The following is a 144,179-nucleotide window of genomic DNA, read 5'->3' on the forward strand; positions in this document are numbered from 1 at the left end:
CAGATCCAGAAACTGAGGCATGGAAATTTTAATAATTTTCCCAGACCTGAGGATATTTGAGAATAAACAAATATATGGCAATTAAAACCATAGGTATGAATAAGAATGCCAGGGAATGTTTGACCATAGAGGGAAAATGGCTGCAAATAATTCCCAAGACAAACTAGGAGGCAAATATTCAAAATTTGGGGGGCATAAAGAAGGGAACATCAGCCACAAATAACATGAACCCCCATATCTTGGCTGAATCTCAAAACAGCCTCTCACAAACATACTATTAAATTTCCACGTTAGGATACATATGTAGTGAGAGAGGGAGAGAAAAGTGTTAATTTGGAATATGTTAAACATTTAATATGTACCACAAATTTTACAAGGCTTTGCATTCCTTGATTTTCAAAATAAACCTAAAACCTCAAAAACTGGAAAAGGTCTGACTTCCCTCAATTTCAGAGAGGCCCTGAATGGGAAGTCGGGGTTTTAAATGTGTCCTCAATATCCCTCCCAAATGGCTGATTCCTTCACTGCTCCAGTCCTGAGAGGTGTTCTCTTCCAAGAATAGTCTCTTTGAGGCTGGATGACCTCCCTCTAGCACTCCCCTGAGTGCTTTTGGATCTCTGGATTCTCTTGGGTCCCTCTCCCCACCCCTCCCCCCTTTTTAAGCCAGAATAAGTATCAGGAATTACCAATTCTTGGGTAAAAATGTACCAAGGTCAAAGAACATGTGAATTCTAATTCAAGGGCTTTTTCATTTGCTCGTTCAAGATGTCTGAGCATTCATTATAATTCAGGTAAGATACTCAGACTGCCAAATGAAATTTGGCAACAATAAATAGAGCTGTGGTTTTCTTTTGTTAATCAGATTTTTCCGTGATTCTCTATAATATAGAGTTCAAGGGGATTTTTGTTTTGTTTTTAAATGTTTATGCATATATTTTGAGAGAGAGAGAGAGAGAAAATGAATGAGTGGGGGAGGGCAGATAGAGAGGGGGGAGAGAGAGAATCCCAAGCAGGCTCCATGCTCAACACAGAGCCCTACACAGGGCTTGATCTCACGAGTGTGAGATCATGACCTGAGCCAAAATCAAGAGTTGGACGTTTAACCAACTGAGCCCCCCCCGCAGGTGCCCCTTGCTTTTGCTTTTAAAACTGAGATGTGATATATAACATCGTGTAAGTTTAAGATGTGTAACTGAACCAAAGGAGAGTTTGTCTACCTGATATGCAGCGTGCCAGTAAAAACTGACACTGATCTTTTGCAGGGAAGAAAGACAACATGTTTATGGGTATGGCATCACCCAGGAGAAGAGGGGGCTAATGATCAAAAGTCCTGAACTCCCTGATGGCTTGCAAACTGAGGGTTTTAAAGGGCTAAGTTTGGACAGGGATCTTTTTTTTTTTTTTTTAATTTTTTTTTAACATTTATTTATTTTTGAGACAGAGAGAGACAGAGCATGAACGGGGGAGGGTCAGAGAGAGAGGGAGACACAGAATCTGAAACAGGCTCCAGGCTCTGAGCAGTCAGCACAGAGCCCGACGCGGGGCTCGAACTCACATACCGTGAGATCGTGACCTGAGCCGAAGTCGGACGCTTAACCGACTGAGCCACCCAGGCGCCCCTGGACAGGGATCTTTTGAGAAGGTGGATGCTGTTGATTGGATACTCATGATGTCATGCTAGCAGGTGCTCTGGTACGGCTTCGTCTGGTCCCTTGAGGTCTCTTCCATCTCAAGAGACTTGAAATCTGAAAAAATGTCTCTATTCTTTATGTTAGAGAACTCATTAGGTACACTTGGTGATGATACCACTAGGGTAATGTGCTGGTTAATAACTTTTAAGCTTGTGGGGTTGCAATTCCTACAGGTTCCTTGTGCCTGGGGCAGATAAGACCCCTGGTGTTAATTCCTCCATCTGAAAGGACAAGATGGATCCTGGCTTCAGGTGCATAGGATATGTTGGTTTGGTGCATTTATATATTGCAATATGATGAGCAAACACCTCTATCATGTCACATAATTATTAGTTCTTTTTTTGTAGCGAGAACAATTAAGATCTAGCCTCGTAGCAACTTTGAAGTTTATAATACGGTATTATTAAATACATTCACTATTTTGTGCATTAAATCTCCAGAGCTAATTTATCTACTAGCTGCAGATTGTACCCTTATCAACTAGCTGCAGATTGTACCCTTAAACAACATCTCCCTAACTTCCCCACCCCCACCCCCTGGTAACCACCGTTCTACTTTCCGTATATATGAGTTTGGCATTTTGAGATTCCAATGTAAGTGATACTATCCGGTATTTCTCTCTCTGTGTCTGACTTACCCCACTTTTAGGGCTAAACTTGTAAGAATCCATAACAATCAATTAAACTAAGAGCCCAAAGCCCTGAGTTTTGTTCCCACCTTTGCCAGTAACACTGTGTAGCCAATCCAATGGTATCCTTGCTTTTTTTTTTTTTTTTAATTGAAGTACTTCAACTCAGCAATTGTGTGTTGAAAGCTTACTATAAGGCTCTGGGTTAGCCTTGGGAAACCACTGGGAAACTCATGGGAAAGTCCTTGAGCTGAGGAAGTTTAACATCAGGTAGGGGTATGATGGCACAGATACAGTGATCATTATACAATGCCAAGAGGATGACAGTCGATCTATGTCCCATGGGGCCTCACCGAGCAGGTAAGAAATGTCCTTAACTTGTTGTATTAAGAGCTGCATCTTGGGGCACCTGGGTGGCTCAGTCGGTTAAGCGTCCGTCTTCGGCTCAGGTCATGATCTCGCGGTTTGTGAGTTCAAGCCCCATGTCGGGCTCTGTGCTGACAGCTCAGAGCCTGGAGCCTGTTTTGGATTCTGTGTCTCCCTCTCTCTCTCTGACCCTCCGCCGTTCATGCTCTCTATCTCAAAAATAAATAAACGTTAAAAAAAATTTTTTTTTTAAAAAAGAGTTGTATCTGAACAGCCTTGAAAGATCAAAAGGTCTTTGGAAGATGAACATAATGAGGGGAGGTAAGGAAGGGAAGGTGGGCAGCAAGCACAGCATCTTGGTGGTTGGAACAGCATAAGCAAAGGCACAGAAGCAGAGAATTCTGGGAATTATTTAGGGCAGTGCTTACAATTATCGTTGATCCATAGTGGAGGAGGTACTGCAACTGAGAGTAAGCATTTAAAAAGCTTATATAGAAGCATCTGGGTGGCTCAGTCAGTTAAGTGTCTGACCCTTGATTTTGGCTCAGGTCATGATCTCATGGTTCATAGGTTTGAGCCCTGCGTCAGGCTCCACACTGGTGCAGAGCCTGCTTGGGATTCTCTCTCTCTGCCCCTCCCCCCGCCCCCACCACTCACACTCACTCTCTGTCTCTCTCCAAAATAAACAAATTTGGGGGCACCTGTGTGGCTCAGTCAGTTGAACATCCAACTTCAGCTCAGGTCATGATCTCATGGTTTGTAAGTTCAAGCCCCATGTCCAGCTTGCTGCTGTCAGCCTGTCAGCACAGAGCCTGGTTGGGATCCTCTGTCCCCCTCTCTTTGCTTCTCCCCTGCTTGTGCTTTCCCCAAAATAAATAAATATATTTAAAAAATAAATAAAAGGAAATAAACTCAAAAAATAAATAAGCTTATACAGTAATTTTATTTCTGATCAAACTAAGAATCATCAATTGAGCTTGTATTTTTATGTTTTTAATGTCAGTTTTCTGTGTTACATTTTTATTTTACAAAAGTATTGATCTGGGATAGATTGGAAATTTAAAAGTTGGTCTTTCCCCATAGTTTGAGAAACACTGGGGTTTAGGAAGTGTTGAGTCTTTAGTGCCATACGGTGTAACATGTGAAGCAGAACTGGAAAAGTAAGCTTGAAGTGGTACATTGAGGCATATTGTGGCGAATTTTTTTTTTTTAATGTTTGTCTATTTTTAAGAGAGAGGCAGAGTGCGAGCAGAGGAGGGGCAGAGAGAGAGGGAGACAGAGAATCTGAAGCAGGCTCCAGGCTTCAGCACAGAGCCTGAGGCGGGGCTTGAACTCAGTAACCACGAGATCATGACCTGAGCTGAAGTCAGATGCTCAGTCAAATGAGCCATCAGGTGCCCCAGGAATGTTTTTGGTTTTGTTTTTAAAGTGTTATAAGCCTATTTGTAGGCTCAGAGAAAGCAGAGAGACAGAAACGGATGGGAGAAGGATCTGAAATATGCCAAGTTTTCTGATTAATATGATGGCTCTAGTTTTTAATCTTTTTCATCAATTAGTACATATCAAACAAAACCCATCTGAGGGCTGCATGTGGACCACCAACTGTAATCTTCAATGTAGGAAGATAGGGCTGCGTTGCTCTGTTTCATAGGCTGTGGCAGGGGATTAGTGCTGCAGTCCCAGGGGTCCCAGAGGCCATGGAAATGGAGTTTCTGTCACTTGGACGATGCAGAAGCCATGGCATATTCCCAAATAACTGAGGGCAGCACCGAGAACCTGGAGACCCACCCGGCAGTGGGCATGAGGCAGGCACAGCAGTGACCTGTGCACCAACAAAGACTGGACAGAAATGAGAACATCCCAGGGGATGCCAGGGGAGGTCAATAAGGACACTGTACCCATCTGCCACCTGCCACTCATTCCTTGACATTTCAGAATTTCCCCCCAAAGTTAGGTGCAATTCCTAGAGAAAGAGATCGTCCCTGACTGTGACTTAGCTTCTCCCATGTGTAGGAAGGAGGTGCAAAGCAGAAATCAGGTTCACATTTGTGGACTATTTTTATTTCACTTTCTCTAGCGGTGTTTGGAGTGGACAAGCTGGGACCTGCTTTATTTCCCAGGGGCACCCTTGAAGAGACCCACATCAAAAGCAAATCTATGGTTTTTATGAAAATGAAATTCCAAAGATTTCCTGACTGTGTTGTGAGGGTGTGAAAATGACAGCTGCTGCCAGAAAGCTGGGCTCACTGGGGAAATAACTCAGACCGTCATTAACAACCTAAATTATTCCTACACAGTCATTAGCGGGACCAATGAGGTCAGGTCTCAGGTTCCAGCAAGGCTGTCCAGGAGACTGCCTGATTTCAGCTAGAGAGGAAAGGATGGCAGAGATTGCTTTTTCTTGCTGACACCCGTGCCCAGCATGGAATATTAGGTACTGAACACTAAATCCCCATGAGGCTGCTGTTCTCATTTGCCAAAACTAAAGAAGGAATGACCCAGCAAACGTGAAAAATAAAGAGAGTTCAAGTGTTAGAGGAAACATTTTGCTCTTTATCTTCACTATTAAACCCCAGTGTAGTAGCACATTTCCAACATTTTCCAGGCAGCTTTGTAAAAGAAAAAGCATTGAGGGAAATTCCCGTGCTTTTCCTGAGCACAGGAGAGGAACTGGGACCGGCCTCTCATTGGCAAATAGGAAAATCTCTTTGAATTAAGACTCACAGTGGGAGAGCTGGGAAATATGTCTCCTGACTGATCACGGGCTGTATTTCTCCCTTTCTTTCTAATGTTCTCTTTCTCTCAGCCTTAGAATTTATTTTTCTATACTTGAAAAACTACCCAAATGGCTATCGAGCTCTTCCAGCAATGCCAAGTAATAAGAAGATATGAAAGCAGATAGTTGATGGGGATGACTCTCAGTCACCCACAATGATGACTGAAAGAGACCAGAGGGTAATTTGCAACAGCGAATCCCCTCTCGATACATGCTGATGTACTAGATACTGTGCACGGCTTCGACATTCATCCCACCCCCACGGCGGCCTCCTAAGCGGCCTTCTAAGCGGCCTCCAGCTTCCTTACTCTTTTCCAACTATATTCTGTTCACGCAGTAGCCAGAGGGATCTTAAAACCCCAGTCACAGCTTGCCACCCCCCAGTTTAAAGCCTTCAATGACTTTTTGTTGCACTTAGAATAAAACCCAGACTTCTCACCATGGCCTCCAAGGCCCTGCTGGCCTGAGTCAAAGACAAACAATGCTGGACACTAGTTAAAGTGGTAAGGACACATTTTGACCAGCCATAACTACTGCAGTAGGAAACAAGAGTCCATCCTGAACTGAACTTAACTTGGATCCGTAGAGGTGAATGGGCCAATGAAGGAGTAGGGAGAGGGGGCAAATGGGGTCTTACTACAGTCAGGGAAGTGAAAGATGGCAAAGAGCTTTTTGGTATAAATGTGATTAGGCCAGCTGTGTCTGCTAGCTGGCATGATCCAAATTAGGATTGTATCCTCCCATGGAACTGAGAGGTGGGGGCCCGATCCTCAGGTGATGGCTCAGGGATAAACAGGAAAGTTTTTTGACAGCTTTGCGTTTTCTCAGGCAGGTACTTTAAGGGAGAGCTGTTGTCATCTGTGGCCGTGAGCTGTTAGAAGCTAGGTTAGTGTTTATTTGTCTTTACAGACCAAGGGTGAAGGCTAGTCGAGAAGACGACTCTGAGCACCCTGGCTAGAGTGCAGCCACAGAGAGAGTATTTGTCACCTGCCCTTCCCCTGTCCTCACTTCCTCCTCCCTGAACACCAACCCCCCACCTGCCCTGTTCACTGCCTTCCTACCACACTCTGGGGTGCCTTCAGTTGCACAGTATCGTGACCCTCCTACCGAATGGCCTTTGTGCTCACACTGGTTTCTGGTTTTCCCCCTCACTGTTACATCTAATAATGGCTCCTATTCTCTGACTTAGCCTAAATGACACCTCCTCCAAGAACCACCCCCCCCCCCCGACTACCTATTGGGCTGTAAACACCATGGAAGCAAGCATCAGGTCTGTCTTCATCATTATATCTCAAGCGTCTAGCATGGTACATAACAGGTGCTCAATAAATATCTACTGAATGAATGAATGTTCTTGAACCTACACCCAGGACTGACTTCATCCTAAATTGCCTTAATTTGACAAAATCCAACCCAACCTGGCTCAGGCACCAAAAGGAATTTACTGGATTATGCACCTGAATGTCATTTGAGCACAGAGTAATTCTGTGACACTTTGAAGCAAAAGGGAGACAATCCTGTGTTCCTGCATCAAAATAGAATTTTCCCTAAAATGTCCTCATATCTGAGAGCCAGTGTGAGATCAGGGCAGATCTGGAGGAGTTCACTGTCCCCCGCCTTCTTTATAGCTTGCAGGCTGAGTTCCAGTGCTGGTGGTGTGTGGGGAGGTACCTGGGAAGGCTGGTCCCGAAGTGAAGCCTGTATTTGGAGCCTACCCAATAGGACAATGCCTTCTACAAGATGATCACAGATCCTTTGAGAAACTACCAGGATCCCAGGGCCAACTCCCAACATCCTGGACAAAGACCAGTTCTCAGAAATTTGAAAAAAGGGAAATCGCCCAGCCTTTGTGGGTGTCTCAGAGGGTTAGCAAATCTGCCTGACAGCTCGCTGGGGTGAGGAGAGGGAAGAGGAGTATCACCAAAGTCTGTAAAACAGATCATTTAAGTTCAACTGTATGTGAGTTAATACATATGTTCATAATCTCTCCCTTTGTTACCTGCTTTCAAGCCCTCAAAGGGGACTTTTTAATAATTTTTAGGAGAAGCCTCCACAGAATTCCATCACCCAAATGTTGATCTCCATTGCCCTGCCCCCCTGCCCTGCCTCTCCAAACCCTCTCCTCTCTGCCTTTTGGGACACAAGATACTCCCTGTTGCATTGATCCTTCCAACCACTTTTTCGTGAAAATGTTCCCATGACTCTTCTCCTACCCACTCAAATGGCAATACCAGGGTTTCCTGAGACACAGTCATCACCCCTCTTTTCTTTCCATGGCTTCTCAGGGAGCTCATCCTAGTGGTTTCAGCTACACCTTGACCCAGAGGACCTTGATGCAGGTGGCTCCCTGTTGACATCTCTAGTCTGGGCCACTCAAACTCAGTCCTGAGTCTCAGGGTGTTTACAGGTACATGAGAGAAGACCCACTTTTCCCTGTACCTTCTGAGTTCTTGGCTGAGACCCCAGTAACAAAAAAGATTAACAGGAGAAAAACAGTTTACAGGGATACCTTGTTTTACTGCGCTGTTCAGATACTGCATTTTGACCAAAATTGAAGGTTTGTGAAAACCCTGCATCAAACAAGTCTACCAGCACGATTTTTACCACCTGCATTTGTTCACTTCATGTCTCTGGGTGGTACAGTTTGGTAATTCTCACAATATTTCAAGAATTTTTAAATTACTATTATATTTGTTATGGTGATCTCTGGTCAGTGATCACCGCTGTTACTAATTGTTTGGGGGCACCACAAACTATGCCCATATAAGAGGGCAAACTCAATTGACAAACACTGTTTGTGTTCTGACTGTTCCACCGACCCGCTGTTTGCCCGTCTCTTCCCCTCTCCTCAGGTCTCCCTAGTCCCTGAGAAACAACGATATTAAAATTAGGCCAGTAATAACCCCACAATGGCCTCGCCGTGTTCCAGTGAAAGGAAAGAGTTGCACATCTCCCACTTTCAATCAAAAGCTGGAAATGGTTAAGCTTAGTGAGAAGGAAGGCATGTTGAAAGCAGAGATGGGCTGAAAGCTAGGCCTCCCTCCCCAGTTAGCCAAGTTGTGAATGCAAAGGAAAAGGTCTTGAAGGAAATTGAAAGTGCCACTGCAGTGAACACATGGATAGTAAGAAAGCAAAAACGGTTTTGTTGCTGATGTGGAGAGAGTTTTAGTGGTCTGAATGGAAGATCCAAACAGCCACAACATTCCCCTAAGCCAAAGCCTAATGCAGAGCAAGGCCCTCACTCTCTTCAGCTCTATGAAGGCTGAGAGAGGTGAGGAAGTGCCTAAGAAACGTTTGAAGCTAGCAGAGGCTGGTTGTAATCTATTCCTGGTGAAGACGCTTTGAAGATTGGGGAAATAACAGAGGATTTAGAATATGACATAAACTTAGTTGATAAAACAGGAGCAGGGTTTGAGAAGACTGACTGCAGTTTTGAGAGAAGTTCTAATGTAGATAAAATGCTGTGAAACAGCAAGCAGGCTACAGGAGAAATCATTTGTGAAAGAAGAGTCAGTCAATGCAGCAAAGTTCACTGCCATCTTATTTTAAGAAATTGCCACCAATTACCACCCTGATTAGTCAGCAGCCATCAATGCTGAGGCAAGACCCTACACTAGCAAAAAAAAAAAAAAAAAAAAAAAAAAAAAAAAAAAAGTGTGATTTAATGAAAGCTCAGTTGGTGGTTAGCATTTTTTAGCAATAAAATATTTTTTAAATAAGATTATACATTTTTTTAGACATAATGCTACCACATAATAGACTATAGTATAAACATAACTTATACGTGCACTGGGAAATAAAAAAAATTCATTTGACTCATTTTATTGGTATATTCACTTTGTTGTGATATTTGCTTTACTGCTGTAGTCTGGAACCGAACGTGCAATATCTTCAAGATATGCCTGTATTCATGCCTGTGGTGCACATCACACAGCAGAAAACCAAACCAGAAGTAACTCAAAATGGAGGTTTAGAATTGAGCTGAGGTAGCATCTTTAACAAAGAACAATACATTTGTAAAGAAATGATAGGACCAAAGAGTTTTAGTCTCCAAGGGCAGAGAACTGGGAAGGTAAATATATGAGAAGAACAAATAGAGTAAGGTTCGTTTGCAGATTCCTCCAATGCATCTCTGGGCTGGTAAGAGTCTATCTCTAGGAAAAGGAGGACTCATACCCTGTCTTTAGGCCCAAAAGGGAGAGATTTTGCTAGGTTTGATGCTTCTAATTGCTTTCAGCTGAAAATAAGTTTTATGTCAAAGTGGTATTTAGGGGGTTTCCTACATGAGCTACACCTACCATCACCTAAAACTCAAATTGAACTTGATTCCTGGACTTGATTCCTGAGCCTCCCATCTGCTTCACTGCTACCAGTGCTCCTGTTTCTATGTCTGCAGCCACTGTTCTTCAAATCTCTAATGTGAGACATTCCCAAGGTCACCTTTAAGCCATCCATCTCCTTCTTATTCCACCTTGAGTCCCACCAACTCTGTGGACCATTTCTTTTAACTCTTTCTGGAATCTGTCCTCGTGTCAGGACTATTTCAGTTTTATTTTATTTTTTTTTTAAGATTTTCTTTTTAAGTAATGTCTCTACCCAACGTGGGGCTCAAGCTCACAACCCTGAGATCAAGAGTCACACACTCTACTGACTGAACCAAATCAGGCACCCTGGGACTATTTCAGTTGTAAGTGACAAAACCCAACACAACCTGGCTCAAGTATCAAAAGGAATTTATTGGCTTACATATCTGAAGAGCTGGGTCTGGGCCCTCATAAGACATTTTCAGAAATTGCCTTTCTCAACCTCTTGGCTCTGCTTTCTCTTTGTTGTTTTCATTATCAAGAGAGCAAGCTTTTCCCCTACTATACCAAATATGGAAGCTTTTATTCATGATCCTTGTATGACTAAGGAAATTCCTATTTATTCCTATTCTGTTTCTACTATTAAAATCGAGCTCTACTGGCTTGCTTTTTGCTTTTTGTGCTACATCATGAAATTCCAGTGCCTGACCTAAATTAAGAAGAAAAAAAAAAAAGCAAGTCTTCATAATTAACAAAAAGGGTCTCATAAAGAGATGGAGGAGATGTTTTTCTTCAGTAGGCTCTGAAGAAGAAAGACCCCTCTACGTTTACAACTTGTTAAAAAAAAAAGCTGATTTAATGGGGTGTTAAATTGATAACATTCATTAGAACATCAATCTTGTTTTCTATGCAATATAGAGACTTCTGCAGACATGCCTAAGTGTTACCAACTTGTTCTCCCACTGTCTTTGGAAGAATAATTTGAACAAAGGGGTCTAGTAAAACAGCTAAGATGTGAAGAAATGTTGCAAAAATAATCTTCAAAGAACAACCTGTATCTCTGATTTGTTGTCTTACTTGATAACGTGTTGGCCTGGTAATAGTGGTGACACTGTCACCTCTGCATTGATGAAACCATATAAACTCTTGCAAATATTTTAGGGTCCGTGGACCATATGCTCTCTGTTGCAACTACCTAACTCTACCCTTGTAGCACCTAAGCAGCCAGTAAGCAAATGGGTGTGGCTGGGTTCCATTACCACTGTATTTATGGACACTGAAATTTGAATTTCATGTAACTTCCCTGTGTCATGAAATACTGTTCTTCTTTTGATTTTTCAACTACTTAAAAATATATAAGCACTTCTTATGTCTCATTTGTACCAAATGCTTGATCTAGAAGTGTCTTCATCCATTTACTCATGTGGCTAACTCCCTTACCTCCTTCAAGTCTCTGCATTTCACTTTCTCAATGAGGCCTAACCTGACCATCCTGTTTAAAACTGCCACCTGCATCATTCCCCAGTCCCCCTATGGTCCCCAGTCCCCACCTTTACTCCATACTCCGCTTATCTCATTATGATTTCCCATAGGACTTACACCTTCTATAATACTAAATAATGTCATTATTTATAATAATATTGTTTGTCTTCCCTTGCTGGATGGCAAGCTGTCTGAGGGCAGAAGTTTCTGCGTTTAACTTCACAGATGCATCCAAAGTGCCTGAAGACAGCCAGGCACACAGGTGACACTTAACAGCTTTGTTGAATAATTAAACAGATGGATTCATGACCCATCAAAGCCATGATCACACATTAGATTGGAGTTTGGGTCATTTGATGGGAAGAGTTGGTCTCTCCTTAAAGCATAGAGGACTTAGTCTTTAGAGATGAAATTGTCTATAATTCACTTCCTGTTGGACATTTCATTCAAGAATGGCCAAAGGAGCCCTACCAATTCAGGAAAAAAAGACAAAAGATTTTTTTTGTGAAAAAGAGATTGAATGCTTATAATCTATAATACTTCTTTCCCAAGATTAGCTTTAGCCCATACTTCAAGTCTGGTGGGTCCCTTCAGCATTCTGTGAGTCTGAATCCTCTTCCAACCTAACCATGCCTGGGGGTGGCTGAGGCTGATGACCAGTGACAGTTCGAAATGGCTGGAAACGTAGGGTCCTAAATAGACAAGTTCAAGTGGCTTAGTTTGTTTGTTTGTTTTGCATTAAAGGATCAATTCCAGAAAACAAATTTTAAGAGCTGCTTTTCTCCACTTTTTAAAGAAATGCAGGGGCGACTGGTGGCTCAGTTGGTTAGGCGTCCAACTTTGTTTCAGGTCGTGATCTCACAGTTCATGGGTTCGAGCCCCACATCGGGCTCTGTGCTGACAGCTCAGAGCCTGGAGCCTGCTTCAGATTTTGTGTCTCCCTCTCTCTTGGTTCCTCCCTGCTTGTGCACATGCACTCTGTCTCTCTCAAAAATAAATAAACATTTAAAAAAATAAAGGAATGCATTATTTGCAACTGCATGTAAGCATTCCTTTACTATTTTCCCTTCCTTGTCTGGTTAATTTTTTCTTATTTTTTTCGCTGGTATTTCATTAATTATACAACTAGCATGCACCACAGTATATACTTATAGCTGCAGCTTTGATCAAATTTTATGTGAGGCAACACACTCTTGAAACTGGGTTTCTTGATTCACTCTTGAAGCATCTTAATTGGAAAATATAGATTGTCTCACAGTGCCTCCTTAAAGCTGTACAGGTATCTGCTGCTTTTTAAAAGATTGCATTATGCCACTTGACTTTTCAAAAAACAAACAAACCAACAAACAAACCAGAAAACCATTGGTACCTCTTTTTGCTAACTGAAAGAAGCCTGAAGAGGATTTTTGCTTTTACAATGAAAGGGGAAAGCAAAAATAGTGTGCAACATTTGTTTTGCAGCAAGCCGTTATACAGGCAGCAGCCCCCGAAGCAGCAGGCAAAGCATCGCCAAGCCCCCTTCCCCAGGAACCACACTCAGCATCTCAGCATCAAGCCTCAGAGCTTTGAACCGTATCTGTGAGCATCTGTGCTTTATTTTGATTTATTTTGAGCATTCATTAGCGAGATGTGCTTTAAGGTATTAGAAAAGCCTAAGAGAGGTTATATTTGGGGCCTGGGACACTTGCAATTTTTCCATATAAGTTAATGGTAATTGCTTCTTTGCTTATACCACTTCTAGTTTATGAAAGTTTTCATAGGAACGCTCTACTTTCAGGGAACAAGGGAAAGCTGTTATTTAATCTGACAGCACACGTTGTATTTCCCATTAGGTATCACTTTCTAACTCTAGATTAGAAGTATTTATTTACATGTCTATCATGGCTATTAAACTTCCTGAAAATATCTTATTTGTATCCCCCACAAATGCTAATACAGTGTTTAATAATAATATGTTGAAATGAAATGAAACATGTATAGTTGGCTTACCCCCCAAGAACTTCAACAGGTCCTCTTTGCATGGCATGAAAGGCCTTTCGTGATCAGGCCCCCACCTCTTTCCACTGTCATATCAGCTGTCATTCTCTCCTACCCTCCAGACCCTAGAAGTTCTAGACCCTCCGGATCATGCTACTGCTCACTCCTTGCTTTTGTTCATTTGCCTCCTGGGAAATGACTGCCTGGTAAACTCCTTGCCATCTTCAAGCCACAGTTCCTACTTGTTTATCTGTTTATTGTTTGTCTTCCCTCATTAGCCTTTTAAACTTTATGAAAGTGGGGAGCCTGGTCTGTCTTGCTCACTGCTGTCTCCCCAGTGTCTGAAAGCAGATAGAGACTGGACCAGTCTTAAAGACCAGAAGTTTTGATTATTTCCAAAGGCAACAGAGAATCACTAAAAGATACATTAAAAAATTATCAACAGGTTTTTGTTTTTGAAAATCACTGTGGTTGCTGTAGGGAGTGGGGTGTGGATGGATTGGAGAGGGCAAGACTGACCCTAAGAAATCTTACCATTAGAGTAAGCAAAAATGATGAAAGCCTGATTTGAGGTAGCATTAGTGGGGTTGGGAGGAGGTGAGGGATTGGAGACAGTGAGAGAACAGCAGGAATGGATGGCCTGTTGGATGCTGTGACTGAGGGTGAAAGGTAGTAAAGGATGACTCCCAGTTTCTGGCTTCAGAGATTCCGTAGCTGTTGGTGACGATGTCTGGAACCGTCACACAGTGTTACCGTTGTACGTTTACTTGTGGGTCTGAAAGGGACCTTGCTAAATCTTTGAATTAGCAGTGTAAGAGAGCACCTATTACATGGGAGGCATATAATAATGAATGAATGAATACACTGAAAGTAATGCTATGGCTCAATGAGAGGAGAGGCCACAGTAGAAATTCTACACTTACTATTATCTGCCTGCTGTACCAAGAAAGAGAGAAAAACAAGAGGAAACTGGCTTTGAAAACAAGTGAGAACTAACTGGCTACTCAGAAGCTTTCTGCCTATTGTACAACCAGGAAGCTGACAATAAAGTTTATTTGAGCGCCGACGTGCCCCGACGTGGCCCCGCCTACCCAGTCGGAGCCGCGATTGGTGGGCATTCCCCGGCTCCGCCGTTCCTAAGCTCTGATTGGTGAGGGCAGCCGTCATTTCGGAGCGTCCCGGCGCCTGCCCGCCCTCTCGCCGCGTCGCCGGTGCCTGTGCCGCCTGGTCCTCCTCGCCTCTCCTCTCCCGGCCGAAGCCCGGGGGACCAGAGCGAGACGCGGGGACCATGTTCCGACGCAAGCTGACGGCCCTCGACTACCACAACCCGGCTGGCTTCAACTGCAAAGGTGAGGCGGCGTCCCGAGGCCGACCGCGCGTCTGTGACCCCGCCGGCTGCCGCTCCCTTAGTTCCCGCACCCGGACCCTCCGCGGCCTTGTTTCCCCCCGGGGTCCTCTGGCCCCTCTTTTCCCGGCCGCCAAGCACCTCTGTTTTCCGCCGCCTGTGCTTGGCTTGGGAGCCCCCTCACCCATTCCTGCCTGGGCATTGCCACTTTGTGCACTTGCTAAACTCCAACCACCACCTCCCACCCACACCCTCAGCACGCTAGAGAGTATTCGCTTTCTAACTTAGCCCTTCAACTCCATGGTTCTCCGGGTGACTGGGCGATACCGTAGGCAGAGTGCTGAAATCTGTGTTAGGTGGTAAGTTGAAGACTAGTTCATTGCCCGTTGGGTACTCAAGGGTGAGGGTGGGGAACGGTCGGAGCCCACCCAGCAGTTTGAGATCGAGAGAGTGCACAGTGAAGTGCAGGACTGACAGAGTTAGGGTAAACACGTAACAAGCTTGTGGACTTGTGCAAAAAAGTTAATAGCAGATGATCAGGGGGGTTGGATTGTAAAACGGAAAGGTATCTGGGATTTCACAGCATTAAAATTTTAGAGAGGATTAACACTGCTACCTACTGTTACTCAACTACTACCCACCACTCCTTAAGTCTTCCAGAGTTTTTGACCTGTGGTCGACTAAAAAGTTTGAAAGCATAGAGTATAACCCCCGCCCAGGGGTACTAAGACCATTGTATAATTCTCAAGACTTAATAATGGAAGCCTGAGTTTGAGATTGAAAATTATTTCTGAGCAGTATACGTGTATTTTGTTAATCTCCTGTAGAATCATATAATAGAATCTTGTTTTTTTTTTTTACTTTCCCTTTATTTAATAATGATAATAATAATAAAAAGATCAGTGGCAACAGAGCTTAGATCTAGATTTGAAACTTCGGACAATTTTCTCATCTATAAATTGGGGATATTACCTTCGCAAAAAAGTGAGAGGATTAAATGAAATGTATTGAACTTTCTCTTGTATGCACTTATGACAGTAAATGATAACAGTGGTCAGTATCTTCTGTTTTTCTGTTTTGTCATTTAGTTTCTTGTACTTTATTATTACTTTGCTATAAATTTAACTTTGCCCAGTCCTCCCTCACTTCCCTCCCTGAAAGGAACTGGAATAATAACTAACAAATAGCAAAAATATGTGCCAGACACTGTTTTTATCCATATTTATTTAATCTTCGTAACAACCCCAAGATGTAAGTGCTGTTATTACACTCATTTTGATACTCAGTCTGAGGCACAGAAAATTTAAGGTGATCAGCCCAAGTTCACACAACCAAGTGTCTGCAGCTAGAATATGAATGCAGGCCAGGGCTTGAACAGTTTTTTAATCAGTTCATCCAAATCCTGCACTTCCAACTTGTACTTTAAGCAGCTCAGTTAACTTCTTATTTTGGGGTCAAAAAATTATTTGTAGAGAAAGAAGTGCTTTTTTCTAATGCTTCTAGTGATTTATGAAGTACCTTTGTTGCAGATGAAACAGAATTTAGAAACTTTATTGTTTGGCTTGAAGACCAGAAAATCAGACACTACAAGATTGAAGACAGAGGTAATTTAAGGAACATCCACAGCAGTGACTGGCCCAAGTTCTTTGAAAAGGTAATGAATTAGAAAGTGAATAAAAGTACAGAGAGCTTTTCTAAAACTTATATGAAGACAGTTGAACTTAAATTACTTTGTGCTTTTAAAATAAATAAAAATAATAATGATCAGTATTAGGAAAGCTGGGTTTCAAGGATTTAACTTTTCTCTTTCCGTGTTTGTTTTTAAACCAAATTATATTATCTCTCCCTACCAAACTTTCAGTATTAGAAAGCAATAGTTTTGTCTGGAAACACTGTGAGGTTTCTTAATGTGACATGTATTCTGTAAATGGTAAAAGGGGCCAAAATTAGAATTTTTACATTAGACTAAAAAGGTAGGAATAACACACTTATTATGTTAAATTAAGACATTGACTTACTTGCAAACTAAGATTATGTCTTGTTTGGGCTTATATTTAATGTACATAGTAGATGTTCATTGTTGTGTACATTATAAATATTCCTGACGAGGTCTGTGTATATCTTATTTTTGCAGCTAGAATAGTTTTCCTATTGACTTAGTTTAATTGTAGTAACATTTTTGTAGAAAAAGGAATTGTTTTCAAATTAGAATAAAAATCACATTTCCTGGTATCGTTACTTACATTAAACATTTTCATCAGCTTCATTACTTTGAAGAATAAGATATTTTCCTTTAAAAATACGAAAAGTAAATTTTTCATTCGCCGCAGCAAAGTGATTAGGTACTTTTCTCTTTAGAATCAGAGATTTTGTGTATTAAGGGATTGTGTAAGTTACACACTAGCTCTGTGACCACAGGCAAATTTTGTTAAGGTTTCTGTGTCTCAATATTGTCATCAATAAATGGGGATAACTGTAGTGCCAATGCCATAGCAGTGGCACGTATTAGTGAGTGATATATACCTGTGACTGGCCCATAGCAAGTGCTGTATGCTCATTACTTCCCCTGCCTGTCCTAGCATTATTGATATACTGCTATTTTCTTTTTTCTTAAAAACTTTTTTTTTGAAATTTTTGGTAGGTTTAAGACTTGGAAGTATGTTGTTAGGATTTTATATTTGTATATATCACCTCTCATGACACATTCATGTGTATAAGACAACACAAAGTTTCACAGGAGGGTATTTGAAGAACATGAAAATTTTTCTAATGGAAAACACCTAGAAGTGACAGTAAAGTAAGATAACTTACGTGTGTTGGAACTTGCAATCCAGATATTATCTTTCAAGTTGGTCTCTTTGGAATAATGAAGTCATTGTTTCAAACATATTCAGAACTTTTGGAATTACTTTTTTTTTTTTTTTAAGTTTATTTATTTTTGAGAAAGACAGAATGTGAATGAGTGAGGGGCAGAGAGAGAGGGAGACACAGAATCCAAAGCAGGCTCCAGGCTCCTAGCTGTCAGCGCGGAGCCTGACGCGGGGCTCGAACTCACGAACTGCGAGATCATGACCTGAGCCGAAGTCGGATGCTCGACTGAGCCACCCAGGCGCCCCTGGAATTACTTTTAAATCATGAGACGTGTTTTGAATATCTTTAATACTGGTAATTTTTTATACTTTAAGGTGGATTTTTTTTTTGCATCATGACCAAATCATGTGAATGAAATGTTTTCTTTAAAGCAGGGAGATAAAATTTTGGGTTAGAAAATGAGTTCTAGCGAAAAAATAATGATTTATCAATTACCCTGAAAAGATTTCCAAAAGGGAGTTGCAGAAGTTTTGGCTAAATAGCATTGTTCCTGGAATTAGATGTTGCGCTCTTAAGAGACCCATTTGAAGGACAGTGTTCACTTTTTAAAGTGTTTTTGGGGTTTTGTTGTTGTTGTTTTTAAACTGTGTTTTCAGAACTGGAGTCAGAAAGTTTAGGTTCAAGTCCCAGATCTAAGTTGTGTAACTGCTAGCAGGTGTTAATATCTAGGCCATATTTCCTCATCTGTAAAATAAGGAAGTTGTTTTTAGACCAGTGGTGCTTTACCTAGAATCTCCAAAAGTAAAAATTGCGAAAAGCAAGATGGAAATACTTTTTTTTTTTTTTTTTTTTTAAGTAGTACGTGTACATGTTTCCATCCTTTGGGGTAAGTAATTGTATCAACAATTTAGTAATATAAATGTTTATATTTGTAGAGATCCAAACTAAGATCTCTTTCAACTACCATTTTTTGATTCTGCTATGTTACAGTAATAATGAAACCAGGTATTTTTTTCTTCACAGTATCTCAGAGATGTTAACTGTCCTTTCAAGATTCAAGATCGACAAGAAGCAATTGACTGGCTTCTTGGCTTAGCTGTTAGACTTGAATATGGAGATAATGGTATGTTTTGTGGGGAATGTGTGTTTCACAGAGAGGGAGAGGAAAGGTGGGAGCAAAAGGAATGTCAAAATGTAGGGAACTTACCAGTTGAGTTTCTTTGTCTTATATTGTTTTACCTTTGGTGCATTGTAGGTTTTACGCATCCTCATTTCCCTTTTTATCATCTTTTCAAAAATTTACTTTTTGAAACCATTCTTCTGTGTCTAGCTCTTACCCCTGCAACTCCTAAATTATCTAGGAAAGAGTTTTCTTTTAAAAAATTACAGTCTCTTCATTATCATAAAGCATTGAAAGCAACTGTCTTTCATTGGTACTTTTTAAAAGATTTCTTTATTTAGAGAGAGCAGGAGAGGGGCACAGAGAGGAGAGAGAGAATCCCCGGCAGGCTCCCTGCTGCCAGTGCAGAGTCTGATGCAGGGCTTGAACTCATGAACCGTGAGATCATGACCTGAGCCAAAATCAAGAATCAGAGCTTAACCAACTGAATCACCCAGATGCCCCTTTTATTGGCATTTAGATTTTTTCTTTTAGAATTTAGAATGGTGTCTCCTTGTAATTGTCTTCTCCCAAAGTAACATTACTTTGGTAAATTTGCTGTCTTTCACAGTCTGCACCTTAGCCTTTTGTGTTAAATTGTTGTTAGAGTCCTAGAATTGATGGGATTTCAGACTGTTGGTTGCAGCTGGTAATTTCACAAGAGACTGAAACATGTATCTAATGCCAATAGGTGCTGTAGCCCTATTATGTAGTAATATGTTTATTACTTTTGTTAATATTGTTTTATTATATATACTTATATTATTGGAAACTTTTGAATATTAGTACCTGTAGTAAAAAAAAAAAAAAAAATTCCAGTAAATTTGTTTCCTCTCATTAGACCATTTCATTTTGAAAGGGCTACCAACATCTAAATGCAGCATCCAGTTATCTTACCTCCATCCTCTGCATTTTATGTTGTTCTCTTTTATGCAACTCTTACAGTCCCTTCCATTTGCCTTTTTGATCTTTGTCGTCTCCCTTTTCCTTCCAGCCTGTCGCCATCCACCTTTTCTGATGTCCAGTGGATCTTTTCTTTTCCATTCCCACTGCTATAACCCTGACTCAGGCTCTTGTCACTTTCTGCTGAGATTATTGTAGTGTCTTTCAGACTCCTCTCCCATTAGCTTCATCCTCATGACCCACCAGGCTTCCTTTTGGAAACATAAGTGTTTTAGAATGCTTTGCTCTGTTTCTAAAGAACAGTTACTATTATATATTCAGGAACACCATTGCTTTCCCATTTTCTACAAAAGGAACTCCAGGTTCCCTTGGTCTGGTATTCAAGGCCTTTGATAAGTGGTATCCAATCAGTATTCACATACTTGACATCCCAGTCAAACTAGAAGAGTGCTGTTTCCTGTTTACATCTGTTTTTTTCTCCCTTAGATTTCTTTGCTTACACTTTTCCTTGACCAGAATGCCATATCAGTCTGTCTCTATGCATCCAGATCCTACTCATCCTTGTAAGATCCAGCGCAACTGCCACCTTAGCAAGAATATTTCCTTCTCTCAACTTTCATAGCTTTTTTTTTTAATTTGTTTACATTTATTTATTTTTGAGAGAGAGAGCGTGAGCAGGGGAGGGGCAGAGAGAGAAGGAGACACAGAATCCAAAGCAGGCTCCAGGCTCTGAGCTGTCAGCACAGAGCCTGACATTGGGCTCGAACCCATGAACCATGAGATTGTGACCTGAGCCGAAGTCAGATGCTCAACTGACTGAGCCAACCAGGCACCCTTCAACCTTCATAGCATTTACCTTCATGCTTTGTGTACCTTTTAGGTCATTCGCCCCTTTCCATTTTGTTTATATGTCTTATTTGCCCCACTAAATTATAAGCTGATACTCAGCTTTGTTTCCTACATTGTACCTCTATTAGCGTCCTATTGCTGCTGTACCAGATTACCACAAATTCAGTGACTTAAGACACAATTTATTATCTTACAGTTTTGGAGGCTAGAAGTCCAGCATCTGTCTTACTAAAGTCAGTTTGTCCACAGGGCTGGTTCCTTTTGGAGGCTTTATGGGAAGATTCATTTCTTTGCCGTTTTCACTTTCCAGAGGCCGCCTGCATTCCTTGATTCTGTCTCCTTTATCTTCAAATTTAGCAGCATAGCATCTTCAAATCTCTCTGTGACTCTTCCATTGCCACATCTTCTCTGACTCTGATCTTCCTGCCTCCCTCTTACAAGGATGCTATGATTATATTGAGCCCACCTGGATAATCCAGTATAATTCTCCCATTTCAAGGTCCTTAATTGAAACACATCTGTAAAGTTCCTTTTGCCATGTAACCCAACATACTCCTAGGTTTAGGAATTGGGATATTGACATCTTGGGGCCAGGGCAGGGGAGGAGGTGGGAAGGCAGGGGAACAGTCATGATTTTATCTGCCACAGTATCTGACATAGTTTCTTGGAGGCAGTAGATGTGCTTATTAACTTTAATGTTTGGCAAATACGAGTATTTACGTATACTGCTACAGAGGATCAACCAGCTGCTTTTTGCTGGTTCCTCAGACTTACATTTCAAAAGCCTTATGGCAGAAGTCTTAAGGAAATCTCTAAGACTCTTTACTTTCAATTTTAGTTTAGAAAGAAAATACTTGTGGGGCACCTGGCTGGCTCAGTAGGAAGAGTGTGTGACTCTTGATCTCAGGGTCATGAGTTTGAGCCCACGTTGGGTGTAGAGATTACTAAAAAAAATAAATAAACTTAAAAAAAAAAGGGGGGGAGAAAATACTTGTGATTCTCTCCCTTTATGTAATCATAAGCCTTGGTAGCATTAGTTGATTTTTAGGGTCTTTAGCAAAGTCTTTAACTGTTCTGCTGTGGGTTGACAGTAACTCTTAATTTGTGACAAAATTTTCTCCAGCTTTTCCAAGGTGTTTCTCAGCTGTTGCCAAGTAAAACTGTAGTCACATCTGTTTATTTCTGTTTTACCCTTACTTATTTCATTTGTCCCATTTTTAGAATACTGCAACTTAGGTTACGTAGGTCCCAAGAACAGTAGATGCCATGTGAGTGTCCTACAGTTGACTGTAACTTTTAAGTACATTTATCAAGTGTATTAAAAGCCTAAACTAGAAAACAAGTGTTTGTTTAATTTTAAAATTCAGAATTGCAGACCATTTTTGGAAAAGGGTAAAGTAGTAATACTGTCCATTATCAGTAGGGGGTGCTGTTGTTCTTTTGTTTTACATTAATATGTTGCATTCTTCTTGACTTCTTTGACATAATTTCAGATTTACAGAAGTTGCAAAATAGTACAAAGGATTTTCCCATATCCATATGTAAAAAAATGCTAGCGTTTTACTTCATTTGCCTTATCCTTTTCTACCTACCCAAATACACATATGTAATTTTTTTCTAAGCCATTTGATAAATTGTAAATGATTCTTTTCCCCTTACGTTACTTTAACGCACATTTGCTAAAAAAGACTGGCTTCAATAATTACAGTATAGTTATCAAAATCAGGAAATTAACTTTGATTCAGTACTGTTACATACAGTTGTTATATTTTTCCAGTTGTCTCAGTAGTGTTCTTTATAGCGCAAAAAAAAAAAATCCTGGACCATATGTTGCATTCAGCTATTCTGTTTAGCCTCCTATACTCTGGAATTTTTTTAAGTTTGTTTATTTATTTTGATTGCACGTACATGTTGCCAGCGGGGGAGGGGCAGAGAGAGAGAAAGAGAAAATCCCAAGCAGACTCTGCATGGTGACAGTGTAGAGCCCGTAGAGCCCGAGGCGGGCTCCAACCCACAAACTATGAGATGATGACCTGAGTTGAAATCAAGAGTCAGAGGCTTAACTGACTGAACCACCCAGGTGCCCCTAATCTGCAACATTTACTCAGTCGCTTTTGTGCGTCATGACGCTGACAATTTTTTTGTAGAATGTCACTCAGTTTGGGTTTGTTCGATATTTCTTCGTAAGTTGATTCAAGATTTGTACTTTTGTTAAGAATAGCACAGAAGTAGGGCCGCCTGGGTGGCTCATTGGTTAAGCATCTAACTTCGGCTCAGGTCATGATCTCACTGCTTTTGAGTTCGAGCCTCGAGTCAGGCTCTGTGCTGCCAGCTCAGAGCCTAGAGCCTGATTCAGGTTCTGTCTCTCTCCTTCCCTCCCTCCCTCTCTCCCTCCCTCTCCCTCTCCCTCTCCCCCTCTCCCCCTCCCCCACTCACGCTCTGTCTCTGTCCCTCAAAAATAAATAAATATTAAAAAAAAAAAGAATAGCACAGAAGTGATATATTCTTTTAAATTAGCGATATGCCTCAGTACTAGTCATGTACTGGTCACGTTCTGTTCACTTGGATGAGGTTTGTCCACTGTAAAGTTAATATTTTCCCCTGTGTAATATGTGTCTTGTGGGGAGACGATGTCAGTATGCTTTTACTCCTCAAACTACACTTCTACCTTTATTTTCTATTTTTTAATTTTTAAAAAAAGTTTTTACTGTTTACTTTTGAGAGTGCGTGCGCAAATGGGCGAGGGGCGGGTGGAGGAGAGACACAGAATCCAAAGCAGGCTCCAGGTTCTGAGCTGTCAGCACAGAGCCTATTGCTGGGCTCAAACTCACAAACCGTGAGGTCATGACCTGAGCGCGCAGACGCTTAACCCACTGAGCCACCCAGGCGCCCCTACACCTCTACCTTTGGTCTCCATTTGATTTTTCTTGTCTGAGTCATTTATTATGTTGATGATGAGTGCTAGAAGTGTTTTTCTGATTCCATCATTTGTTCTGCATTTATTTGTTGGCTTTTTACAGTAAAGAAAAAGGAGCTTTCCTTTTTCTCCAATTTATGTTTGTTTATATAAATTAGTGTAGATAATGTGGATTCTTATTTTACTCAGTGGGTCATAATCTTTTTTTGTCATTGTGTGATGTTTACACGTTCCAGATTTGGCCAGTGGGAGCTTTTTTGAGCTAACTCCTGTGTGACTTAGATTTGAATGCTTTTATTTTCCCTCTTGCTTCATTAACAGATCATAGAAGCACTGTAACCAAAGATGGCACTTTGGACTTATTTAGTGAATTACTATTAAATACTTACATTTATAAATTCTTTTTAAGTATTGTTAATGATTTATCAAGTAAGAGTAATGAAACCTGCCTTTGGAATTCTGAATTTCACATCTCCATTAAATTAGTTTAGGTTTGTACATGATGGTGTACTTGATGTGCTGGTTTTTTGAGAAAGCAAGGTTTTGGAATTCCACATATGACATTCAAAAGACTTAGGGAAGAGATTTTTAGTGAGGTGGTATCTAATGTCATGTAACCTATACTTACTCCTCCCATTCTCCTACCCCTGTTAAGTTTCTCAGCAAGCTGTAAAAGCACTTTCTCTCCTTAGATTTAGATGGTGTGTGAATTGTGTTAGTTTTAGAAATGGTAATGAAAAGATATTTGTATAGATATTCCAGTAATCATTTTAGCTTAATCAGAAAGCTACCATCACATTGTCTTCTGATGGATATTTTATAGCAAAAATAATTTGGATTGGATGAGTTATGTTTATAAATCAGTTTGGCTTAAATTCAGTAAGCAGTGTTTGTTTTACCTTAAGTAAAACAGTTCTACAAATTCTATTTTTGCCTATGTTTACAGCTGAAAAATACAAGGACCTGGTACCTGATAATACAAAAAATGCTGACAATGCAGCTAAAAATGCAGAGCCATTGATCAATTTGGATGGTAAGTGTGTAAGTGCATAAAAGTGATCATCAGTATTTTTGGTCCCATAAATGTTTTTTTACTTCCTAGAATGAAGAAGTGTGGGTTTACTTGGTTTTAGTAAAGTAAGAATGCTTTATTTTCTGTGATGTTTTTTATTGTCATTTACAATGTGTTTTCTCCCTCCTCTTACAGTTGAATAGCTGGCTGTTCTTTGATGTGTTCATAGTAATTTGAAGGTTTTGATTTGTATTTAATCATGGTGGTGATTGTTTGCCTTCCTGGATGCATAAAATATTTTTTCTAATCTAATGACATGAGACAAGTACTAAAATTTTTCATTATTTGAAATTCCAAGTGCCTTTAAGAAATTTTCTTTTTAAAAGTATGAAGATTCCAGTTACATTATAATAATTTAAGTATTCATTCATAACAGGTTCATTGTGACCTATGATTCACAAGCTACTCTTATGAATTAATAAGCTGGTTAGACAGACTCTCTAGAGCTGCTGCTTGGAGAAGAGGTTTTGGGAAAATTATCAATTGAAGGAGTTGAGTTTAAAATTGATAGCTTTGGGAAGAAATGTTTCTTAAAATTGCTACAGTAAGTGTGCCTTTTGGGAAATGTTACAGGACAAACCTAACGAGTTAATTTAGTCATTTATTGGATTGTTCAGTGTGGCTGATTAATAGAGAACCCATTGAGCTCATCAATTAGCCTAATTGTTGATGTCCCTACACTGCTCTTATCAACAGCAATTTTAAAAACTAAGAGGCTGTTATTGGAAAATTAAAAATGTTTTTTATAGGTTTATATACTTACACATAGATCTATAATAACATGCTTATAGAGCTGTAAGTTTACATTTTTTATCTTTTACAGTAAATAATCCAGATTTTAAGGCTGGTGTAATGGCTTTGGCCAACCTTCTTCAGATTCAGCGTCATGATGATTACCTGGTTATGCTTAAGGTCAGTTTCATATTCTTGATTCTTTAAAAAAATTTTCTTAATGTTTATTTATTTTTGAGAAGAGAGAGAGCATGAGCAGGGGAGGGGCAGAGAGAGAGGGAGACACAGAATCTGAAGCAGGCTCCAGGGTCTGAGCTATCAGCACAAAGCCAGATGCAGGGCTCAAACCCATGAGCCATGAGATCATGACCTGAGCTGAAGTTGGACGCCCAACCCACTGAGCTACCCAGGTGCCCCACATATTCTTGATACTTGACAGAAACCTTGTATGTAGAAAAAAAAATTTCATTTTCTAAAAATTAACTGTGTTATTTAAATATATGGTTAAATGACAGGAATTTGGGACTTAAAGCAGATTTCATCTGTTTTAGGTTATCTAATAGCAGCTAACATCAAAGAGTGTTTACTTTGTGCCTGCCACTGTGCTAAATCCTTGGCAAAGAGATCTCATTCAGTCCTCCCAACCGTCCTGGAGATAGATGCCGATATCCTTTAATTTTAATATGTATATGAAGAAATTGAGACCAAAAGAATAGATAATGTCCAGATGACACAGAAATTGATAGAGCCAGGAATTTAATCTGGGCACTTGTGGTCTGACCTTGCGGTCCATTCTTTTTCCTGTATCTTCCAATTCTACTTAATCATTCCTTTTAAAGATTTGTGATCTGTACTCAACTAAGATAATGGAAAATGCCAAATTGGTAATGGTGGATTTGGCCAAAAATATATACCCCAGAATCTCTTTGAGGAATGAATGTTTTTATTTTTCCCAGTGCCCCATCCTAGGTAGGCTACTTAGTTCATACCTGCATGTTAGGGAACCCAGTGATCTGAAAAGAGGTCTCTTTATTTCTAAGAGGAAAGATATACTTCAGCAGAGTTAGGTCCCATAATTGTGATAGTACAGTGGGGTGGGGTCGTAGGAAGGGAGTGGTATTTAAGATACTTAAGATTCCAGACTTAGAAATTATTTTAGAAATTATTACTGATTTTATGAGAAATTAAAGAGCTTTTGACTATACCTTATTCTACTTTGCAGTAAATTGAATAATTAAATTCTGTTGTATCCATAAGAGATTAAGCCATAATTTATTCTTTTTAAAACTGTATGTATTAAATGACACTTCCAACAAGAGAAAAACTATTTCTACATTATTATAATTCTCTTTACTGAATCTAAACGTTAACTCAGATTTTCTCAACTCAGATTGGTTGCCAAGAGATAAAACGTTGGGGCACCTGGCTGGCGCAGTTGGTCATGACGAGCATGTGACTCTTTTTTCTTTAATGTGTATTTATTTATTTTGAGAGGAGAGAGCATGTGCCGGCGGGGGGGGATTGAGAGAGAAAATCCCAAGCAGGCACTGCATTGTCAGTGCAGAACCTGATGTGGGGCTTGATCTCACGAACCACTGAGATCATGACTTGAGTTGAGGTCAAGAGTTAGATGCTTAGCCAACTGAGCCACCCAGGCGCCCAGAGCATGCAACTCCTGATCTTGGGGTCATGAGTTCGAGCCCCATGTTGGGTGTAGAGATTACTTAAATGAATACATAAATAAAAACTCTAAAAGGCAAAAAGTTGTTTTTATTGAAATTTAGCTCTTTATTCCTTACTTGGGCGATTATGTAAATTGCTTTGGAACAGTTCTGCAGTGGTCATGTCACCTTTAGTCATAAACTGAATGAGAGGACAAATAGACTAGCATATTTGGGGTGCTTTTATTAGACTTTAAAAACCCAAAGGGAAAAAGTATGAATCAACTATAATCAAAAGCTTTTTAAATTCTAAGCTGCCTGTTTGTCTTGGAAGTTTGGAAGCATTCAAATAATCCATGACACTATTGCAGACATCTTCATAGGTTTGCCAAGTGTGAGAATCACTATATTGACTGGCAACTGGACTGATTATTGAAGATTGATTTAATGATTCTTTCTAAATGTAGTGTTTGGCTTGTTATATTATTAATAATTTTTCAGTTTTTGCATTTAATTTAAGTCACAATTGGCATCTACTAGAATTCCACTTAAAATTTATTTTTTAAGCATGTGTAGGGCATGCATGCACTTATGTCTGCCATAATAAAATGCCTTGGTGATGGAAAAAACCAGTCCTTGAATGAGAGATCTGAAAATGTTTTAGTATAATTTAAAAAATCAAGGACAGTAGGTATGATATGCCACTCTTTTTGTCAAGAGTTTGTGTGTGTGTGTGTGCGCATTTATGCTTGAGCATGCTTATAATAGTCTTTTTAAGGATATACAGCAGTCTGGTTCGTTCCGTTGATTGTCTTCTGGAGGGATGGCTAAGGCTTGGGTAGGAAGGAGAACCCCCCCCCCCTTTTTTAACATGTATCCTTTTTAAAAATTTATTTTTCACACACATGAATTACCTACTCAAAAAAATTTAATTTTTGTGAGCATCTTTCCACATCATAAACTATTAAAAGTGAAAATGTTCATTCTAATAGCAGTTTGTTTTTGTTTATTAGGGAATTATAATTCTAACTTGATTAGTCTCTAGGTGTCCTTATTCTCTAGAGTCACAAGAAGAGATGAACAGCCAATAAAAAGTAAAAAATATTTTTTGGTTTCTTAGGCAATTCGCATTTTGGTTCAGGAGCGCCTGACTCAGGATGCAGTTGCTAAAGCAAATCAAACAAGAGAGGTATGTACTATTTTTTTTAATAAATTCTAAATTGATCACTAATGAAAGGTTCTTCTAGTGTTGTCAGGAGTTTACACTTTGTATCTGCTTAAGATAAACTATGGTTGAACTGTCCAGAGAAAGGATAGGTTATTTCAGTGGGATTGAATTTGCTTAAGCAAATTATAGCTATTTTTGAGTGAAAAATAAATTTACCTCGCTTCATACCTTAAAGCAGCTACCAATAGCATATCCACAGTCCACCAGTACAAACCACTGCACATGCGCAGTTATTTAAAAGAATTTACCTTGTAAAATTTACTAGGTTATTTTGACGAATTGCTGGAAAACAGGACACACCTTGTCTTTGTTACTAATTTTCTTCTTTGACGTAAATCCTGTCCTTGCTCTTTTGTTTCTTCAGAGAAATCTTTTCTCATTTTATTCATATTTCCTGGCATCACTTAGGAGAAAGTAACTTACCTAAGACCACCTAGTTGGTAAGTGGTTGAGCTCAAATAGTCTGATTCAAGAGCCAGTGCTCTTAACGGTTGATGGGGACAAAGGTCTGTGTGTGAAGGCCTGCATGAGCTCATTGGTCAGCCCAGGAGAATTCTGGCATAGGGGTGTGGAGGCTGTATTAGAGTGTAAGTTTCAAGGTTCAGGTGACTGCAGCTGTCCTCTTTCAGTCCTGCTTTGTAGGCTGAAAACTATACACCATGACAATTTTCCCCTTAATTCTGAGATATTTTAGATAAACTGTACTAGAAATCCAAAATCCCTAGTCTCATTGACTATGGGACAGTGCAGAGAATATCCTCAGGGTTAGCAGTAGCAGGTGTCTGATAATGCCTCTTGCTATGAACAGATATTGCAGTGAATGCCTTGGGCACAATAAACATTCTAGATTCTTGTCCTTTTTTTGTCTCCCCTAATCCCCCAGTGTCTTTTGTCCTCTGATCCCATCTTTAGTAAGGCCCAGCAGTGTTAAAAGGTTATTAATGCCAGGGCAGTGTAGTTCTCTCTGAAAGACACTGTTTGTTTTAAAGGCTCTTTATTGCTTATTAATTATGTATGAATTGGGCCACTGGAAATTGGATTAAAGATCAGCTTATTTCACCCACACTGTAGAACAGACAGTAAATTGTTCCGCCATAATAAAATCATTCATTCATTCGTTCAGCAAAACTATGTCTTCTGTTTGGAGGCGGTGCAAATGAGGGCATAGTCAACTCTTTTTACTCTTTTTTGCAGAGTACAATTTTATTTTCATTGCTCCAAATCTTTAGTGTTCTCTCAGAAGGTATCATGCTATAGGTATACATACAGTGGAGAGGTTCTTCTAGTGAGTAGTCTTGTTTATAAACCATAACTAGTATTTGGGGCATATGGTCATCTTGAGGGGTTTAGCTGTTCCTTGGTGGTCTGTTGGCAGAGAAAACGAAAATAAGACTGGCCTAGAAAACCACTCAATGTAATTCTTTCTTGCTTTGCTTGCTAAATTTACATATCCATTTATTTCTTCACCTGTATAATGTATTTAGCTATTTTAAAGTATTTGGAGCCTAGATAGATTTGCTTTAATAGATTAGGTAAGAATTGAGTAGTGACATCCTAGCATTTGTAACATTGAAAGTATAGATTTTATATAGTATAATCAGAAAGTCTGGACTGTCTGTCCTTGTTGCTACTCTGAACTCCATGGAGGTTGGCATTATAGTCCCCATGTTTGGCATATGTGTATGTAGGTACTGACCAGTTAACTAAATGGTTTAAAGTTCATTTATTTTCCTGGACTTCAGAATAACTTCCAAACGAACTATTATTGAAAGTTAAATTCTATAAAGGTAATGTGGTAAACATCACACTAGGTGGAAAAAAGTCAATACAGATTTTAGGTTTTGTATAAAAACAAATTAATGTGTTCAGAAATATTAAAAGTAAACCTATTTGCCCTGTACTGTGCTGCCTATTGTAGCTAAAATAGGACAACAGCAGCCCTGCTCAGCTGTCCTTCCACAGCATCAGTGACAGAACAGCTGTGAAAGGAGCTAGTGTTTTATATCCCTAGTCTTAGAGGAGAGAATGGTTGGTAGAACTAGCTTCCCACTACATGTAGAGGCCATTATTTCATCCAAAGGCCAATCTACAGAGAAAACACTCAGCCCCCCATCACTGCAGCTAAAAGGGTTAATAGAATAGCTAGCAGATTTTCAGTTACAGATGAGAAAAGAACATGATTTTTAACTATAAAGTTTTATTTTGTCTTTAAGGGCTTACCTGTTGCTTTAGACAAACACATTCTTGGTTTTGACACAGGAGGTAAGTGATTTTGTTTTAATCCAAACTCTTATTTTTAGAGACCAGGTGATTATTTGGGGAAGAAATGGGCAAGTAAATGGTCTTGAATACGGATTAATGCAGTGTTTCTTATAAAATAGATGCAGTTCTTAATGAAGCTGCTCAAATTCTGCGATTGCTGCATATAGAAGAGCTCAGAGAGCTACAGACAAAAATTAATGAAGCCATAGTAGCTGTTCAGGCAATTATTGCTGATCCAAAGACAGACCACAGACTGGGGAAAGTTGGAAGATGAACGTTTTAGGATTTCAGCTTCTCACGTACTTAGTACAATTGGGAACCATGTACACTCTGGCATGTGTTTGGAAATCAAATGTCACATTTTCAAGAGAAGAATCCTAGAAAATTGACTCTGTTCTTGAGATTTACCATCATTGCTTTTTCTTTAATAAAGTTCAGGAAAGTGGATTTTTTTTTGACTGTTATGTTTGTGTATCTATATAATTAATCGTCTTCTTTTGTGGGTGAGGTACATGCCAGCCCCCAGCACTGTTACAGAGACAATACAGATGCTCAAATCATGGGAAAACTTAAAATATTTTATTGGAGTAATCTAGAAAATTTGAGAATTGTTACATCTTTGGTATTTATAAATGTAGTAACTTCTGTGGGTAACTATAGAGGGACTTATAGGATCAGAAGATACAAATTGAAACATTCTAGCACCTTTTAATATAAATAGAAATGCAGTGATGCAGAGGTAAAAAAAAATAATAATAATAAATCTTAGAACTTTTACTGGGAAACTTCCCTACCAGTTCCACATAGCCTTCTCTAGGTCAAGCCTTGTGGTCTTTAGGGTTGTGTCTTTGTACTGACAACCCATGCTTTAATTTCTTGGTCAGAAAGAATCCTTAGCAAAAATTAGATTTAGGGTCTTAATGTATTTTAGTGAGTTTGACCCTTTAAATATGACAGAAATGCTTATTAAAAATTGCTTTAATAAGCAATTAAAATTCTATTACTTTTTTAAAACTTGTAACTTTTGTTATTCAAAATACAGTAGTAAAGATTGAGGTATAAAACTTTTCACAAGATATACTTAGTCTTTTTGTACTGAAAATGTTCATCTTGTAGGTCCAATTCCTTTTTCACTTTCTTTGCCTGTGTTTGTAGTAAATGCTCTTTAGGGTCCAGATCCTGATTGTAAACTCCAAATCCTTTGTGATGCCGTATTTACTTTCTTCCTGTGAGGGGAGGTGGAAGAGACAGTGGGTGAATATTTTATAACCCAGTTGCAACAACATTTTAAAGGGGAAATATCCTTATAGGCTGACCTTTTTTGTGTATAGTTAAGCTAGGGTAGTCAAGATTGGTCACCCCTGTGTATGGGCCATTAACTTTTCTATTCAAAGTGGCTCTCCCTGGTGGTGATGTTAGTGGCAGCAGCTGCCCTCTGGGCCAAGGATCATCAGTTACCAGGTATATCCTTCTCTACCCTGCTGATCCAAAGGAGCACCCTGCACATTTTGTTTACCTGTTGGGCAGTAGGGGTAGACGGCAGTTATCCCGTAGAGATGAGATCGCTGCTCCGGGAGATACTCATCAGTAAACTGGCCACTATCTCTATTTACTGATATAACACCATCCCTGGTAACAGAAAGGAAGAGTAAACTCATGGGATTTAAGGTTGGATAGAAACTCAGTTTCAATAGCGAATCTCTGCTAGCCTTCTAGAATATGTATTTTTTTTTACTTTAACCGAGTTTTGACTCATTTAGATTTGAAGATTTTCTAGATGAGTGGTTCTCAAAGTGGTCCCCAGACCAGCATCATCTGGAAACTTGTTAGAAATACAAATGGCCTCAACTCCAACCTACTGAGTCATCAGGAATTATGGGCTGGGACCCAGCAATAGGTTTTAACAATCCCTTGGAATGTTTCTGATGCCATACAAAACTTTTCAGAACCACTGGTCCAAGTCAGTGGTTCTCAACCCTTGTTCAACGAATCACTTGAAAATCTATTAAAATACTGATGCCTAGGCCTCACGCCAGACCAATTAAATCCAGATTGCAAGGAATGGGGTAGAAGGGCTTAGACATCCATATGTATTTTTAATGTTCCCCAGTTCCTCCTTGGGGCACTAGTGTAAATTACACTACTCTTCCTTCTCCCAGGTGGACAATATATCCATAATACCATTTAAAAAAAAAAAAAATCAGTTTAAATCACGTGGCACCACTTAAGGGGGTAGTGTTTTGGATTCATGTACTTCCTTTTTGGATAGTTCAGTGTAAGCTGTGCCACTTTTAAGCTACGTGTGAGCAGTGCCATTAAGTAGGACTTAAAAAGCATTAGCACTTGAATGATGTTATCTACTAACAGAGATAATGGAAACTTGCAGCAGACGGCATAGTTTACTAAAGACACTTAGTGACATTAGGTAAAATGGGTGGCGCATCTTCTGGAACCCCAGCCTCGTGAGGCACGGCCAGTGTGCGTTGGCTCACCTCCTCCAGTCTGTGTGGTAGAAGTGATCTGCAAAGCTGACAATACTGAAGGGGTAGTTGAGGTGGTTCTGAATGACCCGCCGTCCAGTCCCATCAGGTAGTGTACACTCCAGTTTCTTGGTTCCTTTTAAAACACCAGAGAAAATGAAATCATTCCATACCAGGAGAAAAGTCATTTGCCAAAAATAATTGTGGCAGGTGGAGGCCTTCTGAAAGGAAACAAAGGTAGACGAGGAAATAGGGTATTTTCTTCCCAGTGCAGTGATGCAAATTAGAAACTAAAATTTTCCTGTTCTGTTACCAGTCTTCAGTTTAATAGCATTCTCGTTTCTTAGAATTTAGACTCTTGATCCCTTCTTGGAAGAGAGGACTGCATTTTTTTCTCCCTAAGTAGGACATTAGAGATAAACTTTGTTCTAATTAAAGTGTCACCTCATAAATTGTCGTAAACATCAGATAAACACTTGCCCTTTGTAAGCAATGCATAAGGCCCTTAAGAAATATTGAAGGATTTTAAAGACTTATCTTGTAGATAGGAATTAAAAGTAACTAAAATGGCGACATGGCTTATATTTTTCAGTGTAAAGGAAGCACTCTCGAAAATTTTATAGTACCTAAACAAGTCAAGAGTTTCCAAATTTCATGCGTCTTATGAAACATGGATTTGAATTTCAGATAGTTTTTAAAAATATAACTTAAAAAAAATAACTTGTTTTGGGCCAACCAGGTTATAATATTGATCCATCTGCATTTATAGTTCCTTTTATTAAATTAGAAATTCTTTAAGAATGGACATTTTCATATTCTTTTTAGTATAGAAGAAGACCTATAGCATCTTTTCTAATAAGGAGATCACACAACAGAAAGAACTTGGGTATTGGCAACCTTAACTTACTACCAAGGGCCATCCTGCCACATCACTTTTCAAAAAATGTCTTCCACGTAATAGCATACTGTAAATTGTTCTGATACTGGCAAACAAACAAACAAAGCCTCTTGTTCATTTATCTAAGCTTGCCAGTTCCAACAGAGGATAAAATTTCTCTTTACTTTAAAAAGTATACCAGGACAGGGCACCTGGGTGGCTCAGTCGGTTAAGCATGCGACTTCGGCTCAGAACATGATCTCACAGTTCGTGAGTTTGAGTCCTGTGTTGGGTTCTGTGCTGATAGCTCAGAGCCTGGAGCCTCTTTAGAGTCTGTCTCTCTCTCTGCCCCTCCCCTGCTTGCACTGTCGCTGTCTCTCAAAAATAAACAAACATTAAAAAAAAAAAAGTATACCAAGTGCTTGTGTGGGGAAGGGCTAGTAGCACAAAAATGAATTGGGACATAGTTCCAGCCCTCAGATCATTGCCTAAGTCACAGACAACCCCTCCCACCCAAAACCCCAAGAAGGATTAGAAGTATCGACTAAAAGTGTCCTTTAACAGTTTAGACACCAACCAAAGGAGCAGATTCTGTGCTGGCTGTACTGTTGAAAATTGAAGCCAAAAGCTCTACATACTGGGATTTGGTTTTGTTGTAAAAGCTGCGGTTAAGTGCTGGCACCCATGGTGCTGAAGTGTGCTGTGTGTACATGCCATCAGTAATACCTGCGTCTGCCCAGCAGAGCAGTTTGGAGAAGGGGTCAAAGGTTAAACCATTAGGTAGTCCAATGTCTTTATTCACCAGAATTCTTCTGTTTTCTCCTTCTAAAGAAGACGTTTCAATTTTGGGAGCCTCACGATTCCAATCTGTCCAGTACAAGTTGCTGTGGGATAAATTAAATAAAGATTTTTTGCAATAGTGAAAATGAGGTCAGAGAAATAAAACACCAGTGTCTGAGTTTTGGCTACTCTCACCATTTAAGGAACTTAACCCTGTTGCTTCAGCACTAGAGTTTCCTAATGTGTTGCTGAAGGAGACCCACCCATCCAGTTCAAGTGTTAGACAGCCTTGCCTGGTCAGTGATCTCGGGTGGCCCCCCAGTGCCTCTCACATACTCTGAATTCTCTCTGTATCGCACTGTCGTCTTAATGATTTTCTAGTTTATTCATTAGTTTACTACCTTACTTCCTCCCAGAATGTGAGCTCCACGAAAGAGCAGACCTTGTCCCCTTTGCCTAGAACAGCATCTGACGCCTAGTAGATCCTATATAAATACTGTTTTTAAGTCCATGCTTTGGAGCTTTTGCACTCTTGTTCTGACCCTCTCCACACTGCATTTAAAATCCAAGGGCTCCAAATTAGGATCCACAGGAAGCAGGAGAATAGGGAAGCCCAGCTGACCCTCGGATTGGATCCACAGCAATGGCTCGAGGATTCACCAGGTCCGTGTGGAAGAGGGCCTTCCGCTCAGAACCGTCCAGCCTGGCCCTCTCTATCTTGTCCAGGCCGCTGTCCGTCCAATACATTGTTCTACGGAAGTGGTCAATGGCAAGTCCTTCAGGGCTTATCAGACCTGGAAGTAGAACAGCAGGACTGGAGTATTTGCAGGCATGAAAAGGGAACCCGAAGCAGAGAGATCTACTATGTTTGAACAGTTTAAAAAACAAAAAGTCCCGAGAGGCTCTTGGCCGCAAGAACCAGGTTAACTGAGGAACGGATCCTTTGTTACTTGTCCTGCCACCTCTAGTTTTCCTTCTACACTAACATACCACCAGCCTGATGGTACCGGGCATGCACAGTGCTGGGGCCAGGCAGCATCAACTGTGGCCACACCCTGAGTTCTCACTGTGAGCCGTTTCTGTTGGGAGTTCCAATTTCATAACAGGCTCACAGTAAGAATTACCTCCTTGCTTACGTATAAGTGTGTGTTTACAGAGGGGCTGGTATTGCAGCGCTTGATGAAGTGGCTTGAATGGCGCTTAACCTCCCCTGGTGAACGTAGGAGACTCAAATGAAATACAAAGCATCTTCCAGATGAAGCTGCTGACCTGAGCTGATGATCGTCTCAGGCTCTGCTCCTGGCTCCAGACTGGCACGGCTGATTGCCCGGCCAGCAACATCTGTCCAGTACACCATCCTCTCGCGGCAGTCATAGTCAATTCCCACGACTATGGAGCCCTTTGTGGACCAAAACATGAAATTGGAAGAGTTAGGACTCCATGCATTTCCCCAGAGCTTGCGCGCAGCTTCTGCACACATGGCTGTAGTGAACGACCCACAGTAGTCCTAAGGGCAGCTATGCAGCAGGATTACACAGGTGGCTTAGAGGCTGACTTCTGGGGTCCCAGCCAGGTTTGGCCACTGACTAGCTATGACTTTGGTATTTAACCTCTCTATGCCTGGGTTTCTTCATTTGCAAAATGAAGATACTAGTACCTACTTTATAGTGCTGCTATAAAAATTCTACCAAAAGTTCTTGTAAAGTATCCTCATCGGTCATTAGTATACAGCAAGTGCTCAATAAGCACAATTACTGTCAGCAGTAATAAAATGATTTCATGAAATCAGCCCCTTGAGTGATTAGAGAACAAACATTAGTCTCAGCAAAGTAAGTCCTTAATACTGTACTGGGTGAAAACGTACTCCTTCCGAATGGTATCAGCACTTCTGAAACAGCCTTTCTAAAATTCACCAACATAGGAGTGCCTGGGTGGCTCAGTCAGTTGAGCGTCTGACTTCGGCTTAGGTCATGATCTCACGGTTTGTGGGTTCGAGCCCCACGTCGGCTGTGTGCTGACAGCTCCGAGCCTGGGTCCTGCTTCAGATTCTGTGTCTCGCTCTCTCTCTGCCCCTCCCCTGCTTGTGCACGCATGCACACCTGTGCTCTCTCTCACAAAAATAAACATTAAAAAAAATTTTTTAATTCACCAACATACAACAACAAAATTTACTCTCCCTTTTCCTATAACTATCATGAGATCTTTCCCCTGAGGTTTGATCCCTTATCCCTATCTCTGCTTCTTATACAAAGCAAATGATTTGGTTGTAATCAGTATGTAGAAGAAAGTCTCCAGAAGGATGGGTTAAGGAACTGGAGACTGGTGGTCACCAAACCGCTGGTTAGGGAGGTCTTCCCTTCCCTATTGCTAAATAAAGAAGTCTTTTTTAAATGCTGAGTCTGTGGTATTTCTTTACAAAACTCTGCATAGTACTTGCTTCATTCAGTTTCCAACCCAGACTCCTGGTCTGAAGAAGCCCAACAGATGTGCAAAGCCAACATCTAGGGGCCATCTGGCTGTCCCTGAGGTCATACCAGCTCCCTGCTTGCCTAACAAAGCCTCCTGGGGCCGGCTTGACATGCCTCCGGGAGAGAAGTCAATATAAAAAATACTGTACAAAGCAGAATTTGACTCCTGTGGAAAAAATGGGCAGTTGATTTAGAGGGATCTGAAGGTCAAGAACAGTTTTACTTGAAAAGTGAGTCATCTGTCTCAGGCAGGAGTGACATCCATGTGCTTCCAGTGACCTAGGGAATCATGGGATCCATTAACCCATGTACTGACTTTAGGGTTTCTTCGAAGAAGGAGGCTCAGTTTAAGTAAATTTCCTCAAGACATGCTCATAACCCATGTGCCATTCTCTTAGTTCTACCACCACCACCTTGCCCGAATGAGAGGCAAGTGCAGAAATGCAGTAAAACCATCAGCCTTGGCTACGATAGTTAGACTGAGGTGTTGACGATTTCTTAGTTTCTCTTAGAGAAGCTTACAGAATAGTATGCTAGTGGTTGCCAACACACCTAAAACTCCAAAACCTAAATCTTAAAAAACAAACCTCTTTCTCTGAATACTACCTGCTTCTAAGCTTTTTTTGGAATCCCAAAAGTTACAGAATTAGCTTGATAACATAAGTAAAGGGAAACACGGACATTATACTCTTCTATCAGATGAGCAAGTACCTGCTGCATGAAGTTTAGAAATGGAATCAGACGGCTTTCCTTAATAACCATCAGTGCCTTTCTGGCGAACTCCCTTCTCTTTTCTCCATTTTAGAGAAGAAAGCTGTCCTCCAAAATGGAGGGAGGCTGCTGGCTCAGAAAGCAACAAGCATCTCCTATGGAAAGCTTGTCCACTCCTTTCCCAGCGTCCCACTCCACCCAAATCTTCATCTGTGAAGGAGTTAGAGAAGATAGGAGACCGATCAACAGAACCAAAACGGAGGGGAGGGGGCTACAACAACGAGGCAGTCATTAACTTCTTTCCACAGAAACCACACCCTTTAGCTAGTCCTGGACCCTCTGTGGAGATGTCTGGCATGGAGAGAACCCTGGGGACTCGGGCTGAGTTTCTTTCCATTCTCCCTCGGCTCACCATACTGCCTCCATATCCTGGTAACTCTGAACTTCCCTTTCCACTTCTCTGAAACCCCATGAGCCACTGGAGAAAGCCTTGGTCAGTCAGTCAGGACTCCCAGCAGACAGTGCCCTCACTTCCTGTGGCAGCAGCGTCAGACTCATGGAGTTGGACCGCAGCCCAGAAATCCTCCAGGACCTCCCTCTACCTCAGGCCCTGGCCCAGATCTGAACGCCCCGTACAGTCCCACCCCCACGGGAGAAATCCACTTTACATGCAGTGACAGCAGGGTCTTGGCCATGTCCTTCTGGAGCCTGGTACCATTGAGTGGCAAGTGACCGATCTGCTGGCCCTGGGCGTAGAGCAGGAAAGTGCCCACAGGTGGAGGGGTCACATCAGGCCGGGGCAGGGGCCGGGCTGTGGGTGGCACAACGGTGGGTATACCTGCCGTGGGAAGGAGCAGGAGGGTATGAAGAACGGAGAGGAAAGAACACAAAGGTGGGTGGGGACAGGGGAAGAAGTTACTTTCCACATACCAGAACCTCCAAAAACATCAAAAGGTTTTCACCCTAGACAGATGTATTCCAGATGTTCCTTAAAAGAAATTCTAATTTCTAGGGGTTTTTCCCCCCCCCCAAGGATTATGTAAAACACTGCCAATTACTAGGGAGGAAGACAACAAAACACTTCCCTCAGAACAAAGCAAAAACGTTTTTTTTTCTTTTTAAGGGCAAAAAAACAGTATTGTGTCCGCTTTTCTTTGGGCCCCCAGGGTGACACGTGTCCCCTCTCATCCTGAGCTGGGGAGGAGGAACTGCTTGTTGAACTGAGTTCCAGATGTTCTAATTACAGAAACTGCTAATGACAAAACCAAACGTTAAATCCAAATAGGGATTTGGATCACAGACCAGCTGATAAATCAACACGGCATCTTAGCGACTTCTTTCACTGGACCTATGGGTCCCCCCTTTCCCCCCGCTTCACTCACAGCTGGCAGTTTCCATACAAAAAGCCCTCAGAGTGGATGAGGGGGATGAGGGCTGACCCCCGGGTGCTTACATGCAGGGGTGGTGCCTGGCTGGGAGCGGGTGCCCTGCACTTCTCTGCCATCTTTGTCCACGCACCAGCAGAAGTCACTCTTCCCGTGGCACTGCAGGGGGATGAAGTGGCCCAGGTCATCGCACTGAGGCACATACTGATCGTCCCTGGGCGTGCCACCATAGTGCTCCAGCAGGTTTTCCCTCCAGCGCTCGCAGACAGTCCGGGGCCTCCGGGTGGGCTCTGAGCAGATGGGGACAAAAAGCCTTTGATCGTGAGCCAAGGACAGAATGCAGCATGTGGCTGAAGATCCCCACACCTGGCCTCCCTCCTCCTAGTATCCGCCAACAAGGCCTCAGCCAAGCCCCTGGACGTTGGACCAGTCAAGTGCTCTAAGAAGCTCTCCACAGGCATCCGGAGAACGGAGGAAAGCTCCTGGGCCAGGAGGATTTGTCACGAAGGCCAGCCACGTCAGCAGAGAGCAAGAGGAGGTTAAGATCAGGGGTGCAGGGCACACTCGGGCCCGGCCCATGGGGACACCTCTGCTGGGGCCCAGGACCTCTGCTAACAGAGCCCTTTGGTGGGGACCCTCCTCAGGGACTCGGGCCTACATGATACTTAAAGGCAGTATTTATTCTTTCCCGCTTGGTTCAAGTTCCAGGCCTGCACCTGAGAGGACAATCTTGACGCTGGCCATGCGTCTTACAAACTAGTCCTGACCTACTGCCTGCCCTACTTTGCCCTACTGCCCAACTATTCCTGCCTCCTATTCCTACCCTACTTACGTGGCCCTCAGCTCTGCTCACTGGAAAACTATATGGAGTGAGACTCACTGTAATTAGTAGGGGTGCACATGGAGGACGTGGTGGCCAACAGCTCCATACTGACTGTTAGACGCTCCAGTTCCTGGAAGCCCTTTGGCTCAAAGCTGAACCTTTCTCCCGGGCTCCTGCTTCCTGCCCATAGCTCTGCCCCTCCCTTGTCCAGCATCCTCCCCTCTGCTCGCCCTCCTGGCTCACCACCCGGCTTACACTCCTGTGAGCTCTTGCAGAGTAGCTTCTCTAGCTGCAGTTTTCTCCCTGCTTGCTTCCACAGGGCTGTCGCTCTGTCCCAAACGTGGTGGTTCTCTGTCTGCAGGGAGTCTGCTGCGGGCTTTGGAAGTAACTTGTACCCCCGTCTATCAGAGGAGTATCTAAAGGAGCTCGTTAGAAGCTGCTGCTGCTTTAATTCCTGTAACTCGAAGCCTGTGGTCTGTGGAATCACACAGCCAAGTACCTACATGATACCACCACCTGGGTGTATGCCATTAATCTCAGAACAAAAACGGGGACCCTGCTTTCCACCGTCAGCGCTGCTGTCCCCTAGACTTTTTCCTATCAGTAAATAGCACCTCCATTTTCCATTGTGTGGGCCCAATCATCCCTGACTCCTTTCTGTCTCTTGCTCTCCACATCTGGTAGGTCAGGAAAAAGGTCAGCTGTGCCTTCAAAATACATTCAGAAAATCTTCACTTCGCACTATATCCACCCCTATCACCCTGGTCAGAGCCTCATGGTCTCCTGCTAGGATATTACAAAAACTTTCTCACTTGGTCCCTGGCTTCCACCCTCTTTCCCGCCCCCCAATGTAAACAGCCAGCAGCCAGAAGAGTCCCTTTAAGACGTCATTTCTGGGGCACCTGGATGGCTGAGTCAGTTGCGCTTCTGACTTTGGCTCAGGTCATGATCTCATGGCTTGTGAGTTCGAGCCCCGCATTGGGCTCTGTGCTGACAGCTCCGAGCCTGGAGCCTGCTTCTCCCTCTCTCTGTGTCTCCCTCTCTCTCCGCCCCTCCTCCACTCGTGTTCTCTCTCTCTCCCTCACTCCGTCTCAAAAATAAACATTTTTTAAAAAAGCAAAAAAATACTTCAAACACAGTCATTTCATGTCACTCCTTTGGTCAAAACCTCCACTGGCCTCCAAGAACAAAGTTGGAAACATTACAATTCGGTTCCTGTACCTACGATTCCTCCAGACAAGAGGGGGGATGGTTAACAAAATCCTCAGAGCTCAAACCCAACTAGCTCAACTCCAAGACTCACCAGGTCTGGTGGCAATGGATGCCCTTCAGGTGGCCTCTATAGTTCATAACCCTTGGGAAGCAGAGTTCTTTTTAAGACCCAATGGAGAAGGAGAGTTCCTCACCCAAATGTGTCTCAAAGAATCTGGACAGGGAAAGGTCACTTCTTCAAACACTAACAAGCCACCTCAAGGTGGGATGCCCCGCAGAAGTTCCCAACACGGCTCCAGGTCCACCCCGCAAACTCAGAGGGTGTGTTCTTAGCTCAGGGGACCACCCGATGAGGCACGGCTCTTTGTCTGGAATGGAGACACACGGCTCACTCAGCTTCTGGGAAGTGGGCACATCACTGATACATGTGCATCCCTCTCATTCCTTACTATTTGAAGCTACTTCTTAATCCAACCACAGATTGATTTCTGGTTTCGGTTGGCAGGGTTTTAAATAGTTTGAAATCTTGGACACAGACTTTTTTCTCTCCCTTCAAGCCAACCCCATTATGCAGATGGGACTAGTCAGAAAAGGCAGCCAAGGCCAAACCAGTGCCGAGAGAGGAGCCTGGGCCACTGGGGGGAGAGTCTGCACAAGACAATGTGTCCATCTCTTCAGTCATTAACTTCTCATTCTCTTGGCTCCCTTCTGAATCATGGTCCTTAAAACTAAACGCTTGTCTTAGTAAATAGAACTCTGAACCATTCCCTAAGGCAGGCCCCAACCATCTGATTTCTTTAAATCCCAGATGGAGTTAGAACCAAGACTTTTTAAAGATTTTAAAGGAGTGAAACAGGATTTTTCTTTTCTTTTTTTCCCCCTTGGACCTGTCAAATCTTTTCCTAAAAATAGGGGCAAGAGGAACTAGGAATGTCACTGTGGAAACAAAGGTATACATCTAGATCAAACACTACCAATTTTTACCTGTGTGAATCTTAGAACTACTCATGTCCTGGCCATTGCACTATTGTTGACAGGATCAAAACTGGTGGTAATTCACCAGCTCTTCTTACTGTCACGTTAAAAGCCAAGATTTATCTTTTCCAGTAGTAAAAATAGCAAGCTCATGGCTATAGGAATTTTTGGCTAAAATGGAATCAGATCAATCCTACATTTTTCATAATAAAGTTCTTCTGTAGTTTTAAAAACGTGCTTTCCACTCTTAACAACTCAGCAAGGAATACAATCTGCCTTGGCAACCTGCAGCTGGCAGGACATGTGAGCACTTGATAGCCAGGCCCCACCCCCCCGGGGAGCACGGAGAGCCCTCAGATGGTTACAGACACGCTCACCATTAGCATCTCAGACCGCACAGGCTAACACAACAGGTCCCTGCATCTCTTCGGACAGTGGCTGGGGCAAGGGGGTGCCTAGAGGCCTATGCTGGGCCTGCCTAGAGACAGCGGGGGTCATTAGCTTAGGGCAAACTAGCGGGATGCACCCACAGGTGTCTGCTTATTTTTCCTATTAATACTAAACTGGCCTTCATACTGCTTCCTGAAATTCAGAAGGCAGAGTGTAGCGATATAAAGGAACATGTGCAGGCAGTTCTCTTTGGACAAAAGGCTGGTCTGGCAAGATCCGTTAGCTCCAAGGTCTCCCTAAGCTGCCATTACAGGTCTCGGGCAGTGGCCTCAGCCTGACCTACACCATTCATCTCAACGTCCCGTCTTGTACCGGGCAAGTCTAAGGCTGGAGTCCAATGTGTAACAGTAACGTCAGTCTATGTCCCTGTCATCTGAATGTGTGCACAGGTGGGCACAGATCATCTGAGTGGTCCTAGGAGGAAGGAGGCTATGAAAGGACAGAAGTCGGCCCCGAGTCTGCATGGTCTGGGCAGGAGTTATAATCTGCCCCACAGGCTGCGCCATTCAGCTTCTCAAGCCCCGGGCCTAGGTCAGTACAAGCTCCTTCCTGCCTGGCTCACCTGCTGGTCCGCAGTGAGGTGGTGTGGAGCCAGGTGGAGTCCGGGTGCCGGGGACTTCGTGACCATCGGGGTCCACACACCAGCAGAAGCCAGTGCTCCCGTGACACTGCAGTGGCAGGAAGTGGCCCTGCTCATCGCACTGGGGGATGTGCAGCCGGGAGCCAGGATAGGCGTGCTGAGCGTGGGCACTGCGCTGCTGGCGTTCACAGGGTTTCAGTCCTGATGTGGGGTCTTCGGAGACCAGGGTGGAGGAGACGTACAAAGAAGGAATAAAAGACATTGCAACCCATCCACTTTTACCAGCTAACTTCAAAGTCTCTTGTCTGAGGTGACGTTCTTTGTTTCTTTTTCCCTCCCTAAACTTGGGAGACAGCATAACATGGGAAAAAAAAATAGCCAGGCACTGAGATTGTGAACTCCTGGATTCTTATTTTAGCTCTGCCACTATCTACCTAATGTCTCCCTAATTCTCACAGTTCACCCTGTTAAGTCCTGAGCTGACCGTACTTACTGTAAAATCGCCCCTCCCTCAGCCCTAAGGGTAAAATGAAGAACCCATAGCTTGTGTCCAAACATCCCAAGAGACTTGGGAGAAAACAAGTAAACCTCTGTTCAGCCTCTCAAGTCCAGAGTCTAAGTCTGAGAAGCTCCAGGTCAATGGCAATCACTAGGTCACACAGTGCTGGCCAAGACCTCCTAGAGTGTCACCACGGGGGCTTACTACCAGCTGACTAGGTGCATATGGCTCCTATTTAGTAAGCTTATCCCAGTCCTTCATCTAAATGACACTTACCGAGGCAAAGCAGATCATGACGGGAGTTGAACACAGCTGCCACTAGCTAGGACAATGGGTGGGGTCACACTCCTGGCCTCCCAGATTACTAATAACCAGGGACTTCTAAGTAAACTAGAAGGAGGGAACAGGAAGAAAATCCAGAGCCTAGAAAAGCCTTGGTCCCCGATAAGAACAGGCTAAAGGCTGTAGAAAAAATACACTGAAGGAACCAGGAGTTTTCTGTGCCTCAGCCAGCCCTCCAGACCTTACCAGGTGCGCACTGAAATCCATCCCCATGATATCCAGGGAGGCATCGGCAGGAGAACGAGCCAGGGGTATTGTAGCAGGTAGCCGAGGGGTGACATCTGTTTTCCGAGCATTCGTCAACATCTGCAGAGGCAGAACAGGGATGGGGGGGCGGGGCAGGGAGGAACAGCATGACTTCAATGCACCCAACTGGGGCTACTACGCGGCCCTAGTACATGTGGGTCAATGCCAAGGGGTCAACCTTAGAAGACCTCTGGGCATGAGCAGAAATATGCTGACAGCTAAAGGCGGGCTAAACATACAAAGTCGAGGGACACGTGAGCAAACCCATTAGACTGAGAATGTACAGTGTAGAAATCAAATGTGTGGTCACTTCCAGAAAAAAAAAATATCCTGCAGTGTATTTCTAGAGTATCTTTCATCCACAGTGAATTCCAGGAAGTTATTACCTTTGAACTAGCCTTTGGGCTGTAAATCACTCACTTCCTTTCAGTACCACAGCAGTAAATACATGTAACAATGGTTTCGGTCTTGCCCTGTTGGCACCATGTCCCTATAACACCAATCTACAGATGCAGAGAAGCCCGGTGAGGCTCCAAATGCTTTTTCAATTAAGTTTGGAAGCACACCCAGTCTCCCGGAATCAGAGTCCTACCATCTACAATGCCCAAGGAATCAGAAATTTTCTCTACTTTCTACCTTTAGAAGAAATAGAAAAGCATCAGAAAAATATTATCAGAAGTTTGGAACAACACAGTCAAAAGAACATCTAAGGGTGCCTGGGTGGCTCAGTCAGTTAAGTGTCTGACTTCGGCTCAGGTCACAATATCGCAGGTTGTGAGTTCGAGCCCCGTGTCGGGCTCTGTGCTGCCAGCTCAGAGCCTGGAACCTGCTTCAGATTCTGTGTCTCCCTCTCTCTCTGCCCCTCCCCTGCTCACGCTCTGCCTCTGTCTCTCAACAATAAATAAACATTTAAAAAAAAAATTTAAAAAGAACATCTAAATTTGTCAGGTTTATCAGTACAAACAATTCAGGCCCTCCCACTCTCCACATGGTACTGTAAGGATTAAATTTCATATTTCTCAAAACTGCAACATCCTAGGGGTGTCTGGGTAGCTCAGTCGGTTCAGCGTCCAACTCTTGACTTCAGCTCAGGTCATGATCTTGCGGTTCCTGAGTCTGAGCCCCACATCAGGCTCCATGCTGTTGGTGTGGAGCCTGCTTGGGATTCTCTCTCCCTCCCTCTCTCTTCCCCTCCCGTGCTCTCTCTCTCAAAATAAATAAACTTAAAAAATTTTTTTTTAAGTTACAACATCCTAGAACCTTACATGCCAGCTTATAGTCCTTTTATTTACTGCAATCAGCATATGCAGACAATAGCAAGACAGTCCCCTTTCCCCCAAAAAAACCTATGAGAGCCAAACTATTAAAACCAACGGCTAGTGGTTGAGATAAGCTCTCTGCAGAGATAGGAAGTCTTCCAGAGTAAAAGGAGGATAAAGAGTGTAAGTCTGATCAAGGCTCCACTGAAAAGAAAGCTGTCACTTTCACGAAAACACCCAAAACACGATTTAAAAAATGGATGAAAAAAGGTGGGTTGGGATGATCAATGTGAAACCTAGAAGAATGTGAGTCCCAGAAGTGAATTGCATCAATTTGCTATAAGCCCATGGCAGAGACACATAGAACCCAGGAAGCCCAAGAGCCACAGCCTGAATTTGACGTGGATCAGCTGGGGACAGAGTTGGCCCCTCAGCCGGCCTCCCATGCCCCAGGTGAAATCTCTTCTAGGGTTATGACTACCAGCCTTGCTATGACCATGCGCTCACTGAGCCACCCTCCCAGGTGCCGGTGAGCAGACATGTTCACGGGAGAGGAATCTCTTATGTCGTAATTAGCGAATTCACATTCTGCTTATCCTCAGTCTTAAGGAAGTTTCGTCAACATACATTAACTCCCCTAAGTCCAAAATCATCCTGAATGCTTGACAGAACGGAGTTTAATGCCACCCAGAGAGGCTCTGCCCAGATGAACTGGCCTCCCTAGTTACCTTCTTTCCACCTACAAAGGCAGGAAAGTACAAGGTTAGAAACAAGGTTTTCTGGTTAGCTCCTCAGTCAACCAAAAATAAACCAGACTAATCACAACAAAAACTCTATCTCCAATCTAATCAATAGGTTCTATATTGTCATATTTAATTATCTTTGAGTCTGGCCCTCAGTCTCTTGACAAGGACAACTCCAACACCTAGCTGGGCAAAGCCAGTGACCATCCAGTTCCTTGGGCCTGCAAGAGGCCATAAAACTGGCTGTAAAACCAAAGCTGTAAAACTGAACATCCAGCAGGAAATTAAATGCAGGAAATTGAAGCTATTCATAATACATATGCTAAAAGGACTTCTCATGCTAACAGGAACCCCAGGCAATGACAGGAAGCAGGAATTCCTGAGACACAGGGCCTATTTCTAGAACCCATGGATCAGTTTCTTGAGACTGTTTTTGAACTAAGGGAGAGGGGACTCCCCAGAGCTACCAGGTTCCTTATGTTCTTAAAGCCTACGGCCTAAGAATTGTGATCAGACTGAAAGCCAGTCATCTTCCCACAGATACTAGAGTCAGGGGGAGGGACACTAATGGTTGTAAATGACCAGCAGGAGAAAGCCCTTGAAGGGACAGAAAGCATCACAAGTGAGGAGCCCCCGTCCCCTAGAAGCTGGAGGAGGTAAAGCTCCCATACCTCCTTGGAAGACCTCACACCATGACAGAAAATGAGTGCAGTCAGCCACTCCAGAGCCTGGGCTCAGAGCAGGCTATGGCTCCTCCCAAGGAGTGCTAACATTGAGGGGTGTGGGGGGAAATGGGGCTTTTGTTTAATGAAGGGGAGCTCTTCCCTCTATCACAGGATGTCAAGTGTCAGGACAGAAAGCATGGAACACTTACAGCCCCTAGGGAAGGGAGAAACTCCTTGTTGCTACGCTCAGGCTGGGAGCTGCCATTTATGCCTAACAATCCCTGTCAGGGGTCTTTAGGGGCTGTCAGAACACTGAGGTCAAGACGACAATGTTTGGGGCACAGCAGAACTCCTTTGCCATTCAGGTAATGAAACATGGCTCAATGCCAGCACAATTCTCCATTCTATTCTGTTAAGCTGGTAAAACACCTGTATGGAACATCTGTTAAAACCCTCCATTTTGAATTCATGCTTTGGTGTTTCAATGCTTTCACTGCTGTAATTCTGAGCCCATACCCAAATCAGGCGAGGTCCCTTCAAAACAAACCCAACCACTGGATTACCAGATTCTAGCTACCCTTAACCCATCCCCCCCAACCCCCTTTGCTTTCAGACCATCCAGTGAAATTTCCAGACCCCAATAAAGGCTTCGGCCCACAAGTTCTAGCTCCCCACCTATTCAGTCAAGCACCTTGCTGGGTGTGCCCCTGTGTGGTACGTGGTGACCCTCTCTCTGGGACCCATGAGCATAATAAACTCCTTCCTTGCAAACCTTGTTCTCTTCTCCTGTGGCTGCACCAACTTTACCATACCCTACTTAACATCTCTCTTTTTTAGAACAGAAAACCAGAGACAGAATAACCTAAGTGCCTCTCCTCACGTCCCTCCTGAGCAGTGATGGTGCTGAGGGATGTCCCACCCGTAACTCAATCGCTTCTCCTGGAAAGGTCCCAACTCAAGACACACTGCTTCACCTGGCAAAGTTACCAAGATCTATGAGGACAAACATGCCTGAGAAATACCGGCTCATACCAACACAAGGTGGACATCAACCCTGAAACTGTTGCAATCGGGGTTGATTGAGGGAAGCTGGAAAAGATTGAACTCTACTTGGATAAAAGTAGTAACTGCTGGTGACTCAGACTAGACTGAGAACCCAAAGCCAAGTCCAGCCTCTCCAGGGAACCTGGTTTTTAACAAACTGGCTAGAGAAAAACCCACACGCCTTTTATTGCTAGTTTAATGGAGTAAAGAATAACATGCATGCTTCAAGAATGCGCACTTTCCACAAAATAGAGCTTCTATCTCTATTTTTCTCTATTTTGCTATTTTCTATGGCCACGGGTACACATGCACATTGTGGCATGTCTTTAAATATGCGCATGCAGGGGCACCTGGGTGGCTCAGTTGGTTAAGCATCCGACTTCGGCTCAGGTCATGATCTCGCGGTCCGTGAGTTCGAGCCCCGCGTCGGGCTCTGTGCTTACTGCTCAGAACCTGGAGCCTGTTTCAGATTCTGTGTCTCCCTCTCTCTCTGACCCTCCCCCGTTCATGCTCTGTCTCTCCCTGTCTCAAAAATAAATAAAACGTTAAAAAAAAAAAAAACTTTAAAAAAAAAAAAATGCGCATGCATGTGCATACACCCACACACACGTATGTACTTATCCTGCAAATCACCTTCATGACTAGCCCAGTCGGATTTAGGCATGGCATAGGTCTTTAGGAAAAGGACTATTCATTCTCTTCTACTCCACAGTCTGAAAAGCTTGGAAGGCAACCCATGGTAATGGATTCTGGGAGACAGCCTCTAAGGACTCCCAAAGATCCCTACCTTCTAGCATTTGCAATCTTATGTAATCCCCTTCCCTTGAGTAACTTGCATCTAATCAATACACGAAAGCAATACTGAGGGGATGTCATTTTTGTGATTATAACTTCCAATTTCCTAAAAGACTTTCTGCCACCAGCTTTGATGAAGTAAGCTACCTTGTTGGAGGTCTGCGTGTCAAGAAGCTGAAGGTCATCTCCAGGCCACAGCTAACAAGGACCTGAGGCTCTCAGGTCTCAAGGAATTGAATCCTGCCAATAACCATGTGAGGATGTTTCCCCAGTTAGGCCTTTAGAGGAGACCCCAAGCCTACCAGACCCCTTGTTGCAGTTTTGTGAGGATCTTTTTAAGCAGAGGACCAAGCTAAGCCATTCCCAGGCCCTTGACCTATAGATAATAAATGTGTATTGTTTTAAGCTACTGTATTTTGGGAGTAATTTGGTATGCAGCAATAGATAACTAATACACTAAGGGAAGCAACTGATGGGTTTTAAGTTTGTGAGTTCCAGAGAAAATCCCAAATGCAGAGAAGCAAAGATTGAATAGGGACAATTAAAAATGGCAGAAATCAGCAAGAGGGCAGTAATAACAATGAATGGCATTACTCACAAGTTCCCAACATGGAAAAGTAACCAATTTTAACATGATCCCAAAGATAATCAAAGTTTTACAGGACAAATAGAAGTTAAAAGAAGGAAGAGAGAATGATTCTAGACGGGATTAGGGCAAAAACTAACTCAATTAACATTCTGATTAACACTCATCACACCGAGGCTGCAATTAATTTCAACTTGTTAGCTTTAAACCAAAGACCTAAGAAGTTAAATACTTTAAAGGCACGATCTCTGCTGACCTGAGTGGCTGGATGTTTAAATACGCAATTCTACTGACAAGATTTTGCTTCTCCAGGCAGTCTCATGTCTTAAATGTGTTAAATGGAACTGAACGGTAAAGTTCCACAAGGGTGGACAAAACATTATTCCCGCATGAAGAACAGAACCATGAGGAGTTTGTGCACCTCACATCCTGACCCCCATACCTGTGGAGGCTACCCTCTGTGTGTCAAGAGTGTATCTATTACAGATGGAACTCTTGGGCTGGTCAAGTGGGAGAAGCATCTGTGAATTTCAAATCTACCTCATTCTCACTGGGAAGCAGTTGAGCTCTGTCTAAAACTGGGGATATTTTTAGTAGAGAAAAAAACAAACCAGGGCTGAACTGAGCCACAGCTTTGGGTCATTTCAGTATAAACTGTGTTTTTAGGAAAAGCATACAGCAGAACTTCGGTACAACAGAAGTGGAAACATGAAAGAGCCAGTTCAGACAATACCAAATGGCCCAGCACAACGAGGAAGGAGAGGACGGCTGTGCTGCCCTGACACGCGTTCTGTCCAGAACGGACGGCGTCAGTGGGCTCGTCCGGGAGCCTCTCCGCTGAGAGGGAAGGGAAGAGGAATCAGGAGGAGAAACGAACATCTGGTAAGGAGGCGGGGCGGGCATGTTGTTTCATCTGCTGTGAAGCTCCCAGGGGTCACACGGCTGTTCTAGCCCATCAACAGTGGCCCAGCCAATGCAAGCAGCAGTCTGAAGGGAGGGGGAAACCCTGTGTTCCAGGTTTATAATCCCCACACAGACCCTTTTCCCACCATTCTCTCATTGCCGGTGTCTCATTTTACCCTAACTTTGTGCGCATTACTGACAGCATGAAATGGAGTTTCAATTCCATCATGTCACTGGATATATTTTGAAAACCTTTTGTGGATTATGTAGATTTCTTAAATAATCTCTATATTAAAGTACTACTCATCCCAGTTTCATGAACGCTTATACCCAGAGAGTTATACCTAGTTCAGTAACAACCTCAAACATTATTATTATTATTTAACCGAGTTAAATTTTAACAGTTAGTCCTGCATTCCAGTTTAGTGATTTTACAAAATACTGTACCAAGTCTTAACCACCTTAAATGTGGTTAGATTTCTGGGGGGAAAAAAAAGTTTTGGGTATTTATGTATGCATTACTATCCTCTTAAGACAGAGTTCTCTCTCTCCCCACCCCCTCCCCTTCTCTCCAGAGAGAGAGGTGAGAGGGAAAAAATGAGAAAGAATTGCATTGCAATTTAGAGATTATTTAAAATACCCCTTCAACCAGTATCATAAGCAACTCAAAGTTAGGCACAACTGGAAGTGCTAGACTAAGTCACTGACCATAGATGGAAGGATGGAGACTTCCCAACAGGTGAATAGGCTTTCCCGAAGTTCCTCCAGCCTACGCCAGCTCTAAGGAACAGAAGGTTGGCTACAAGCTCGCAGTGGCTTCCTAGTGCTCCGGGAACGTCCCCACCATATGCTCACCAATCTAGCCCAAGGGAAAATACCCTTCGCTCTGCTTTTTGACTCAAAGGACAGCTTTTCTCTTGCTCTTTGGACAATTCCAAGGCTGTGTGAGTCAAGGATGGGAGAAGTCCTTTTGAGAAAGGTTCCGGTTACGTGGGGATGTTGCATACAAGGCAACTTTCCAGAGTCACTGAGGCTGACGACCCGCAGGTACTCACCAGTACATTGGTGCCCGCTGCCAGTGTAACCAGGCAGGCAGGTGCAGCTGAACGTGCTGCCCCCATGGTAAATGCACCGGGCCTGGTCAGCAGGAGCACAGGAATGACTGCCATCCGCACAGGGGTTGGGAGGTGGGGCGATCACTGAAAAGAGAAGAAGGCAAGGACATCTGAGAGTTCAGACCTGCAAATGGGTGAGACTGCTCCTCCCAGTGTGATACACACACCCATAGCATCAGGACATCTAGGGGCTTAGAAGGCATATAGGTTCTCAGGCCCTATCCCAGAGCCAGTTAATCAGAATCTGACTTTCAACAAGATCCCTGGATGGCTTGTATGCGTATTAAAGTTTGAGAAGTGCTGGTCTGGGTTTGTGGTTAAAACTCTAGACATGAAGATCAGTCATTAAAATAGTCCTTGATAAAGTTTATAACTCACCAGAACTACACACACACACACACACACATACACACAGTTTCTATGATCACTGCTACTTTTTTATCCCACTGGGTTAAAAAGTGTATTTTCTCTATCATCGTCTGGTTTTACCAATGGGATGAATTTGGGATCCTGCTTCCTGTGGATCCACTTTTAGGTCCAAAGGTTTCTTTTTCTTGTTTTTTTACCCTTGAAAGAGTACATTTATTACAGATGGAGTTGTACAGCTGGCCCAGTGGGGCGAGCGTCTTTGAATTATAAATCTGTTTCATTTAAATTTGAGAAATATTTTACTTCTGTCCAGAACCGGTGGTATTAGAGGTTCACAGTCTTGTTATATGATTGGGCCAGATACCAAGACATGCAGGAATCCCAACTGGGTGAACACCCTTCAGTAACTCAACACCGAAAGGAAAGCAACATACAAACCCAGGGCTGAACTGGGCCATAGGGTTATTTCAGCGCAAAGTGTTTTCAGAAACCATATGGCAGAGCTTCTGTACGTTAGAGCAGAAACATTAATGAATCAAAGAGCAAGGTTCCGCACTATTTTGGCCAAAAAGAGAAATGGCTTAGCACTCACATATACAAGTGTGGTGGTCATCTGCAAACTCATAACCACTCCGGCAGTCACAGCTGTAGCTGCCCGGCAAGTTGGTACACACAGAGTTGGGGCCACAATGATGGAAGCCCGTTGCACATTCATTTACATCTAAGAAGAAATAACGACAGAAAAGCGCGGCTTAAATCAAGGGTTCCACAAGTGAAAGGTCTGAAAACTCGATGTTTCCTCACTACTATGAAGCTTCAACAGGACAAATTGTGGACTTAACAGAAGTCCAAAGGTAAGATTTCTAAGCATCAACCAGAATGCATGTTTCAGATTATAATATTTATCTGCAGTCAGTCAAGTGTAAGTCCAAGGGAGAAATATTTCAATATTCTAAGAATTCTTTAGACTTTATTTTTAAAAAAACCACTCAACATTTAAAAGAAAAACACACTAATGACTTTTCTTTTAGAAGTGTAAAGAAATTTCTGTGGATTGTGGGGATATAATAGGGGAAAAAAACAATGTCTGAAACCTGAAGACAACCTGAAAACACATGTTTTAGTAAATATAAGAAAATACTTAATACAGGATTAAAATGACAAAACTTAAGAACTCAAAATATGCAGGAACTACAACAGTTGTCTTCTTTCTCCAATCCCAGCCCCAAACACCCACGTCCAAACTATCCTCTCAAACCTAACCAGAATATGCTTCAGTTTTTAAATAATAGCATTTAGGTTAATAGCTGCTAAACTTGTCTCATTGATCAGTGGAGATCATAAAAGCAGACGCACCTATCTTCTATAAACACAGGGCTGGAGGACCCCGTGAAAGAACACAGCGCATACCACTTACCCACACAACTCCGTCCATCTCCCTGGTACCCGGAGGCACACTTGCAGGTGTAGTCTACACCTGTCCCTGGATGGCACCGAGCTTTCGTGTCACATGTGTGGCTCCCATCGAAGCAAGGATTCACTGGGGTGGGGGTTGAGTCCACTGCATGAGCAGAGAGGGAATAAACCACACTAGCACAATCTGGTTGTTGTAAAGAGAATGGCACAAAAAGGAGATCAAAGACTCCATGGGACCCAAAAATAAATTCAAAATGGATGAAAGACCTAAAGGTGAGACAGGAAATCATCAGAATCCTAGAGGAGAAAACGGCAACAACCTCTTTGACCTCGGCCACAGCAACTTCTTACTTGACATGTCTCTGAAGACAAGGGAAATAAAAGCAAAAATGAACTATTGGGACCTCATCAAGATAAAAAAACTGCACAGCAAAGGAAACAATCCACAAAACTAAAAGGCAACCAAAGGAATGTAAGAAGATATTTGCAAATGACTTATTGTATAAAGGTTAGTATCAAAATCTATAAAGAACTTACCAAACTCAACACCTGTAAAATAATCCAGTGAAGAAATGGGCAGAAGACATGAATAGACAGTTTTCCAAAGAAGACATCCAGAAGGCTAACAGACACATGAGAAGATACTCAATATTGTTCATCGTCAGGGAAATACAAATCAAAACCACATTGAAACACCACCTCACACTGGTCAGAGTGGCTAAAATTAACAACTCAGGAAACAAAGGATGAAGGTAAGGATGTCAAGAAAGGGGAACCCTCTTGTACTGTTGGTGGGAATGCAAACCGGTGCAGCCACTCTGGAAAACAGTGTGGAGGTTCCTCAAAAAATTAAAAATAGAATTACCCTACAACCCAGCAATAGCACTACTAGGAATTTATCTAAAGGATACAGGAATGCTGATTTGTAGGGACACATTTACCCAATGTTTATAGCAGCACTATCAACAATGGCCAAATTAGGAAAAAGCCCCAATGTCCATCAACTGTTGAATGTATAAAGATGTGATATATATATGTAATGGAATACAACTCAGAGATGAAAAAGAATGAAATCTTGTCATTTGCAACAACGTGGATGGAACCAGAGGGTATTATGCTAAGTGAAATAAGTCAGTCAGAAAAAGATATCATGTGTTTTCACTCATATGTGGAATTTGAGAAACTCAACAGAAGACCATAGGGGAAGGGATGGAAAAATAAGTTACAGAGAGGGAGGGAGGCAAACCATAAGAGACTCTTAAATACAGAGAACAAACTGAGGGTTGATGGGGGGGTGGTTAGAGGGGTGGGGAAAATGGGAGATGGGCATTAAATGGGAGATGGGCACTGAAAAGGGCACTTATTGGGATGAGCACTGGGTGTTGTATGTAAGTGGTAAATCAAGGGAATCTACTCCCAAAGCCAAGGCTACACTGTATACATTGTATGTTAGCTAACTTGACAATAAAAAAAACAAAAAAAAAGAGAGAGAGAGATTCCATGGACTGACTATATTCTCATCTGTTTGGGGGCCCACCAGGTGACCTTACTAAATTATTAATCCCCAAAACTGGGCTGGATTATCCAACCTACAGTTTTAAATTCCAGAATGGCTTCCTCTTCCCTACTCTACAAACACCTAACCTTTTATTACTTACATCAGGCTTGTGTCCAGGGAATAAAAACATCCAAAACATGACCAACTTTTAAAGTGCTTTCACTCTATCACCTCATGTGATTCTCCAAACTTTGTGAGGTTGGCTGTCATCCCCATTCCCTTTGCAGATAAGTGAGTGACATTGGAAAAATTGCCCCAGCTCACAAAGCCAGGAAATGATACAGCAGGAATGCATACCCCCAATTTTTGTCCCTAAAGTGGGCAAGATCTCACTAAAATTCACTATTTTAGAAGTCAAAATTTCATTAATGGGAAATCTTGCTTTTATAAGATTTAGAAGACTAAAGAGGAATGATTTTTGCAGTATTTCCTCTTCAGGATTAACCTTGCCAGAGATCCATCCACCCACTGGGTAGTGAGAACTGTTAACATCTGAGATCTTCCCTAAAGTTTTATTTCTAGACAGAGTAGAGTAGTAATGCTTAGTGAGCACTTATTTGCCAGGCACTGTTCTAAACCCTTTACATATAACATCCCTTTAAATCCTCATGAGTGCACTGTGAAGAAGACATTAATATCTTCATTTTTTTACTACACCATGGAGAGGCCAAGTAACCTGCCCAAGGTCATAAGACAAGGTGCATGGAGTGGGGACAAGAAGCCAGGCAGTCTGTGCTTTCCACCACTTGGCTACAGATACCACTGAAGGAACTTCATAAACTGGGCTCATCTAAGCCAAGGGCACAGAAGTGGTGTTGGAGAGAGCCCCAGACACAAGGAATCCATTAACTCTGGGCACTTCCGTTTACTCCTCTGATTCCTCAGGTGTAAAATGGGAATAAAGACAATGCTTAGATCTGCTAAAACTGAAGAAAATAAAGCAAACCCGACATAATGTACGTGGAAGGCAATTTCGCTCCCCACAGGCAGGCCCGCCCAGTCCCTAGTGACTCTGTTACCCCCTTTTCTTCCTCAGTGGGGCCACTACCCTCAACATGCTTTCAGCTTTATGTCTCAGTTCCTAGAATTAATTCTAATCTTAGATCCAAAAGATTTCAAGAGCTTTATCCAAACCTCCCAGGCTTTACATCAAGCCATCCCTGCTACCAAGAGGGCTTCGTCTAAGTCACAACTGGAGCTTACGCCTTGGACTTCTGCCTGTGCCTGGTCCCTGTCTTGACAGCCAGCTCGGTACACCCCAAGTTCTGCCTGGATCACGACAGCTCCCACTGCTCCAGGGACCAGAACCTTGGCATCGGTAGATACACTGGCAACACCACCTATTTGAACTTCCTGGCACCACCTCCTCCTAGATTCTCTCTCATTTCTCTCTAGCTCACCCACATCTCCCACCCTCCTTACCTCAGGTGGGTGGGCCTTGCCCAAAGTAACTCTTAGTCTAGACTCAAGGTGACACTTGCTGCCGTCACCTGCCTCAGACTGGACCCCCTTGCAGTCCTTCAGGACATCCAGCTACCTCCCCAGGGCTTGCCCACTGTCCACGCTGACTCTTCCAGTTTTCTCAGCCTGGTAGCAGCAGGGATGCCTTGGCTGAGTCTCTGAAAGGACCCACTGCTTTCTGGTCAATTTCCCCTATCACTTTATAAGAAACACCACTCTGTGTTCTTACAACGCAATATTCTTAGTTCCAAATTATGGCCAAGCAAGTAAATAAAGGAGGGCCATGGGTTTATCCTTGGTCTGCTTCAATGATGTTGGCTGGTGTATGTTACAGAATCTTTGCCAAGAAAAAAAGGACCAACAAATGGCTCCAGCACTTTTTAAACCTGATGAACTTAAGTCTGTCAGCGTGCACCTAGCTCCGCAAATCAAGCAAGATACCCTTGGGTATCCCTCGTTCTTCCCTCTGGATCTCTTGGTGAATGGGATGGAAGCAGAACGCTGGGGTTATAGGGTAGTACAGACCAAGTCCCTGAGACAGTCCACAGCATGGTTATGGTTAAGAGTAGGGTCATGTCCTCGCTGAAAGCTGAGAGCAAGGCAATTCCTTCTCATTTCTCCATTTTAGGAGAAGATGCTGTATAACGTGCGTGGTCTACCCAGCCAAAGGGGGAAGCGATCTCTGAAATGTTTTAATTTAGAAATACCAATGCTTACCCTTCTCGTTCAGTACTTTCCAGCATCAAATTTGCACTGTGGCACATTCTGGTAAAGATCAGTGAGAATGCATAGACATCAAGAGCTCACCTCCCTGCTAGGCATGAAACAAAACAAAACAAAAACAACACAGTGCAAAAGCTGACTTGCAAACTTGGACGGGAAACAGTGGCCTACCTGAAACCGAGGGGGCAAAATGTCCATAGTTACGGGACACTGATTTAAAATATACTACACTGACAGGACAGGCTACGTAATTCAGAGCTCAGTGCAAAATGAAAGCGTGGGGCCCTGTTCACAAATTAAGAGTTTCAAGAGAACAGCCGCAGAGCTCTCAAACCAAGTGTAGAGCCCTTCTGAGCACAGGCCCTGCTCACTGAACTTGGTTTCCAAAAACACGGCTTTAAAAATACATTTCTAAAACCATTTGGCTACTCACTCTCCACGGCTTGTTAGCTTTCTCCTATTATAGCAAGAACAACACTATCTTCCTTACCATGTATTCTATTTTGCCCTCACCCTTTTAAACGGCTTGACTCTCTGACAGGGGATCTGGAACTAATTTACTCATTTAATCAAGAGGAGAAGAGCAGTTTTCCATCAAGGAACAGTCCGTTCCGCTTCGCTGCATGGCCCTCTGCCCAGTCTCCTCGACCCACCAGAAGGAGCCCTGAGGTGGGCACAAGGGCAGGAGGCCCAGCGGCGTCCTGCTCGAGGACCCCACGAAGGACAGCCAACCCAGACCTGAAGCTCAAACACTTGGAGGGTGGTTGGGGGCTGCAGCTGGGAAGTGGGCCAGGCCTCAGGCTCTGACTGCTCACTGGGAAGACTGGACGACAGTACCTCCCGAGCCCTGGGAAGCCACAAGTGCCCACATCAGATGGGGCAGCTGCGGGGTGTCCCAGACATTCCAAACAGATCATCATTCCCTCCGGAGAAACGGAACACTTGAGAGGATACTGCTGTGTACTGCGGGGGGAGGGGGGGGGGAAGGTTTTGTCATTTGTTCATTTGTTGTTTTCTCTCCCCCCACCCCATTTTTCTCCTATTCAGGGAATATAAACAACAGTATTGCAGTTTTCCCCAGGGGTGGGTGAAACGGGGTGCAAACACACACGCCCTCTTGAAATTTGGCCCAAATTATGAGGCAGTCCTGAGGCCAGCGGAGTCCATGTGGAAAAGCCGGGCGAGGTTATGAGACGGGCTCTAAAGCTGGGGCCCAGGATTGGGTCCCAGCTGGACACGTTTTAGTTGTGACGGAGCAAGTTACTTCATGTCTATACCTCAGTCTCTGTAAAACGGGGGATGATGATCCCCCTGTTGGACAGGGGGTTTTGTGGGACTGAGTTCATTTCTGAAAGTACTTATGACAGTGCTTGGAGCCAAGTAAACCGTCCTTTGCTATTATATTGGACTGGCACGGAAGGGAAAAATCACATAAAGTTCTAAAGACAAATTAGCAACTTGGTACCTGTCAGTTTGCTGGCATTCTTTTTGTTACTCTCATCTGGTGTGCCTCCGGGAAAAACACACCCAGAGATTTATCTTTTCACTACGTAATTCTAGAATCTGAGCTGGATTCCACAGCCTGGGAGGCTCTTCCGCTAATCACTGTTCTTACAGACCAGACACCGACACCCAGCAAAGTGCTGAAGGGTGTTTTCCTCAGCTGTTTTTGTTCAACTCTTTTCTTGAGAAATAGGCAATCATCTTTTCCCTTGTGGGATGTCCATCTCTCTAAAATCAACTGACGTTTTCATGCTGTTAAAAAAACCTTTGCGTTCCCAATGCCTGTACTCCCAAGCACGTTTCCTAAAACCAAACCACCCACACACCCACACCAACAAACTCGGGATTCTCATTTCAAGTCACCTCCACATCCTCGAAGAGTCCAGCCCTCCTGCCTTCATCTCGTTATCGTATTGCTGAAGTGATGCTCATGAGCCTGAGGAGGCTTACGGAGCCCTCCTCTCCATTGCTGAGTCACAGAATCACCTCTGGAGGGGAGTCTGGCCTCAACAGTATCGATACAGAGAAAAACATGCGAGACCCTCTCTTTACTCCTTAGGTACGCCTTGCATTCTAGGGGAAAACACTAGCTATTGGCTTTCAGAACTAAAATGTCCCTTTCATCTGACAATTTCCTATCTGTTAGGGTTCCTGGACTTTGCAGGTTCACCCTCTGGCTCACCAAAAAAAAAAAAAAAAAAATTTTTTTAATCGACAGACTTTTTTTTTTTAAAGAACAGTTTTAGGTTTACAGAAAAATTGAGCAGAAAGTAAAGGTTCCATAGCGTCGCACCCCCCAATATGCAGTTCATGAACTTCTTATATTAGTGTGATACAGTCATTGTAACGATAAGCCAATACTGATATTATGACCTAAAGTCTACAGTTTATTAGGGCTTACTCTTTGTGTCATGCAGTTCTATAGGTTTGGGCAAATGTATAATGACATCTGTTCATCATCATAGAAGCATACAGAGTAGTAGTTTCACTGCCCTAAAAATCCCCTGTGCTCTCCCTGGTCACCTCCCCCTGAACTCCTGGCAACCACTGACTTTTATTCTCTATAGTTTCATTTTTTCCTAGACTGTTACATGCAGTTGACCCTTGAACAATTTCCTGATCCCCTGCAGAGCTGAAAAATCTGCATATAACTTTTGACTCCCCCAAAGCTAACAGCTTACTGTTGACCAAAAGCCTTACCAATAAGGAAATATCTGATACATATTTTATATATTATATACTGTATTCTTAATAATAAATTTAAGCCAGAGAAAAGAAAAAATTAAGAAAATCCTAAGAGAGCACCAAAAACAAGAAGATACCTAGGAATAAACCTAACCAAAGAGGTAAAAAATCTGTACTCCAAAAACTATAGAACATTTATGAAAGAAACTGAAGAGTACACAAAGAAATGGAAAAACATTCCATGCTCATGGACTGGAAGCACGAACATTGTTAAAATGTCTATACTACCCAAAGCAACCCACACATTTAATGCAATCCTTATAAAAATACTAATAGCATTTTTTACAGAGCTAGAACAAACAATGCTAAAATTTGCATGGAACCACAAAAGACCCCAGATAGCCAAAGCAATCCTAAAAAAGAAAAAAAATGCTGGAGGCATCACAAACCCGGATTTCAAGCTACTTTACAAAGCTGTAGTCATCAAGACAGTATGATACTGGCACAAAAACAGACACATAGGTCAATGGAACAGAACAGAAAACCCAGAAATGGACATAGAACTATATGGTCAACTAATCTTCAACAAAGCAAGAAAGAATATCCAATGGAAAAAAGACAGTCTCTTCAACAAATGGTGTTGGGAAAACTGGATGGCAACATGAAGAATGAAATTAGACCACTTTCTTACACCATACACAAAAATAAATTCAACATGGATGAAAGGCCTAAATGTGAGACAGGAAACCATCAAAATCCTAGAGGAGAACACAGGCAGCAACCTCTTTGACCTCGGCCAGAGCAACTTCTTACTAGACACGTTTCTGGAGGCAGGGAAACAAAAGCAAATATAAACTATGGAACTTCATCAAGATAAAATGCTTCTTCACAGTGAAGGAAACAATCAACAAAACTAAAATGCAGCCTACGGAATGGGGAGAAAAATATTTGCTAATGACATACCTGACAAAGGGTTAGTATCCAAAATCTATAAAGAACTTACCCAACTCAATACCCAAAAAGACTAATAATCCAGCTAAGAAATGGGCAGAAGACATGGATAGACACTTTTCCAAAGAAGACAATCAGATGGCTAACAGACACATGAAAAGATGCTCAACATCACCCATCACCTGGGAAATGAAAGTCAAAAAAAAATGAGATACACCTGTCAGAATGGCTAAAATGAACACAAGAAACAACAGGTGTTGGCAAGGATGCAGAGAAAGGGGAACCCTCTTGCATTGCCGGTGTGAATGCACACTGGTGCAGCCACTCTACAGAACAGTATGGACCGTCCTCAAAAAGCTAAAATAGAACTACCCTAGGACACTGCAATTTCACTACTAGGAATTTACCCAAGGGATACAAAAATACAGATCTGAAGGGGTACATGCAACCCACTGTGGAGCTAAAGTATATTATGCTAAGTGAAATAAGTCAGTCAGAAAAAGATAAATACCATACGATTTCACTCACATGTGGAATTTAACAACAACAACAACAACAACAACAAAACAGATGAGCATATGGGGAGAAAAAAAGAGGGAAACAAACCATAGGAAACTCTTAACGATAGAGAACAAATTGAGGGTCAATGGAGGGGGGTGGGTGGGAGATGAGCTAAAGGGATGACAGAAATTAAGGAGGGCACCTGTGATGAGCACTGGGGGTTGTATGAAGGGATGAATCACTGAATTCTACTCCTGAAACCAATACTGCACTGTATGTTAACTAACTAGAATTTAAATAAAAGTTAAAAAAAAGAAAATCATAAGAGAAAATACATTTACAGTACTGTATAAAAAAAAAGCCACATATAAGTAAACCACCCAGTTCAAACCTGTGTTGTTCAAGGGTTAACTGTAGTTGGAATCACACAGATGTAGCCTTTTCAGGCTTTCTTTCACTTAGCAATATGTACTTAAGGTTCCTCATGCCCTTTAGTGCCTTAGTAAGCCTAGAACATTCTTATCTGCACGTTTACCAAGCTTCACAGGTGTGGTTAATTCCAACTCAAGTTTGAGAAACACGGCTTTTTTTTTGTTTAGTTTTTTTGGTTTTTTTGTTTTGTTTTTTTATTTTTACCCTACTATTTTTTTTTTTTCAGTGAAGACATAACTCACATACCATATAATTCATGCTTATAAAGAACACAGATTTTTTTAGTATATTTACAGTTATGCAACTATCACCACAATCAAGTTTAACACATTTTAATACCCACCCGCAAATGACACTTGTACTCTGGTCATCCACTCCCTATCCTCTTATGCCCCAGCCCTAGGCAACCACTGATCTACTCTCTTCGCAGATTTGCCTCTTTGGGATATTTCATATAAATAGAATCAAACAGTAGGTTGCCCTTTGTGACTAGTTACCCTCACAAGTCAGCATGTTTTCAAAATTCATTCATATTGTAACATGTGTCAGTACTTCATTTCCTTTTTATGTCTTGATCATATTCCATTGTATGCATTAGGACATTTTAAAAATCCACTCCTCAATCGATGGACATCTGGGTTTTTTCTACCTTTTGGCTATTCTGAATAATGCTTCTATGAATATTCATGTACAAGTTTTTATGGGGACATAAGTTTTCTTTTCTCTTGGTTATAGAGCTTTGAGTGGTGGGGCACCTGGGTGGCTCAGTCAGTAGAGCGTCCGACTTCGGCTCAGGTTGTGATCTCGTGGTTTGTGGGTTCAAGCCCCACGTCGGGCTCTGTGCTGACAGTTCAGAGACTGGAGCCTGCTTCAGATTCTGTGTCTCCTTCTCTCTCTGCCCCACTCCCCACTTGCACTCTGTTTCTCAAAAATGAATAAACGTCAAAAAAAAATTACAAAAAAAAGACAATTGCTCAAGTGGTAACTTTAACTTTGAAAAACTACTGGATTGTTTCCCATAGTAAGGACCATTTTACACTCCCACTAGCAGTGTATGAGGGTTTCAATTTTTCCACAACTTCACCAACACTTATGTTTTTTTAATATAGCAATCCACATGCATGTAAAGTAGTATCATTATGGCTTTGACTGTATTTGCATTTTCCTGATGACTAATGATATTGAGCATCTTTTCATGTGCCTACTGGGTAGTTTGTGTATCTTCTGAGAAATGTTCCATCCAAATTTTTTATATTATTTCTTTTTATTGTGTTTGTGAGAGTTCTTCATATATTCTAGATACAAGCCTCTTATTAAATATATGATTTTCAAACATTTTATACCTTTCTGTGGGTTGTATGTTCACTTTGTTGGTAATAACCTCTGCAGCACAAGTTTTTAATTTTGATGACACCCAATTTTTTCTTGATTGCCTAAGCTTTCAGTATCATATATGAAGAAGCTATTGCTGGGGTGCCTGGGTGGCTCAGTTGGTTGGGTGTCCAGCTTCAGCTCAGGTCATGATCTCATACTTTGTGAGTTCGAACCCCACATCAGGCTCTGCTGTCAGTGTGGAGCCTGCTTTGGATCCTCTGTCCCCCTCTCTCTCTGCCCCTCCCTGCTCTCAAAAATAAACATTAAAAAAAAGCAGCAGCTATTGCCAAATTCAGAGTCATAAAAATTTGCCCCTTTATTTTTTCTAAAGTGTAGCTAAATTACATGAAGGTCTATGACCCATTTTTGGTTAATTTTTGTGTATGATGGAAGACAGGGGTCCATAATCATTTTTAGCATGCAAATATCCCAACTTTCCCAGAACCACTTGTTAAAAAAACTACTCTCTCTCCTCAATGAATTGTTTTGGCAACCTTGTCAAAATCAATTGATTGTAGATGTGAGTGTTTATTTCTGGACTCTCACTTCTATTCCACTGATCTTTATACCCATCCTTGTGCCAGGACTACATGGTCCTGATTAAAGTGGCAATCCTCCAATCGTTCTTTTTCAATTTTGTTTTGGCTATTCTGGGATCCTTAAATTTCCATCAATTGTAGAATCAGTTTCTCAGTTTTTGCAGAAAGACCAGCTGATAGCTGATAGGATTGTGTTGAATCTGTGCTAGGAAGCACTGCTATGCTAATAAGTCTTCTGAGTCATAAAGATGCCATTAGGTCTAATTTTCTATTTATTTAGGTCTAATTTTTTTTTTCAAAACTGCTTTATAGGTTTCAATGTAGAAGTGTTACACTTAAAAAAATTTTTTTATTCCTAAATATTTTGGGAACAGAATTGTTTTTAAAGTTTCCTTTTCAATTTGCTCACTGTTACTATACAGAAATAGAAGACTGATATACAAAAATTATATCCTTTGACTTTGCTGAACACATTAGTTCTAATAGTTTAATGAATTAGACTTTCTACATATTAAGATCACATCACAGAACAGAGATCGTTATTTTCTTGCCTAATTGCCCTGGCTAAAACTTCTGATGCAGTGCTGAGTAGAAGTGACAGGAACAGACTTCTTCAGAGTGAAAGCATCCAGGCTTTCCTCATGGGGTACGATTCAACTTGTGTTTTTCTCTCTTTTTGTTCTTCCAGGCACTGGCTCTTTGTCTTACCTCGATTTGATTTGATTTGATTTGATTTGATTTGATGAAATCCAGCTCACCCTTTGAGTTCTAGCTAAAATGTCCCTTTTTGGGTACTTCTTCCCTACACTTCCAGACTAGGCTCATAGTGCCATGCTCTTATCAGTATTATAAATACCTGTCAGCATCAGTCCCCCTCCTAACTTGGCCTCACCTTGTTCACAGATGTCTCCCCAGCAGAGACTGGCACACACATGGAGTGTGTGCTTGGCACACCAAGCAGCCTCACATATTGTGCTCTATTCCTTAGTTTGGTAGGAACGCTGTTCTACAAGTTCCATTTCTACCTCTGTCTCCACCTCAAAGACAAGCCCCTGCTTTACGCATCCTTACGCCCAGCACCTAACACAGAGCCTGGTACTCAGTAACCCTTAGTAACCTCCGTGAATCATTCTGAGGCTACCCAAAAAGGAATTTTTAAAAGCTGGATGCGATTTTTTGCCAAAACAACAGAGGGAAACATACCTTCAACTGGGCCAAGCTGATTGGTCACAGCAAATCTAAGTACTCCTTCCCCATCAGTGTACAAGGCAAAGACCCGGTCCACATTCAGCTGCTGGGTTTTGGGGATGGCCCGGTGTCTGGGGGCGTGCCTGCATGCCTGGTAAGTGATGTTCTGGTAGATGCGGTAGGACAGTGTTTGGTTGATGGCACCGAGGATGAGTGAGTAGTCTCTGGAACTTGTGGAGGTCACAGCTGCAACAGATATTATTCAGCCAAACCGGTCAATTTTGAAGATACCAGAGATTTTCATGTGGGGTAGATTTTTCTGTACAGTTTTTCATCTAATTCCTGGAGGGTGTTCCCTTGGGAAGTTCCTGAGTTAATATGGAAAACCTGCCTGACAGGGGCGCGTGGGTGGCGCAGTCGGTTAAGCGTCCGACTTCAGCCAGGTCACGATCTCGCGGTCCGTGAGTTCGAGCCCCGCGTCAGGCTCTGGGCTGATGGCTCGGAGCCTGGAGCCTGTTTCCGATTCTGTGTCTCCCTCTCTCTCTCTGCCCCTCCCCCGTTCATGCTCTGTCTCTCTCTGTCCCAAAAATAAATAAAAAACGTTGAAAAAAAAAATTAAAAAAAAAAAAAAAGAAAACCTGCCCGACAATTCCAGGAATGTGAGTAGACGCAAAGCCAATGTGCAGAGGAGGAGGGACAATCACTGCCATCATTACTAGCAAAGAATAAATTCTGCCACAATGTGCCAGCCACGCCAGGTGCTCTACAAGCACTGCCTTGTTAGTACCTCACCCCAGCAGGGTGGCCTCTGCGATCACGGGCAGGGGGACTTGCAGAGGTGAAGAGGTAGCCTATCACATACCAGCCTTGTGTATGTGATAGAGCTGGAACTGGGACACGAGGCAGCCTGACTCTCTACCCCAAGTTTTCATGTTCAAGATTGCACAGAGGTGACAGGTTCCAACTTAAGTCCGAAGGGTTCTGGACAAAGGGAAGGGACGTTCTTTCAATCTGAATGTGGAGTTGGAAGCCCGCACCAGTGTTCTGGCCATCAGCTGTTCTGTGCACGATCTGGGTTTCTCCTGCCCATTCTCCTCTGTTCACCCTCTGCCCAGCTTCCAACACTCACAACACAGAAGCAGGAAAGGCACGGCTCGAAGCAAACTGCTGTGCCGCAGGACGACTGCTGTGACTACGCCAGCGTCTTGCATTCAGGTGGTTTTACAGAACTCAGCACAATTTACACATAACAACCACGGAAGGTAGAGAGAAAAGGCGTTCTTCTGCTCATTCTCAAGATGAGAAAATAGGCGCTTAGGTGGCAAGTGACCTTAGCCCTCAGCTAGTTTAAACTACAAGTCCATGATGTGAATTCCTATCCTCTGACTCCAAACCTAGCATTAGTTGTACAACACTGTGTAACACCTCATTTTAAAACGGGCTGAAACAATGTTACAGGACAAGTAAAAATTCCAACAGTCAATATTTGTCCGTGGCCCAGAGAGCACAGGCGGTTAAAAACGGTATATAATTATACAACCCTAACCCACCCCCAGAGACAAGGTTACCATTGATTCCATTATTATTTGAAAGTACTGGGATAGCAATGTTGGTATTCATTTGTGTAGCAGCCAACACTCCTCTCACTTATACTACATATTTAGTAAGAGCACTAAAATGATACTGAGCTCCTTTTATGTACCCCACACCATTCTAAGGACATCCCACTTAAAAACTCATCATCCTCACAACTATCTTGGGAGATATGCACTCTCCCCATTTTATAGATGTCAAAACGGGTTACACATACCTGAGTCCGTGTAGTGGTAAAGCTCCTTGTAGGGCGCTATGTGGGCTGTGAAATTTGCTGGGATGTAAGGCACCTGGCCTTGAATGTTGGTCTTAATGCTCAGATAGTTCTCTGGGTCAAGTCCCTCGGCAGTTTGAGTGATGCGAACCCTCTCTTCCCCCGGATAGAAAATAACTTCCATGTCATGGGTAAAGGCGGCACCTGGAGAGGAAGAAAGACTTCAGCACAGAGCTAAGAAGGGGTGTCGCGTCTCCCAGTAACGATCACCACTGTGCACTTCCTCATTCCTACTGCTGTTGGAGACGGCGCCTACGGAGATCATCTGATGTCCAAGACTAAGTACCATCAGCTGCCGATTTCGTCAGTTCCCCCAAGTTTCTACTAAACAGTGTGGTTTCATCCTGCCTCATTTCACGCTGCTTCTCTTTGTAACAGCTTGTTTTCCGTAAGAAGCTACTAGGAACATCCTGACCTTTCTCTTTCTGAGGTTGCCAGACTTAGTAGAAAAACAAGCAAAAAACTTAGGACACCCAGTTAAATTTGAATTTCAGATAATTAATATGTTTTTAGTATAATACGTCTTCTACAATATTTAGGGCATACTTTTACTAAGTTATTCACATAATTCATTGTTCACCTGAAATTCAAATGTGACGGAATATACTCCACCTACTTGTAACTCCAAACCTTGATGGAAAACAAGATAGCTCTGGAGGTGCGGGAAGAACTTTTCTCTCAGCACTTGATCTGTGATAAATCCAGTAGGAAACCGGCCTTTTCAGGTTGGGAGGAAAGAGCCAAGAAAAGATCCTCTACACCACCTAAGGTGGTCCTTAGACCAGCATTTGCGTCTCCTGGAAGCTTGCTAGGAAAACAGAATCACAGACCCCAGCTCAGGCCCACAGAGCCAGAATCTGCCTTTTCACAAGGGCTACAGGTGATCTGTGTGCAGGTTAGAGTGTGAGAGGCAATCACCGGTCGGTACCATTATAGGTCAGAGTCACGGGGGTGGGAGAGGAGGAAGCTTACTCACGAGCAAACTCCTCTCCAGATGCCCTGTAATCACCATTTGTGCATCTCTATTTGTCAGATCTGTGTGTAACAACTCAAGTAAACACAACCTAACAAGCTTGAAGCAATTCTGGTGAAAGGACATAAATGGTCCAAATGGAATCATCCCATTTCTCAGGATGACTTGGAGAACATGTGCAAGAAAACAGTCCCGTGAGACCAAACCAGGCCCAGCTACACACCTGTAGAAAACTGAGCAAACAGATCCTCTTTCACAGAATAAAAACCAAAGCATGGTGGCCAGGAGCCATCAGCCCCCTCAAAGGGCACTGCTGCTCACCTGTGAGACGGAAGCCATTCTCCCAGCCTGGTTTTTCTAATGCAAAGAGCCAGCCAAATAGGCCTCCGATTGGCGTGAGCGGGAGAAGGGCTTGGGCCGCGGGCTGTGGGATGTGGCTGATGGCCGTGTAGGCTCTGCCGTCATTGCCCACGATGTAAGCATGTAGGTCCACGTCAGTGAAGTGGACGGGCGTGTGGCCCACACGGAGGTGGCCACTCACTTTCCCGTTGACTCGATGCGGTACCCCTGAAAGACAGCAGATCCGGTCAACTGTGACCACGGTCCAGGATGGGGATGGGTACCCAGAAAGTAATTCCGCTCACAATTCCCAAAACTCAGTCTTTTAGCCATTTTCATGATTCCTAACCAACCAATTATCCATCTAAGTACAAAACAGACCTGTCTTCGATTTATTTTCTCCCATCCACTCTCCCATCCACTCTGACTCTAATGAGCTGGCAAAAAGGAGGAAAGATTTCTGGCTAATCCTCAAATTGGGAAATCAGCCCAAATGCGCTCATTTCTCTCGATCAAGCACCTGCAAGTTGCCGGTGCTTTGATTCAGGCAGTCGGAGATTCGAGGTCCATAAGCAGAGTCACAGTGGTGGCTGGAAACAAGCAAGTGGCAAAAATCTGCACAGAGCAGCCCCCAGCCCCGTCAAGCCAGCATCTCTTACCTTCTGGCAGACAGTGCTTCCCATTTCCGTAAAACCTGGACTGGCAGTGGCAGCAAAAGCCAGTTGTGTAGTCAGTGCAGAAGGCGTGTGGGGAGCACTGTCCGTGGTTACGTTCGCAGGTTTCCTTGTCAGCAGCATTATACGTGAAGACTGGAAAGTCAAAACAAATTCGCATTACAAGGACTAAGTGATTCCAGCATCGTTCCTGCCAAGCTTCATCGTGGACACCACATCTGCTCCATAAAATCAGTTTAGCTTATAATAAACAAATGCGTTTTTGATGTTTAAGAGACAGGAACAACATTCAACCCAGGGGAATTAACTTGCTTTGTCTTCTGGCAAGAAGTACCACGGACTGCTCCCATCTGGGCTCACCGCAAAGCTGGTGAACTCCGGGGAGGCCGCAGCGCTGTGGGGTGAGCGCAGAACACAAAAGCCAACCAGTAAGTACGCGTGAGGCCGAACTGTACAAAACTGCCATTTTGTGGGTCTAAAATGGTCAAATAGCAGCAATTTTATGTGACTCAACCTGAGAGTAACGACCTGGAGAGAGAGGAAGACTGAAAAGAGAAATAACAAATGTGGTCTTAGGTCCAAGCACTCTTTGCTTCTAGGGGATCCTGTACCTAAAGAGAATACCCTGCAGCTTGTCTCATCTGCCCAGAGAGGTAGGTTTTCTTCTGATAGAGAAGGGCCTTAAAGAACACACCCACCCCTAAGAAGAATGTATGGAGAGGAAGGGAGGAGGGGGAAGGAAAGGATTCAGCTGTTAAATGCCCTGTGCCTTTGTGGGGTTTCTGGTGGTGGCTATGGCACAAGCGAGATTGCTATGCAGTAGGAGAGAGGGGGTCACGATTACAGCTCTTCTAGGAAACCACAGTGGACCAGTAGTGGCTCCTTCCATCTTCCACTTATTCTGCCCATTAAAAAAAAAGGGCCATCAGGGGCACCTGGGTGGCTCAGTCGGTTAAGCATCCCACTCTTGGTTTCGGCTCACGTCATCATCTCATGGTTTGAGTTCGAGCCCCACGTCGAGCTCTGCGTTGGCAGTGCAGAGCCTGTTTGGGATTCTCTCTCTCTCCCTCTCGGTCCCTCCCCCCCACGCCCCCTCAAAATAAATAAATGTTAAAAAAAAAAAAGTGAGAGAGAAACAAAGGAATTGGAGCAGATTCCATTTCCATATAGGAAATGGCCAAGAGAGTGGGGTGTGGTTGGTGGGGGGGAGCTAATAGAGAAGAGAGGGCTCTCTCCAGACACCAGGGATGATGTTAAGCCCGAGCATGGCCACCAGGAGGCAAAGTGGCTGCGCACACCTGGCCTTCACATGGGGCGGGAGGGTTAGGAGTTGGGTGGAGACTCGGGGAGCGCTGACAAGCAGAGACAGCACAGAACTCCAGCGCTGGACTCTGCTGCTGTGGGGTGCCAGCTCCGGAGGAAGACGGATTCCCTACTCCTAGGCAAACCTAGGTGGCAGCTGTGCTCCAGAACTAGGTCTGAGAAGGAGGAAACTGAAGGGTAAGGAAAAAATGGAAAGATTAACATGTGCACACTACTCCAGGGAAGAAGAGCAAACAAAGAAACCGAAGGAGGGGAGATGTACCCCAGGTAAGTAAACATAGCCAGGCAGAGACTTGTATCCACAGGTAAAAAGAAAGCAAAGTTACCATTTAAATAGCCATTCCTCTATGGCAGATACCACTCTATGTACTTTTTTAATTTTTTTTTTTTTTAACGTTTATTTGTTTTTGAGACGGAGAGAGACAGAGCATGAACAGGGGAGGGGCAGAGAGAGAGGGAGACACAGAATCTGAAACAGGCTCCAGGCTCTGAGCTGTCAGCACAAAGCCCGATGTGGGGCTCAAACTCACGGACTGTGAGATCATGACCTGAGCCGAAGTCGGATGCTTAACCAACCAAGCCACCCAGGCACCCCATCTATGTACTTTATTAACATCTTCAATTTGCACAAAAGCAGGGACTGTTTTGATTCCTGCTCTGCAGATAAACAAGCTAAAGATTAAAGTGAATTTCCTGAAGTCACACAGGCCATAGGACTTGAACCCTGGAGGCCTGGCCCCAGCTGGACTGCAGTGGAAGCCAAGTACATAGGCCATGAGAGCTGGGTTAAGGATCTGATCAGCTGCTTGGGGTTGATCAGCCTAGGCTTCAGCAAGTAAGATTTGAGGCACATGTTATAAATCAGGCCTGATGGAAGGAGAGCTGGGATGATCCGGACGGGATTACGGTGTGTTGTGGGAAAGAGCACAGGTAAGAGCAGCGGCAGTGGCAGGAGCATTAACTTCTGGGCCGTACTTGACCTCTGCTTACAGACTCTTGAGAAAGCAGCAGGCTGAGGGTTGGCAGGGCAGGTGACTGGACTCAAGTGAAATATCTGGGAACATGGTGAAAATGCAGTCAGTGACTCAAGACTTGGTATTTAGGGCCTTGATGACACAGATGAGAAATTCCAGTTTGATAAACATAGACATTTAGGCATAATCCTGAACAGGGTTTTTTTTTGACTAGGACAGGGGCATAGAACTCACAACCCCCTCCAACCTCCCCTCTCCCCACCCCGCCCCAAAATCTAGATTGGGCATTATAGAGGCTGCTGTGAAGAAAATGATGTCATCACCGTCCATTGATTTAAGAAGTTAGGACCCAGTTTGAGTAAAACAAAAAGGAACTTGTCAGCCTGGGTTTCTCTGGCTCCAAAGGTGACAGCTAAGTGTAAAGAAGCAGTGTCTGGAGGGACTGGCACACTGGCAAGTGCTCAGGGCACGGCTGCCATCAGGACTCTCCTCTGGAACAAGGTGGGAGGGACACGGGGTGGGGGGGAACGGCAGGAGGAAGCCAACCTCTAGAACTCAACCTTGACTGTGGCTCAGGTGGCTCTGGGCAAACCACAGAAATGCTCTCTAAAATCAGGGTGACACCCCTTCTCACACCTCCATTGCCGGAAATCACATTTTTTCCTGAACGTACTTCAGAGGACCAAGGTAGAAAAGCAATGTGACACAGGTCTAAAGAGTCGTCATATTCAGGTTAAATCGGGTAAAAATAAAACCAAACCCTAAACAGTGTTCTCCCGGATTAAAGAAAAAGCGGGTCTGTCTTGTATTCCCTCTCTTTCTCTGGTGAAGACTTGTTCTGGCACCCAATCCCTCTTACAAGAGTGGGTCATCACACAGGGAGAGATGGGATGCAGGAGGACTGGAGATTTGGAGAGCTGAGGTTCATTAAACTAAAAAGCAAGGCGCAGTCATGGCTTTCCTATGGGTAAAAGGAGAGGTGCTCAGCAATGCAGCCAGCAACTTACAAAGGCAACTGTGCAAAAGTTTAACCAGACTGGCACACTGACTGCATTTTTCTTTTTTTTTTTTTTTTTAAGCTGATTTGTGAGTGCAAGTGGGGGAGGGGGAGGGGGCACCAGCTCTGAGATCATGACCCAAGCGAGACCCCAGCAGATATTAAGAGTCGAATGCTTAACTCACTGAGCCTCTCAGGCGCCCCCCAGACTTCATTTTTCTAAAAATAACAATAATAATAATAATAATGGGTAGGGTCCCATAAAAGGCCATTATGAGACAAACTATAATTAGAACGGGTTATTGGTAAATTGGTTCAGGGATATTTGTATGCAGTTTTTTTGGAGACTATTGCATTCACAGGATGGAGGTTATTGGGCCACAAATAGAAGCTCAGCCTTCCAGCCCCGTGACAGCTGCACAGGGAAAGAGGTGGAGTTCGCTCCCAAAAGGAGCAAACACAGGCTCCCCTTAGGATCCCTTGGTATGCCTGCCGTCACACAGGCGTGCACACAGATCCACACACTTGATACAATATCAGCTTGTCAGGCGAAAGGTAAAGACATGCCTGTTGCGCTTTTTTTTTCATTTATTAATTCAACAAATAATGTGAGCACTCACTATGGGCCTGGCTCTGATCTAGGAATTAAGGATACAGCAGACAAACACGCCGTCCTGAAGCTTACATTCTTCTAAGCAGCACTGAACAAACAGCTCAAATACTTAGTACAGAGATGGTTGTTACGAGCTGTGCAGAATCTTAAGTCGGGGAAGGTCAAGAGGGCTGGGAGTGGGGGTGCGGACTTTGCTCTTTTAAACATCAGGATCAAGGAGGACCTTGGGAGAAGGTGACCTCTGGACAGAGGCCTGGAGGCAGGAGCACTGCAGGCAGGACACAAGGGGCACGTGGGAGGAACAGGGGCAGTGAGAGAAGGCCGGGGAGGTACTGGCCAGTTGTCAAAGGGCCCGCATAGGAAGGAGCTGAGCTTTAGTCTGAGTGAGAAGGGGAGCCACTCGGGCATCCTGAGCAGGAGAGTGACAAGATCTGACCTGCCATACTTCAGGAATGAGCCAATGGGTGTGTGCCCTGGCAGCTGGAAGATCTGGTGGAGAGAAGGGCACAAACACGGAGTGTTTTGAAGATGGGGCCGACGGGGTTTGCTGATGGGTTGGATGGAGCGCAGAAAGGGAGAAGAAATGGGGAGAAGGTGAGAGGAAAGACAGAAGCCCACGGTGACGTTCACACCTTGGTGAGCTGCCATCCCTGAGACAGGGAGACTGTGGAAGGGCAGGTTTGCGAGGGATCCGTTCCAGCAACAGCTGGGAGGCATCGAGGAAGCTCTTTCCCCCTCTGACAGGACCCTCAGAGGGCACCATTCAACCACTCAGAAGGAGAGCTGTCTTTCTCCATGGATTGTGGGGAACCACTGCATCAGAATCACCTGAACCACTCCCCAGGTGGTTCTTGTGCCCACTGAAGATGACCTTCAGGCCATTTGTAAGCTTTCCATTTCTGAGCTCGAGGATGCTCATTAGCATAGTTAATGAATTTCAGCTGACAGCAGCTCCTGGGGGTGGTGGGATTTCAGGCAATGCCCTCCTATTGATTCCTGGCCAGGTAAGCAGCAGGACTCAGTGCTTACTGCCAGCTTGGGCCCAGATCCACCGGCCCAGAGGCTAAATCCCCTCCCTGATGAAGAGGCAGAACTGGACCTAGAAATAGGCTCTGACATGCAGCTATCTATCCAAGGCAAGAAAAGCCAGACTTCTGGCCCATGTGCCTTCTCAAATTTCTATGAGAATTGCAGATACATCCAAAGATGCTGAGCTGCTTGAAAGTATAGAATCAATGTCTGAATCCCAGCTGGATGAGATGTGCCATGAATGTATCCCAAAACAAGTGACAATTTTCTTCAGTGATCGTTTATATATGCCTCTTTACATCAGAGTTTTGAATGTATTTTCATCCACTTCTTCCTATTCTGGGGAAGAGATATTGTTTCCATTTTACAGATGAGAAACTGAGGCCCATGGAGGTGATATGATCTTCTGGCTCTAAATCCTATGTTCTTTCCATTACTTTGGAATCACCAGGGGACCTAGTTTAAAAATGCAGATTCTGGCTCAGAAGGTGGAGGAAGGGTGTGGAAATCGGCATTTTAAGCAAGGGCCCCAGATGAATCAGATGTTAGGGGACTAGAGACCACACTTGGAGAAATCATCTTCCATGGCTGCTTCTCTCCTGTATTTACCCACAGGCTGTCTTCCAGACCCTCCTGGGACCCACTCTCTGCCTGGGCGCACCTGTCACAGAGAGTCAAAAACGTTAGAGACAAGTCGGCTGGCTTGTGCCCGGCACAGCAGGAGGGCAGAGGCCAGCCAGGTTTGAATGTGCTCAGTTTACAAAGGCTTTGTTAACATGAGGATTTTCAAATCTCATTTGTTTTTCCCCTTTAAGGCTTTTTCACTCTTCTCAGATCCTTCATGGAAAGAAAAGTGGGGTGGGGATACATAAGAGAAGGAAAGGCACCTGCCAAAGTTCCTGAGATTCGTCTTCATCGGGAGTTCTTCACAAAAATGGAAAACTTCTCTAAAAAAAAAAAAGAAAATTGAAAATAAGGGTGCCTTGTTGGCTCTGTTGGTTAAGCATCTGACTCTTGATTTCAGCTCAGGTCTTGATCTCAGGGTCATGAGTTCAAGCCTTGTGCTAGGCCCCGCACTAGGCTCCCTGCTGGGCGTGAAGCCTAAATTTAAAAAAAAAAAAAAAAGGAAACCTTCTCTGCTCTAGATTTGATCTGTCCTTCAGTCTTCATTCTGCCGGCAGCACGTAAGCGCTGGTCTTCAGCCTTGGTCCTGCCCTCCTTCCCTAAGGGCTCTGGCCCAGCCACGTGAAAGGTGGCAGGCGGCTGGCTCCAGGCAGGTAGGACACAGAGGGGAAGGAGGACTTCCGGCAGGAGGCTGCCCCTGGCACCTGGAGTGACTGTTTTTGTTTGTTGTTTTTTTTTTTTTTTTTAACAGCTTTTACTGCTCAAGAAAAGGACCCACATTTTCACTGCAGGAAAGATCTTCCTAAGTTTCCCTGCCTTGTAGAATGATTGACTAGTAAGAAAAACCACATCCAACTCTGTAATGAAAAACAGTGGTATAGGGGCACCTAGGTGGCTCAGTCAGTTGGGCGTCCGGCTGGGCTCAGGTCATGATCTTGCAGCTCATGAGTTAGGCCTGGAGTCTGCTTCAGGTTCTGTGTCTCCCTCTCTCTCTGCCCCTCTCTCGCTTGCGCTCTGCCTCTCTCTCAAAAATAAACATTAAAACAAAACAAAACAGTGGTATACTTTTCCCTCCAGTTTTCAGTTTGTTTTCTTCTGGGGTGTGTGTGCGTGTGTGTGTGTGTGTGTGTGTATGTGATGCCATTGGGCACATAGTTATTAGGAGTCGAGGCGTGGGGGTCGGTATGGGCAGTGGTTTACATCCACTGTCATGTCACCAGCAGGCTCTCCCATGCAGGGGTCTCCACAGGTATGGGAAGCCTTCGTGCTCACAGACCCTCAGCAACCTGGACGTGTCCCTGGGAGAGATGCTGGAGGGGGAGGCAGAGCCTGCTCTGATTCATCCCAGGGTGGAAGCTGCGTGAGTAACACATTCCTGCAGCCTTTCCCAAAGCCAAAAGGAGGGTTGGACTAGAAGCCACAGGGAAATCCCTGTGGTACCCTGGGCTTTCCCGGCTCGACTGTCATGTAAGTGGGGACACCAGGATCCCACGGTGGAGTACGGATGGCTGAGGTTTCATCATGCAGACTGAGGTTAGATGAAGGTGCTCACAGCACCACCCCAGCAGGTACAGGAATACCTAAGAGCTCTGTAAGTCGTCATGCCCACTACCCACCTCACAGTCAGTCCTGGTCCTGGTCCTGGTCCTGGTCCTGGTCAGCCGTAGTCCTTACCTCTCTCCTCCACCCCATCCACTCTCTCGCTCTCCATTTTCACACATCAGTCCTCTGTCCAGACCACTTCCCCAGTTTCCCTCTCTAAGCTCAGACTCTGATGCCATAGTCTGGCTCAAGGCCCTCTTCCTTCACAAAGACTTCCCAGACTGCAGGGACGTGTGGGTCTGCCCTCCGCTGTGTCACCTTACAGCATGTGCCAATCCTTCCGTGGCTCCCTTCTCTCTTATTCAGACAAATCACTCAGTATTTCCAGGCTTCAGCTTCTTCCTCTGTAACATGGGAAGAATGACAGTATCTCCACTTCACAGGGCAATTTTGAAGACTGATCGTGACAGCACAAACTAAAGCAAGTTCCCACCTAGAGTCCCAGGGGGTATGTGACAAATGCCAGCCAAAAAGTCCACTAGTGCCTCGGTCAGAGCAGGGCGTGAGGCAGGCACTCGGGTAACTCTCTGCTCTGTCAACCAGCTCCTGGAGCTCCCTGCACAAACAAGGCACCTTAGATAGAAGATGCTTGCATTTCCATTATAGTGCTGGCTCTGTGGTCTCTGAAAATAGAACAAAGCAAACAATGCATTTGAGGCCAGAACTGGAGTGTGACTGGGGCGGGGCGGGGGGGGGGGGGGGGGGGTGCGCCTGGGTGACTCTGTCGGTTAAGCGTCCAACTTGATGGCACCTCAGGTCACGATCTCACGGCTCGTGAGTTGGAGCCCCGTGTCAGGCTCTGCGCTGATAGTGCAGAGCCTGCTTGGGATCCTCTCCCTCCTTTTTGGGCCCCTCCCTCTCCCTCTCTCAAAATAAACAAATGAAAAAAAAAAAAAAAACAGAGCATGATTGGGACATTCGTGAGTGTGGTACACAGGTTCTGAAAAGAATCTAGATTTCTCAACAAGAAGAAAAGTCTATAAAAAGAGTCTCTAAGGGAAAAAAAAATTTGAAAAGAGAGGAAGAGATATTTGGGGGTTCTTTAAATCTTAGTATTTTGGTTCGGCAAGATGACCTGTAAGTTTTAAAGGGGAAATTAAAAATGCACTGGGCATGGTGCTTGCCATACTCAATTCCAATGCTCACAGCCACTTCACAAGGTTTACATTTTCTCCATTTAATAGCTGAGGAAAACGAGGGCCAGAGTGTATGTCTCAGCCCAAACCACACAGTAGAGCTGGGACTCAAGCTCAGGTCACCCAACACCCAGATCCATGCTCCCCCACTCCGTCAGTAGAAACGGCCAGGCAGGTGGCTCACCGCTGGGCACTTGCAGGCAAATTTCCGTGTGAGTCACTGCTTACCCCCCTCCACCAGCTATCCCAGAGGAAGTCCATTTCTGCTTGATGGACCTCTGGGGTGCCAATGTTTCCATTTGAAAAAAAAAAAGTATCCACTAAGTGCACGGTTCTATAATCCACACAGTCTTCCCAAAGCCTGAAAATCAGAACTGATTTTCCCTCTCTGCTCTCAAGTTTTATCTGTGCTCTCTGAGGTTGCCGATTTTTTTTCTCCTCACAGTTCAAAAATTTCTAGTTAGATATTTTTTTCTTCCTAAATGTCTCCGTGTACTAATCAGCTTTTTCATATGCATTTTGCCATTTCTAAGACGTCAGGAGTAGACGCCCTCCAGCAGCTGCTAAATACCATAGTTCGTGCCCCAGAAGGGTTATGGCTGCTGCCTCTGTTCTCTATATTCCTTAAGCCTCCTCCCCTCGCTCCAGCAAGCTCAACCTCTCACAGCTCAAAGCAGGCTAGGCAGCCCCTTTCTTCCTAACCCTTCAATCAATCACTTCCACAGATGGGCTTCTTAATATTCCAACCTCTTCCCAGGGCAGGAAATCACAAGGGACAAGACCATTTTAGGACTGCGTCTTTACCTCCAAATTCCCTTTCCTAAAAATCTTTGATACGTGGCTTTAAATATTCTTTAGATGTATGGAATTTTCACTGAAAAGGCTTCCAATAAAATTCACATCTTCCATTTGACAGAAAAGTGGCCCTTAGGCACAAATTAAGGCATTAACAAGCCCCTTGTCTAACCTCTAGCCAACCCCCGCCCACCTCATTCCTACTGCCTTAAATCTTCCATCATTAGTAAAAGCAGCCACCATTTATTAAGGATCAGGTAGTGCAGACACTGAGAACTTTGTTATCTCATATAGTCCCCTCAGCAAACTGAGGAGAAATCAGAGGCTTGAGGGTTTCATGAGCTGCCTCAGGTCACCCAGCAAGTGAGCGTGCAAGCAAGCAAGGCAGCTAGGATTCAAACCTAAGTCTGACACCAGTGTTCTCCCTCTAATCATTACACAATGCCACTTTTGTCACAAACTAGCTTCTTTCCTCCTAAAATAAGCGCTTCTTTGAGCATGTCCTTCGAGATCGCTACCACAGCAGAAGAACCCAGAAGGCCCTCTGCTAGGTCAACACATTTTTACTACAAAAGGAATGGGAAACAGCAAAGGTGGGGCAGGGGGCAGGGCAGAGGTCCTGAAGAGTGCTTTCACCTCGGGCCTCTCGCCTCCTATTAGAGGTCAGATGAGCAGTCCCTGGAACTGGAATGAATTTGTGCTCGGTTTCCCACTCATGTGTTTACGTCCCTGACTGGGAAGAAAGAGCTGATGTGACAAGACTCTATTTGGAAGAGAAGGCAACATGGCTCCATGTCTGTATTAATTAACCACAGCCTCCTCTTGGCATTTCTTTCCTGGCCCCCTCACACTGGTCAGTGAATCATAAAATGAGGACAAGACTGCAGGGAGGTGAATACCACAGCCGCACAGCCATGAACCAGAAATGACAGGGCACAGGTGGTTAGCAACTTTCTTTCCCCAGGGGTCTCCCCTCCCACACACCACCAATGCATCTCTAACTAAGGGGAGCACAAGCATTATCCCATAACAGAGCAAGAATCTGGAATGTGCGTCTGAGCCAGCACAACCAGCCACTTGAAACTAAAGCCTTCACCCCTCCGTCACTATAATGTATATGAAGCCTCAGAACACTTTACCTTTGCTGAACTTTTTTTTTTAAATATTTGTTTATTTTCGAGAGAGACAGAAAGCGAGAGAGAGACACACACAGACAGATGGTAAGCGGAGGAGGGGCAGAGAGCGAGGGAGACACAGAGTCCGAAGCAGGCTCCAGGCTCCGAGCTGTCAGCGACGAGCCTGACGTGGGGCCCGAACTCACAAACTGCGAGATCATGACCTGAGCTGAAGTCGGATGGTCAACCGACTGACTGAGCCACCCAGGCGCCTCACCTTTGTTGAACTTTCAAACTGAAACACTTCATTACACTATGACAGCACAGCCGGCACGAACAACCTAGTTCTTCCCCACTTACTTTGTGAGGCCCATTTAAAAAAAAAAAAAAACAAAAAACATTATTAATGGTCAAGAGATTCCAACAGACTTTGCCTGCCAAGATTTACTTGGCAGAGGAAAGATACTCCGTCTCCTGAAACGTAGGTTTAAAAGTCAGTTCCAATCTTCATTTTGCTGAACGTTTCACCAACTCCCTGGAGGGAAAAATCATAACTCTGCGCAAAACCAGCATTTTAAAAATGAAATCTCAGCGCCCGGTCTTCTCACGCACTTACCCTCAGTGTTGGAAGTGATGACGTCTTCCACCCCTAACACTTGGCTCCCTCGACCCAGTGGTATACTGTGAGCTGGCAAGGGATAGTTTAGAAGAACGACCTTTCCTTCAGGGAGGGCTGGAGGAACATCCTCTTCTGATGGTGGTGCCCCTCCAAATGTGTAGGGGTTGATGCTTTTGTTTTCAGGATACGGAGGCAGGGTCCCCTGGGAAGGATCCAGTGACTCTCCTTCTATTTCTGATGGAGCTGGGCCTCTGGTCCCTGGCTGTTCAGAAGACTCAACGCGAACGTTTAAATCTGGGGTGTCCATCCCCCACGGATGTCTCCCCTCTTTGGGTTGAGGGTTCAAGGTGGCAGATTCCGTTTCAGGGTAGAATGGCCAGTTACTAGAGGTCAGATGCGGCAAAGGGGAGGCCAGATCAGAATTCGGTGGAGACATTCCACCCCCCATGGGTCTTGACTCAGCTTTCGATTGGAAGGAAACATCAACACTGCTGTGGCCATTCAGTGCTTCCTCTGGTTCACTCGGAGCATATTTGACTCCCCCCTCATTCTCATTCTCATCATAATAATCCAAATTGTCCTCAGTGTAGTCACTTTCCAGGACCTCAGGGAGGCCGAAGGAACGCTCGGGGGGAGCTGCAGAGTGGCCTTTGGAAAGGTCCCCTCCAAGTGCTGCTGGCCTGATATTGTCCAGTCGGGGGGTGCTGCCGATATGAAAAGCCCACACTCCAGGAGCCCCCAGGTTGCTTTGTCTAAATAAAAAGGAAACAGTGCATGACCAAAGTGTCCATTCGCCCACCATCCAACAAAGGTGAGCAATTTATTTTAAAACTGAAACACTGTTAAGATCAGATTCAGAGTTTTCATCAGTGTATAAAACCAAATAAAACCAGGCTTATGTGCTAACTAAAAGGATTATACTGGAATTTTGATGTAAACTACCTCTTACTCAACATTAGCTTTCAGAATGCTGGACCATCAAATTAGAAATCTGCTTTAAGGGGCACCCGGGTGGCTCAGTCAATTTGGCCTCTGACTCTTGCTGTCAGCTCAGGGCATGATCTCTCGGTTTGTGAGTTTGAGCCCCGCATCAGGCTCTGCGCTGACAGTACAGAACCTGCTTGAGATTCTCTCTCTCCTTCTCTCCCTGCCCCTCCTCCGCTCTCCCTCAAAAATAAATAAACGTTTTAAAAAAGAAAAAAAAAATCTCTAAAATCCACATGTTTTATCTAAAATCTGGCTATTTGAAAACAAATAGAGAATGCAGGAATATTCTATACGTCCTCTACTTTTAACACACTCGGAAAAATGTATGCTTATACAACTTTGTTAAACACTTAAAACAGTGACAACTACGTACTTTTGAGATTTAGTCATATACCAAGTGCTTAATGTTCTTCAGTACAATCTACAAGGTAGGGGCAGTCATTATGCCCAATTTTACAGAGGTGAAAATAGTTTAGAGAGGCTAACCAATCTTCTTAAGGTCATACAACTAGTAACTGGCAAAGCTTGGACACGAATTCACCACTAACACCAAAGCCCATGCTCTAAATATCTACCTTATGTCAGAAAACCAATATACTAGAGTCAGTCGGCATCTGAATGATCACTGGTCTTCAGACTGTTACAGACATTTCACTGTTTAATCACATGGATTAATCAATATAAACTAACTCACATAGAATTGTGAGTCAATGTAAAAACACTCAAAGAAATATACATGCCCAAGTGTAAAAAATGTTGAGCAAACGCAGAACAAAGTTAAGAGGAATATCAGAAAGTAGTTTTGGGGCACCTGAGTGGCTCTGTCCGTTAAGCGTGCAACTCTTGATTTCAGCTCAGGTCATGATCTCACGGTTAGTGGGATCAAGTCCCATATCAGGCTTAGCACTGACCGGGCAGAGCCTGCTTAGGATTCTCTCTCTCTCCCTCTCTTCCTGTCCCCCCACCCCCGCATGTGCACGTGCACTCTCTCTCTCTCTCAAAATAAATAAATAACCTTAAAAAAGAAAAAAAAGAAAATAGTTTAATCAAAATTCCATGGGTTATAGGTGAGAGGTGTTCAAAAACATCTGGAACCAAAAAAAAAAAAAAAAAAAAAAAAAAAAAAAAAAAAAAAACATCTGGAACCAGAGAGCTCACGTGTTTTCTTTATTAGAAAAGAACATGGACCCCACTCAGTTTTCTCAATGCCCCAAGGATCCATTATTTTAGTCAATGATACATTCTAAAGAGAACTACATAAAAGACTTCTAAAAAAAATAAAAACAAAAACAAACAACAACAACAAAAACTTGAACAAACAAGGGTCTGGCTAGTTTGAATGCACCAGTTTCTGTACTCCTCTGGTGTACGTGCAAAATACCAAGCTCAAAGTCCCCCCTCTAATCAAAAAAAATTATGGGGGTCAGTGAGTCATAAGGCTTAATTTAGAGAATAACAAATTTATCGAATCATTATAAGAATCATTGCTCATTTGGGTAGGAACTCATCATGTTCACATGGATTTCCATAGCAATAATAACTTTAGTACAATTCTAAGAATGTCTCCTTCCCTCCTTGTCTGCCCATCCCTTGCCCTTTTCTTCCTCTCCTCCTGTCCACCTTCCCCTCTCCCACTCTCTATCGTGTGTGTGTGTGTGTGTGTGTGTGTGTGTGTGTGTATGTGTGTTGTGGTTATTGTTTCTGCTGCTGCTCTTATAGTTACTTTAGGGAAAGAGGAGCAGAGAAAACAAAACTGTGATCTCTTGTGCAGTATGCTATATATGCTTGGTACGTTCTAAGATTCCATGTTGGTATTTTTCCGGCAAGCAAATAAGGAACACTTAAGTAAGAAGAGAGAATCCTGAGGATCTGAGGATAGTTAGTTTATTATCGCATCAGAGGTGTTGCAGCTATGAAATTTCTTCTTGGAGTTAGAAAAACTATAAAAGTTTCAAAGACTAGGAAAATACAAATTATGGCAGAAAACAGCTAAATAAAACAACTCTCTAATGAAATATAAATCACTATCCTGGTTTTTGTTGTTGTGCGTGATGGGAAAGTAACCAGTTTGAGTTTATCCTAAAATCCGAGGTCATTCGGAAAGCTCAGAGATAGAGAAAATTTAATTTATTTTCTACAAAGGAAAACAAGGCCACAAAGTGGGATGACAGTGCCTTCCTCCCTGGGCTGTTAGGAGGATTAAGTAAGAACACCACATAAAATGCCTAGCATGAGGCCCTGCACACGATTAGTACTTAGTAATTACTGTCTTTCAGGAGACAGAAAAGTATAATTTCAAAAAACACAAATGTGTGCATTCGCATTTAAATTTGCAGAAGAGGAGTTATGCCAAATACACTATGGATTAGATAATCCATTACCTTTAAGTTCACAATTGTAAGACAAGTTTGAGGAAGACAAAGATTCCACTGACTAGAAAGATAATTTTATTATTTAGAGATGCATACTGAAGTATTTAGTATTTAGCATTAGCATGATGTTTGTGATTTACCTTAAAATACTTAAGTGTTTTAAAAATGATGAATAATATGGCAAAATGTCAACAGCTTCTAAATCTAACTGATGAGCTTCTGGGTATTCATTCAGCTATTTTCCCCACTTTTCTGTGCATTTTTGAAAATTTAAATTCGGAAAAGTAAAATAGAAGGTTAAACTGAGGACCATTTCCACAATGGGGAGGTAGGGAAAGCCTTTCTAAGAATAACAAAGGAAAAGAGTACTATCTTTGATGACACTAAACCTACAGCTTCTTGATGTGGAGTAACTTTAAAGATGAACTGGGCAAAAATATTCACAGCATATGAGAGAATTAATACTCTTGCTGTAATTTTTATTTATAAGAGCTCTCCATGCACACCCCAGTAGAAAATAGCAAAGGGCATGGGCAGAGAAGTCACAAAGATGGATAAATGGCTATTACACCTATGAAAAGGTGTAATCAAAGAAACGAGAGTAAGGATCTAATCAAAGAAATTAGAGTGAGGATAGCAATTGATACCTACCAGATTCACAAATATTAACAAGAAGCTGTTGATCACAGTTCTATACTATTGGTGAGCATAGAAACTGCACATTTCTGAACGGCAGTTTGTTGATGTAAATCAAAGTGTTAAAACTGTATCTATCCTTTCTCAGCAATTCCACTCTTAAGAAGTTATCTTTACCAGAAATAAGAATCTGAGCAATGTGTGTTATGCTGTGTACTACAATGATATTTCTAAAAGGAAAGATAAAAAACAAATTCATCAGTAAGTTTTTATCTTAATAGTGTGGTATAAAAATGATGCAATGTTCGATAGCCTTAAAACGATAAAACGAACAGATTATCTTAGTGAATGATACCTATAAGACATTGATAAATGGGAAAATGCTACATGTATAGCAAAAGAACCATTTTGGTTTTAGAAAGTTTTTGCATAATTCTTAAGTTAGAATGACTGCTAATACTGGTTATTGCTTGAAGCAGTGATAATGGGTAATTTGTGCTTTTATTTCACATTATTCTGTGTGTTTGTACTTTATATTTTATATTAAGTATGAGCTATACTTCAGAAAAATCTGTCAGTCCCCTATCTTCTGTTCTCAGCAAGGAACTCAGAAGAAGCATCAAAGACACAAATGAGGCACGGAGGGAGGTAAATGGGAGTGCTGTGTGTGTGTGTGTATGCATGTGCAAGTCTTTGTGTGCACATGTGTGTGCATGTGTGTGTGCACATGTGTAAGCATGTGTGTTAGTTCCAAAGGGTTTTTATCACCGTGGTGGGGAGCGCAACTGCTTTTTCCTACAGACTTTTTGGCCCCCACCGCCTCCTGTACCAGGAGTAGAGTCAACACTCATTCCAGTGCTCTGAAATTCTATCCATTTATTTGTCTGTCTACCAGAGTATAGGTTGCTAGACAGTGTGCAGGGCCGCTGTCTCAAACATCTTTGCATTTCAAGTGCTTTTCCCAGTGTGAACTCTTAATAACGTCTGAGGAGTAGAGAATCTGTGGCCTCCAGAGACGAAAAGGAAGGTGAAACCAGAGGAGAGAAAGCAAGCAGCTAAATTTTCTCACGTCTGAACTAAAAGGCAGCCTGGATGGAGACCTAAAGATGCCCAAGGTTGGTCAGAAGACTGGGAAAGCAGAGCGGGATTCAGCACAAAAGAAGGAGTTGGGGACTCCAGACTTGTGCTTGAGTTTTGGCCTTGCCACTTAATTACTTTGAGGTCGTAATTTAACTTCCCTAAGCTCATTTACCAAATTGAGAAGATAGTAGAACTTACCTCCCAGGATTCCTGTGAGTTTTAACCAAGACAACTTCTGGAAAGTGTTTTACACGATGTTTGGCAACTACTAAGCCCTCAAAACATGTCAGCACTAAGTAACCAGATCTGGTTGTAGGGCCTGCTCTCTGATAGCTGAGCAGAGCGGATGGCATGTAAAAGTGTGAGGTACTGCAGTGCCCAGGAATAACATAATGGAAGGGAGACACAGTTAAGGAAGGCTAAGTAAACAGTGTAGTCCGCCTGGATTCTAGCCCAGTATTAGGGAAAGGAATAAAAGCAAAGATAGTTTTTACAAGCCCTGAAATTAGTAAGTTATGAAATGGTGCCGACCCAGATAGGGTGTTGATGCGGACGGACACATAGCACAAGGGCATATTATTGCACTGGCAGAGGAAGCCTCTGATGGCACTGAGGAATGTGCTCAGTTCTGGCGACCTCATGGAAAACCAACCAGTATGGTTTCAGTTAATGAAGCCATACAGAAACCCTGAGACCTCGAAAATGCTACCAATGTGTTTGGTTTTCCCTTTTCCCCAAATTACACTATACTTGATTTAACTTTTAACGTGTATCTGCCTAAAAGACTAAATCACAACATCTCCTCTGGTGAAATGATTAACTTGGAAAAATCTCAGTCTGGGCAGTTATATTACTGGACATTTTTATGTGGCTCCAAGAGCAATGTTTTCCATAGCAAGCCTCAGTGGCTGTGCAAACACATAAACACTGTTCTGTTTCCGGTATCTATACCCAATAGGGCAGGAAAAACAAAGGGCCTTTTATATTTTGGTGACTTTGTTCCCCCTAGGGTCTAATCTAGTTCCTGGTTTTGACCTGATGCCTCCAGTAGAAGCCCCCAAGATATTATTTAATGGTCTTATGGCCGCTTGAGTTTGGGTAGCTCCAAAGGGTCCTCAACATCAGACAGGGAAGGGCTTATGCCCTGAGTTACTTACTGGTAGAGATTCTTCACAGACTGTTCAGTGCTTGTCAAGCTGAAGTAGGGACCCTCTCTCTTCAGGTCATCGACCTCCCCTCGGCAGAAGCCCACCCGGGCAGGAAGCTCGAGCTGGACGTTATAAGACTCTTTGGGGCGGGTTCCAAAGAACTGAAGGCCATTGGCAGGGTAAAGAAAGAGGGCGTAGGTATCAGACTCATCAGACGCCAAAACTGCCTGGAAAGTGTTCCGCTATGAAAAACAAAAAATAGGAAATATTTTTAATAAAAGAAACAGAAAAGAAAAACAAAACAGAATGCAGACAAAGCATCATAAAATACAAAGGGTTTGCCCCCTTCTTAGAATTCCTCCAAATTGCTTTTGTACCTTATATTCTTCTCAATTTCCTCTCCAAGTTACAATTTTGTAAGCTATACTATTATAATTCTTTTTTTATCATTTAGATTAACACTTGAGATGTGCATAGGTAAGAAACACAGGTTACAAAAATAACGTTTTTTTTTTCTAAATTTTTTTTTTTTAATGTTTATTTATTTTTGAGACAGAGAGAGACAGAGCACGAACGGGGGGAGGGTCAGAGAGAGAGGGAGACACAGAATCTGAAACAGGCTCCAGGCTCTGAGCAGTCAGCACAGAGCCCGACGCGGGGCTCGAACTCACATACCACGAGATCGTGACCTGAGCCGAAGTCGGACGCTTAACCGACTGAGCCACCCAGGCGCCCCACAAAAATAACGTTTTTAAGGTTTCATATTGTTCTCATCCAAACCTCTTTAAGAGCTAAGAGCAAGGACCAAAATTAACCTGTATATTCCCACAGCCACTGGCCTAGTTCACTGTCCCAGGAACTCATGTGGATCATTCATTCATTCATTCATTCATTCATTCATCTGTTACTGAATACCCGTGATGGGCAGGCATGGTGTTAGCCAGTGGATGATCTAAAGGCCTCCTTACTGTTCTCACACCCTTGCTGTCTTTCCTCTTTCTGCCGCCTTTTCACACCAGCATGCGAGTTAGCCTACCCTCACTTCACAGATCAGGAAACAAGACTTGAGGGCTAAGAGATCTGCCTAAGGGCTGGTAGCTAGTACGTGATGGCAGGCCAGCCGGCTCCAGAGTCTATGCCCTGTGCCACTAGGCCACCCTAACTACTCCTTAGCGTGCCATTCAGGGCGGTTTGTAAGTGCCCTAAACTCTTTCCCCAGGTTTAGATCCACTGCATCTTCATCGGACTACGTAACATTCTCCATCTGTGTCATGTATTTTACTGCTTCTGTATTTTTGCTCATGTTTCCCTGTGCCTGAAAACCTTCCTAACATTCCAACACTATCCTTCTGAGGCATTTTGTGATTCCCTGTAGATTTATTTCTGTTCTCCGACCATCCACAACACCTTTGTGGGTATTTCTCGTTAGCATTCACCTCATCTTGCTTAGTTAGCTGTTTATGTGTTTGTAAACTCCATTATTAATCCACTCTCACATTAATTCAGCCAAGTGCCTACTATGTGCCTACAAAGCACTAGACATTATGCTTGGTGCTGAAGAAACAAAGGAAGGGAGACTTTCTGCCCAGGACATTCTCACTATTTCGGAGAAGGAACGGCCATGACTGGAATTCAGGAGAGTTGGCGGAGAAGATAGTAGAGGCCAGAGGAGGGTGTGTGAGACCTTAGGGTTGGGCTGGGGAGGCGTCACAGAGGCAGCCTGTGAATGCTAATAAACACAGGAGGAGCCAAAGCAGACCAGAGTGAGAGACTGAATTAGCCACAAACCCAACACCCACGTCCTTATAGAATCACTCCTTAAAGGTCATTTCACTCTTGTATTTTCAGCCAGACACTTTTGCCTTACCTACATAAGGCTATCTCCACCCAACCCCAAATGGTCTGTTAATGGTACTTCCTTATCTTAAAACGACATTATATTTAGGACTCTAAGAAGGCTTCTCTCACTAAATCCCCCTCCTTTTACAGTTTGGTAGGGGACTGGGAAGTATTTATAAATAACACTACTTCCTAAATAATGTGACTCTTATTTACTGGTAAGGAGTATTATTTCTCCATTTTGCTAGACAGATAAAAGCAGGCAGAGAGAAGAACATCACATCTTACTAAATAAAAGAGGAAACAAGAGGAAAGTGTCCTGCATTTCGTTCTGTCCATGGCCCTTCCCCATATGGTGCTCAGACTCTTCTAGTGTTTACTCTGCCTTTCACAAGCTTAATTTCAAAGTACAGTTTTGAGGTTTTGCTTATAGGACAAAGCAATTCAGGTGTTAAAACGCTTTTAAAGAAAAAAAGAAGGCACACAACCTTTCTTTTTGTTCTCTAACGGAAAAACTTACCTTGCTTTGCTTCCTTTTTTTAAAAGATTTTATTTTCTTTTTAAGTTTATTTATTTATTTTGAGAGAGAGAGAGAGTGTGAGTGGGGTAGGGGCAGAGAGAGAGAATCCCAAGCAGGCTCCACACTGTCAGCGCAGAGCCTGATGCAGGGCTTGAACTCGTGAACTGCTAGATCATGACCTGAACCGAAATCAGCGCTGGACGCTTAACCTACTGAGCCACCCAGGCACGCCTTTATTTATTTATTTATTTATTTATTTATTTATTTATTTATTTATTTTTAATGTTTATTTACTTTTGAGAGAGACAGAGACAGAATGCGAGTGGGTTGGGGCAGAGAGAGAGGGAGGCACAGAATCTGAAGCAGGCTCCAGGTTCCGAGCTGTCAGCACAAAGCCTGACGCGGGGCTAGAACTCACAGACCGCGAGATCATGACCTCAGCTGAGGTCAGACACTCAACTGACTGAGCCACCCAGGTGCCCCCCAGGCACCCCTTTAAAGATTTTATTTTTAAGTAATCTCTATGCCCAAATGGGGCCCTGAGATCGAGAGTCACATGCTCTACCAACCGAGCCAGCGAGGCACCCCTGCTTGCTTTCTTGCTTTCTTTAAGCACACACACTTAAAGATGGCAGAGGTGGAGCGGGGGTTGGGGGGGTGGTGGGGGGGGAGGCACTAGTGTACTTGTTATTTTTGTAGTTGTGGATTGTTTCATTAGCAAACTCGACTGTTCCGAAAACAAAAGGCAGAGGACGCTTTCTAGAACGTCTCAAAGCTAGGAAACCATAACTTCTGCTGAATGTCAACAAAGCCTACTCTGCATCATATCTCTACATAATACATACTACATCATCAATTAATGTTGATTCCGTAACTTCAGAGTACCCCATTTGTCAGAATCAACAAAGTTCGGCTAGGGAAAGAAAAGTACTCGAGGAAGGAGAAAGGACCTGTTGTAATTATCTAAGCTTTCAAAGCTCCTGGCATTGATTACCTATGGCAAATGTGAGGAAGGAAGCATCCTGGTTCTGAGTTTAGAGAAATTTTGTAAGATAAGGAGGAGGGGGGTCCTAGAGACTGCGAGGGAACTGAAGGGAATGGGGGAAGAAGGGAGGGAGAAAGTAAACAGAGCTGTGAAGGGGAGTGTCTGGCTTTTACTGCAGGGCCTGGGAATTTAGCACTTTATTTTATTCATTCTTTCAGTCAATCAGTCAATAAATTCATTCCAATGAAAATTTATTCAGTGCCTTTTATATGCCATCCCTGAGCCAAGTGCTTACTAGACAGGTGATAAGCCTTTATTTAATCCACTTGTCTCCACTGAAACAGGCCAATAGGAGGGTTTTAGATAGAATTTATGATCCCAAAGTACAGGCCAAAAGAGGTTGGCTGTTCAAAAACCACCCACACACCAAATGATCTCTTTTGAAGTTCTCTGTCTCGGCCCCACAAAATTCTACATCTAATTGCTAAAGACCACACTGCATGAAGTCCTGAAGGGGTCCTCCTCCCAAAGTACCCCTCAACTGGCTTCCAGACCGGAAGGGTCTTCACATTTCTGGAGACTAGCGCCTTTGCAAGAACCCCACATGCTCTGTCTCTGAAGACAAACCCTCAGATGGGCCGCCAAACCCCACAAAAGGGTCACTGGTTCCCAACTTCCTTAGGATCCCAGGGAGGAGAGAGTGACCTCTGTGGGAAGAGGGGCAGCACAGGAAGGATCAGGGCCAGTGGCTGCCTTGTTTCAAGGTTTCTCCCATCTTGTTATCAGAAAGAGAGACAAGCCAGAGTCATCAGTAGAAACCAGGCAGGGTCTGACTCTCCCCTGCAGGTATGGGACATCACCAATCAGTGTTGACGCTCAGCAGAGCCATGCTGGCAGATATAAAACATGCCCTTCTACAAACTTCTGAGTTTACAATTCATGCAATTGATTTCGGTCATCTGGCAAAAAATCAGAACAGCGCCAGCCGGCCTTGTCCCAAACAAGTTTGCCTATAGTGAATTACAAAAATTACAATGAAAGGGGCACCTGGGTGGCTCAGTCAGGGTTAAGCGTCTGACTCTTGGTTTGTGCTCAGGTCATGATCTTGTGGTTCATGGGTTTGAGCCCTGCATCGAGCTCTGTGCTAACAGTGCGGAGCCTGCTTAGGATTCTCTCTCTGTTTTTCTCTCTTTCTGACTCTCCCCTGCTCCCTCTTCTCTCTGTCTCTCTCTCAAAAATAAATAAATAAAAACTCGGGGTGTCTGGGTGGATCAGTTGGTTAAGTGTCCAACTTCGGCTCAGGTCATGATCTCATGGTTTGTGAGTTCAAGTCCTGCATCCGACTCTGTGCTGACAGCTCAGAGCCTGGAGCCTGTTTCGGATTCTGTGTCTCCCTCTCTCTCTGCCCCTCCCCTGTTCATGCTCTGTCTCTCTCTCAAAAATAAACAAACATTTAAAGTAAATAAATACATACATACATACAAACATACATACTTACCAAAAAACTTTAAAAAAAAATGAAAATTAAGAAGTAGGATAACTCCCTACAAGTGTCACAAAGTTCTCTTTCCTGTCTGTCTTCCTTAGGGTCACATGTTCTCTACAGCGGTGGCATCACTGACTTCTGGCCTCCAGTGTTTGGTGCAAGCACTAATCTCCACTCTTTAACAGATTTCTCCATCTCCCAGTACCCATACATTGCCGTCACACACAAGACTTCCCTTCATTTTTATGCCCTAAATCCTACAGAGATAAATTCTCTAGTCTCTAACGTGACATCATTCCTGACTCTTAGCCTTTAGCAAAACTTCAGCATTTCATTAAGCAATTTCCATATATGTCTCTGTTGAGTACATCTTCACAACTATATCTTAGAGTCAGGTTAAACTCTTTCAGATAGAACCTCAGACTTCTCCTCTTCTGGACTTCAGCTCCAGAAGTCAGTGACCTACAACAAAGTCCTGCTTTTACCTCCCATTTTCTCTCTGGACCCACCCCTTCCATCAACGACAATCATCCTGTGACACAAGTCAACACACCTTGTCCCCACGGTAAGGCCTCTGAAGTGCAACCTTCCGCCCATCTTGTGCAATCCCTTCATCCATTTCTCCGGGCTCAGGAAAAGCCTCATTTGGAACAACTTCTCCTGCTGCCTTATTCTCAAGGTCCATTCTTTCCGTCTTTCCAGCCCAACTTAAATTCCAACAGAATATCCCCCCATGTCACACAGATCTGTGTGACCCAGTTCTCCATAACTCCCATCACTCAAACAACAACAAAACAATACCTCCCTCCCCCCAAAACCATAGCTAAAGTAAACACTAGTCCTCTTTACCTCCATCAACAAGTTCTTTGAAGGCCAATACCATGACTGCTTTGCCCTGTGAGGTACCTAAGACAGTTCAAGGAATCTCAGATTACCTGAACTGATAAACACTACTCATTTTTTTTTTTTTTTTTTTTTTTAGTTGCAATCACCCCTGGCCATTCCTGCAACATCAGGTACCATGTCCTGTCATACCCACCATGAATACCCATGGAAAGAAAGAGCAACAACTGAAATTGTTTTACATGGTAAAGATGCCATTCCTTTGATATCTTCAAGTTTCCGGCAACTCCGTGACATCAGGTTAGCATGTCAGGGTTCAAGAAAGCCACACAGAACTCACACAGTGCTTCAGGCAAGGCAGATTACTGCTTGCCAAAATCTATCTCCAAAGAACTATTAAAATAAGAGCTCAAATCACAGGGCTCTTTAAAGTATTCAGAAGAACCTTCAATGCGGGTAACTGAAAAAAACATCCTCTCTCCAAACAGAAGAACCCTTATCTCCTTTCGAAATGAAACAAATCCCAAAGCCAAATGAGCATATGGCGATGTCTGAGGAATGATTTTAACTAGAAAAGTAAAAGATAGATGGAATCTACAAATCCTCTTGTACTTCCCACCCAAAAGAGACCAGACAAAAGTTGCAATTCAGAAAACCTAGTATTTAAAGAATCCTTATGCAAAGGGCTTCCATCACAGTGTCCTTACAAGATAGAAAAATTAAAAAAACTAGAATCTGGTCCTATCAGGCCCACACAAAGGAACACAGATTGGCTGAGCAACCATACCCACTAGGTCTAAAGGGATATAAGGACTACTTAAAAATGTCACCCTACCTAAAAATGCCACATTAGTTAGGGGCGCCTGGGTGGCTCAGTCAGTTAAGCGACCAATTCTTGATTTCGGATCAGGTCATGATCTCACGGTCATGGTGTCGGGCTCTGCACTGATCATGGAGCCTCCTTGGTATTTTCTGTTTCTCCCTCTCTCTCTGCTTCTCTCTCTCTCTTTGTTAAAATAAATAAATACAATTTAAAAAATATGTTTAAAAAATGCCACGTTAGCTAATTCTCACAACAATCCTGTAAGGTAGGCATTGCTCCCACATTTTACAGGTGAGAAAACTAAGAATGAGGCTGAATCATTACTTCCAAAGTCACTGGATAACCTTTCATAATCCACATCTTCTTTCAAGATGTTTTTATATTGTCATTGGCTTGACAACCACCTGAAAGTTGGGTGAGAGAGCAGTATTCCTATGCTACAGATGAAACTGAAAAAATAATGAACAAATTCACCTTGTCTGTATTGTAATTTTTGGTTTCAAATGAGCTCTGATAAAAATGGAATTGTAAAACTCTACTGTGATTTCACCGCCCCAGCACTTCTGTGTAACTGTTCATCTCCCTGATTCAGCCTCACTCAATTCAACATCATCTGTCTTTATTCTACTGAAAAGTAAGACAGATGCAGCTGAATTCTCTTTAGCGCATTGGAATACTAATTTAGAAGTAATAAGGCATCAATAGCATCCTTGGCAGCCACTTTCATTTCAAGTTCATTCTTCCTTTGAATGAAATATGATTCTAAGCATTCTTTTGGTACTAAGATCACACCAAGCTTTATTTATTGGAAGTCTGTGGAAAAAGCACAATTATTATTGTGTCCACCAACATCACTCGAGCCAAGGAAATGGGTCTTGCATGAAAAATCTGGGTTAAAAGCAGTAAAACAAAACAAAACAAAACAAAACAAAACAAAACAACTGGGGCACCTGGCTGGCTCAGTCAGTAGAGCATTCGACTCTTGATCTCAGGGTTGTGAGTTCAAACCCTCACTGGGTGTAGAGATTACTTTAAAATAAAGGCAATTAAAAAAACTAAAAATCAAGAAATGTGTCCTCTAAGCCTGCCTTTGCCTAACGAGGAGAATTCTGGACAACTGTATTATCTTCTATTTGCCATTATCTGTGAAATGCAAACATAATTCTTATCTTGTAGGACTGTTGTGGGAAGACAGTATGATAAAATAATTGTTTTAAGAATTAAGTAGATAGCTTGAATAAACAACATATATAGTAATTGTTTTAGTAATCTTTCCTTTGAGCCCTTACCCTCTCAATACAGACAAAAAGAACTTTAGAAAAAAAAAAAAATCAATCCCCTGCTTAAAATCCTTCAAAACCCTTCCCACTGCCAAAGAACCAAGTTCAAACTCCCAGCAGAACATGATCTGTCCCCACCCCATGGCCTTTTCGTCCTCATGCCCAACAACCGTTCTTCTTCAGTAATAATGCACTACATGCAATGCCCAAAACACATTACACTTTACAGCACATGGGTGATATGTCACATGCTATTTCTTCTGAGACTGTTCCACTAAGCTCAACTCAGATTCAAAACTACTTCCTCATTAAAACCTTCCCAGATTGAGGGGCACCTGGATGGCTCAGTCAGTTAAGCGTCCGACTTCGGCTCAGGTCATGATCTCGTGGTTCACGAGTTCCAGCCCTGTGGGCTCTATGCTGACAGCTCAGAGCCTGGAGGCTGCTTCAGATTCTGTGTCTCCCTCTCTCTCTGCCCCTTTCCAGCTCATATTCTCTCTCTCTCTCTCTCTCTCTCTCTCTCAAAAATAAATAAAAAACATGTTAAAAAAATTAAAAAAAAAAAAAACAAAAACCTTCCCAGATTGAGTCCCCTAATCAGGAAGGGTCAGCGTTAGTCTTCTTAAGTGAAGATGCTATTACACTTATCATATTATATTACACATAATCAATGTCCTCACTAAAACTATGAGGTCTTTGGGAGTAAAGAGTATTTCCTTTCATTGTGTCTATACCAGTTCTGAAATATAGTTAGTGTACAAAAAACAATTTGTTGGATGAATAAATCTTAACTACATTTAAATATAAATTACTTATACACACACATACATATCTGCCACATATAAGACATATGTTTACAAAAAGAGACTGGAAGAAAACACAAAGTATTAGCAGTGGTAACCTCTGGTTACTGAAATTGTAAATAATATTTGTTTTCTTATTTTCTACGTTTTTTATTATAGGTGTGGTATATTTAATTGCAGGTAAGTGTTTTGAACTGATATACAAAAACGAATGGATGAGTGAATGAATGAGTGCAACATAATGATGGGGAGCCTTACCTTATTCATCTTTCTCCAACCCCCCACCTAGCCCAATGCCCTGCACTAAGAAAGTGCTCAATATATTTGTTTGAATTGAATGTATTCTGTTGAATTGAATAATTGAAATGTCAAACCCACATCTGTAAAAAAAAAAAAAAATTACTCAATGAACAAAACTAAATGTTGCCTGACAAAAATTAAATGTCAAAAAAAACCCACCACAAATTCAAACTTTTTTCTAGATCTTTTCAGAATAGCCTTCTGGGCATATTTCTCTTACAGAACACAAAACAAGAATAGCCACCATCTTGAACTACTCAGGGAGTGTGGACAAGCTACTTGATCTTGATCTTTCAGGGAGGACATGTGCCATCATTCTACAGCTAAGAAACATAATGAGTTAAAATAGAAATAAATTATAAGAGTTTCAGCCCTTCGAGTACGCCATTTTAGATTCAGGTCTAATTTCACAGGAGCCCTTACCTATTCTAAGAATGAGGCAGTTCACCACTTGCCAAGCTACCCTGATCCCACCTGAGGTCCATTTGGAGTATTTAGATCTTGCTGCCAAGCCTAAAGACTGAGCGCTTGGGTTGTTTTAGGTGCTCAGGTAGACACTATAAAACAAATGGAGGGCAGTCCCCTGTAAACTAGGGGGCACGTAAACTAATATCTGCAGGGCAATTTGGCAAAAGCTACCAAGAACCTTATGGAAAGTGTATTCCCAGGGCGCCTGGGTAGCTCAGTCGGTTGAGCATTGGACTCTTAATTTCACTCAGGTCATGATCTCACGGTTCCTGGGATGGAGCCCTGTGAGGGACTCTGTGCTGACAGCACAGAGCCTGCTTAGGATTCTCTCATTCATGCTCTCTGTCCCTACCTAACTTGTGCGTGCGTGCGTGCACACACGCGCGCACACACACACACACACACTCATACACACTCTCTCTCAAAGTAAATAAGCTTTCTTAAAAAAAAAAAAAAAAAAATAGGGGCGCTTGTGGTTCTGTCGGTTAAAGGCCCAACTCTTGATTTCGGCTCAGGTCAGGATCTTACGATTCGTGGTTTCAAGCCCCACCGTTGGGCTCTGTGCTGGCAGCATGGAGATTGCCTGGGATTCTCTCTTTCTCCCTCTCTTTCTGCCCCCCCCCCCACTCTCTCTCTGTTTCAAAAATAAACTTTAAATAAATAAATAAATAAATAAATAAATAAATAAAAAGAAAATAGAAAAAGTGTATTCTTTCTTGCCCGTCAATTCCACTTCCTAGACTATCCAGTAAGGATATGTGCAAAAAATTTAGCTAAAAAAAAAAAAAAAAAGCTCTTCACCAAATTATTCATAATGATGAAAAACTGGAAATAATCTTAATGACCACTGAACACAGTGGTCAATTCATTGTGTGGAATATTATACAGATATTATAAATGATGTCGGAGAAATGTATTTTGTGACAATGAAATATATTGACAATACACTATGTAGTGGAAAAAATAGTTTACAAAACTGTGTGCAGTGTGAACCCATTATTGTTAATAGACAGTCACAGATAAATACAGATATTAATAGGGGAAAAAAAACTCCGGAAGATATAAATGAAAATGTTTAACAGTGATTATCTTTGAGTGCTAGTAAAATGAGAGGTTGTTCTTTAAATTGCCTGTATTTGCTGATGTTTTTCCTTCAATGAACATATAATTAGAAATAATTATTGTATACTTAGAGGTGATTCTAAAAATAAACAACCAAACAGTGAACCGCCTTGTGTTCGGAGGGCCTTCCGCATCTGCCCTGGGGCCCTCCGATCCCTTTGCTAGAATTCTGTAGCCACCTCTCAGATCCTCAGAGGATGCCTAAAGAAGCCTTCTCCACTTCCCAGTCACTTCAGCCCAAGTGCCACCACAAGATACGGCAGGTTCAGCATGAGAGCAGACTCAGAAGAAACTCCAAGCCAGTCCCTGAGTTCCAGCCCAGAGTTCAAACCCATCCCTCCATTGGCCCAGCGGCGCAGCACTCCTGGTCAGTTACCTCTTCCGAGGGCGGCGCCCGGCGTGTGGTCTCCTCGTAGGCGCCCACCTGCTTCCAGGTGACCAAGAAGGCGTGGGTGGGGGTGAAGTGCGCGGCGGTGCGCGGGAAGCCTGAGCGCACGTAGCGGGCAGCCAGGTCCAGCACAGCCCGGGACGTGTCCTCACGGTACAGGACCTGGCCCCTGCCCTGGCTCGTGTCGATGTCTGCCAGGAAGGGAGCAATGGCCGGGAAGTCTGTGGGGAAATCATCGTCCACGTACTGGGTTTCCCTAGGGAAGTCCTGAGTGGAGATGATACCGTTGGTGCCCACCTGTGAGAGGAGGGGGACAAAGGTGACGGTCGCGTACGCGGCAGGAGGCCCACGGGCAGCCACCAAAGGTCCAAATGTGTGCGCTCACCCTGCTCCACATGGAGGGAAGGGAACCGGCCCGGGCTTGAAGCTCCCCCTTCCCCACCGGCTGGGAGCCCGATTCCTGATTTAGGGCGACCAGCGCAACTTTAGCCGCTGTCCCACCAACCCCCTCTACCCCCACGGAGGGGTGCGATAGGTCCAGGAGCCCTAAAGTATCTTCTCACTTTCCGCACCACGCTGGAGGAAACCTCTGGGTCCGAGGAGGGAACACACCAGCTCTGCACCCGCGCACAGCCTTCTCGAGGTCCTTACTGGAAACCCCACTGGCCGCCCCAGCATCCCCACCTCCTTTTCCGCCTGGGACGCTTCTGTGGCTGCGAATTTGTGGATCTGAATTCTCGCTCTTCCTCTCGAGGTAGAGAAAAGCAAGTCAGACAGCAGCATCGCTGCAAAGCCAGCTCCCACCCCAGGGGCGCTCGGGGACAGCAGGGCGTGCGGACTATTTCCTCCCCCTCGGAAGGCAGGGGTTCGGTGAGAGCCACACCACACGGACCCCTGGGAAGAAGCTGCGAGACATCTGCCGGTTCCCACACCAAGCGGGGGCTGAACTTACGTAGAGGTAGCTGAACTGAGCTTCGTAGAAGCGCAAGGGACTCGCCAGCTTCACCGCGGCTGAGCTTTCGTCGTCGCCCTCCTGCAGGAGCTGGTCCCCCCAAGACTGCCCGTAGGGGAAGAGCTCGTCCGGGTGCAGCGCCGCGGCCCGGGACAGCAGCAGCAATAACAGCAGCGGCAGCAGCGGCGGCGGCGGCAACGCCCGGTCCCCCCGCATGCTGGCTCGGCTCCTGGGCTGCCCCGCCGCAGAGCGCGTCCCGGCCCGGCCCGCCAGCCCGCTAGTTGCGCCGCGCCAGCCTCCAACCTGGATCCCCGCGGGCGCCCGGGCGGGCGGGGACTCCGGGCCCTCGCAGCGCGCAGACTGGCTGCGGCCCTCGGCCGGGGACCAATCGCCGGCTCGGGGAAAGTTCGACAGCGGCTGCCACATCTGGTTCTCGTTAAAAGTTTTCTAAGGCAGCGGTCGCGGGAGCAGCGGGGCTGGCGAGGTAGAAGCCTCCGGCCAGGGCTGCCGGGAGTGCTGCTCCGCTCCGCTCCGCCTCCGCAACCCGAGAGCGGCCGGGCTCGCTCCCGCCCTCCTGCAGGGGCTGCTCCGCGGGGCCTACGAGCCCCTCCCCCAAGACCAAATGGCCCTCCAAGTCCGAGGGCAGCGGCGCCGCAGGAGAGGACTTCAGCGCCAAGGGGGAACCCCGCGGTGGCGTGTGCAGCTGCAGGCTGGCGGGCGACGGGGTGGTGGTGGGGTCCCGGGCGCCCCTCGTTCTCGAGGCATAGTCGCAGCCACAGCTCTGTGGCTCCACCCGGAGATGCCCTGCGGAGAAGCGTGCCTTTGTATGGAGATGAACGGGGGCGGGGGGCGGTGTAATTCCTAAATTCCGACCCCCCGTCCAAAGGCCACCGACGGGGAAGACTGGGCTGCCCGGCCGAAATACCCACTCGTCAGGGTCAAGAGGCGCCGTTTAAAAAGAGAGTGGGAGAGAGAGCGCGCTGTTTACCTTCCCCGGGGAAAACGGCACCTGGGAAGGCCATGAAACACTACTGTGTGTGATCGGCTCCATTTGGGGCATGGAATGAAGCATCCTCTTTGGGCACCTAGCGGAAATGGGCGAGGCGCCAGGGTGGGGGTACGCTGGGTCTCTCACCCCGTGAGCAGGGAGGTGGTAACTTGAGCCGGTCCCTGGGACTGGAAACCGCACAGCCTCGAAACCAGCTGCTAGGTGTGGGGGAACCCCATCCACCACAAATATCCCCTCTGTGACGAATCAGGAGCCAGCGAGATTTATTACCACTTTTATTATCAGGAGCTTGAAATTTCCCAGATAGTCTGTTTTCTCTCTTTGCCCGCCCCCCCCCCCCTCCCCGCACCATGGGGTCGTTGGAAACAAAGGTATTTAAAAAGTAGGAAAAAAAGCAAACCCTTGGAAACGCCTTAAGTAAGGGATGTTCAAAAGACACATTTCTTTTTGTGGGTGTTTATTCCAGTTATACAAATCCTTCTGGGCCCACAGGGCCAAGCCCTGAAAACTCTGAAGAGATCAGACTGTGAGACTCACAGAATCAACACAAAATGGAAAACTGGCCCAAAGCAGTTGGCTTCCTCCCACTGTGAAGAGTTGTATATTTGTTGTGACTAAAATGTACTTGTGCTTGCACATTTACATTCTCATTTCTTTGAGACATGGGTATTTTCATTGGACAGAGGAGGAAATAAAGGCTCAAAGACATGAGGTGATTTGATTTAGCCAAGATCGCCAAAAGTTACTCTTTGATAGAAAATCCTTCACTAGCTTTCTCTAGGTTTTCCAGATCTCTCAATTCAGCATAATAAAAATAACATTTGTTCGGTGGTAATATAAGCTACAGGTTAATAGGTAATAAGCTATAAGCTACTAGCTATAGGCCCTCCCTAAATCCCCCCAAAATCCCCATTTCATGGTATTCATTCTCTTGTATAATCCCATCCCTCCCCCCCTCCAACCTCCCAGAGTATGGGCTGGGTGACTTTTCACCTACAGAATGTGGTAATAGTGGCAAGAAGTCACTTCAGTAACTGTCTCGTCTCTCACTGACTGATGAAGCAAGCTGTTAAGCTGGGGAGGCCCACATGGCAAGGAACTGAGGGCAGCCTCTGGCCAATAGCCAGCCAGGCACTAAATTCTGCCAACAATCACCATGTAAGTGAACTTGGAAATGGATCCTTCTCCAGTCATGTCTGAGATGACACCTCATCTCTGGCTGACACTTTGCGGCCTTGTGGGAGACCCTGACGCAGAGGACCCTACTCAGCAGGGCCCAGGTTCTGGACACACAGAAACTGTGAGAATTTAATAAACGTGTGTTGTTTTATGCTGTTACGGTTTGGGATAATGTCTTATGCTGCACTAGAGAAGTGATACAGCTAGAAACTGTGTTAAGGAAACAAAGACTTAGAGGAGTTTAAAAAACTCAGTTACGAGGCTGGGAAGTACCAGAGCTGGGATCTGAACGCAGTTCTGCCTGATTTCTAAACCTCTGCCGAGGCACTAAGTCGTACTGCCACAAGGCCCTTTCTTTGTGAGGCAGTTGTAGCCTACCTCTCTAACTTCGGCTCTGGCCACACAGCTGCCATTTCAGCTGAGACTTTAGTCCTAACAGCCTCCTATTTTATGGTTTGGAACATCTTCACATGCTCGTCCCTCTACCCAGAATGCTCTTCCCAATCAGTCTCCTCTACCCGTCACTCATCCTTCAACGCTAGAATAAAAAATCCTTCTCTTTCAGGAAGCTTTCCTGAAAACCACAGTCTGATTTAGAATCTCCATGTGCCCTGTGCCCGTCATTATCATGCTGTCAATCACACCATATCTCCCACAATTCCCGAATGCCTCATGTCCCCCTCACCACCACCACCACACCTTGAGAGCAGGGACTGCTATTCAGGGCTTGCCACAACGCTTGCCCGGCTCCTTGGCATAAGCTTAGAAAAATGTTTGTTGAATGAGTGAAAGCAAGCAAGCCAACGTGGGGCTAGGATCCATGTGGGCTGACTCAAATGAAACATTCTTTCCCCTACACCACCTTTCCTGCTCATCTGACCTGAGTTTCGTAATCTGCTTTACCAGACAGCAGCCCAGCCCACCTTTCGCTGTTTTCCAGTTTTTGTCATTGTTTTATTCATCCATCCATCCAACAATTTCCTGTAAGTTTACCATGACAAACACAACTCTGCAAGACATAATGGAATACAAGGTGTGACCGCTGACCTTAGGGTGCTCTTGATCTGGTCTGGAGAACAAAGTATAACTATGAAAAAGCAGCAACACCGCTGTGTGGCAGGGATTTAGCAGCAAAGCAGGCAAAAAGAGCCGTTGCACCAGGAGGGTGTCACTAGTTTTGAATCTGATGCTGAGTCCAACGGATTCTACCCAATAGGAAAAGAGGCTGGCCTGGGCAGTCCCGGCTTCCTGTCTGCTTAGAGTGGGCGCATTCTTCTTGAAATATGAGGCTATAGACAGTTGTGCTGGGCAGACATTCCTTTGAGCTCTTATTCTAATATAATTTTTTAGAAGACTATGGCACCCAAAAAGTGGTTTCTCCTTTAAAATGTCACTCTGTGTCTCGGGAAAAAGAAAAAAATCTGTCATAATGATTTCACTGGTCAGAGTAAATACTGAAGAAATATTTCTCTTGTATCCAGTTCCAGAGTAGAATTTCCATGACCTGCCAGACCAGCTAAAGAGGCAGAGGCCCCTTCTGGGTTGGCGGTTACAGAGGACTTCTTCTGTAGACGTTTTAGTCCTCTTGGATCCCATCTTCACAGTAGCTGGGAGCATGGCTCGAGAGGTGAGATTATTTAAACGTAGGACTTTTGCAGGAACGGTACCAGACGCCTTGCCAACAGACCTCAGCAAGAGTCTCCACAGTTATATTTGTGCGCGTGTGGTTATATGTCTGTTATAAATACCAAGACTTCAAGAATGATGATACTTCCTGTTATTTTAATCAAGAGAATGGAAACACATTTGCTCCACAGTGTGGCAAATAGATGTCGGGATTCAAGAGAAAGTTCTATGTATAGCACTGACTGGTATGTGTATGTGTTTGTGTTGGAGGTGGGCTTGGCAGAAAATGTCCTGGTGCTGGGTTGCACACACTGATTCTTTGCATAACTTTACTGTCCATTAAATTCCAGGGTGAGTATATTAGCATGTGGAAAAAAACAGGGCTGTGCAAATTAGCACGTCTCCACAGGCTTAGGCTTAATTGAAATTGTTAGGCCTAGGAAAAACCATGTGCTACTTAGAGATTCTGAGTACTGCTTGAGATATATTTGGTGGGATCCCTACATTCTAATGACCTCCAACTTTCACTTGAGGTTTTCATTTATATCCCTCCCTAGGTGGGATGACACATCCAAGCCACTTCTTTTTTTTTTAATTTTTTTTAATGTTTATTCATTTTTGAAAGACAGAGCACAAGCAGGGGTGGGGCAGAGAGAGAGGGGTACACAGAATCTGAAGCAGGCTCCAGGCTCTGAGCTGGCAGCACAGCTCAGCGCTCAAGCGGGGCTGGAACTCATGAATGGCGAGATCATGACCTGAGCTGAAGTCGGATGCTCAACCGACTGAGCCCCCCAGGCGCCCTTTTCCAAGCCACTTCTTGAACTAGATCCACTACTCTGAATTTCTGAGTTTTCAGTTTTTGTTAAGGGCAGCAATAGCCAGTCCTTCTTTATTACCATTGTCCTATTTCCCGTCCTCATCATCTCACCCCTTATTCCCACCCCTTATTCCCAACCTTCTCTCTTGCATGAATCCACCCTAGATGGAAGATGAGTGCTGTCTCAGCTCCTCTTGCAGTGACAGTCACCATCTGGTACAGTCCTGACCAAACTGCTAGCTGTGTGCCGAAAATCTGGTGATTCCAGGAGGGCTTCTACTTGGTGATTAAAGGGAACGGTTGCATCTTTCTCCATATTTGTTGCCTTAAACATGGATGTGTTGGTTTGAGCTTGGGCAGCCCTCTTCTGACCACAAAGGGACAACTATGAAGACAAAAACATGGTGCAGCAAAAAGACAGAGAGGAGAAGATTGTCTAAGTGAGTATCTGCCTACCTCCAGACTTTTTGTTATGTAAGAAAACAAACGCTCATTGGCTTAAGCCACTGTTACATGCAGCAGTACCTATCCTGATACTTTGCTAACTCCTTTCTCTACATCTATCTAAAACACAAATCTCCGGCGCCTGGGTGGTTTGGTCGTTAAGCATCTGACTTCAGCTCAGGTCATGGTCTCAAGGTTCATGAGTTCAAGTCCTACATCGGGTGAAGCACGAGCCCCACTGCACTTCGGGCGAGCCCACTTCTCTGTCTCTCTCTCTCTTTGCCCCTCCTGGAATTCTCTCTCTCTCTCTCTCTCTCTCTCTGCCCCACACTCACTTGCACCCCCTCTCTCTCAAAACAAAACGAAACAAAACAAAATAATAATAAATAAATAAACCCACAAATCTGACCATCACACGTTCCTGTCTAGGACCCTTTGGTGGATTCTCCCTCACTTTTAGGCTGAATCTTCAGCTGGAAAGGCTCAGTGGCTTGGCCTCTATCTGTCATCTCTTGCCTTTTCCTCCCTTCACCTTTAGCAATATTGAACCATTGGTAGTTCCCCATCCTCACAGATAGCCTGACGGCAGTGTGCCTCTGTTTGTGCTATTCCTTGCTTGGAACACCCTTCCTATCTCCTGATGATCTCTCATTCCCTCCGGGATTTAGTTCAGACATCACGTCGGCAGCCTCGCAGAGTTCTGGCAGAGAACCACCCTGAGTGGTTGTAACACCTGGGCACACCCGTGTCTCAAGTCCTCACCAAAAATACTGAAATGGTCTCTTTGTATCTGTCCTTTCAACTGGTTAAAAGGGCCTCAGGGATGGTTTTCATTTAATGGCTCTTTCGTCTTCTTTTTTTCTTATGCACTCTTAGGGACTCAGTACATCTATTTCAGATCATTTTTACCACAAGCCTGAGCACAGAAAAAGAGATAGGACTTGACAGTCCCACATGACCATTAGAATGTGAACCATCCTTTCCTGAAGGCAGGACCAATCTTCCTCACTCTAAACATCATGGGTCTAGCATAATACCTGGTACATCCTTCCTGGCTGTTTTGTAAACCATTGTTGATTTGTTTTTTTGTTTTTTAAGTTCTTTTTTTTTAATGTTTATTTAATTTTATTTTTGAGAGAGAGAGAGAGAGAAAGAGAGAGAGAGAGAGAGCTGTCAGCACAGAGCCTGACGTGGGGCTCGAACTCACAGACTGTGAGATCATGACCTGAGCCAAAGTCAGACGTTTAACCAACTGAGCCACCCAGAGGCCCCAACCATTGTTGACTTGAATTGGGAAAAAGTATTGTAAAGAAATCTTCCCCCAAAAGTAAAGAAATAAAAAGAAATCAGGGCGCCTGGGTGGCTCAGCCAGTTGAGCATCCGACTTCGGCTCAGGTCATGATCTCAAGGTTCGTGAGTTGGAGCCCCGGGTCCGGCTCTGCGCTGACAGCTCAGAGCCAGGAGCTGCTTCAGATTCTGTGTCTCCCTCTCTCTCTCTTTGCCCCTCTCCCACTCATGCTCTGCTCTCTCTCTCTTGAAAATAAATAAACTTTACAAAAATTTTTAAAAAAAGATATCTTCCATAACTCCCATACTTTTCCATGAATAATCTACTCCCAGATTCTTCACATATTAGTTACAATCAGGGTTGTTGTGGAATAAAAGGAATTAAAAGGTGTGGCCATTTATATTGGTAGCCAAGATACCTTCATTACTAATTATATTTGAAGGTTTTATGGATAATGGCATTATTTTCCTGTAGACAGAATGGTACAAAAAGGCCAACATTGTTCTCTCTCCTCTTGTAACTTCACTGCAGTCAGAGGCCAAACCTCACAAGTTAGCTCTTAACACCAGTATCCATTCTTCATGAAGACTTCTCTCCCCAACCAGACTACAAGTTCCTCAAAGGTTCTACTTTTCACTTCCTTGAATACTCCCACACTATCTGACACAATGTTGAGTAAATACGGGCAGGTCAACTTCTAATGAGTTGAGCGACTGCCCAAGAGTGACCTCAGTGTGTGCTGTCTCCATTGCATTGTGGCTGTGGTTGTGTTTCCAAAGGCTGTTGTCCTTGGCTTCATCTGTGCTTCTTTCCTAGATATCCTGTGCGTCTTACCAAATTGAGTCACCTCGTTTCTGTTGCATGTGGCCTGCTGGCCATTGTCCCTTTCTCTAGAACTTAGTGCATAAGTCAGAACAATGCTAATAACGCCAAAAATAAGAATAGCAAGCCTTAATTGAACCTTTATAATGTACCAACTTCTAGTTAAGGACTGTATATACATTATTTCATTAATCCATTCAACACACCCAGTTTGCAGACAAAGAAAGGAGCTGAGAGGGATTAAGCAACTTGATAAAAAATTCAGCCAACAAGAATTGAAGCCAGAATTCAAACTGGAGTCAGGTGGTCTGACTCCAGGACCCAAACTTTTAACCTCCTAAGACTGTGGATCTGATTCTCTGGTAGACCAGTCACTTTGCTCAGTAACCTGGTCACAGACAGTACCTTTAATTCTGTAAGACTGATAAAGGTAATTAGTTCTATCTAATATTCCCTATAATTTATAAAGTTGGAATTGTGTTATCTTTATTGAAAACCATCTCATGCATGATTAAGGAATTATAAATACCAAACTATATAGAGAAATATGACCCAATACCCTAAAGGCATTTGCAATCTAGATTTGGAGGTAATAACAGCTCTAATTTATTGAACATTTCTTATGCAATAGACAGTAAAATATATTATTTGCAATCCTTAAAACAACCCTCTAAGATAAGGAAAATGAGATTCTGAGAATTTAATTGACTTGCTCAGGCTATAACAACTAGCAGTAGTTGAGCTAGGATCTGATGGCCCCAACAGTCACATCAAATGTAAATGTGGCTGTGTTTCTTGCATCTGGTGATAGGAACTTGGTACATAAGTCATCCAGAATGACCATGAGCACAAAAATGAGCCAGAAATCTTCCAAGCATAAACATCAGAAATAACAAAAAAACCAAATAAATGAAGAAAAGACAGAAATGTGAAGGCTACAAAATCTTCACGATACTTGATTCCATTAATATATTGATAGATACGTCAAGCAGAGGAATGTCCATATCAGATGCTACTCATGTTGATACTGTAATAGCACTACCAAGTTTAGCATGAGTAAGAATAAGCTCTCAAATTCTAAGTGATATACAGTGGGCTATGTCCCATGGCTGCCCTCCTTTTTATTGTTTTGTTTTTACCATGGACATGCAACCTGATAAAGATACTCCATGAATTGGCTAGGGTGCATTTCTACTGCCAACGTAAAGTATATCAAAATGAAAGGCACTAACTTAACATGCAGTCATAGTAAATAAGTACCTTTATTTGGACCTTACTTTTTAGCCAGCTTATGTTGGCAAGGCCTGCTGGGATATGGTCTTAGTCCAAATCCCATGTTTTAAAGCTATGGTTCTTAACAATAGCTGCATGTGAGAATTACCTTGGGAATTTTTTTCCCTCTCAAAGACTAATTAAAACAGAACCCCTGGGGTCAGACTCAGGTATCAGTATGTTTTAAGGTTCTCAAGGTGATTCAAAGTACAGCCAAGGTTGAAAACCACTGTTCTACAGACACCTTATAAATAGCTCGTGCTGGCCACTTTGACCTAAGGAAAATCTATTTATAAGTCACTGAGTGTTTGAACCTACTCTTAACATTTTTTCAAGATAAAATGGTCTCTTCCATAGCTATGTACATAGCTAAGTAGGGTTTAAACAAATCCTTTAGGAGTATGAGCAGATTCAATATACTTTTTTTACAAAGGGGTTGGGGGGAGAAACAATGATCTTACCATCTCTGTGGCCCACTTCTGAGAGGAAGCAGAATGATCTCTGGCCTGGGGAAGAGTAAAAAAAGTAGGACTTCTAAATTTTCTTAGTAGCATGTCTACTTTGTTGGTATATATCTGTAGCCTACAGAGCTTTCTTTGATGAACCACACTGAATACTGCTGTGTTATGTACCAGGCAGAGAGGTTGGTGAGGAATTAACCAAAATTCAGCCCATGGCAGTAATTTCCAAGAGACATCTGATATTTGAAACACAGCGTACAGGAATATGTCCATCCCTATATTCCATCCCTGTAGTAAGTAATATTATTATGAATAAATGCACTTGGATTATTTTGTCTTGCTGCCTCCAAAAAATCCCTCGACTGGATTAAGATTTACTTGTATGCTCTCAACTTTTATAGAAGGTCTTTATGGGAAAAGTGAACTTGACATTTAGTCTTTTTTTTATGAAACCATATTTATAGATATTATCCATGTTAATGAACTTTCTCATATAAGGTTTATAAAAAAAAAAAATGTGTCCTAAAACTTGGGACCAGGAATGAGTGTCTCCAGTCCATTCTGGATGTCTCTTGAATTAGACACGGAGAAACTGTACCACTCTGCATAGATCAGCTGGTGCCAGTCACAAAACCCAAGAGTTAAACCCAGAGCTCATTTCACTTTAGGAAAGCATTTTAATTAGCTAACAATTCTTCAAGTTCATTGTGCTGAACACTGAATGTGTCACCTTTCACCCCAACCCACTCCATCTCCTGCCTTCTATTGCTGTCAATTGCACCCCCATTTCCCCAGACGCTCAAGCTGGAAACTTCAGTCACTTCTGTGTGATTTCCCACTTTCCCTTCTCACTGACATCCAATTACTTGACAAATGGAACAGACCATAATTTCACAGAGATCAAGATTCTACCTATTTTATTCACTGATATATTTCCTGTCCCTGGCGCAACACCTGACACGTGGCAAAGGTTCTATTGAGTGAATCAAGTTCTATAGACTTATTGTCTTGTCTCCTAGTCTCTTTAGTCTTTACCTCCTTCTGCTCCTGCCATCCTCCAAGTACAGGCTCTTACTACCTTTCCTTGTCAGTAAATAACACTCCTCTGTCCTGACCCCAGTCCCCATCTCCTGGTCTATCAGATCAACTGCTGCTAAGAAAGCTTTCTAAAATACCTGAATATGCCCGTTCCTCACTCAAAAGCTACCCTTAACCTAGCATTCAACATGAGTGTTTGATATTATTCTTACATCTGCTTCCAATAATAACTATGTGGTGTGAGAGAAAAGAAGTGGGAGCCGCGGCCAGACCATGGGAGCTGCGAGGAAAGATGCCGACGGGTACTAATCACAGGGTCAGGATGGGGACAAACAGCTATGTACCTTTCTGTGGAAACGGAAGGAAGTTATGTAGGTGACGGCAGGTTAAAGTGGTAAAGCACCATAGACAGGTATGGTTAGCGCTACAGACAGGTATGTTTTCTCGGTAATAGATGTCCAGGAAGATAACCCTGAGTCATCGAAAAAAATTGCAAATTATTTCAACATGTCAGAGAAACAGATGTATCCTTTCAGAAAGATTTCTATCCTCGGTTTTCATTCATCATCTTGCTAGCTCCTAACAACGCTTGCCTTTGCAGAGTTTGTGGTTTACAGTGCATGATTTCACATGCACTATCTCACAGAGCTCATTTTAACATCCTGAAGAGATAAGCATTAATACCCTCATGGGGACACCCAGACTCGGAGAGGTTGGGTGACATGGCCAAAGTCACCCAGCTAGGAAGTGACAGTACATGCCTAATGTAATTTATACTGTGGAATTTGTTTGTGGGCACATTCTTGATCTCTGTGTTATCTGGAATCAAAACCCTAGGCTTCAGAAGCCAAGTCTGGCGGCTTAGTCACTCCACCACAGCCGTCCCTTTCCCCAACACCATCCATGGCTCTGTGTTCTGGAGTGTATCATTCCCTCAAGACTATATGTAGCAGCGGCAACAGAAGTGGTGTTAGTAATTGACTTCCAATGTTTCACAATGCAGGCGAGCATGAATTATTTTATGTAATCCTCAGAGCAGCTCTTTGAGGAGAATTTTATTATCACTTTTTACACCTGATGAACAGAGGCCCAAAGAAAGAAAGCTGGCTGGGGGTGCCTGGGTGGCTCAGTTGGTTAAGCGACTGACTTCGGCTCAGGTCATGATCTCACGGTCCGTGAGCTCGATGAGTTCGAGCCCCGCGTCCGGTTCTATGCTTACAGCTCAGAGACTGGAGCCTGCTTTGGATTCTGTGTCTCCCTCTCTCTCTCTGCTCCTCCCCTGCTCATACTCTGTCTCTCTCTCAAAAATGAGTAAATGTTAAAAAATTAAAAAAAAAAAAAAGAAAGAAAGAAAGAAATCTGGCTAAGGATACACAGCTACCAAGTGCTAAGACTAACATTTGAAGCTGGGCAGGGGGACTCAGAAACCTGAGTATCTAACATTTGCTATGACATGTGCCCTTAGAACTTTAGGAAAATGTCCAATCTTTCTAGATTGTCATCCTTTGATAGTGTCATTTGTGTCCGCTGTCACTTCTTTACTTTGTATTCTACATATTGAATGAGTGGTGAACTGACACACAGGTGAATTACTCATTCAGAAAGAATCCCAGTCATCATTGTATATCCTTGAGCTCCGTTACTGATTTGATCTCATTTTTTTCCCCTTAGTTCATAAGCTCATGGCCTTTAGAACTGAGGGCCCCAGGAAATCCCATCATCTAATCTCCTTGTTTTAGTGTGACAAAACTCTGACTCAGAAAGTTACACTCACACATCACAGCACCAGTAGGAACAATCGAGCCTAGTTCCCACGCTAGCAATCATTGAGCCAAAGCTCCAGCCCTTGCTGCCCAGATATAAACAGACATGCCAGATATAAACAGAGATGATGAGAAGAAGCATCCTCTGTCAGATCAGTTTCAAGCACTGGTGACACTTTCTTCCCTGAGCTTTCTGGCTGTTACCCTTCCAAAGACAAGGTACCTAGGAAGGGCTTAACAGACCCAGTAATTTGATGATTTGGGTTGAAAAGATCCCTTTTAGCACCTACTTGAAGCAGCTGGCAGCCATAGTAAACAGAATAACAGATGGAATCAAATAGACAGCAAGCGGGGCGCCTGGGTGGCGCAGTCGGTTAAGCGTCCGACTTCAGCCAGGTCATGATCTCGCGGTCCGTGAGTTCGAGCCCCGCGTCAGGCTCTGGGCTGACGGCTCGGAGCCTGGAGCCTGTTTCCGATTCTGTGTCTCCCTCTCTCTCTGCCCCTCCCCCGTTCATGCTCTGTCTCTCTCTGTCCCAAAAATAAAAAATTTAAAAAAAAAAAAAAACAAATAGACAGCAAGCTAGTTTCCCACTGTTATTTTCTGGCAGGGGCAGGGGGAGGCGTTCTATTAAATGAAGGGAAATAAAATGATAGGCCTTTGGGGGAGGGCACTTCCTTCAGTTTAGAGTCTTAGGTATATGCTGTTATGCGAAGTGGTCACTTCACTAAGAACATCTGGTGCATCATTACCAAATTCAGGGTGGCACTTTAAAGACTTATTTATATGAGGAGCACCTGGGTGGCTCTGTCGGTTAAGCATCCAACTTCAGCTCAGGTCATGATCTCACGGTTTGTGGGTTCAAGCCTCGCATCAGGCTCTGCTGACGGCTCAGAGCCTGAAGCTTGCTTCAGATTCTCTGTCTCCCTCTCTCTGCCCTTCTCCTGCTCACATTCTGTCTCTCTCTGTCTCTCAAAAATAAACATTAAAAATTAAAATAAATAAAAATAAAAACTTATTTATATGGAACAATCTGTTTCAGTCTCTTCTATTAACAAACCCAATTTGTCAAGGCTGACTCATTAATAAGCCATGCTCAAAGGGTAGGCTTCCTTTTTAGGCTGAGCTGGAAAATGGAGGTGACCGAGGAGAGCTCAGGCTTCCGGCCTTAGGCCAGCAGATTTTATTGTGTTGTTATTTTCTCCTTTTCCTTCTTTTACCTTTTTAAAAAAAATTTTAAATTTATTTTATTTTATTACCCCTCCGTAAGATGCACAAACTTAAAGGAAAAATATACTCAGAAACAGTGCTTTTATTTGGCCATATACCATGCTAACTGCTAAAGAGATTATTCTCATGCATTGCATTTTACATTTTCAAGCCCACGCAGATATATGCAGTCAGGGTCCACAAAACTGTTAGAGGAGAGAGAACCTTGCTTCCTCTGGCACTTAAGGGCCTTCTTTACTCATGGTCTGAATAAAAGGAAGAATGAGCATAGGAATTTGAGACAAACATGATCAAACAATTTTTTGCATCTTATTGATGGGTGGGCAAGGCAACCTTCCAGTGTGAAGGGGATTAAAGCCTTAATGGACAGCATTCACAACCTGTAGAGTCTGCTCCTGAATAACTGAGTGTTGACCCACACTTCATACAGTTCGCACTTATACAGAGAGTTTGCAGGCTATGGTTCTGAACTCCCAATCTCTCCTTAGGTAGCAAGAATATCAGTTAATTTACAATTGGCAACTACCTTTGTCAATTTAAAAGAAGGTTCTCTTGGGGCGCCTGGGTGGCTCAGTCTGTTGAGGGTCAGAGTCTTGATTTGGGCTCAGGTCATGATCCCAGAGTTGTGGGATTGAGCTCCACGTATTGTCTCTTTCTCTCTGCCCCTCTCCCTGGCTTGTGCACTCTCTCTCCCCCCACCTCTCTCTCTCTCTCTCTCTCTTTTTTAAAGCAGTTTCTCTTAACCCAGAAAATTTATAAGATTAATCAATACTTGTCAACTTTTTAAAATAAAACATCAATTAGATCTTTTTTCAATAGAATTTTTAAAGTATTTTTTAAATTTACATACAATAAAATTCTTTTTTTTTTTTTTTTGGTGTATAGTTTATGAGTTTTGCAAGTGCTTAGGGCTGTATAACCACCACTGCAATCAAGATACAGAAAAACGCCATCACCCTAAAGCACTGCCCGGTGATTCCACTTTCCTCACCCCACCCCTAATCCCTGGATAGCAATTTACAGTTGTGCCTTTTCCAGAATGTCACATTAAGTGGAATCATACAGCTATTCTTTCACTCAGTGTAACGCATTTGAGATTCATCTATATTGTCACATGTCTTAATGGCTTCTTTTCACTGCTTTCTAGTAGTTCATTTTATTGACACACCAGTTTGTTTATCCATTCACCAGTTGAAAGACACTAAGCTGTCTTCAGATATTGATGATTATGAATAAGACAGCTACAAACATTCCTGTGCAGGTGTTTGCGTTAAAATAACTTCTTTCTCTTGCCCAAGGAGTGCAATTGCTGAGTCATATGCTAAGGGTATGTTAAACTTTATAAGAAATTGCCAAACTGGGGGGCACCTGGGTGGCTCAGTTGGTTGTGCATCTGACTCTTGATTTCAGCTTAGGTCATGATCTCAGGATGGTGAGATTGAGCCCTGCATTAGGCTCTGCACTCAGTGTAGAACCTGCTTAAGATTCTCTTTCTCTCTCTCACTCTCTCTCCCTCTGCCCTTCTCCCCTTATACATACGCTCCCTATTTCTTAAAAACATTGTCAAACTGTCTCCCAGGATGGTTGTAACATTTTACATTCCCACCTGTAATGTATCAATGATCTGGTTTCTTTCCTGCATGCTCTCCAGCATTTGATTTTGCCACTATTTCTCACTTTAACCATTATGATATGTATAGTGGCAGTTCACTGTGGTTTAATTTTTATTTCTTTAATTATTAACGATGTTGAGCTTTTCATATGCTTACCAACTGTATATACAGATTTTTAAAAATATTCTTCATCTGATTTCAAATATGATACACACTTGTTATTAAAAAATTAAAATGTTACAGAAATATGTTATATTGAATACCAAAGTTTCCTTCAATAATTTTACTTTCTAGTTATAGCTACTGTTGACAGCTTAGCATAATTCCTCCATAGAGTTCCCATGTATATGCTATGCTATGTATATAGTATAGTTTCATACAAGTGCAAAAACAGTGGCATTTTACATATATGGTGTGAAAACTTGCTTTTATCATTTAATAATAATCTTGGAGAGCCTTCCACATCATGGTAATCAATTATGTGCTTTATTCAATCATCTAATATATTCTCTTTCCTAATAACACAAAAACGTTCTGGTTTTTAATGTAAAAAAAATCACATTTTGACAATTCCATGTGCTTCCAAATGTAATAGCAATTTTATTTCTAGTATATTTGAATAAGTTTTAAAGTTGTACAAATTTCCTGATGAAATTATACACTGCACATTTCCCAGCTTTGAGTTGAGAATTATGCTGCAACAATAAGGACTGTTTTAGAAAGATGTGACCAGTTGAATCGTGTGGAAATATGAGAAAGTCTAGTCAATTTCATGTTTCTGTCTTAGGAAACTTGGTATATGAGTAGCTGCTGTATCATAAAGAACAGCAAGACTACAACAAAATTTATTACCCCTGCTTACCAGGGGTTTCCATAATAAACAAACTGGTTCTGGTATGTACTTTTAATTATTTCATTTCAAGGCAATTCCCTTATGCATCAATCACTCCCACTAACTCATAATATTCTCATGGGGGTTAAATTACTATCAGTATCCTTTCATTGATGATCTCATAGAGAATAGATGTGGTGGCAAGGTAATGCAAATGATTTATTTCTTGTGACTTAACCTTAGACTCCTATGCTTGCTTAAATTGAGAGAGATAAAGGGAAAATGCTGACAATATGGTCATTCTTAAGTAGAAGATTCTTTTGGTCTTTTTAACAACAGACAGCCATTATTTAATCCTAAAAGATTAGAAGTAGGAAAAAAAGGAACTATCAGAGACCTTAGCAGGTATTTCCTCCCTCCATCTCTCCCTCCCTCCCTCCCCCACCCCTCTCTCTCTCTCTCTCTAAGAGTATTTAATCTTTTGGTTTTTTAAGCAAATCTCTTGCAGCTGCTTAGTTCTCTGTTCGTGCCAAGGACCCTTTGTTTATACTAACTACACCCAAAGAATTCTTACACAAGTTGTACTATTTAAGCTCTTTTGCAAGGCTCAGACTTTATCACATCCATGGGGAACAGAGCTATACTTTTCTTTCTCAACATTCCTTCTGGTCAAAAGAGAATGTAGAGGATTTAATTCCTTAAGCATCAAGTCTTAATACTGCTGGTAATTTGCACGTTATCAATGTATGAGAAAACTTTCATAAGCCTGTGGCTAGATACACCTACCAATTTCCATATAAAGTGAATTTAGAGAGATAGCCCTAAAAAGGGACTAGAACAGTTTAGGCCATCCGGATTCAGGGGTTTTCTATCCTAGCCTTAAAATCAGCAAGAACCAACAGGTCTAAGAAACAGAATAAAACTGGACCAAGTTCTCCTAGAGAAGACTGATTCTAGATAGTCATCCGTAAATTCATACCTTTTTAGTTCTATTAAAATAATTTTTTGGACATATTTTTGAAAGTTCTTTAAGATTACAAAATAATGTGTCACTTTTTATCATCAACCCCAAATTACACAATAATTGATATATTTCTCAATTTTTAACATTTTTCCCTGACAGCTGAAAAGCTATGAACAAAAAGAAGTTCCTTTTATTCAGCCGTGTCTGTTCAACACCAAAACTTAATATTAAATAAACATTTGGATGATTAACACCATTCATTTAAATTGTCTCAGTTGATGTCCATTCAACCAATTTAGAGATGAAATTGTCAAAGCTAGGAAAGGTCAAGGGATATGTCCAAGATCATCCATCTACCTATCCACTGGCTACAGAATTCAATCCAGACCCTTCAATTCCTCCACATTCTTTCCACTGTACCACAGCTGCTTTTCCCAAATTATCCAGACTTTTAAAATTGAGAACACAATTAATCATTCTGATATTTACTATCATCCAGATACAAGTGACTCATACAGTTTATTTTTTATTTTTTGGCATGATAGAGAAAAACTTCATTTATGTCCAATCTTACTTGGCTAATAATACATCTCTCCCACCTTTATTTATTTTCCAGTTCTTCCTGAAAAATTCATCATCTACAGGAGTCACAGACTCACATCTAGCCTTAGTCTATCTATACTCACTTGTGAGCTGTGTGAGCTTCACCGAATTACTTAAACTCTCTGAGCCTCTGGTTCCCCATTTTGTGAGATAAAGACAACAGCAGTGTCCTCAAAATGGCATAGAGAAAATAAGGTAAGAAAATGCATGGGGGGAAAAAAAAGAAAATGCATGGGAAGCCTTTATGCCATTTGGCCAGGTCAAGTACCCAGGAGAAGTGCTCCAAGAAGGCATCTTACAAGAGTAAGTGTGTGGGAATATGAGGAGTAGGAAGACTGTGGACCTTGCCACTAAATGGTGAGTGACGCAGGTTTGCTCCAGGCTCCCAAATGTATTTGATGACAACATAACCTACAAGGTAAGTTGTGATGTGCTAGAGGCAGATGATAGCAGCGACAGTTGATTTTGTGTATTTCTTCCCAACTCTCTGATCAGTGAGATCATGTTTGTGGCTCGAACATTTGGTAGTTGATAGTTTGGTAGCTGGTAGTTGAATATGTGTTCTAGTGGAAACTGGCAAACACCAAAAAGCAGACCTCCCCTCCCACACCAGAGAGCTGGTTGTTGAACATTGATCAGCAAAGATGAATTATAGATCTACTGACAGAGACCAGACTTTCAGGTCAAATCAATCTAGGTTTGCAGCCAAACCTAAACTTTGACACTCACTAGTGTACTCAAGTTCCTTGAGTCAGGAGTCTCTGATTCCTGATGCTTAAAGTGGACGCAATAGTACTACCTAATTTAAAGACTATTGAGAAGATTAAGTGAAATAAGGTATGTGAAAAACACTTAGAACAAGATCTGGGACCTAACATCAAATAGTTGTTGATAGTGATTGCTATTATTGTTGTGAAAAGTCTAGACTATTTTAAAACTTACCCAAATCCTATACATACTTCACTTCTTTTGCATGATACTTAATAAAGATATGAATGTGATTTTAGAGTGAACTTGTCCGGCTAAGTCAGGAAAGAATTTGTTTCATGGAAAAAATTTCTATTCAAGTTCTTTTATTGTTTCTGTTTCAGAAAATATTTAAACAAATTTGAACATCTAAACAAAGAAAGTTTTAAAGCCAAACATCTAAGTGCTCCGAGTCTCCTCTGAGCATTTTTCAACAATGTTGGGCCCAAAGCCAGAGTATGTTACAACCCTTTTGAACCCACCCCACCCTGCCCCAACAGCAGGCCTCCCCCAGAGAAAAGAATTTGATACAATGCCAATAAGAGAATCTTCCTCTTAGAATATCTTAAAGCTTTCATCCTTTTTGTTTTTCTTAAAAAAAAAAAAAAAAAAACTAAAAATTTGAGTGTAACAAACTTCAAAATGTCCAAATGCACAGAGCCCAGAGAAATAAATATTGAAAATATAAAAATCTTTGGTTCAGAGGCATGTAGATGAAGGACCTGGGCCTGAGGTCCCCCATACCGTGCTGTAGAATAATCCAGACAACCACAGGGCTGGATTCCTGTCCACTCCCAAGCCTTCCTCCCAGTTCCCACATCTTTAAAGGAGTAGCTGGTCACTCTTCTGTCGATGTCCTTTGGGGGAGGCACAATAACTCAAGGCCATCCAATGGGCAGTTAGGTGAAGGGTCATCCATTCATTTTTCACTCTGTTACCAGGGTATGCAGGGGTGGGGCAGGAAAAGGAGAGTGCAGACATGACTTAAGAGTAGTGGTAGAGTTCCGGAAGCTACACCCTATAAACTTGGTGAAGGAAGGATGTGGAAAGGATGGTCCCTTGTAGGTCCTCCAGCGTTCTGGGGAAGTTCTAGCACTTCCTCTTTATTCCACCATCCACCTCCTCCTTTTGCTGGACGGACTGTTGGGAACATGTAATGCATTTGATATACTCTATAGGGGGGTAAAATCAAGATTTTCTATGGACAGCTGTTTCTTTATTCTGAACCACAAGTTTTACCGCCATTTTCCCATTACTGTGAAGCCAGGAAGACAAACAGGAGCTTAGAATTGCACCTTGTTCCACTGACAGGACTCCAAGTGGTGAAATCCTTTCTCTAAAATTGTACAGCTTACTAATTGTGTCTAGAGCACAGATTTTTTTTTAACTTTCCTCCAAGTGCAATTTTCCCAGGCTACACAGTGATAGCAACTTTTCACCACCAAGACCTTAACCTTCAAGTCTCTTTCTCTGAATTGACTTTCAGTATTCTGCTCTTCAGGCTAAACTTGAACCAAAGTCCCACAGGGCAATACCCCTTCTGGTCCATTTGCTTTGAACACCAACCTCCTTCTGGATTCACTTCTCCCCATACAGAGGCTGGACTCAGGGTCTAGCTCATAGCTTTCCTGGCATAATTGGCCTTGTCTGGGTCTCTCCAACCTTCAGCTTTTCCCACCACATTCTCAGGCTGCTGGGCCTGGCTGGGTTCAAATGACCTTAGCTAGGTTCTAAGTGCTACTCAAAACACTCTTGCTCATCCTTCCATGTGCTTACTTCCAAATTCACCATTGAGACTGGGCTAAGATTTTCTCCCTGCCCAGGTCTATTCACCATCCTCTTGCCTGCTCCCATGTCCCTAGAGAACTGAACCACAACATATTAAGAGCAAGTAGATCTATCAAAGACTATGTCATTTGGGGTGCCTGGGTGGCTCAGTCGGTTAAGCATCCGACCTCAGCTCAGGTCACGATCTCGCAGTCTGCGAGTTCGAGCCCCGCGTCGGGCTCTGGGCTGATGGCTCAGAGCCTGGAGCCTGCTTCCGATTCTGTGTTTCCCTCTCTCTCTGCCCCTCCCCCGTTCATGCTGTGTCTCTCTCTGTCTCAAAAATAAATAAACATTAAAAAAAAAAAAAAAAAAGACTATGTCATTCAATGCTCGCACTCTACAGAGAAGGAATCAAAGATCACAGATGCTCAGAAATTAATGAGTACTTCAAAGCACCTGGCCTATGCCTTACCTTCAGGCAGGCAAAATATTACGTCCATGTTTGAGATGAGGCACTAGAGATCCAAAAACGTAATGTCATTTCTTTGAGGTCACAGACCCAGCCAGGCAGATTTTAGAGCAATACTCTCCTTTTGATTCCCCACCTTCCAGATGCTCTCTAACTAGACATCCTCTTCATTTTCAAGTAACTTTTGTACAACTTATAATTTACACTGGTGATCTATTTTTAATTTTTTTTTTTAATTTTTTGAGGAACCTCCACACTGTTTTCCAGAGCAGCTGCACCAGTTTGCATTCCCACCAACAGTGCAAAAGGGTTCCCGTTTCTCCACATCCTCTCCAGCTTCTATAGTCTCCTGATTTGTTCATTTTAGTCACTCTGACTGGCGTGAGGTGGTATCTGAGTGTGGTTTTGATTTGTATTTCCCTGATGAGGAGCGACGTTGAGCATCTTTTCATGTGCCTGTTGGCCATCTGGATGTCTTCTTTAGAGAAGTGTCTATCCATATTTTCTGCCCATTTCTTCACTGGATTATTTGTTTTTCAGGTGTGGAGTCTGGCGAGTTCTTTACAGATTTTGGATACTAGTCCTTTGTCCTATATGTCATTTACAAATATCTTTACCCACTCCGTTGGTTGCCTTTTAGTCCTTTGCTGTGCAGAAGCTTTTTATCTTCATGAGGTCCCAATAGTTCATTTTTGCTTTTAATTCCCTTGCCTTTGGAGATGTGTCAAGTAAGAAATTGCTGCGGCTGAAATCAGAGAGTTTTTTTCCTGCTTTCTCCTCTAGGGTTTTGATGGTTTCCTGTCTCACATTCAGGTCCTTTATCCATTTTGAGTTTATTTTTGTGAATGGTGTAAGAAAGTGGTCTAGTTTCATTCTTCTGCATGTTGCTGTCCAGTTCTCCCAGCACCATTTGTTAAAGAGACTGTCTTTTTTCCATTGGATATTCTTTCCTGCTTTGTCAAAGATTAGTTGGCCATATTTTTGTGGGTCCAATTCTGGGTTCTCTATTCTATTCCATTGATCTATGTGTCTGTTTTTGTGCCAATACCATGCTGTCTTGATGATTACAGCTTTATAGATCTACCCTATGACCCAGCAATAGCACTGCTAGGAATTTACCCAAGGGATACAGGAGTGCTGATGCATAGGGCACTTGTACCCCAATGTTTATAGCAGCACTCTCAACAATAGCCAAATTATGGAAAGAGCCTAAATGTCCATCAGCTGATGAACGGATTAAGAAATTGTGGTTTATATACACAATGGAATACTACGTGGCCATGAGAAAGAATGAAAAATGGCCTTTTGTAGCAATGTGGATGGAACTGGAGAGTGTGATGCTAAGTGAATTAAGTCATACAGAGAAAGAAAGACACCATATGTTTTCACTCTTATGTGGATCCTGAGAAACTTTACAGAAGACCATGGGGGAGGGGAAGGGAAAAAAAAAAAAAAAAAAAAAAAAGCTAGAGAGGGAGGGAGCCAAACAACAAGAGACTCTTAAAAACTGAGAACAGGGGCGCCTGGATGTCTCAGTCGGTTGAGTGTCCGACTTCAGCTCAGGTCACCATCTCGCGGTCCGTGAGTTCGAGCCCTGCGTCAGGCTCTGGGCTGATGGCTCAGAGCCTGGAGCCTGCTTCCGATTCTGTGTCTCCCTCTATCTCTGACCCTCCCCCATTCATGCTCTGTCTCTCTCTGTCTCAAAAATAAATAAAAAAAAAAAAAAAAGCAAAACTGAGAACAATCTGAGAGTTGATGGGGGGTGGGAGGAAGGGGAGGGTGGGTGATGGGTATTGAGGAGGGCACCTGTTGGGATGACCACTGGGTGTTTTATGGATTCCAATTTGACAATAAATTTCATATTAAAAAATATAAATAAATAAATAAATAAATAAATAAATAAATAAATAACACTGGTGAGCAAACCAGAAAGGTACACTGCTTAAAATCAGACTTTCTATGGCACTTTACATTTTTCTATGACTTTGGTGGGAAATTAATAATTAATTAGAGGCTAGGAACACTCATTTTTCTGCAGCCCTAACAAAGAAATGTCCTATAATTAAATGCTACTGGAACAGTCACAGGCATACAGAATGTGGATCTGGCCTATATCTCTTCTTGGAGCTCTCTTAAAAAGGAGGCATTCATATATACTGACATGGAAAACAATTCAAGTTGGTCATACCTTGGGACTTCCTGTTTTGTTTTCATTTTATTTCTAATAAAACATCTCTCCCCAGATTGTTTCCTGAGGATGGTTTTTGTTCTTCCGTGATTCTGTCCAGACAACTGTCCTGGTCAGGCACCTTAATTTCAGTAAGAGGATCATAATCTTACCGTTGACTCTACTGATTGCCAAAGATTTGGATCTGGTTTTAATTAGCAACTCAGAACATCTCGATTCCAAGTTTTGATAAATATTACAACTTTCAATTCTCTGTGGACAAGACAGATCCAAAGTTCAGCTACAAAAATGGAACTTGACAAAGGCACATAATCCATCATTCTGCTGGAGATTAGAAATTTTGCCCTTGGCTCAAGCAGACTATCCAGAAAACATGGCTGTACTGTTAGGCTTCCTTTCCTCCCTCAAGTCACTAGTCAGCCACAAGGCTACATTTTGGAATTATATTTTCAATTGAAAAATCTGAAAGAAACAGCCATCTAAATTCTGTATTCTATATAACCCTACTGAAGCAATGGCCCAGAATCTGAGTGGAGTTCTAGTCAAAGAAACATAGTCCAGCAACCAACAACTAATTTAAAAATAATGCAGACTCAGGGCACCTGGGTGGTTCAGTCAAACGTCAGACTTCAGCTTGGGCCATGATCTCCTGGTTCATGAGTTCAAGCCCTGTGTCAGGCTCCATGCTGGTAGCTCAGAGCCTGGATCCTGCTTCAGATTCTGTATCTCCCTCCCTCTGCCCTTCCCCCACACATGCTCTGTCTCTGTCTCTGTCTCTCTCTCTCTCAAAACTAAAAACATAAAAATTTTTAAAAATAATGCACTCTTGTGTTTCTTAAACACAGCAAAGTTAATACACAGTTCATAGCAATATTTATTAAAATGTCATCTATAAGTTGGCTGACCTTAAAAAAAAAAAGCCAGCACTTTTAGCAGCAAAATAAGTGTATTTGGGAATACCAGAGAACTGCAATTTGGGACAAGCAAACTATGGCAAACCACAGGTAAGACCAGATAACTGGGGAGACTAATTTGCTCTTATGGAGGAAAGAAGGAAGTCAGGAGTGACTGCTTCCAAGAGTTCAGGTCACGGCTTTACTCTAGCTGAATGAAGCAGTTTCTCACTGGCTGGAATGTTGCTGGACGCGGAGAAATTCTTCTTCTCCTCCTGCTGGAGTATGAATGGTAGTGTGTTAAAGCTCCATTTTTAATCAGGTTTTATCTTCACAAGTTCATTATCATTTTTTAATGGTCATGTATTTTTGGGAGGGGGTGGGGAGGGGTAGAGAAAGAGGGAGACAGAGGATCCGAAGCAGGCTCTGCGCTGACAGCACAGAGCCCGATGTGAGGCTCGAACTCATTAATGATGACCTGAGACCGAAGTCAGACACTTAACCAACCTGCATCACCCAGGTGCCCCACAAGTACATTATCTTGATTGCAATGATAATTTCATGACTGTCTACACATACAAAAACTCATCAAATAGTACACATTAAATATGTACAATTTATTGTATGTCAGTTATACTTCAATGAAGCTGTAAATAGTAAAAAAACTACTGGAAAAAATGCCATCTGTGATCAACCATCTTACCCTGTAGTTCCCACCAATTCTCTCAACTCCTAAATCTCTGGGGAAATTCCTGACTTGTCCTATCCTGCCCACCCATTATTCTTCACGATCCTACCCCCTTTCCTATCAATTCTTCATCATGAAGCCTCAGAAGAACTGATCTACTAAAGGCAGGACACCACTTAGACAACAGGAGAGAAGGAAGAAAACAGATTAGCCAAAGCCAGACTCCTCCTTGGAAAGCAGTAGAGGCATGAGGAGAGGCTAGGAACACTCGTATTTTTTTTGCAGCCCTCACAAAGCATTTTGTTCTCTTTGTGTTTCTTTCATGCCTCATGGCTTCTTCAAGCCAAAACTCCTCCAAAACTCCTTAAAGAGTTTCTCTCCCAATCTTAATTCACACATATCTTGGCTCCCACCCCTCTCCCTTTCCTCCTAATTAGTCATCAACAAAATCCAAGGGGAAAAAAGTCTGCAAAGGCAGAACTGTCTTTAAACAGTAGAGAAGGAGAAGAAACTTAGCAAAACCAAAGCAGAGAGAGGGAAAGGCTGGCATTAATTATTTATAATTAATAAATTTCACCATCACCAATCCCTGTAGGGATTAAACAAGAGAGTACATCATCTGTTACATCACTGTGTCCTCTTTCTGTGAACACAGGAAAACATTTACATGTATCAAGAAAAGCTGTGTTCCCACCAAACAGTAGATTTATCTTCATGGATATTGAAAATCCTCCTCTGTACCTACACAGGTCATTCAGAAGTCTACAGCCACGTTTACACTATAATCTTAGTAACATGCAGTGTAGTGTCTTTAGCATGCAAACCTATTTGCTAATATCATATCTGATTGGTATTTTCTATGTCTATTTCTCTATTTATTCTCTATGCAATTTTATAAATGGCTTCAGATCCATTGTGGAATGAGGTGATATGTTGAATGAATGAATGAATGAATGAACGAATGAATGAATGAAAACACACATAACTTTCCTTCTATCTCCTCCTTTACAAGGTTACACATGCTGTTTCCCTTGCCTTTTACATTTCAGCTCCACTGTATTCTAAACCCATTCCTGTCCTGGGTTCTCTTCTTTCTCTCAGTGACCTAGGGTCTCAGTTAGACATCATCTTCAGCCTCTTCTGTGCTTTCTCTCTCAGGCAGTCACTAAAACCTGTCATTTCTCACTTCATTTACTGCTGCACATCATTCCCCCTTTCCATTCTCAAGGAAAAATTCTTGTTCAGGTCCTCGTTACCTCATTCCTAGACTATTGCAATATTTTCCTAACTAATCTCCTTGGCTGCAGAACTTCTCCACTCCAAATCATCCTACAGATGCTGGATCATTATTCCTAAATGCATAAAAACTCTCTTGCCTTTCCTAAATGTAAACCACCAATTAATACTTTATAAAAAATATATGTGAAGATTCTTTTAAATCTAACCTATCTTTGAGGCTTTCTAAATGGTCTCTAGGTAACTAAAAAGATTTATCCAGTTATCTTATAAAAGATGGTCCCTAGGTAATGAAAAAGATTTATCCCCTCACCCTATTATTATAAATAATAAGGTATTTTTCATGCTCTTTATATTTTAATTAGCTCTATCAGCTATATGAGTCACTGAAATAATTGTGTCAATGCCTGCTTTCTGAATCCAGATGCCAAATGAGCCTTTCCTTTATTAGGCAAAAACCAGACTAACTCTCTATTTTGGACATTTTGACCTACACTAACCCTTTCTCACAATTTGTGCATAAAGGACAATGTTATATTTTAAGAGTACTTATTCCAAACTAGGAGTTTATCATAAACCCATTGCTTATGTTTCTCTTGACACCTCATCTAAGGCTTCTCCACCTCGTTTATCTGCTGGAAGCAACCCAACCATAAGCAGCACTTTAGCCAGTTGATTATCACCTATTAAATTCTTGTGTTGCCTGCTTCCAACACACTAGTTAAATGCTGCTTTGATCTAAACCCAATAACCCTCCCTTCCATTCCTTTTTTTTTTTTTTTTTAATTAAAAAAATTTTAAAGAAATCTCTATACCCAACATGGGGCTCGAACTCACAATCGCAAGATCAAGAGTCACATGCTCTATAGACTGAGCCAGCCAGGCACCCTACCCCTACCCCTTTACCTTCCCCTTCCCCTCCCTTCCCTTCCCTTTTTGAGAGAGAATCCCAAACAGGCTCCACACTCAGCACAGAGCCTGATTCAAAGCTCAATCACATGACCAGGAGATAAGGACAGATTTCGATCACTTGAAATCAGGAGTCAGACACTTAAAGAACTGAGTCACCCAGGCACATCACCCCATTCCCTTTCGAACATAAGCAAATCTCATGATATCACACTTTCTGTTCTGATTTGATGTTTAACCCTCATGACAATGATACATTTGGTGATTGCTCACATCTTAAAAATAATCAGTGTAGGGCCCCTGGGTGGCTCAGTTGGTTAAGCATCTGACTTCAGCTCAGGTCCTGATCTCAAGGTTTGTGAATTTAAGCCTCGCATGGGGCTCTGTGCTGACAACTCAGAGCCTGGAGTCTGCTTCAGATTCTGCGTCTCCCTCTCTCTCTGCCCCTCTCCTGCTCACACTCTGTCATTCTCTCTCAAAAATAAATAAACATTAAAAAAAATTTTTTAAAGAAAAAAAGAACAATCAATGTACACTTTGTTGTATGAGTATACAACACTTTGTGTTGTATGAGCAATAGATTCTAGCTATTCTGTTACCATAGCTCATTCTTCTCAGCTCCAACATGAGTATGCCACACTTAAGACAGGTCTAAGCTGATGTTTTTCATAATTTTGATATGTTGTTTTTAAGAAGGAGGGGTTTCTAACCTCTTTGGAAACTCCAATCAAACATTAAAAAAATAAATTAATGTCTACTTTTTGGAAACAATTTAATATCTAAAGGAAATTAATTTTAAAGTTAAAATATTTGAGGGAATATTTAAAGAAATATGTCACTGACATACCACTCCTAAAACTAAGAACATAAAATGAGCTAATGGTATTTGACAATAAAAACTGTTCCAGTTTTCCATTTTCATGGAATCTGTCAGAATCCCCATAAATTTGCAATGTATAAAATTGTTGCATGAAGCCCTGTGAGATTCAGCTTGACTCTTTCCCTGGCAGATTGCATTTGGCCTTGCCAGATATGATCAGGTAGATATGTGATCACAGGTCCAACAGATGTGAGCTGCCATTCCAAAAGGTACATAGTTGAAATTATCACTACATGATATAGATTTAGGAGATCAAGTATATTCAAACAGACCCCAATGAAAGTCAGCCTTGAAACTACACTGGGTTCAAGCCACACACTGGGCATAAAGCTTACTTGAGAAAAAAAAATGCAATGCAATACATTTTGAGGTGCTTGGCTGGCTCAGTCTGTAGAACACTAGACTCTTGATCTCAGGGTTGTGAGGTCAAGGCCCACATTGGGTGTGGAGTCTGCTTTAAAAAAAAATTAAAAAAAAATACACTGAAAGGGCTATTTCAGGTACTCTTAACCACAAATATTGTTCTCAAGTTCCAAGACATATATTGTAGACACATGTGGGCCAGCAAACATACTTACGATCTGTATCCTATAGTCTAGACCACTGTGTATCTGCCCAAGACTCACTAAAAGTCCTCCAGAAGCAAGACAACTTCTGGAAGCCATCAGCTTACCTCCCAATCCTCTATGGATGAAAAAGTTGACATCAAGTATAGATAGTTTCCTCTCAACACTTTGGATGAACATCCATGATTGGGTCAAAGGATTTATCAATCAACTTAAGACTTATTGTTTGTCTCTCCTTTCTTTCTTTCCTTTTGTGTTGGTCTGTTTTGCTCTCTTCTCAACTACTTTCTTTCCCGTAAAATTCTCTAAACTAAATTTGCCTTTTGCAAAGAATTGCAGTGACCACCCAGTTTTCTAAATATTAAATTAATCTATAGCTTCAAAATTCACTAAAATATATATATTTTTAACTTTGATACATCTCTATATTTCAGTGAGATTCAAGACCCCAACCAATTAGCTGCTGTTACAGATATTTTTCAGAACTTCAAAGGGATGCAAGGACATCAGAAAATAAGGAGACATGTGACCAATTAGGCAAATTGGTCCAAATTATTTTTCCATAAAACCATGCAGGAATAACTGCATGATTTCCTCTTAATTCTCCCAGGGATTTTGTTCTCTACAATTAGACCAGTTAAGATCAGACTGTTATTAGTACCTATTCTCATTAAACAGCACCTCAATGGATATCCTTGAGTCTATTCTTTTAAATGTTTATTGTTTATTTTGAGAGAGAGAGAGTAAGTTTGAGCATATGCTAGTATGGGAGGGGGAGTGGCAAAAAGAGAGGGAGAGAGAGAATCCTGAGCAGGCTCCACACTGTCAACACAGAGCCTGATCCAGGGCTTGAACCCATAAACCATGAGATCATGACCTAAGATGAAACCAAGAGTCAGATGTTCAACCAACTGAGCCACCCAGGTGCCCCACCTGGAGTCTATTTTTGAATAATGAAACAGCCTTCTTGTCTTTAACATACTAAAACGTAATCTATTTTCTCAACATGGTAATATGGCCTTTCCAAGCATTTAAACCCATTCAGCCATTTACTTACATTTTGAGAGCTTCACAAGATAACTTGCCAAGAGTTATCCAATACAGATTTTGTTGGCTTATACAAGGATTCCTGAACTATAATGTAAGATTCATAATTTATGTCTGATAACGGCCCCCAAAATAAAATAAGAAAACTCAATCTTGAGTTGCTTAAGAGGCTAATATAAATTTATTGGTTAAAATAGTCCTAAATACTAAAATTGCCCTAGTCTATTTCCTAGTCAGCCCAGATAAAGTCTCATAATATTTAATGCATTTTTCTATAACTGGATAAATACATCAAAAAAGACAAAATAATCAGTAAAGGGGATAATAGTCACTCGGTTAATTAAAACTTATCAAACCAATCCTGTGAGACTTACTCTTCTGATTAGGCTTAGACTGACTAAAAATTGAATGCAAAACAGATTCCAATTTTTTTTCATATTTGTAATTATCCTCATACATGTTTACCTTGTTCCACTTGTAACTGTTGACACTGCCCCAGAAAGACACACAGGCCCTTGAGAAAACTGATTCTTTAGGAGTTTGCTTTGAGAAAATTGTGTTCTTGCTTGTTTACTGTCTTTCTCTTCCATTAGAAACATAAGTTCCATGGGGCGCCTGGGTTGCTCAGTTGGTTAAGCATCTGACTTTGGCTCAGGTCATGATCTCATGGTTTGTGGGTTCAAGCCCCGCGTCAGGCTCTGTGCTGACAGCTCAGAGCCTGAAGCCTGCTTCAGATTCTGTGTCTCCCTCTCTCACTGCCCCTCCCCGACTAGTTCTCTCTTTCCCTCTCTCTTTCTCTCTCTCAAAAATAAACATTAAAAATCTTTAAAAAGAAAAAAGAAACAGAAGTTCCAGGAGAACAGGGTTTGTCTTTGTCTTATTCACCACTATGCCCTCAGTGCCTAGGTGTAATAGTGCCTGGCATGCAACAGATGTTCAAAAAGAATTTGCTGAATAAATAGGTTTCCCTCTTCTGCACGGATGGAGGATGATACAGAAGTATTCTCCACACTGGGAAGAACAGCCCAGCTGCATCTTCGTAGTGACCACATGTATAGTCTGTCATTGGTCATGCAGAGCAAGCAGTGTTCCACTCTCAGCAGCACCTGTCAGAACCAGGAGCTCAGGACCTCGGCTTTGTCACCCACTGTAACTTCAATAACCAAGACTGGGTCTTGGACACAAGTGTGCATCTCTGGAAATCCCAAGATTTATTTGGGGAGAAAGACATCGGAAGACATTGGCCCTCTGGTAATCAACTGCCATCATGATGTGGATATGTATGTTAATGGAATCATAGTTGTGTTTACCAGCTTTAGACACTGGGATTCCACTTCTATTTCCCATTTTGAATATGTATAATCAGCCTCCTTGACTCAATTATAAATTTCTCAAAGGCAGGCATTTAATATGAATGAGGAGTTTTATTGATTGATGAGGGAATGAGAATAGCCCTTGCAGGTTTAAATCAAGAGAAAGAAAGAACAATTAAAAGCAGGTCAAGACCTATCTTATCCTATGCTCTTCTCATAAGAGCTCAGAAAATATTTTTTTTTTCTTTTTTAAGAGAGAAAGAGCACAAATGGGGAAGAGGGGTGCAGGGAGAGAGGCAGAGAATCCCAAACAGGATCCATTCAGCATGGAGCCCGATGCAAGGCTCAATCTCACAATCATGAGATGACCTGAGCCGAAACTGAGTCAGACACTTAACCCAGGTGCCCCCAAAATAATTTTAAAACCATATGATATAGGAACATGCAGCAGCATGAGGTAATATAATTCAACATCCAATGTGATCTGGTGGTGGTATCTGCTCATTATCTTTCAGAATAGCCAAAGACAAGCTTCTTTTTCCTGCTTGTTATTCAGAGACAGTAGCCTAAAAAGAACTTGACAAGAGTAATGGATCAAACTTGATTTAGCTGCTGACTTCTTGTGTGATCCTAATTCCAATATTTAACTTCTTTCCAACTGTATTTCCTCTTCTGCCAAACAAGGATATTTGGCTGTGTCACACAGAGTTGTTGTAAAAGACCATAATATAGAAAGGCATTTAGAATGTAAACTATTCTATATTAAAATGTTCTAGCATCCCTTCAGTCATTGAATGCATTCTAAGCAGTATTATGTTGTGGGCCATTTGCTATCACTGAAAAAAACAGATGGTCCTCTATGTTACAAATTTATACAGATGACAAGGTCATTGTTTTGCAAAAATACATTGAAAGCAAAGAATCCTCTGCATAAAGTATTACTAAGAGGGAAGCCATTATTTCAGCCCAGAAAGTCTCAGCTACAATTTCCGCAGGATTTCCAAAAGTGGAAGAGAAATCAGCATACTGGGATTATTGAAAGCTACATCTGGCTCAGGCAAGCAGCTTACCTGTTTGCTTTTATTTTGATTCCTGGCTCAGAGCAGACAGTATTCTTGCCACCAATGCCTACAGACCGATATTACTCAGTTACTGTCAGCATCTCGCTGATGCAGAAACATCATAAGGGAAGCATTTCTACAGAGTTGGTTAAAAATGTAATGGATTGGGGTGCCTGTCTGGTTCAGTAAAAAGTGCACGTGACTCTAGATCTCAGGGTCATGAGTTCGAGTCCCACGCTGAGTGTAGAAATTACATACACACATACTTACATAAATATTTTGAAAACTGAATGGATTAATCAATGAATGTCAGAAAATTTTTGTAAATAAGACATATGCACAGGACGTAAGATATAAAGATTCGAAAAAGTTTGGAATTCCAAAAAGTTTCAAGTATTTCCTGTTTTTCTTATTATCATCAAGCAGTACAGTTTGGTGTTTGGTAAATACAAGTATAATTAAGAAAAAGACACAATTTGGGACTGCTGAGTGGCTCAGCTGGTTGAGAGGCTGACTTTGGCTCAGGTCATGATCTTGAGGTTTGTGGGTTCAAGCCCCGCACTGGGTTCTGTGCTGAGAGCTCAGAGCCTGGATCCTGCTTAGGATTCTGTGTCTCTCTCCCCCTCATGCTCTGTCTCTCAAAAAATGAACATTTAAAAAAGAAAAAAAAGACACAATTTTATTTTCTGGTTAGAGAAGCACAGGGAAGCCATGAGGCATAATTTGAGAATCGGAGAATAAGGAGTGTCAGGCAGATGTTAAATAGTAAACACTTAGAAGGTTTTCTGTTTTGTCTTAGAAGATTTTGCAGATGAATATTCTGTTTTCACCTCACATAGTCTAAGGTTTGAGCTCTTTTAAATCAACAGACAGCGTCTCTGCCTGAGTTCTTCTGCCTGAGTTCTTCGTTGCTGCAAGTTGAGCAAATATTCCACCCCCTCTTAAGAAAATGAAAAACAACTATGTAGCATTATTCTCTTGACTACTGTTGAAATATACAATGCAACTGTATATCTATATATCAATATGTTAAAACTACACAGCACCTGCTTGAGAATGTCCTCTAAGTGGGTGCATTTTCGGATGAGAAGATGCCATGGTATGAGAAAAAGGTGCTCCTCTTACTGATGAATTCTGCCTGAGCCAGAGCAGTTGGGCAAGCTCCCATTGGCTTCCTTGGCTGCAACCCTTTTTGCAGTGCACAAACCTTACAACTGTATACAATAATTCATCAGTACTCAAAGATAATCATTATCACAGGTTGGCTTCCTGGAAACAACACTGTCCCACATCTGTCTGTGTTTTAGAATTTACAAAGCCCTTTTAATATTATCTTAATTTCTTCAAGAATCACTAAAGGAGATATTACTTCTATTAATTAGATAAAGAAGCTTAGATAGGTTAAAGTACATGACTAGTAAGTGACAAGACTGGGCATTACAGAACAAGCCTTTTATTTCACAATGTCCTTGCTCTAACAGCACCAGATCTGTTCCTTCTTTATTCTTGTTTAAACACATCAGATTTTTTTACCGTTTTTGATACATCTGTTTCCTCTGCACTTAAAAGCATCTTTGTAGAACCCTCAGTCCCATGTCTTTCTAGAGCTTGGAGACCCAAAATCCAGACACCATAATATAGATCAAGTCACTTGTCAAGAGCCTTGATGGACTGAGTGTGTTGTGAGGGGATCCAAAGCACCAAAAAGTGCAGCCCCACAGCTTGAGTCAAGTATTGATCTCAGATGAATAGGTATTCATTGTTACTAAACCTTACCTGTGTTTGCTTCTCTTGAGAACACAGCACTACCATTTAACACTATAATTTGACATCGTTCGTCAGATTGTTAATGGCATAACCTCAGGCTTTCCTTATTTTGTACCTGTAGCATTTCATTTTGGATCCTCAATGCCCACTTCAACGTGATCACTTATCGTATTCATTTTTAATATTTTTTCCAGTATTTGATTAACAACTATTTTCTCCTCCTGCCTGGTTTAGCAGCACTACAAATTTAGCTAACATACACTTTTAGCTACAAATTTAGCTAACATTGATAGGACCCCTCTCAAAGGTGTTCAATTGGGTAAGACAATGTCTCTAAATGCATTAGGGCAGGAGTCCACACACTTTTTCTATAAAATGCCTGAGAGTGAACATTTTAGATTTTGCAGGCCCTATGGTTTCTGTTGCAACTAACCTACTCTGCCATTATAGCACAAAACCAGCCATAGATAATACATAAGCAAACAGGCATGACTCTGTTCCAATACAGCTTGCTTTATGGACACTAAAATTTGAATTTCATATCATTTTAACATGTCACAAAATACTATTTTCCTTTCAAGTTTTTTTTTCTGGCCATTTAAACATCCAAAAACCATTCTTAGCTCACAGACTGTACAAAAGCAGGCTATGACAGGGTGAGGTTTGGTAGCCTTGATACAGAGATCAATACTTATATATCTGCTAGGGGGTTAATATGTGAAATATATAAAGAACCCATACAATTCATTAGCAAAAACCCCAGACAATCTGATTAAAAAATGGGCAGAGGAACTGAATATTTTTCTAAAGAAGACACACAGATGGCCAACAGACACATGAAAAAGTGCTCAATATCATTAATCATCAGGGAAATACAAATCAAAACCACAATGAGATGTCACCTCACACCTGTTAGAATGGCCATCATCTAAAAGACAAGATATGGGGCACCTGGATGGCTCAGTAGGTTAAGCGTCTGACTTTGGCTCAGGTCATGATCTAATGGCTCATGAGTTCAAGCCCCGCCATTGGGCTCAGTGCTGACAGCTCAGAGCCTGGAGCCTGCTTCAGATTCTGTGTCTTCCTCTCTCTCTCTGCCTTTCCCCCAACTCGTGCTCTCTCTCTCTCTCTCAAAAATAAACATTTAAAAAAAATTTTAATAATTAAAAAAAAGATAAAATATAGCGAGCGTTACCAGGGATGTAAAGAAAAGGGAACTCTCAGGCACTTTTGGTGGGAATGTAAATTGGTGCGGCCACTGTAGAAAACTATATGAAGGACCCTCAAGAAAATTAAAAACAGAACTATCAATTGATCTAGCAATTCCACTTCTGGGTACTTATCCAAAGGAAATGAAATCACTATGTTGAACAGATATCTGCATCCCCTGTTCCTTGCAGTATTATTTACATTAGCCAAGAAAGAAACAACCTAAGTGTCCACTGACAGATAAATAGACAAAGAAAATGTGGAGATACTTGGGTGGCTCACTTGGTTAAGTGTCTGACTCTTGATTTCAGCTCAGGTCATGATTTCAGGGTTCGTGAGATCAAGCCCACGTCCAGCTCCCTGCTGATTGCACGGGGCCTGCTTGGGATTCTCTCTCTCCCTCTCTCTGCCCCTCCCCAATTCGGGCACGTGCACACTCTCTCTCTCTCTCTCTCAAAGTAAATAAATAAACCTTTTTAAATTTTTTTAAATGTTTTATTTATTTTTGAGAGAGAGAGAGAGAGAGAGAGAGAGAAAGAGAGGAAGCATGAGCAGGGAGGAACAGATTGAGAGGGAGACAGAATCTGAAGCCGGCTCCAGGCTCTGAGCTGTCAGCACAGAGCCCGACATGGGACTCAAACTCACAAGTGGGGAGATCCTGACCTGAGCCAAAGTTGGACATTTAACTGACTGGGCCACCAGGCACCCCAATGAACCTTTTTTTAAAGGAAAATGTGGTGTACAAACACACACACACACACACACACACACACACACACACAGAGTATTATTTGGCCATAAAACAGAAGGAAATTCTGCCATTTGCTACAACATAGATAGACCTTGAGGGCATTACGCTAAGTGAAATAACTCAGACAAAGACATATACTAAATGATCTCACATACATCTAAAATCTAGCAGAACCAGCTCATAGAGACAGAAAATAGACTGGGGGCTTCCAGAGGCAAGTGTGGGTGGGGTGGATGAAGGTGGTCAAAAGATGTAAACTTCTAGGTATAAGACGAATAAGTTCTGGGGATATAAACTACAGCATGGTGACTAAAGTTAACAAAACCGTATAATATATATGAAAATGGCTAATAGAGTAGACCTTAAAAGTTCTTATCACAAGAAAAAAATTTTAACTATGTGAGGTGATAGATATCACAGTACGCCTGATAAAGAATTCAAAGTAACGGTCAAAGTAACCAAACTTATTGTGTGGTGATCATTACACAATATATACACATATCAAATCATCATGCTATAGTCCTAAAACTAATACAATGTTACATGTCAATTACATTTCAATAAAAACAGAAAAATGTAAAATAAGTCTACTATCTTCCTTAAATATTCTATTAATTTTGTACACAGGTATAATCCAGATGATACGTTCTTATGAAAAGCCATTGAAATATAAATATATAAAAATATGTTATAAATTTCAGATGCCCAAGGTAACTGAGTCTATTCTAAACAATATCATTTATACATTGATAAATATTACATATATATAGATAGTCATCACGTATTGAAGAACCATTTGTGAACTATTACTGTGAACTTAAATAAAGGACACATGAAAAAGCAAGATGCAGTCCTTTTAGGGAATTAAAACTTTAGTGGCAGAAGCTTATGTTAGAAATAAATATATAAATATATACTAAAATATATATGTGTGTATGTGTGCGTGTATATATCTCTCTCTCTCGAAATGGTAGGAGGGGCAGAGTCACTGTTGGGAACCAAACCCCGCGCAAGACTAATCACAAAGAGGAGGGACAGCACAAGAAGGGAGACCCACACAAGCAGACCCACACAAGGCACACCAGGCACAGGGGACCTGCCTGTACTGGGAAGATGAGTCCCCATAATATTTTGGCTTTGAAAACCAGTGGGGCTTAATTTTGTGAATTTTTGCCATCAGTAGGGCTTAACTCTGGGTACTTTAAAACTCAGCAGGCTTAGTTTAGGGACAGGCAGAGGATGATACAAAACTGAGTCCCCACCCTTAAAGAGCCACAATAACAAATAGCCCCTTGGGATACAGCATAGAAGCAGCAGTTTGAAAAGCACATGGGGTATATGAGAAGGTTTATTTACTAATCTCAGAACATGCGCTGGAGGGGGCAGGAATATTTAGGAGACTTCTCCAAGAACAAGTGCTGGCAGATGCCATTTCTCTTCACATCCCCACCAATCCCCACCCCCTCGCCCAGATAGCAGGACATTTAGGGGAAACACTGTGATCACTGTCCACCCAACTCGATAACACCAGGCAAACTGCCCCCACATTCTCCTGCAAACCCACCCCCATCCAACGTGCCCCACTAGTAGGCATCCCTCCAAATCAGCTCCTGCCTCAACACACCCTGCAGGCATCCCCGGCAGGGACCAGTGCCACTCCAAAGTGACTCCTACACTGGAGAGAGGGAAAGATAACTACACAGACCAGTGCACCCATAGTCCCAACAGCCAAACCTTATGATAACCTGCAGTGCAGAGCAAGTACCCTGCAGATCAGTGCATCTGCAACCCTGGACTGGGGGCAAGCATTTGACCTGACTGCTGGCCCACCCACCCATGAAAGCCTCACAGAGGACAATGTAGGGAGAGTGCCCTACAGGTTGGTGTGACTACAGCTAAGGGGCCGAGGGCAGGCTTTTGGTCTGACAGCTGACACCACCAACTACAAACCGACAGCGGCCACAGACTGGCCCCTTAACAACACAGGCACCAAACCCTTCCTGTACCCACAGCAGGCAAAGTGGACCACTGCAGCCAACTGGACTGAAGGCAAATGCAACTCAGATAAAACAGTATGGCACATGTAGTCTAATAGGAGACACTCCTGAAGCACCTGGTCCCAGTGGACAGGATGCATTGGGCTACACGGCCCTCTTCTTCATAAGACCACTACTTTCAAGAGCAGGAGATGTAACTGACTTTCCTAATACATATATGTATAGAAATATACATAGAGTTAGACAAAATGAGGAGACAGAGGAATATGCCCCAGATAAAAGAAGAGAACAGAACAAAAATCACAGCAAAAGAGCTAAGTGAAATGGAGATAGGCAGTATGCCTGATAAAGAATTAAAAGTAACAGTCACACAGACATTCACTGGACTCGAGAAAAGAGTGGAGGACTTCAGTGAGACCCTCAACAAACAGAGACAAAACGTAAAAACAGAACCAGTCAGAGACAAAGAACTCAATAACTGAAATAAAAAATATAGGAGAGGGAATCAATAGCAGATTAGAGGAGGCAGAGGAATGGATCAATGACTTGGAAGACAAGGTAAGGAAAAGAGGCCAAGCTGAATAGTAAGTTAATAAATTAAATAAACAAATAAATAAAATAAAAAAATGAGAATAGGTTAAGGGAACCCAACAACATCATCAAGCATAATAATATTTACCTTACAGGGATCCCAGAAGAAGACAGAGAAAAGGAGGCAGAAAATGTATTTGAAGAAACAACAGCTGAAAACTTCCCAAATCTGGGAACAGAAACAGACATCCAAATCTAGGAGGCATGGAGAACTCCCAACAAAATCAACCCAAGGAGGTCCACATCAAGACACATTGTAATTAAAATGACAAATGATAGTGAAAAGAGAATTTTTAAAGCAGCAAGAGAAAAAAAAAAAAACAGTTACATACAAGGGACCCCCCCCCCCCACAAGGCTGTCAGCTGATATTTTGGCAGAAACTTGGCAAGCCTGAAGGGAGTGTCATGACATGTTCAAAGTGCTGGAAAAAAAAAAAAAACCCTGCAACCACAAATACACTATCCAGCAAGGTTATCATTCAGAATAGAAGGAGAGACAGAAAGTTTCCCAGATAAACAAAAACTAAAGGAATTCATGATCAGTAAACCAGCCTTATAAGAAATGTTAAAGAAAATTCTTTGAATGGGAAGAAAATGCCATAGTCAGGAGTAAGAAAATTAGGAAAGGGATAAGAGTTCACAGGTACATGCAAACATAGAATAAAAGTAGTAGATGAATCACTTGTAAAATCAGTATGGGAGTTAAAGCACAAAAACAGCAAATCAATTATATCTACAAAATTCAGTCAAGGCATTCATAAAATAAAATGATGTGAAGTATCAAATCATATACATAAAACATGGGGAGGGGAGTAAAAATTTAGTACTTTTTAGAATGGATTTGGACTTAAGTGACCATCAATTTAACATAGACTGCTATGTGCATAAGATGTTATATGTGAACCTAATGATAACCAAAAATCAAAAAGCTGTAATAGGTACACAAAAAAATAAAGAGAAAGGAACCCAAGCTTAACACTAAAGAAAGCCATCAAAAAGCAAGGGAAAAGAGCAAGAGAAGAAGAAAGGAACAGAGAAGAACTGCAAAAACAACCATAAAACAAGTAACAAATGGCAAAAAAAGCATATACCTATCGATATTACTTTTGGTGTAAATGGACTAAATGCTCCAATCAAAAGACAAAGGGTACTGAATGATAAAAAATCTAAGACCTGTATATATACTGTCTATAAGAGATTCACTTCAGACCTAAAGACACATGCAGACTGAAAGTGAAGGGATGGAAGAACATTCACCATGTAAATGAATGTGAAAAGAAAGCTGGGGTAGTAATACTTGTGTCAGCCAAAACAGACTTTAAAACAAAGACTGTAACAAGAGACAAAGAAGGACACTACACAATGATAAAGGGAACAATCCAACAAGAGTATAACAATTGTAAATATCTATGCACCCAATATGAAAACACCTAAATATATAAAGCCACTATTAATAGGCATATGGAAGAAACTGACAGTAATAAATACTCACAGGGGACTCTAACACCCCACTTACATCAATGGATACATCATCCAGACAGAAAATTGACAAGAAAATAGTGGCTTTGAATGACACATTAGACCAGATGGACCTAACAGATACATTCAGAACATGCTATCCAAAAAGAGTGGTATACAGATTCTTTTCAAGTGCCCATGGAACATTTTCCAGAATAAGTCAGATGTTAGGCCATAAATTTGTCTCAATAAATTTAAAAAGTCTCAATAAATTAAAAAATGTAGAGGGATGCCTGGGTGGCTCAGTCAGTTAATCATTGAACTTTAGCTCAGGTCATGATCTCACGGTTTGTGAGTTTGAACCCTGCGTCGGGCTCTGTGCTGACAGCTCGGAGCCCGGAACCTGCTTCGGATTCTGTGTCTCCCTCTCTCTCTGCCCCTCCCTCATTCACATTCTGTCTCTCTCTCAAAAATAAACATTAAAAATAAATGTGGAAATCATATCATGCATCTTTTCCAACCACAACAGTATGAAACTAGAAATCAATCACATGAAATAATCTGGAAAAAACACAAAGCATAGAGACTAAATAACATTCTACTAAACAATGAGTGGGCAAACCAATAAATCAAGGAGGAAATAAAAAAAAATACATGGACACAAATAAGTGAAAACACAATGGTCTAAAATCTTTGGGATGTGGGGCACCACCTGGTAGTTCAGTCAGTTAAGAATCCGACTTAGGCTCAGATCATGATCTCACAGTTTGTGAGTTCAAACTCTGTGTAGGGCTCTGTGCTGACAGTTTGGAGCCTGGGACCTGCTTCACATTCTGTGTCTCCCTCTCTCTCTCTCTCTCTGCCCTTCCCCTGCTCACACTCTCTCTCAAAAATAAATAAACATTTAAAAAATTTTAAATCTTTGGGATGCAACAAAGCTGTTCTAAGAGGGAAGTTTATAGCAATACAGTTCTACCTCAAGAAACAAGAAAAATCTCATAAGAACAACCTAATCCTACAAGTAAAGAAGTTAAATTAAAAAAAAAAAAAAAGCCCAAAGCAAGTGGAAGGAAGGAAATAATAAAGATTAGAGCAGAAACAAATGAAATAGAGATTAAAGTAACAATAGAACAAATCAGTGAAACCAGGAACTGTTCTCTGAAAAGATCAACAAAGTTGATAAAAACTTAGCCAGACTTATCAAGAAAAAAAGAGAGGATCCAAATAAATGAAATCAGAAATGAAGGAAGAGAAATAACTGACATCACAGAAGTGCAAAGGATTATGGATTATAACAGAATATTATGAAAAAATATATACCAACAAACTGGACAACCTAGAAAAAAAGATGGATAAATTCCTAGAAACATACAACCTTCAAAACTAAATCAGGAAAAAATTGAAAATTTAAACAGACCAACTACTAGCAATGGATTGACTCAGTCATTGAAAAACTCCAACAAATAAATGTTCAGGACCAGATGGTCTCACAGGCAAATTCTACCAAACATTTATAGAAGAGTTAATACCTATTTTTCTTAAACAATTCCAAAAAACAGAAAAGGAGAGAAAGCTTCTGAATTCATTCTATGAGGCCAGCATTATCTTGATACCAAAACCAGATAAAGACACTGCAAAAAAAGAAAACTACCAATATCTCTGATGAAGATCAATGTAAAAATCCTGAACACAATATTAGCAAACTGAATCCAACAGTACATTTAAAAAATCATTCACCATGATCAAGTGGGATTTATTCCAAGGATGCAAGGGTGTTTCAATATTGTAAATCGATCAATATGATACATCACATTAACAAGAGAAAGCACAAAATCCATGATTATCTCAATAGATGCAGAAAAAGCATTTGACAAAGTATAATATCCATTCATGATAAAAACTCTCAACAAAATAGGTTTAGCGGAAACATTATTATATCTCAACATTATAAAGGCCATTTGTGAAAAACCCACAGCTAACATCATACAAAATGATGAAAAACTGACCGCTTCTCCTCTAAGGTCAGGCACAAGACAAATATGTCCATTGTCACCACTTCTATTCAACATAGTACTGGAAGTCCTGACCACAGCAATCAGACAAGAAAAAGAAATAAAAGGCATCCAGTGTGGTAAGAAAGAAGTAAAACTTTCACTATTTGCAGATGACATTATACTATACATAGAAAATCCTAAAGAATCCACCAAAAAACTACTAAAACTGATAAAAAAAATTAGTAAAGTCACAGGATACAAAATTAATATATAGATACCTGTTGAATCTCTTTAATAATGAAGTAGCAGAAAGAGAAATTAAGAAAACAGTCCCATTTACAAGTGCCCCCAAAAGAATAAAATACCTAGGAATAAACTTAGCCAAGGAGGTGAAAGACCTGTGCTCTGAAAACTATAAAACACTGATAAAAGAAATTGTATATGACACAAATGGAAAGATATTCCATGCTCAAGGATTGGAAGAATTAATATTGTTAAAATGTCAATACTACCCAAAGGAATCTACAGATTCAATGCAATCCCTATCAAAATAAGAACAGATTTTTCACAGAATTAAAACAATTAATCCTAAAATTTGTATAGAGCCACAAAAGACCCTAAATAGCCAAAGCAATCTTGAGAAAGAAGAACAAAGCTGGAGGTATCACAATCCCAGATTTCAAGATATAGTACAAAGTTGTAGTAATCAGATCAGTATGGTACTGGCATAAAAATAGACTCATAGACTGATAGAACAGAAGACAGCCCAGAGATAAAACTACAGGTATATGGTCAATTAATCTATGACAAAGGAGGCAAGAACATACAATGGGGAAAACACAGTATCTTCAACAAATGGTGTCAGGAAGACTGGATAGCTACATGCATAAGAATGAAACTGAACCACTTTCTTACACCATAGATAAAAACAAACACAAGAAAGATTAAAGACCTACATGTGAGACCTGAAACCATAAAACTCTTAGAAAAAAAACATAGGCAATAATTTCTTTGACATCAAGTACAAAAACATTTTTCTAGATATGCCTCCTCAGGCAAGGGAATAAAAAGCAAAATTCAACTATTGGAACTACACCAAAATAAAAACACATTTGCACAGCAATGCAAACAATCAACAAAAATCAAGGCAACCTACTGAATGGGAGAAGATATTTGCAAATATATATCTGATAAGGGGTTAATATCTAAAATATATAGGGGTGCCTGGATGGCTCAATCGGTTGAGCAACCAATTCTTGATCTCGGCTCAGGTCATGATCTCATGGTTTGTGAGTTCAAGCCCTACATTGGGCTCTTTGCTGACAGTGGAGAGTCTGCTCAGGATTCTCTGTCTCCCTCTCTCTCTGCCTCTCCCTCACTCATGCCTGTGCTCTTTCCCTCTCTCTCTCAAAAATAACATTAAAAAAAATAAAGATTTACAAAATATATAAAGATCTTATACTCAACACCAAAAAAAAAAAAAAACCCCTTCAAATATTCTAATTAAAAAATGTGCAGATGACCTTAATAGACATTTTTCCAAAAAAGATATACAAATGGCCAACTGACACATGAAAAGATGGCCAACATTGGTAACTGTCAGGGAAATTCAAACCAAAACCACAATGAGATATTACCCTACACCTGCCAGAATGGCTAAAATAAAAAGCATAAGAAATAACAAGTATTGACAAAGATGTGAAGGAACCCTTGTGCATCATTAAGAATGCAAAGTGGTACAACCTCTGTGAAAACAACACGGAGTTTCCTCAAAAAATTAAAAATAATATTACCATATGATCCAGCAATTCCACTATTGGATATTTATCCAAAGAAAATGAAAATACCATTTTGAAAAGATATATGCACCCCTATGTTTACTGCAGCATTATTTACAATAGCCAAGATATAAAAGCAACCCACGTGTGCATCTGTGGGTGAATGGTTAAAGATGTACTGTGTATATACAGAGATACAGATACCAATATAGATTACAGAATATTATACAGCCATAAAAGGGATGGTATCTTGCCATTTGCAACAACATGAATGGATCTAGAGGGTACAATACTATGTGAAATAAGTCAGACTGAGAAAGACAAATACCATATGATTCCCCTCACATATGGAATTTAAGAAACAAAACAAGTAAAAAAAGAAAAAAAGGGGAAAAAACAGACTATTAAATACAGAGAACAAAATGGTGGTTTCCAGAGGAAAGGTAGGTGGGAGGTGGGTGAAACAGAATAAGGGTATACTTCTCATGATGGGCACTGGGAAATGCAGAGAATTGCTGAATCATTATATTGTATAGCTGAAACTAATACAACATTGTGTGTTCATTAAAAATAAGTAAAATAAATAAAATAAAAATAAAACCATTCTTAGTTCACAAGCTGTACAATAGCAGGCCAGAGTTTGGCAAGGTTTGTTGGCCCTGATGTGGAAATCCATGTTTCTATTAACATTTTATGAGCTAGGGGCACCTGGGTGGCAGTTGGTTAAGCGTCCGACTTCGGCTCAGGTCATGATCTCACGGTTCGTGAGTTCAAGTCCTGCATCAGGCTCTGTGCTGACAGCTCGGAGCCTGGAGCCTGCTTCAGATTCTGTGTCTCCCTCTCTCTCTGTCCCTCCCCTGCTTGTGTTCTGTCTGTCTCTCTGTCTCTCAAAAATAAACAAACATTAAAAGAAAAAAAATAAAAACAACATTTTGTGAGCTAGATAGGCACAACTATAACTTTCATGCTCACTATTCTCAGTTCCCCAGGCAGTAAAATCACTAGAACCAAGTCCTAAAGACCAGAGATAAAAACTAATAAAAATGCATTCGATGAAATAAAGTTGAAATTATAATCTAGAAACAACTGCTCCCTTCAAGTTTAATTACATATCACTGTAGCTAAGAATATTCATTTATTCATATGAGGTTTCATATTTTCATATTTCCCTTTTCCCTTCAAACTTCAGTTTTATGAAGTGCTCACAGAAAAAAAATAAATGAAAAGATTTTTGACTCCACATTAATAATAAATAGCCTCAGGCAGTGAACACTGGCCACTCCTGATGTTACCCTTGGCTCTGAAGTCTGATTGACCACGTCAAATTCTTCCTGTCTTGAGTGATTTTAATTCAGGTCTCCACCGTCCAGGTCCATGGTACTTGATTTCCAGTTTGGTTACATGCTTCTGTAAGTTAAACAAATGATTTGGATTCAGGACAGTAGGTTCTGGACAAATCCTGTCTCAAGAGGAATTTCAAGCTGGCAGGATACACTAGGAAGGAGGAGAAAGAAATGGGTAAATTACCTGTAGTGAAAAATTTAAAGTGGCCTCTAGACTACTGGCCTCATTAAGAGTTCAGACCTAAAAACACTACACACTAGAAGACAAAAAAAAAAAATCTGTATCCTGTGGATTTAGCTATTTGGGGCTTTAGCTATGAGGTCTGGATTATAGACTGTTGTCTAAACCTTCCTAGTTTTCACCAGGCTGACTCTTGTGGTCTCAACCCCTTTGCCTCATTCTGCCCTCTAGTGCCTCTGCTCCTGGCTGCCTCTACCTCAGCTGGGGATTTCTTTTCTTTTTTTTCTTTTTTTTTAAGCTTATTTATTTATTTTTGAGAAAGAGAGAAAGAGCAGGGGAGGCGCAGAGAGAGGGAGAGAGAGAATCCCAAGCAGGCTCCGCACTGTCAGTACAGAGCCCGCTCAACAGAGGGCTCAAACTCACAAACCGTAAGATCATAACCTGAGCCAAGGGTCGGACACTCAACTGACCCAGGTGCCCCTCAGCTTGGGATTTCTGGGTTTCTGCCTTTAACTCACTTCCACCTCCATTGTGTGGCTGTCCCATGGCTGTCCCTTTGAATTAGGGAGACTCTTTCCTTGGTGTTCTGCTCTTTTCAAAGGGCATAGTTGAGTTCTTGGGGACAAGAAGAATGCAAATTAAAAATAGAAGGTACTACGTTTCTGTATCAAAGCAATAGTGAATATATAATACAAACATGAATCTATATATGTATATTTAATGCTGTTAGAGGTGTCAGGAAACATATTCTCACACAATGTAGGTACATGTGTAAATCAGAACACCAGATAGCCCTGTTGTGATACAATTTGACAACATACATCAAGAGCCATAAAACTGTTTGTATCCTTTAATTGCATAGCCCATTTCTAGGAATATAGCCTAGCAGAAGAAATTTAATATAGAAAAAAACTTTCAGCAGAAAGATATTCACTATAACATAATTATGACAGAACAAGGGAAACCCACATATCCAACCAGGGGGGAAGACAATTGTTAACTAAGCTGCATATAGTTGATGAGTAGTGTTAGTGTTTACAATACAAGAAAAGGTGAAAAAAACTACAAAATTGTATGTACAGAAGGATTCCCACTATTAAAAAGGATATTCGCATAGGAAAAAAAGAAGAAAAATTCCAAATAATAGTTAATTTCTTCTTCATACTTTTATGTACTTGATATTTACTACTGTATATACACTAGATGATCAGGGAGAAAATCAGTACGGCATTACATGGTATATAACACTGTACGTACACCAGAAGGATCAGGGAAAAGGGTTAGTGATATATTGCTTACAGAAAAGAGCTGAACATAAAGTTGCATATGCAAAATGAATGCAGTGATTAAAAAAAAACAGTCTACATCAAGGACATCAAACTTAAATACCTACGGAAGCCAATAGGCAGCATAAACAAATAAAAGAAACCGCACTGGGACAATGGCAAATTGGCAAGCACGGGTTCCTTTTGAAGGTGACTCTCTCCTTAGCTCCTGCCATTTGAAAATACAGGTTCGATTTTTCAAGAAAAATTCCATATCTGGATTTAATTAAAAATCTCTTCATTTTTGCCTGTTAAAAATCTAATTTAAATGGTAAATACGCTGCATGAGCCCAATAAAACATGCCAGATTTTTTTTAGCTGAAAGACTGCTCATTTGTGTCTTCTGCTTGATATCTGAATAAATACACACATGCACACAGAAATAGACCTTAGAGAGAATCCAGCCAAAATGGAAGCAGTCATCATGCCTGAATGATGGAACTCTGGTGATTCCTACTATTTTCTATGCTTTCATATATTCTAAATTTTATTTGATATGCACAGATGATGCTCTTATAATGAAAACTTCAAAACATTATTTTTCACCATCGTACAGACAGAGTTTATCTTTTTTGAGGGTTTCTCAGGATCTGGAGCTTCTTTTTCTCATTCCTTTCTGCATATTATAGCCACTAAATTCATCTTTTAGTTGTTCTTTTTTGTAAATTTTATTTTTAAAAAATGTTTTTAATGTTTGTTTATTTTTGAAAGGAGAGAGAGAGACAGAGCGTGAGTGGGGGAGGGGCAGAGAGAGAGGGAGTCACAGAACCCGAAGCAGACTCCAGGCTCTGAGCTGTCAGCACAGAACCTGACACAGGGCTTGAACTCATGATCCATGAGATCATGACCTGAGTGAAGTCGGATGCCCAAGAGACTGAGCCACCCAGGCACCTCAGCTTTTAGTTGCTCTTAATAGGGATTTTACAAACAGCGCCGACAGATCATACATAGGTGCAAGACTTAAAGATACCAGCATAAAAAATGACAACCATGTCAAGTGGACAGTAAAACAGGATGTCATTTTGATGTGACTGCCTAGTCTCTCTCTCCCCACCCCCTTGCCTCTGTCGCACTGAAACCCAATCAAAAGGAATCACATCCCTCCAGCCTAGTTGACTGTAACAGGTCAGCTGAGGAGGAGGAGAGGCAGTAATTAAGCAAGAGTTGATGATTTGGAAACAGTGAAAGATTTTACAATTTACCCCAAATTATTTTAATCTCTTTTAAAGCTGAGCTGTTTCTGCAGACATAAAAAAAAAGGTAACAAAAGACCATCTCCAATTCTACTCAAGACAGAGGTGCAGATCTTGGAGAAAAACTATAAAGGAAGTTAGATTTGCCCTTCTACAAGTCAAGTACCATTAAGGGCCTTTTTAATTTCCTTTACATTTTCCTTGTAAGCTCAAAGGGACGTTCAAGTTTCACTTTATGTTCAGAGGTGGCACGCCCTGTGCATGGCAGGAATCAGACTTTCACTCTTTCGTTTGCTTCTCCTTGAGAATGTGCCCTGGGTGGGGGGGGGGGCTTAGACATCACAGGAAAGTATTTGGGAAGGTGGGTTTGGAGGGAGTCCTAGAGCCCTGCCGTGGGCAGGGGTAGTGAGGTCAAGTGGCGGGGAGAAGGGTTTGCATACTTTTGAACTTGTGCCAGGACTGCTTGATTTTCCCTTGGCTTTTGCCCTGAGAGGTTAGACGCTTTGTGTCAGTGATAATGCCGGTAAGTGTTTCACAACCAGGTCTCTGGGGGGAAGAGCCTTGATTTACAGCATTTGCTGATTTTTGCCGTGTCAGCACTCCCACCAGAGCTGACTTCCAGCCATCACTCTGCCACGACTGAATGCAGAGCTGGAGAGATGTACACACCTGGCTCCTCCAGCACCCCACTCGTTTAGCCCCGCTGGTCCAGAACGGTCAGGCCAAAGGGTCTGTTGCTTTGCAGCAAGGTTGCTCGGCCCTGTCGGTTGTTCTGGCTATGAAATCCAGCTCTATTCTGCTGCTGCTCTGATCTCCTTTGGTTGGACACAGTCTTACTCTGGGATCTTTTTTAGCT

At 42.4% G+C, this 144,179-nt stretch overlaps 2 protein-coding genes across 3 annotated transcripts; one reads left to right on the forward strand and one right to left on the reverse strand.

The window, feature by feature from the left end:
• Positions 1-14,392: 14,392 nt before the first annotated feature.
• Positions 14,393-30,610, forward strand: RTRAF (RNA transcription, translation and transport factor). Its single transcript, XM_042943219.1, has 8 exons — positions 14,393-14,573; positions 16,099-16,223; positions 18,404-18,503; positions 24,155-24,241; positions 25,104-25,192; positions 27,794-27,862; positions 30,115-30,163; positions 30,283-30,610. Exons 1-8 carry the CDS (start codon positions 14,513-14,515, stop codon positions 30,435-30,437), a joined length of 735 nt encoding a protein of 244 aa, XP_042799153.1. The 5' UTR covers positions 14,393-14,512; the 3' UTR covers positions 30,438-30,610.
• Positions 29,098-97,510, reverse strand: NID2 (nidogen 2). Of its 2 annotated transcripts, XR_006203812.1 has the most exons (22): positions 97,014-97,510; positions 96,050-96,358; positions 85,214-85,446; positions 78,979-79,733; positions 68,140-68,289; positions 67,463-67,708; positions 66,112-66,312; positions 64,317-64,547; positions 52,888-53,031; positions 52,063-52,191; positions 51,042-51,185; positions 43,932-44,051; positions 42,887-43,117; positions 38,933-39,154; positions 38,148-38,317; positions 35,570-35,699; positions 34,923-35,094; positions 34,247-34,404; positions 32,656-32,779; positions 31,680-31,792; positions 31,245-31,389; positions 29,098-29,266 (listed from the first exon to the last, which is right to left on the reverse strand). XR_006203812.1 is itself a non-coding variant. In XM_042943218.1 (21 exons), exons 1-21 carry the CDS (start codon positions 97,437-97,439, stop codon positions 31,379-31,381), a joined length of 4,419 nt encoding a protein of 1,472 aa, XP_042799152.1. In that variant the 5' UTR covers positions 97,440-97,510; the 3' UTR covers positions 30,721-31,378. The 2 variants fall into 2 exon arrangements, 1 of the variants encoding a protein (XP_042799152.1); XM_042943218.1 differs by lacking the exon at positions 29,098-29,266 and having other exon boundaries at positions 30,721-31,389.
• Between the last annotated feature and the right edge of the window lie 46,669 nt (positions 97,511-144,179).

The sequence above is a fragment of the Panthera leo genome, chromosome B3 (genome assembly GCF_018350215.1).
Source record: "Panthera leo isolate Ple1 chromosome B3, P.leo_Ple1_pat1.1, whole genome shotgun sequence".
Taxonomy (NCBI): Eukaryota; Metazoa; Chordata; class Mammalia; order Carnivora; family Felidae; genus Panthera; species Panthera leo.

Coding starts and splice junctions, on each gene's coding strand:
- RTRAF (XM_042943219.1), top strand. CDS start 14,513: ATGTTCCGACGCAAGCTGACGGCCCTCGACTACCACAACCCGGCTGGC. Junction 27,863..30,114: donor AAGCAAATCAAACAAGAGAG/GTATGTACTATT, acceptor TTTGTCTTTAAG/GGCTTACCTGTTGCTTTAGA. Junction 30,164..30,282: donor TCTTGGTTTTGACACAGGAG/GTAAGTGATTTT, acceptor CTTATAAAATAG/ATGCAGTTCTTAATGAAGCT.
- NID2 (XM_042943218.1), bottom strand. CDS start 97,439: ATGTGGCAGCCGCTGTCGAACTTTCCCCGAGCCGGCGATTGGTCCCCG. Junction 85,447..96,049: donor GGGCGCCGCCCTCGGAAGAG/GTAACTGACCAG, acceptor TGTTTTTCATAG/CGGAACACTTTCCAGGCAGT. Junction 68,290..78,978: donor CATCACTTCCAACACTGAGG/GTAAGTGCGTGA, acceptor TTGACTTTCCAG/TCTTCACGTATAATGCTGCT.